Source organism: Oncorhynchus masou, chromosome 18, assembly GCF_036934945.1.
Source record: "Oncorhynchus masou masou isolate Uvic2021 chromosome 18, UVic_Omas_1.1, whole genome shotgun sequence".
Taxonomy (NCBI): domain Eukaryota; kingdom Metazoa; phylum Chordata; class Actinopteri; order Salmoniformes; family Salmonidae; genus Oncorhynchus; species Oncorhynchus masou.
In genome coordinates, this window is record NC_088229.1 from 28,285,026 (window position 1) to 28,392,310 (window position 107,285).

At 42.9% G+C, this 107,285-nt stretch overlaps 3 protein-coding genes across 4 annotated transcripts; all 3 read left to right on the forward strand.

Moving 5' to 3' along the window:
* Positions 1-12,839: 12,839 nt before the first annotated feature.
* On the forward strand, positions 12,840-44,829 carry LOC135504344 (AMP deaminase 1-like). Its single transcript, XM_064922835.1, has 14 exons — positions 12,840-12,999; positions 13,120-13,285; positions 21,766-21,931; positions 23,318-23,540; positions 25,128-25,257; positions 41,102-41,296; positions 41,527-41,658; positions 41,744-41,907; positions 42,167-42,293; positions 42,916-43,079; positions 43,270-43,390; positions 43,496-43,669; positions 43,898-44,008; positions 44,267-44,829. The coding sequence occupies exons 1-14, from the start codon at positions 12,848-12,850 to the stop codon at positions 44,420-44,422; spliced, it is 2,181 nt and encodes a 726-aa protein (XP_064778907.1). The 5' UTR covers positions 12,840-12,847; the 3' UTR covers positions 44,423-44,829.
* A 226-nt stretch (positions 44,830-45,055) lies between these two features.
* On the forward strand, positions 45,056-83,235 carry dennd2c (DENN/MADD domain containing 2C). Of its 2 annotated transcripts, none has more exons than XM_064922832.1 (19): positions 45,056-45,511; positions 53,378-54,720; positions 56,159-56,283; positions 56,598-56,719; positions 56,838-56,987; positions 59,829-59,913; positions 60,157-60,201; positions 60,501-60,688; positions 60,925-61,034; positions 61,391-61,460; positions 61,797-61,874; positions 62,239-62,379; positions 62,585-62,733; positions 63,001-63,178; positions 63,561-63,602; positions 79,364-79,466; positions 79,665-79,901; positions 80,038-80,124; positions 80,212-83,235. In XM_064922832.1, the coding sequence occupies exons 2-19, from the start codon at positions 53,627-53,629 to the stop codon at positions 80,235-80,237; spliced, it is 3,030 nt and encodes a 1,009-aa protein (XP_064778904.1). In that variant the 5' UTR covers positions 45,056-45,511; positions 53,378-53,626; the 3' UTR covers positions 80,238-83,235. The 2 variants fall into 2 exon arrangements, with proteins under 2 accessions (XP_064778904.1, XP_064778905.1); XM_064922833.1 differs by having other exon boundaries at positions 45,056-45,429.
* Positions 83,236-83,534: 299 nt separating this feature from the next.
* LOC135504345 (pre-mRNA-splicing factor SPF27-like) lies at positions 83,535-91,286 on the forward strand. Its single transcript, XM_064922836.1, has 7 exons — positions 83,535-83,736; positions 87,571-87,663; positions 87,836-87,906; positions 88,902-89,063; positions 89,327-89,377; positions 89,567-89,647; positions 89,734-91,286. Exons 1-7 carry the CDS (start codon positions 83,644-83,646, stop codon positions 89,858-89,860), a joined length of 678 nt encoding a protein of 225 aa, XP_064778908.1. The 5' UTR covers positions 83,535-83,643; the 3' UTR covers positions 89,861-91,286.
* The last annotated feature ends 15,999 nt before the right edge of the window (positions 91,287-107,285 follow it).

The window sequence follows — 107,285 nt, forward strand, 5'->3', positions numbered from 1 at the left end:
TTAGGGAATGGATAACCTAAAATAATGTTACTGCCAATAACACCAACTGAACAGGATGCTCATACTGCACAAATGAAGCGTGAACTCAAAATATGGTGACGGAAACAAACGTAAACTGACAAGGGGAGCATAGGTTGTCATTTTCCACTCACAATCTTGAGTCTCAGTCAACAAATGAGTCGCTTTTCCGACAAATAAAAATGGATAATATCATGTATCTAGTCGAGTGCAAATTACAGTCCAATTCACTCCTGTCCCAAAACTATTGGGACTGAGGTTGTCTATTGTGACAGACACCCTTGAACTGAAGATATTGAAAATAGTGTTGTGGAATTTAAGTATCTTTTTTTTCAATGTTCTGTGCAACTTTAAATAAAGTCGGCTACATGTGTTTTTGTTTTGGGACAAGAGTGAATTGGGCTAGAATGTGCACTAGACAAGATATAGTGCCTTCAGAAAGTATTCACTCCTCTAGACATTTTCCACGTTTTGTCATTACAAAGTGGGATTCAATTGGATTTAATTGTATTTTTTTGTTGTCAATGATTGACACAATACTCTGTCAAAGTCTAAGAAAAAATTCTAACATTTGTAAAATAAACCACTCTTGATTTAGATAAATATTCAACCTCCTGAGTCAATACATGTTAGAATCCCCTTTGGCAGCAAGTACAGCTGTGGATCTTTCTGGGTAAGTCTCTAAGAGTGTTCCACACCTGGATGTGCAACATTATTATTTTCATTGCTAGACAACCATTTTCAGGCCTTGCCATAGATTTTCAAGCAGATTTAAGTCAAAACTGTAACTCTGCCACTCAGGTTCATTCACTGTCTTCATAATAAACAATTCCTGTGTAGAATAGCCTTGTGTTATAGGTTCTCCTGTATAAAGGTGGATTAATCTCTGTGTCTGGTGGAAAGCAGACTGAACCAGGTTTTTCTCTAGGATTTTGCCTGTGCTTAACTTCATTCAGTGAAAAAAAATGTATCCTGCAAAACTCCCCAGTCCTTAACAATTACAAACATACCCATAACATGATGCAGCCACCACTATGCTTGAAAATATGGAGAGTGGTACTCAGTAATGTGTTTGGGGCAAATGCAAAACATATTTTTTGGTATTCAGAACAAAAACTTAATTGCTTTGCCACATTTTTTGCAGTATTGCTTTATTGCCATCTTGCAATAAGGATGGATGTTTTGGAATATTTTTTATTCTGTGCAGGCTTCCTTTTCCTTCTGTCAATTAGGTTAGTATTGTGGAGTAACTACAATGTTTTTGGTCCATCCTCAGTTTTCTCCTATCACAGCCATTATACATTATACTATACATTATACATGAACTGTTTTACAGTCACCATTTGCCTAATGGATGGTGAAATCCCTGAGTTTCTACTTTGACATTATGTGGTACAGTGTCAAAAACCCTCAATTTAAGCAATTTTAAATTCAGGCTAACACACCAACATTTTGAAATGTCAAGGGGTGTGAATACTCTCATAGGGCACTGTACATGATGGAAACGGCTGGATTAAAAGAAGTGGAACACCTGTTGTTGAACTTTGCTTCAGTCTGACAGTCTATCCTCCCTCTATGTTAAGGGGAAATATGAGATTTGAAACTTAGACACCAAGTGACCCACTAGAGAGGCTAAGTGAAATAGATGTTTTTTTCTTCTAGGAACTCCTCTCTTATGGTAAGAATTTGTTTGTTTCATTTTGGACAAGATATTTCCAGGAAACCTTTCTCCATAAGGAGTCGATGCGGCTGTGCTCGCTTGTATAAAGTCTTATTTGCATCTATAAACAAATTTATTGTGTATGTCATTCATGATCATGACATACAATAACATGTAGAGTGCAGTTTTATATCACTTTGGCAATAATGCGGAAAGAGCTCATCTATTGTTATTGTTGGTCTTCTATAATGTGACCAGTTTGGGTCAGAGGACCAGGAATTAGTCCCTCAAATGATCTGGTATTTATTTTCAGGGTATAGGGAAACTTCTCTGTCAATGCCCCTCACTGGCCACCACCCGCCTGTCTACCCAATGTCTCCCACTGCCCACCTCCCTGCTCTCAATCCATCTCTCTTACTTGATTTCCTTTATTGGCTGCACACTGAAATGAGCTTTGACATTTGGGATTGCATTCCCAAAATAGATTGGTTGTGTCTTCAGGGCTGTTCTGAGAAAGCACTGGGGGACATTGGAGAATCGGGTATGAGGTTGGTGCATGGGCTTAGGTGTTTTCACACGTGTTCTTCGCTTCAAGTTTTTCTTCCCATTACTCTCAAGTGTACCAAAAAAAGGTCATACACTTCCATGAGCTTGCTCTCCTTGCCAAACTGGAAGGAGTTATATCTTGTCTGTTCAAGATTAATCAAAATACATTTAAGAATGTGTTATCAATACATCCTTTTATATATTCTTAAAAGATCTATCAGATTGGTTTACTTTACTTTGGTTTATTTTCCTGGGCAAGCAGATGTCAAATTAGCTAAATGATTGAGTTTGGCACCCTTTGGAGCATGAAAGTGGGAGAAAGGAGAATATCTTGTATTTGAGATTACAGTACCTATTTCTCAGTGAAAAATTTCTCAAGTTTTAACCTTAGGCCTGTCAGGGAGTGGAGGAGTTCAATTCTGCAGTGTAGGAAAAGCAGGAACATTGCATGATGGAAATGGATCCACACACACTCATAAGATTATGCAATCTCAAGTGGTTACTCTTTCATAGTTGTGACTAGACTTAGTAGGTAATTTGTCAGTGTTGTTGGAGACTCCACAGCCAAAAGTGTTTTTTTCTGGACCATGCAGCTTTTCAGGCTTGGTTTGTCCAGTGTGCTTTAGTTTTTATACTTTCTTACATTTCCAACCAGCAACCTGGCTATTCTTGGCTAATAAAAAGCTGCCCTTCCCTGCCCACATGCTCAAAGGCCTTTGGGGGGGAGAAGTGGACTACTTTGACTTAACGCAGGTTCTCTACTGTTGTTTCAGAAACGGCTGGATATTTGATGCTCCTTTTTGTGTTCAGCGGAACTATTTCCCAGGTCACATGAGTGTACTGTAGTAGCTTTTGCTGAATACATTTTGCAACATTTATTTTTACTGCCCTAATTACACCCCAAATTAGTCAATTGTAGTAGCTTTTGCTGAATATATTCTGCAATGATTTGTAAACACTGCTAGATATTTTAGCAATAAGGCCCGAGGGGGTGTGGTATATGGCCAATATACCATGGCGAAGGCCTGTTCTTAGGCACCACGCATTTGTGGCATAATTAGTGTTTTGTCATACCTGTGGTATACGGTCTGATATACCACGGTTGTCAGCCAATCAGCATTCGGGGCTCGAGCCATCCAGTTAATAATGTATAATTAAAAACATTTAAGTGTATACGTGATTGTCTAGACTGTTCAGTGCAGTCTAGTTTTCCAGAAAATGATTTTCCAGTTGTATTCCCACTGACCACGACCACCCTAATGGAAACAGAAAAATACTCTACTCTTGAACTTGACGAGCTATCGGTCTGGTGTTATACAAGTCTATCTCCCTCTGTCCCTCTGTGTGTACTTGTCAGGGAGACCTGGACAGATATTAAAACTTAAAATAGAGTGGGCACGCAGAATCCTCTTTTGCGTATCCTGTGTGGGCACTGCAGGCTCTGGTTACACGGCGCAGGCACAGCTTCATATTGCACTGGAGAGGCAGATAACTCTACACTTCCCTACTACACCGGTCCAGTAGCTGACCAGCTTTGCTAGTCCTCAGGGAGCACGTTTGTGGAAGCGAACAGCCATCACCATGCCTAAAGTCAATATGCCAGGTGAGTCATCTGGTGGGTGCCGCTGACATTGTATTGACAGACTGCTGCCCCACTCAAGGCATGCCCAGGCCTGAGATTGTTGGTGGCTCTGTCATGCAGCAACATAGCCAATAAACAGATTTTCAGATTGCAGTTTTTTGTATATGAAAATGTAGCTCTTTGGTAATAGTCTTCTGTACAATGATTTGTCTATCCAGTCTTAATCTCTCAGGGTTTATATTTATTTCACATCTTGTTTTCTAACGGAACACACATTTAATTACGAATTTCAGACTCAAATTATGTTGGTGACTTTCTCACATTTGCAAGAGTCAGTCACAAACGTCTGCTGATTTATCCACTCATGTTTTTTCTTTTTTTAAACATCTTTTAGGAAATCTGTTCATAAATGTTCATTTTAAGGATTTACACAGGATAACAGTTTGTAATGAGTTCCTAATCTAAATTTGCCTTAATATCAGAGTTTTGGCATTTTAATATACTGATGCAGTCACACCAGGTTTTGTGGCATGGGCACAGACCAGACCAACTGTTCTGGTGGTACATACCCATTGAGGCATTTGTTAGTTTGTCTGTCTGCTACTCAATGTCACTGACATTATTAGTGATGGGCAGAAAATTAGCTTTACAGCTTTAGTGTCTAATCACCCAGGGCCGGACAACCGCATTTGGGGACCCGGGGATAACTTCCCAAAGAGAATAATGTAATACACACTTTTTTGTTTTTGCTATGGGGGCAGGATTTTTTGTTTTAAAGCTCAACTCATGCTTTTGTTCACATCTTGCCATGAGGCTGAGAGAAAATGTCAAAGTTAAGCTAATTTACTGCAATTCTACATATTACCAGCCCATTTGGTCATCTGACCCTGTATGCATCTTGCTGGCAAGATGTTAAGGCATAATATGAGCAAGCAGTCCACATTATCACATTCTTTTCATTTTTTATTTTACCTATATTTAACTAGGCAAGTCAGTTAAGAACATTTATTTACAATGACTGCCTACCCCGGCCAAACCTGGACGACACACAAACATTTTGTGCCCGCCCTATGGGACTCCCAATCACAGCCGGATATGATACAGCCTGGAATCGAACCAGGGTCTGTCGTGACGCCTCTAGCGCTACGATGCAGTGCCTTAGACCGCTGCACCACACGGGGAGCCCCAAAACTCTCTGACGAAGTGTTGGATACCTGTTATGTTACATTAAACGTATGTGGATGTACTATAATACACAATGTTACATGATGTGTTGCCTTTTAGATTGAGAGTAGAGGAGAAATTGAATGAGGCATATGCTGAGTGGTTGCGTCAGAGCAGTGAAATTGAGAAAGTTAGAGATTGATGGCTGTAACTTGTCAGCAAATTCTGCTAGGTCAAGTGTTGTTATGGAAGAACCCAGGACATGTATTTCAGCCAAACATTTTGTGTTGGTCATTTAAGGAATGAGGCATGATGGAGTGTGGTATATAACCAATGTACCACGGCTAAGGGCTGTTCTTTTGCACAACTCTTAGCCGTGATATATTGGCTATATACCACAAACCCTGAGGTGCCTTATTGCTATTATAAACTGGTTACCAATGTAATTATAACTATTTCCCAGATAACAATGACATCACAAATGAGTGTACTGTAGTAGATTTTTGCTGAATACATTTTGCAACATTTATTTTTACTGCCCTAATTACACCACAAATGAGTCAATTGTAGTAGCTTTTCCTGAATAAATGTTGCAATGATTTGTAAACACTGCTAGATATTTTAGCAATAAGGCCCGAGGGGTGTGTGGTATATGGCCAATATACCACAGCTAAGGCCTGTTCTTAGGCACCATGCATTTGTGGTGTAATTAATTATGTTCAGTAAAAATAAATGTGGAATACGGTCTGATATACCACGGCTGTCAGCCAATCAGCATTCAGGGCTCAAACCACCCAGTTTATAACTTGTAATATAGCACATTGATACCAGTGAACACCATGCATTTTTGTGCAATAGTTAAATGCTATATCAGTTTCTGAATGATATTGTGTAAATGATCACTAGACCCGCGTCACCATTCAGAATCAAGTGGTTTATTTCTGTTTTGTTATTTTTCTACTAAGGCTGTTGGCAAACAGCTGGCCCATGTTTTTCTTGAAATACTGGTACTGAATAGTACTGTATCATCTCTATCAGCTCCCTGTATGACTATTGTAATGAGTTCCTGAGTGTAATTCAATCATAAGAGGGCCCTGCTGTCTGGGGGGAGGGATATCACTAACTGATTTTTTTGAAGGGGTAGAAAATAGAAGTGCTATTGTTCAGACAGCTGCTCTCCAGGAGGTATTGGCTGGCTGACTGGATAAGGGTGACAGTGGGTGCAGTGGTTAGATATGAGGTTGGAGCACGCTCAGGGCCTAACGTAAACACAGGAACATTCCGAGACTGCCTACAATGGATGTAAACTCATAGACGGTTGAACTGAAGTTGAGTCATATTAAGTACAAAGGCCCTGCATAGTCAACATGGTTACAAAATGTACATGTTAAATTGTTGTGGATTGAAAAAAGGTAGGTATGTCAAAATGTTTTTTGTGTAAAAATACAGTTGAAGTTGGAAGGTAACATAGACTTAGGTTGAAGTCGTCAACTTGTTTTTCAAACACTCCACAAATTTCTTGTCAACAAACTATAGTTTTGGCAAGTCAGTTAGGATATCTACTTTGTGCATGACAAAAGTAATTTTTCTAACAATTGTTTACAGACAGATTATTTCACTTATAATTCACTGTATCACAATTCCAGTGGGTCAGAAGTTTACATACACTAAGTTGACTTGTCTTTAAACAGCTTGGAAAATTCCAGAAGATTATGTCATGGCTTTAGAAGCTTCTGATAGGCTAATTGACATTATTTGAGTCAATTGGAGGTGTACTTGTGGATGTACTTCAAGGCCTACCTTCAAACTCAGTGCCTCTTTGTTTGACATCATGGGAAAATCTAAAGAAATCAGCCAAGACCTCAGAAAAACAATTGTAGACCTCCACAAGTCTGGTTCATCCTTGGGAGCAATTTCCAATCGCCTGAAGCTACCATGTTCATCTGTACAAACAATAGTACGCAAGAAAAAACACCATGGGACCACGTAGCCGTAATAGCGCTCAGAAAGTAGACGCCTTCTGTCTCTTAGAGATGAATGTACTTTGGCGCAAAAAGTGCAAATCAATCCCAGAACAACAGCAAAGGACCTTGTGAAGATGCTGGAGGAAACGGGTACAAAGTATCTATATCCACAATAAAACGAGTCCTATATCGACATAACCTGAAAGGCCGCTCAGCAAGGAAGAAGCCACTGCTCAAAAACCGCCATAAAAATGCCAGACTATGGTTTGCAACTGCACATGGGGACAAAGATTGTACTTTTTGGAGAAATGCCCTCTGGTCAGATGAAACAAAAATAGAACTGTTTGGCCATAATGACCATCATTATGTTTGGAGGAAAAGGGGGAGGCTTGCAAGCCGAAGAACACCATCCCTACCATAAAGCACGGGGGTGGCAGCATCATGTTGTGGGGGTGCTTTGCTGCAGGTGGTTCTGGTGCACTTCACAAAATTCATGGTATCATGAGGAAGTAAAATTATGTGGATATATTGAAGCAACATCTTAAGACATCAGTCAGGAAGTTAATGCTGGGGTCTTGCAAATGGACACTGACCCCAAGCATACTTCCAAAGTTGTGGCAAAATGGCTTAAGGACAACAAAGTCAAGGTATTGCCGTGGCCATCACAAAACCCTGACCTCAATCCTATAGAAAATTTGTGGCAGAACTAAAAAAGCGTGTGCGAGCAAGGAGGCCTACAAACCTGACTCAGTTACACCAGCTCTGTCAGGATGGATGGGCCAAAATTCCCCAAACTTATTGTGGGAAGCTTGTGGAAGGCTACCCAAAATGTTTGACCCAAGTTAAACAATTTAAAGGCAATGCTACCAAATACTAATTGAGTGTATGTAAACTTCTGACCCACTGGGAATGTGATGAAAGAAATAAAAGCTGAAATAAATCATTCTCTCTACTATTATTCTGACATTTCACATTGTTAAAATAAAGTGGTTATCCGAACTGACCTAAGACAGGGAATTTTAGGGGAGGATGGATGTGGCCATGTATAGATCTTGGCCAACAACCTCCTTCCCTCAGTAAGAGCATTGAAGATGGGTCGTGGCTGGGTCTTCCAGCATGACAACGACCCGAAACACACAGCAAGGGCAACTAAGGAGTGGCTCCGTAAGAAGCATCTCAAGGTCCTGGAGTGGTCTAGCCAGTCTCCAGACCTGAACCCAATAGAAAAACTTTGGAGTTAGCTGAAAGTCCGTATTGCCCAGCGACAGCTCCGAAACCTGAAGGATCTGGAGAAGGTCTGTATGGAGGAGTGGGCCAAAATCCCTGCTCCAGTGTGTGCAAACCTAGTCAAGAACGACAGGAACATATGATCTCTGTAATTACAAACAAAGGTTTCTGTACCAAATATTAAGTTCTGCTTTTCTGATGTATCAAATACTTAAGCCATGCAATAAAATGCAAATTAATTACTTAAATCATACAATGTGATTTTCTGGATTTTTGTTTATGATTCCGTCTCTCACAGTTGAAGTGTACCTATGATTAAAAATGAAGATTTTGTAAAACCAGAAAAAAATGCAACTGTCTGTGAAACTATGTATTCACAATATTATGAATGAATTGTTGTTTAATTGGTAGCATTTCATTGTGTGACTGATTTTACTAATTGCGTTAGAGGTGCACTACCTTGGGCTTCCAGCGGGGAGACCTGAGGTCTACCTACCTACGCACCCCTCCCCATCTCGTACTTCTGAGTGGGAGACCTTCCCAGGCAGTGGCCTGCCTAGCTCACAAACTAGAATCAGGGCTCCCACTCCGACAAGGTTGACATATTGTTTACGTGACATGCAAATGAGCGATCGATAGCCGATCATGCAAATGTCAACAATCCAAATGTTTTTGTGCGGGCGCCACGTGCTGCCCCCGGGATGATGCCGCCCTGGGTGGCTGCCCATGTCGCCTATACCTAAATCCGCCACTGCTAAAGGAATACATTAATCAAAGGTGAAATGTCTCATTGAGTAGGGCTCCGTTAGAGTAGAGCTAATTTAGAGTGCATGACCGTTGAAGTTAGAATTGAACAAAATAAATTTCATGCGTGTTTGCATAGATTAATGTTTAACCTCAATACACATCCATCGATGCTCTAGTTGATTTTGTTGTGTCTTTCAGTCTTGGTGCAATTCATTGTTAGTATTTTATCAATGCCTTCTTTAACTAACTCAATTGACTTATGTTTAAGTCATCTCGTGCTGAATCAGGAAGGTTGCATCCCTAAATGGGAAAAGGGGTTTCTAGTATTTGATCAAATCAAACAGACCAGGGATGGGTGGCTCATTCATTTTAATGTGTAATACTTTGGTAACATCATCTAACTCTTTAATTCCTAACATGACTTGTCTTTGTTTCTTTGGTTCCATTTTGGGTTATCCTCTTCTCTCCTGCTGTGGAATGCACTATCAGGTCAAAGTAAGTATAAAGGGTGAGAAGAAGATATCAAATGTAGAGAAACCTGACCCTGCATGTACAGTGCATATCGTAAGTATTTACCCCCTTGGGTTTTTTCAAATTTAGTTTTGTTTTACAAAGTGGATATAATTGTGATCTTCACAAAATACCTCAATGTCAAATTAATAAGAAAAATCAATACATTTTTACAAATTAATAATACAAAAATAATATGGTTTAAGTATTCACCCCTTTTGTTATGGCAAGTCCAAATTTGCTTCATGTAATAAGTTGCATGGACTCACTCTAAATGCAATATTTGTCACGCCCTGACCTTAGTTATCTATGTTCTATGTATTATTTTGGTCAGGTCAGGGTGTGACGAGGGTGGGTATATGTGTTTTGTCTTGTCTAAGGTTTTTGTGTATCTATGGGGTTTTGGTATGTCTAGGTAAATGTAAGTCTATGGTGGCCTGAATTGGTTCCCAATTAGAGGCAGCTGTTTATCGTTGTCTCTGATTGGGGATCCTATTTAGGTTGCTATTTGCCATTTTGGTTAGGTGGGTTATTGTCTATGTGTAGTTGCCTGTCAGCACTCGGTTAATATAGCGTCACGGTCGTTTTGTTTAGTGGTCTTTCTTTATTAAAGGAAATATGTATTCATATCACGCTGCGCCTTGGTCTCATCAATATGGTGAACGTGACAATATTAGGGTTAACATTATTTTTTAATGACTACCCCATCTCTGTACCCCACACATACAATTATCTGTAAGGTCCCTCATTCGAGTAGCGTATTTCAAGCACAGATTCAACCACGATTACCAAGGGGGCTGTTCCAATGCCTCACAAAGAAAGGCGCCAATTGGTAGATGGGTAAAACAAAGCAGACGCTGAATATACATTTGAGCATGGTAAAGTTATTAATTAGGCTGTAGATGGCCTCCAGAGTGGCACAGTGGTTTAAGGCACTGCATCGTAATGCTAGCTGTGCCACTAGAGATTCTGGGTTTGAGTCCAGGCTCTGTCACAGCCGGCCGCGACCGGGAGACACATGGGGGCGGCGCACAACTGGCCCAGTGTTGTCTGGGTAAGGGGAGGGTTTGGCCGGCAGGGATGTCCTTGTCCCATCGGGCACTAGCGACCCATGTGTCAGGCAGGCCCAGTGCACGGTGTACGGTGTTTCCTCCCGACACATTGGTGTGGTTGGCTTCCAGGTTAAGTGGGCATTGTGTCAAGAAGCAGTGCGGCTTGGTTGGGTTGTGTTTCGGAGGACGCACGGCCCTCGACCTTCGCCTCTCCCGAGTCCGTACGGGTGTTGCTGCGATAAGACAAGACTGTAACTACCAATTGGATACCACGAAATTGGGGAGATAAAGGGGTAAAAAAAAAAAATTGTGTATCAATACAACCAGTTACTATAAAGATACAGGTGTCCTTCCTAACTGAGTTGCTAGCAGAACAAGGAAACCGCTCAGGGATTTCATCATTTGGCCAATGGTGATTTTAAAACAGTAACAGAGTTTAATGGCTGTGATGGGAGAAAACTGAGGATGGATCAATAACATTGCAGTTACTCCACAATACTAACCTAAACAACACACAGAATAAAAAATATTCCAAAACCTGCATCATGTTTGTGTAACAGTATAAATTTAGACCGTCCCCTCGCCCATACCCGGGCGCGAACCAGGGACTCTCTGCACACATCAACAACAGTCACCCACGAAGCACCGTTACCCATCGCTCCACAAAAGCCGCGGCCCTTGCAGAGCAAGGGGAACTACTACTTCAAGGTCTCAGAGCAAGTGACGTCTCCGATTGAAACGCTATTTAGCGCACACCACCGCTAACTAAGCTAGCCGTTTCACATCCGTTACATTTGCAACATAGCACTAAAGTAATACTGCAAAAAATGTGCCAAAGGAATTAACGTTTTGTCCTGAATACAAAGTGTTGTGTTTGGGGAAAATCCAACACAACACGTCACTGAGTACTACATTACATATTATCAAGCATGGTGGTGGCTGCATCATGTTATGAGTATGCTTGTCATCGGCAAGGACTAGGATAAAAAAGAAACAGAATGGAGCTAACCACAGGTAAAATCCTAGAAGAAAACCTGCTTCTGTCTGCTATCCACCAGACACTGAGAGACAAATTCATTCACCTTTCAGCAGGATAAGAACCTAGAACACAAGGCCATATCTACACTACAGTTGCTTATCAAGATGATATTAAATGTTCCTAAGTGGCCTAGTAACGGTTTTGACATAAATTTGCTTGAAAATCTATGGCAAAACCTGAAAATAGCTGTCTAGCAATCAAACAACTTGACAGTGCTTGAAGAATTTTGAAAATAGTAATGGGCAAATATTGTACAATCCAGGTGTGGAAAGTGAGACTTACCCCAAAATATTTGCACCTGTAATTTTCTGCCAAAGGTGTTTCTAACATATATTGACTCATGGGGGTGAATACTTATCTAATCAAGATATATTAGTGTTTAATTAATTATTTGTGTTACATTTCTCTTCCACTTTTACATTAGAGTATTTTGTGTCGATCAACAAAAAAATTGCAGAATTCATTTTAATACTACTTTAAAACAATAATAATCCAAGTGTGTGAATTATATGCACTGTATGTCCCACGGTAGAAATTTGTGACTGTCAACATTAATTCATTCACTTATTTGTCATAGAATAAAGTTTGTAGTGGATGCTAGACAAAAAAAATGAATCAATGAATTGATCAGTCCGATGGCGCTTGAGCTTCTTGGGCCTTGTTGAGTCCACAGACACTATGACTCCAGGAACAAGATAGGCCAAGAGTTGCAGCAGTATCACTGCATCTTTGTCTAGTTTGGCCCGAGAAGGTTGTCTTGTTTGTACTGTAGATATTTGATGTCAGTGCAGAGCAAATTGTTGAGTGTTTGTGAGTTGTCTGGCCCTAATCTTTGTGCTGGATTACTGTAGCTTTGTGTGCATGGAACCTTGTGTTCACAGCCCAGGCTAGTGCTGTGAGTTGACGTTGGACCAAGTTCTGCTTGGTTTTATACACACTAAGCATGCGCTGCTGGAGAGTCTGTTTTCAACTGTTGCAGTAAGGTATGTCTAATGTTTCCCTTTGTGATATGATAGTACCTTGTTTTTTACAAAATAATTTCAAACAACAATTTCAATCATGTTGAATTTGACCATCCTACTGTAGCTTGCTTTATCACGCCTGTTTAATCTATGCTGCTGATAGCTTGTTCCATGTTCAGTGCTTGTTTCGGGTCAACACTCCATATTGTCCATTTCTTTGCATAATTTCCTGGGTAATGCACTTGAATAGCTTTTGGGAAACAAAATGTAATGTAGAAAATTACGTAATAAAAGTGCACATTTTCAACTTAGTAACTACCTTTGAAAAAACAGGGTGGTTAACACCTATGTGTTTCTGCCAGAGACCGATGAGCATATGCTTGCCTTTGCGGAGAAAGTCTTTGCATCGGAGACCAAAGGTGAGGGCGTCCGTGATGAGATCTCCATGTTTGAAGTTCAAGATGACTGTCCCATCCTCCAACAGGAAATGGCCCACCATCTGCACACCAATGAAGATACTGACAAACGGTGGGTAGGAGTTCCTAAAAAAAAAATTTCTTCATGTGAACTGTCCAACAATGGTATCACCCTTTGCCTTACCACTAAATCCACTGTTTGTCTGTCCCTCCTCCTCCTCCCCCTCTGTAGTAAGAAGAGACAGCAGAAGTGTCGCACCATCACTTTACCTTCGTCAATGAGTGACCAGGACAGGAAGGTGCTGCCCCCTGTGGTGGATGTGTTGTTGGACATACCAACCTACCAAGAAGTGCCTGACTTCCAGAGAGTGGCCATCATTGGAGACTATGCCTCTGGGGTATTATACCTTAGCTATGTAGCCTACATTTCTCTTTTATCCAGGTTAGTCTTATGGAGAACAAATCTCCTTTGCAAGAGAGACCTGGTTCAAGATGTCAGCGGGGTCGAACATGATGGACCCCACTCATAAATCAAATCAAACTTTATTTGTCACATGCGCCGACTACAACAAGTGTAGACCTTACCGTGAAATGCTTACTTTACAAGCCCTTAACCAACAGTGCAGTTCAAGAAGAGTTAAGAAAATATTTACCAAATAAACTAAAGTAAAAAATAATACAAATTAACACAATAACATAAACAATAACGAGGCTACATACAGGGGGTAACGGTTAGAGGTAATTTTACATGTAGGTACGGGTGAAGTGACTATGCATAGATAATAAACAGTGAGTAGCAGAAATATACAAAATAAATGGGGGGGGGGGTCAATGTAATAGTCCAGTGGCCATTTGATTAATTGTTCAGCAGTCTAATGGCTTGGGGGTAGAAGCTGTTAAGGAGCCTTTTGGTCCGAGACTTGGCGTTCGGTACCGCTTGCCGTGCGGTAGCAGACTGTTTTCTCTATGACATGGGTGACTGGAGTCGTTGATAATTTTATGGTCTTTCCTCTGACACCGCCTATTATATAGGTCTTGGATTGCAGGAAGCTTGGCCCCAGTGATGGACTGGGCTGTTAATGGGAGCCTGTTCGGCCCGCCTTTTCCTGTAGTCCACGATCAGCTCCTTTGCCTCCCTCATTGAGGGAGAGGTTGTTGTCCTGATACCACACTGCCAGAGCTCTGACCTCCTCCCTATAAGCTGTCTCATCGTTGTCGGTGAGGCCTACCACTATTGTGTCGTCAGCAAACTTAATGATGGTGATGGAGTCGTGTTTGGCCATGCAGTCGTGGGTGAACAGGGAGTACCGGAGGGGACTAAGTACACACCCCTGAGGGGACCCTGTGTTGAGGATCAGCGTGGCAGACGTGTTGTTGCCTACTCTTACCACCTGGGGGCGGCCTGTCAGGAAATCCACGATCCAGTTTGAGAGGGAGGTGTTTAGTCCAGGGTCCTTAGCTTAGTGATGATCTTTGTGGGCACTATGGTGTTGAGCTGAGCTGTAGTCAATTAAGTGCATTCTCACATAGGTGTTCCTTTTGTCCAGGTGGGAAAGGGCAGTGTGTAGTGCGATTGAGATTGTGTCATCTGTGGATCTGTTGGGGCGGTATGCAAATTGGAGTGGGTCTAGGCTATCCGGGAGGATGCTGTTGATGTGAGCCATGACCAGCCTTTCAAAGCACTTCATGGCTACCGATGTGAGTGCTACGTTGCGGTAATCATTTAGGCAGGTTACCTTCGCTTCGTTGGGCACAGGGACTATGGTGGTCTGCTTGAAACATGTAGGTATTACAGACTCACTTGCCAGTTGGTCCGCACATGCTTTGAGTACACGTCCTGGTAATGCATCAGGCCCCGCGGCTTCTTGAATGTTGGCCTGTTTAAAGGTCTTGCTCACATCGGCTACCAAGAGCGTTATCACACAGTCATCCAGAACAGCTGGTGCTCTCGTGCATGCTTCAGTATTGCTTGCCTCGAAGCAAGCATGAAAGACATTTAGCTCATCTGGTAGGCTCACATCACTGGAAAGCTCGCGTCTGGGTTTCCCTTTGTAGTCCTTAATACTTTTCAGGCCCTGCCACATCCAACAAGCGTTAGAGTTGGTGTAGTAGGATTCAATCTTAATCCTGTTTTGATGCTTTGCTTATTTGATGGTTCGTCTGAGGGCATAGCGGGATTTCTTATAGGCGTCCGGATTAGTGTCCTGCTCCTTGAAAGCGGTAGCTCTAGCCTTTAGCTTGTTGCCTGTTATCCATGGCTTCTGGTTGGGGTATATTTACGTACGGTCACTGTGGGGACGATGTCGTCGATGCACTTATTGATGAAGCCGATGACTGAGGTGGTATACTCCTCAATGCCATTGGATGAATCCTGGAACATATTCCAGTCTGTGCTAGCAAAACAGTCCTGTAGCTTAGCATCCTCGCCATCTGACCACTTCAGTATTGAGCGAGTCACTGGTACTTCCTGCTTTAGTTTTTGCTTGTAAGCAGGAATCAGGAGGATAGCATTATGGTCGGATTTGCCAAATGGAGGGCGGGGGAGAGTTTTGTATGCATCTCTGTGTGTGAAGTAAAGGTGGTCTAGTTGTCTTCCCTCTGTTTGCACATGTGACATGCTGGTAAATATTTGGTAAAGCTGATTTAAATTTGCCTGTATTAAAGTCCCCAGGCACGAGGATCGGCGCTTCTGGGTGAGCATTTTCTTGTTTGCTAATGGCCTTATAGAGTTGGTTGAGTGTGCTCTTAGTTCCAGCATTGGTCTGTGGTGGTAAATAGACAGCTAAAAAATAATATAGATGACAACTCTCTTGGTAGATAGTGTGGTCTACAGCTTATCATAAGGTACTCTACCTCAGGTGAGCAATACCTCAAGACTACTTTCATATTAGACATTGCGCACCAGCTGTTATTGACAAAAGACACACACCACCACCCCTTGTCTTACCAGACGTAACATCTCTGTTCTGCCGGTGCATTGAAAATCCCTCAGCTCTATATTATGTACACAATAATCTAGAAGAAAAAGAAACGCACACCTATTTAGGCGAGGTGCTGGCTAGCGGAGTAGAAAACTTGAAAATAAAAGAGAGCCGCACACTCTCGGAGCTCAGATGCAAAAATGTAATTACCAACGTTTCGATAGCCAAGCTGTCTTCATCAGGGTATAATCACAAACACTGCGGGATGACTCGTTTATGTAGTGTCAAAAGTCACAATAATCACAAGAATGGCTTCAGATCAAAGTCTACGTTGAGACCGAAGGGAACAAGGGTCTTTAAGTTAAAGATCCAGGCAGCATCTCGTTTTAACAATAAATGATCAAGGTCACCCCCTCTCCTAGGGAGAGTGACATGTTCGATGCCAATATAACGCTGAGACGAAATCGAGTGGCCTGCCTCCAAGAAGTTGGCCGCAACTGGGTAAGTAAAGTTTTTACACCTAATGGTGCTACGATGCTCTGAGATACGTACTTTTAATTCACTCTTTGTTTTACCCACAATTTTTACCACAAGGACAAGTTATAAGATAAATAACTGCCTTAGTGGAGCACGTAATAACGCCATTGATTGGGATCGATTTCCCTGTTTGTGGGTGTTTGAAGGATCTACATTTATAAGTGCCATTGCATTGAGCACAGCCATTACATTTGTAATATCCATCCAATAGGGCCGCAAATAGACGTTGTTCAGGAATATCTTGGGGTGGTAAATCAGTGTACCAATTGGTCTCTGAGATTTCTGCCCGCGAGAATACGTTGTTTGTATGCTGTTCTTTGTATGCCATTTTAATATTTGATAATTAACCAATGATATTAGGCCACTCTTAGCCATGATTACAGACACCTGTGTCTTTTGACACTACATAAACGAGTCATCCCGCAGTGTTTGTGATTATACCCTGATGAAGACAGCTTGGCTGTCGAAACGTTGGTAATTACATTTTTGCATCTGAGCTCCTAGAGTGTGTGGCTCTCTTTTATTTTCACATGTACACAATAACACATTATGTACAGTACAGGTCAAAAGTTTGGACACACCTACTCATTCAAGGATTTTTTCTTTATTTGTACTATTTTCTACATTGTAGAATAATAGTAAAGACATCAAAACTATGAAATAACACATATGGAATCATGTAGTAACCAAAAAAATGTTAAACAAATCTAAATATATTTTAGATTCTTCAAAGTAGCCACCCTTTGCCTTGATGACAACTTTGCACACTCTTGGCATTCTCTCATCCAGCTTCATGAGGAACGCTTTTCCAACAGTCTTGAAGGAGTTCCCATATATGCTGATCACTTGTTGGCTGCTTTTCCTTCACTCTGCGGTCCAACTCATCCCAAACCATCTCAATTGGGTTGAGGTTGGGTGATTGTGGAGGCCATGTCATCTGATGCAGCACTCCATCACTCTCCTTCTTGGTCAAATAGTCCTTACAAAACCTGAAAGTGTGTTGGGTCATTATCCTGTTGAAAAACAAATGATAGTCCCACTAAGCGTGAACCAGATGGAATGCTGTATTGCTGCAGAATGCTGTGGTAGCCATGCTAGTTAAGTGTGCCTTAAATTTGAAATAAATCACTGACAGTCTCACAAGCAAAGTACCTCCACACACCATCACAACTCCTCCTCCATACTTCATAGTGGGAACCACGCAGAGATCATCCGTTCAAATCAATTTTATTTATATAGCCCTTCGTACATCAGCTGATATCTCAAAGTGCTGTACAGAAACCCAGCCTAAAACCCCAAACAGCAAGCAATGCAGGTGTAGAAGCACGGTGGTTAGGAAAAATTCCCTAGAAAGGCCAAAACCTAGGAAGAAACCTAGAGAGGAACCAGGCTAAGTGGGGTGGCCAGTCCTCTTCTGGCTGTGCCGGGTAGAGATTATAACAGAACATGGCCAAGATGTTCAAATGTTCATAAATGACCAGCATGGTCGAATAATAATAAGGCAGAACAGTTGAAACTGGAGCAGCAGCACGGCCAGGTGGACTGGGGACAGCAAGGAGTCATCATGTCAGGTAGTCCTGGGGCATGGTCCTAGGGCTCAGGTCCTCCGAGAGAGAGAAGGAGAGAATTAGAGAACGCACACTTAGATTCACACGGGACACCGAATTGGACAGGAGAAGTACTCCAGATATAACAAACTGACCCCAGCCCCCCGACACATAAACTACTGCAGCGTAAATACTGGAGGCTGAGACAGGAGGGGTCAGGAGACACTGTGGCCACATCCGAGGACACCCCCGGACAGGGCCAAACAGGAAGGATATAACCCCACCCACTTTGCCAAAGCACAGCCCCCACACCACTAGAGGGATATCTTCAACCACCAACTTACCATCCTGAGACAAAGCTGAGTATAGCCTGCAAAGATCTCCGCCATGGCACAACCCAAGGGGGGGTGCCAACCCAGACAGGATGACCACATCAGTGAATCAACCCACTCAGGTGACGCACCCCTTCCAGGGACGGCATGAGAGAGCCCCAGTAAGCCAGTGACTCAGCCCCTGTAATAGGGTTAGAGGCAGAGAATCCCAGTGGAAAGAGGGGAACCGGCCAGGCAGAGACAGCAAGGGTGGTTTGTTGCTCCAGAGCCTTTCCGTTCACCTTCCCACTCCTGGGCCAGACTACACTCAATCATATGACCCACTGAAGAGATGAGTCTTCAGTAAAGACTTAAAGGTTGAGACCGAGTTTGTGTCTCTGACATGGGTAGGCAGACCGTTCCATAAAAATGGAGCTCTATAGGTGAAAGCCCTGCCTCCAGCTGTTTGCTTAGAAATTCTAGGGACAATTAGGAGGCCTGCGTCTTGTGACCGTAGCGTACGTGTAGGTATGGATGGCAGGACCAAATCAGAGAGATAGGTAGGAGCAAGCCCATGTAATGCTTTGTAGGTTAGCAGTAAAACCTTGAAATCAGCCCTTGCTTTGACAGGAAGCCAGAGTAGGGAGGCTAGCACTGGAGTAATATGATCAAATTTTTTGGTTCTAGTCAGGATTCTAGCAGCCGTATTTAGCACTAACTGAAGTTTATTTAGTGCTTTATCCGGGTAGCCTGAAAGTAGAGCATTGCAGTAGTCTAACCTAAAAGTGGCAAAAGCGTGGATTAATTTTTCTGCATCATTTTTGGACAGAAAGTTTCTGATTTTTGCAATGTTACGTAGATGGAAAAAAACTGTCCTTGAAATGGTCTTGATATGTTCTTCAAAAGAGAGATCAGGGTTCAGAGTAACGCCGAGGTCCTTCACAGTTTTATTTGAGACGACTGTACAACCATTAAGATTAATTGTCAGATTCAACAGAAGATCTCTGTTTCTTGGGACCTAGAACAAGCATCTCTGTTTTGTCCGAGTTTAAAAGTAGAAAGTTTGCAGCCATCCACTTCCTTATGTCTGAAACACATGCTTCTAACAAGGGCAATTTTGGGGCTTCACCATGTTTCATTGAAATGTACAGCTGTGTGTCATCCGCATAGCAGTGAAAGTTAACATTATGTTTTCGAATAACATCCCCAAGAGGTAAAATATATAGTGAAAACAATAGTGGTCCTAAAACGGAACCTTGAGGAACACCGAAATTTACAGTTGATTTGTCAGAGGACAAACCATTCACAGAGACAAACTGATATCTTTCCGACAGATAAGATCTAAACCAGGCCAGAACTCCGGAACTCAGAATCCGTTCACCTCATCTGCATCTCACCTGGCGGTTGGAACCAAAAATCTCAAATGTGGACTCATCAGACTAAAGGACAGATTTCCACCGGTATAATGTCCATTGCTTGCGTTTCTTTGCCCAAGTAAGTCTCTTCTTCTTATTGGTGTCCTTTAGTTGTGGTTTCTTTGCAGTAATTTGACTATGAAGGCCTGATTCACGCAGTCTCCTCTGAACAGTTGATGTTGAGATGTTTGTTACTTGAACTCTGTGAAGCATTTATTTGGGATGCAATCTGAGGTGCAGTTAACTCTATTGAACTTATCCTCTGCATCAGATGTAATTTTGGGTCTTCCTTTCCTGAGTCGGTCCTCATGAGAGCCATTTTTATCATAGAGGTTAATGGTTTTTGCGACTGCACTTGAAGAAACTTTAAAAGTTCTTGAAATGTTCAGAATTGACTGACCTTCATGTCTTAAAGTAATGATGGACTGTTGTTTCGCTTTGATCATTTGAGCTGTTCTTTGTCATAATATGGACTTGGTCGTTTGCCAAATAGGGCTATCTTCTATTTACCATCCCTACCTTGTCACAACACAACTGATTGGCTCAAACGCATTAAGAAGGAAAGTCTTCCACAAATGAACTTTTAAGAAGGCACAACTGTTAACTGAAATGCATTCCAGGTGACTAACTCATGAAGCTGGTTGAGAGAAGGCTAAGAGTGTACAGAGCTGTCATCAAGGCAAAGGGTGGCTCCTATGAAGAATCACAAATATAAATATATATTTTGAATTGATTAAAAACAAATTTGCTTGCTACATGATTCCATATGTGTTATTTCATAGTTTAGATTTTTTTTCACTATTATTCTACAATGTAGAAAATAGTAAAAATAAAGAAAAACCCTGGAATGAGTAGGTGTGTCCAAAATGTTGACTGTTACTGTATGTTTGTAAACTCACCATTAAAAATACCATAGTGATTGTGTGTCTTGTAGCTATTCCATGATATTTGCATTCTGCTAAGTAAACCTCCAATTGTTCCCAACTATTCCACTCTCTAAAACTCCTCCCCATCCCAATTTGGGTTGTCATCCCAGTGACCTGCAGACCACCCCCGTCCCCCCGTATCCCAGGGCCCCGAGAGACCTGGACCCATCCTTCGAAAAGAGCAAACAGTGCCACCCACAGAACAGAAGCAGATCAACCGCCAAAGCTTTTCCATCGTCCTCACTTCGATTTGCATTGTATATAGCTATTAAAAAAATATATCTAAAATATTTAAATTTCCATAATTAACTAAATAATATGCGTAATAATGTAGGCAGTTCATGCAAAGGATTGTTATCTATAACCAGGATTGCCATTGCAAAAAATTACATATTTAGCAAGCAATTATTATTTTTGCAAACAATTATGGTGATTCATCCTATATTGTCCCTAACATCATTACCCCCTAGCAACAGATGTGGGACACACACACAAACACACACACTCAACCCCTTTCCCCCACAAACAACCATAAACTCAGATGCTCAACAGCTGTTCCATCCCTAAGCTTTGATGTCTTCATTATTATTCTACAATGTAGAAAATAGTAAAAATAAAGAAAACCCCTGGATTGAGTAGGTGTGTCCAAACTTTTGACTGGTACTGTATGTCTCCACCTCCCTCTCTCCTCAAATAGCAGCAGAATTAAGTCTTGTTGACCCTGTTTACATGTTGTGGAGCAGTGTCCTTGTTGACGGGTTAAACAGCTCACTGGATGTTGGAGGAGTAGCATGGCTGCTCTTGGCCCTGGGTGTGAACTTGACCTTTATGGCTAGTATGTGTCTCTGTGTCTGGGTCATTGACCTCCTGTAGGGAAATCTCCTCACATAAATAGATCCCTCTAGACTGAAAATAAGAACCCGGGAAAGGTCGTCTGGGTTTAAATTTCAGTAATGTGGCTCTGACATTTACAGAGAGTAATCATTAGGAGGAGGTGGGGCTTGCTTATCAAACTGCTTGTTGCTCACTTTCCCAATTTAAGCACTACTACATAATCCACTTATGAATATTACATAATCATTGGTCTATTGTGAACCACTGATAACTTGCTGACAATTATCCATTTTTGTTTGATCAGTGATTACTTCAAGGAACAGAGGGATGGAGCGATGAAGCATTGGAACAGGGCCCTTAATACATCATTCCCCTCTCTACTCTTAGGTGACCATGGACGACTTTGAGCTGTCCTGTAAGGGCATATACCGTGCTCTAACCATCAGAGAGAAGTACATGAGGCTGGCCTTCCAGCGCTTCCCCCTCACCTCATCCCAGTACCTGAGGGAAATTGAGGGAGAGCCCTTTAAGCCTGAACACACAGTGCAACCAGGTATGCAGACTAGGCTGACAAGTTTGAACGTAATAGAGAGGGCATGTCTGGGATACGCATGCAGTAGTTTCTTGTGACAGACTATTACTGCCAGTGGTCGTTCTAGCTTGTATGGCTCCCTGGCCGAACCCCCCCAATATAAATATAAAAATATATAGACAAATAAGAATCATTAATATAAAACAAGAAGTAACAAAGACCAATAGAAACAAATTTGTGTTGATTTGTCAGTCGAGCGTCAATACATTACCCATCCCCCAACACTGTCAACCAAGAGTCAAGACTAAACCAATTCACCTTGGTGGTGTGCAGACTGATTTTATATTATTCTCAACGATTTCACACAAACCAGAAAAAAATGCTACAAAGTTCAACTGTACATTCACAATATTATAAATGAATTGTGGTTTATTTGGTAGCATTTCGAAGTGTGACTGATTTTTACTAATTGCATTAGTACTGTACAAAGTTAGAGGTGATAGATTTTTTTGATAGATTTCTTCGATAGATTTATTCGCTCCCCCTACCTTGGGCTTCCAGTGGGGAGACCTGAGGTCAACCTACCCCCACCCCCTCCCCATCTCGTACTTCTGAGTGGGAGACCTTCCCAGGCAGTAGCCTGCCTAGCTCACAAACTAGAATCAGGGCGCCTACTCCGACCAAGGTTAATTGAAAAACTGGAAACACTTATCTCTCTCACTAGCTTTAAGCACCAACTGTCAGAGCAGCTCACAGATTACTGCACCTGTACATAGCCCACCTATAATTTAGCCCAAACAACTACCTCTTTCCCTACGTTATTTATTTTATTTATTTATTTATTTTGCTCCTTTGCACCCCATTATTTTTATTTCTACTTTGCACATTCTTCCACTGCAAATCTACCATTCCAGTGTTTTACTTGCTATATTGTATTTACTTTGCCAGCATGGCCTTTTTTTGCCTTTACCTCCCTTATCTCACCTCATTTGCTCACATCATATATAGACTTGTTTATACTGTATCATTGACTGCATGTTTGTTTTACTCCATGTGTAACTCTGTGTTGTTGTATGTGTTGAACTGCTTTGCTTTATCTCGGCCAGGTCGCAATTGTAAATGAGAACTTATTCTCAACTTGCCTACCTGGTTAAATAAAGGTGAAATAAATCAAATAAATAAAAATGGACCCACAGTCCCACACGGTGACATATCATTGACGTGACGTGCAAATGAGCGATATAAAACCGATTGCGCAAATGTCACCATTCAAAAAAAAATTGTGCTGGCCCCCCGTGCTGCCCTCGGTAAAATGTCTCCCTTGGCGGCTGCCCATGTCGCCTATACCTAAATCCGCCACTGATTACTGCCAAGAAAGTGTCTAACAGGTAACATTTTGTTTGCCAGTCTTCACATCGCCACCCAAGAAGGGTGAAGACCCCTTCAACAACAAGTGCTTGCCTGAGAACCTGAGCTGGGTAGCCCGTATGAAGGACGGTGTCATTTATACATACAAAGACACGGCAGCGGCCGACCAACACAAACCCATAGAGAACATGCCTGCCCCTGACTACATCACCTTCATCGACGATATGAACTTCCTCATCGCTCTGATTGCACAGGGCCCAACGTGAGTCTTACTGCATGACTAGCTACAGAATTGTTAACGGAATATGTGATACCCTATACCTGTTAGAGCTTGGCTAATGGAAAGCCTCAAAATGAATTTTAATTGGCCATACTTTCTTTGTTCTTGATTCAGTAAAAAGTGTATTTTATAAATGTCTGTGTCCAGTTGCAGGTGGTTCTCCAAAAAACAGAGAATATTCAGAAAGATATTACATCCACGTTTTGGTTTGAGTGAGAATTGCCTCTTGGATGTGTGTAGATCTTTGTTTTGGTCACACTGTGTGACGCGCTCTCATCTACGTCTACGTGTGGCTGTGGCCGCATCTCATAGAAACAACTAGTTCCTGCAAAAATGTTGGGAAATCCAAGATCTCTGACAGCTAAAATTGCGAGGGAAATCCCCACTCGGTGCAAACCGTGGATTTAATATCTTTCTGAAAATTCTCTGATTTTAGAGAACCAACTGGACACTGACATTTATAAGATACACTTTTTACCGAATCAAGAACAAAAGAAAGTATTGCCAAGAACAGGTTATTTGAAAAATTCCTTGCAAGGCTTTCCATTAGCCAAGCTGTAATGGGTATGGAGCATCACATATCCCGTTAACAATTCTGTAGCTACTTCACGACGGGAGATCAACTCCAACGCAGCCAAGTCACAGCAGTATGTATTTACCAATGGTGTAAAGTACTTAAGTAAAAATACTGTACTTTTCTTTACTATCATATTTTTTACTATTTTTACTTTTACTTCACTACATCCCTAAAGACAATTATGTACTTTTTACTCCATACATTTTCCCTGACACCCAAAAGTACTCGTTACATTTTGAATGCTTAGCAGGACAGAAAATGGTCAAATTTGCACACTTATCAAGAGAACATTCCTGGTCATCCCTACTGCCTCTGATATGGCGGACTCACTAAACACAAATGCTTTGTTTTTAAAATATGTCGGAGAGTTGGAGTGTGAGCCTGGCTATCCGTAAATAAAAAAAATACAGGACAATTATGCCGTCTGGTTGGCCTATTATAAGGATTTTTACTTTTACTTTTGATACTTAAGTATATTTTAGTCACTACATTTACTTATTTAAAACCAAATACTTTTAGACTTTTTACTCAAGTAGTATTTTACTGGGTGACTTTTACTTGGGTCATTTTCTATTAAGCTATCTTTACTTTTACTCAAGTATGAGAATAGAGTACTTTTTTCGCCACTGGTATTTACAGTATGTACTGGCTTTTGATCCAACCCTGCTGTAACACACCGATTCAACTAATTCTGATCTAAATTTAGCACTATGATTATTTGAATCAAGTGAGTTAGGCTGTGTTTACACAGGCAGACAAATTTTGATTTTTTTTTCCCCCACTAATTGGTCTTTTGACTAATCAGGTCAGCTCTTTTGCCAATAATTGGGTAAAAGATCAGAATTGGGCTGCCTGTGTAAACACAGCCTTAGTGCTGGTCTGGAACAAATAGTCCAACATATGGACTACATATTACACCACAAAATGTCTTACAACTTTCTAAGTTCCACGTGACATGTTTGCTTGTCCTTTTTGTCTCTCCTGGGTGGCAGGAAGACGTACACTCACCGTCGCCTGAAGTTCCTCATGTCCAAGTTCAATGTGCATGAGATGCTGAACGAGATGGAGGAGATGAAGGAGCTGAAGCTGAACCCCCACAGGGACTTCTACAACTGCAGGAAGGTAGATAGCTACCGCCTTACAAAACATATTAACATTAGCCTATCTTATTAACCTGTTATTAGCCTTTTAAGACCTCTTAAGATGTTGGCTTGACAGTCGCTGGACCCTGGTCGAGTCCCGGTCAGGGTTACTCCTCAAATTTTCGACAGTATACTTCCATGGTTGGTTTCATTGACTCTCCCCTTTAACTGCCCCTAATTGACACTTAGGATCAGCTTGAGCAAAGTGAATTGTATAATCACTGATCTACAAATAGGATTCCCTTTCAAATAGGTTTTGTGCGATTAAGATTCGTAGAGGTACGCCTCCCATGGCTCAGGCGATCCCCCCCGCCAAACACACACACACACCCAGACATTGATTGGAGACAGCTTGTGTCAATTACAGAATATTTCCTCAGATTTTCTACCTACAGCAACTAGGGGATAATGGTGGAAATACCGGTAAAAGCACAGTGCCTCCATTTCTGCACAAAAACAGGGCCCTAGACAGTCAATCAGAGCACATTTAACATGATAGCAACACTCAAACTAACTGCTTGTAATGGACACCCTGTTACACTAGTTTCATTTCATTTATAAAAATGATGGCCATGATAAAATTACAAAATAAAGTCTCTCCTTTCAACAAATACCTTATATTTGTGAATGGCTTTAGATAAAATAATACTTTATTACTAGAATAGACTTGCTTAACCTCTCTAGGGTATGTGGGACGCTAGCGTCCCACCTGACCAACATCCAGTGAGATTGCAGAGCGCCAATTTCAAATACAGAAATACTTATTATAAAAATTCAGAAAAGATACAACTATGTTACATAGGTTTAAAGATTAACTTCTTGTGAATCCAACCACAGTGTCAGATTTCAAAAATGCTTTACGGCGAAAGCATACCTTAAAATTACTTGAGCCCAGCAGACAAATCATTACAAACAGTAACCAGCCAAGTAGAAGAGTTACACAAGTCAGAAATAGAGATACAATTAATCACTTACCTTTGATGATCTTCATATGTTTGCACTCAGAAGACATTCATTTATTCAATAAATGTTCCTTTTGTTCGATAAAGTCTCTCTTTATATCCGAAAACCTCTGTTTTGTTTGCGTGTTTTCTCCAGTACTCCACAGGCTCTAACGCAGTCACATCAGGCAGACAAAATCCAAATTGTATCCGTAAAGTTCATAAAAAAATGTCAAACGATGTTTATATTCAATCCTCAGGTTGTTTTTAGCCTAAATAATCGATAATATTTAAACCGGACAATAACGTGGTCAATATAAAAAAGTAAACAAGAAAGGCGCTCTCTCGATCATGCGCATGAAAAAGCTCTGTGACACGGCAGGGTCCACTCATTCAGACTGCTCTTACTCCCTCATTTTTCAGAATACAAGCCTGAAACTATTTCTAAAGCCTGTTGACATCTAGTGGAATGCATAGGAACTGCAATTTGAGTACTAAGTCAATGGATACTGTAATGGCATTGAATAGAACACTACAAACAAACAAAAAACTTCCTGAATGGATTTTTCTCAGGTTTTCGCCTGCCAAATCAGTTCTGTTATACTCATAGACATTATTTTAACAGTTTTGGAGTGTTTTCTATCCAAATCTACTAATTATATGCATATCCTATCTTCTGGGCCTGAGTAGACGGCAGTTTAATTTGGGCATGCTTTTCATCCAAAATTCCAAATGCTGCTCCCTACCCTAGAGAAGTTAACTTCCTACAACCAGGGTTGGACTTCTGCTTCTGCACCCTAATAGAAAATGTGTGCTCCGCTCCCCCTGTTGTTCACTTTAGGCTCTGGCTCCAGCAGATACCTTTTCACGCCACAGATGCTGTGAGACATATGAGATTATACAGAATGTTGAAAGGTGCCAAATTGGATAGTGTGTTACCGCCATCAACAGTATGGGTGCTGGTATTACATATATAATTAGAAGCAAGGTACTAGCAAGCTAGTGTGTTCTACCTAGCTAGTCAGTACTAGTTAGCTTAGCTAGTGTGTACTAGCTAGCAGCACAAGAAATAGTGGTTAGCATAACTCCCTGGACCAGAGCTAGTGCGCTGACCGGTATGAGCATAGCATACCGACGCCCTGGAACAAAGATAATGACCCGGGAGATCAACAAAAGTCTACAGGTTGCTCGTGCATGTACCATTTGAGACACAAAAATACCATCTGAAACTCATGGGCATGCACTTTGATGTTGGCAGACCACACAGAGTCAGCTGCCCTTAAAAAAATGCTATCAGAGTGCAGTATAACTGAAGTACACCACCATATAACTGCAGTTAGAATGCAGTATAATTGCAGTACACTGCTGTTATTCTGCAAGTACTGCATCCAAAATACCACAGTTGACTGCAGTTACTGCACTTTTACTGCAGTTTCAAAACTGCAATATTATTTTTGCAAGGGTGATGCGTCTCATTGTTCCAGCATGGTCAGTACACCACAAAGAGAACTCATAATAACTACCCAGTAAGCAAATTTACTTATTTTCCAGAAGTTGACCACAGGTGCATTCTCTGTAAACTGTAAACTACATATCCTGAGGCTGCATTTATTGTAGCTGGGGATTTTAACAAGGCTAATCTGAAAACAAGGCTCCCTAAATTTTATCAGCATATCGATTGCGCGACCCGGGCTGGCAAAGCTCTGGATCACTGTTATTCTAACTTCCGCGATGCATATAAGGTCCTCCCCCGTCCTCCTTTCGGAAAAGCTGACCACGACTTAATTTTGTTGCTCCCAGCCTATAGACAGAAACTAAAACAAGAAGCACCCGTGCTCAGGTCTGTTCAACGCTGGTTCGACCAATCGGATTCCATGCTTCAAGATTGCGTCACTCACGTGGACTGGGATATGTTCTGCATAGCGTCGAACAACAACATTGATGAATACACTGATTCGGTGAGCGAGTCTATTAACAAGTGCATCGGTGATGTTGTACCCACAGTGTCTATTAAAACATTCCCCAACCAGAAACCGTGAATTGATGACAGTATTCGCGCAAAACTGAAAGCACGAACCACTGCTTTTAATCAGGGCAAGGTGACCGGAAACATGACCAAATACAAACAGTGTAGCTATTCCCAGGGGGTGTGGTCAAGATGTTTACCCATATCAGACACGGACAGAGAAGGATTAGCTCAGTTTCAAGGGTGTTTATTTAAATAAAAGATCAAGAAGAAGAGGATATGTCTCCCCTATGAGACCCTCTACGGGATGCGGTCTTCTGGGATTCTGGGTTTGGATGTTTCTTGTCGGGCACAAAACTGAACTCCCTCTTGTTACCTCTGCAACCATTGACAATAACACAGGAGCCCTTTCTTCCCCAATTCCTCTCTTGTGTGCTGCCCTTCTGGCAGCTTTATGGGCCTTGCACAGCTGGTGAGTAATCAACCCTTGATTACTCCCAATCAGCCCCAATTAGTCCTGGCTGGAGAGCCCGTCGAGACCTGGCACATCCAGCAGATAGAGCCATCGCCTTGTGATGTATACTCCATCTGTTACCAGGCCTTGACGAGTCTTCCCCTGGTGGCTGACCTGCTGTACGCCACAGTAGGTAACAACATCTCCACCCCGCTGATCCTCAACACTGGGCCCCTTAAGGGTGCGTTCTCAGCCCTCTCCTGTACTCTCTGTTCACCCATGACTGTGTGGCACGCCTCCAACTCAATTATCAAGTTTGCAGATGACACTACAGTGGTAGACTTGATTAGCAACAACAGGTAGGAGGTGAGGGACCTCGGAGTGTGGTGTCAGGAAAACAACCTCTCACTCAATGTCAACAAAACAAAGGAGATGATCGTGGAGATGAACAGCAGAGGGAGCAGCCCCCTATCCACATCGACGGGACAGTAGTGGAGATGGTGGAAAGTTTTAAGTTCCTCAGAATACACATCACGGACAAACTGAAATGGTCCACCCACACAGACAGCGGGTGAAGAAGGCGCAGCAGCGCCCAAAAACACTCACAAACTTTTACAGATGCACAATCGAGAGCATCCTGTCGGGCTGTATCACCGCCTGGTACGGCAACTGCTCCGCCCACAACCGTAAGGCTCTCCAGAGGGTAGTGAGGTCTGCACAACGCATCACCGGGGGCAAACTACCTGCCCTCCAGGACACCTACACCACCCGATGTCACAGGAAGGCCAAAAAGATCATCAAGGACAACAACCACCCAAGCCACTGCCTGTTCATCCCGCTATCATCCAGAAGGCGAGGTCAGTACAGGTGCATCAAAGCGGGGACCGAGAGATTGAATAACAGCTTCTATCTCAAGGCCATCAGTCTGTTAAACAGCCATCACTAAAATTGATTGGCTGCTGCCAACATACTCACTCAACTCTAGCCACTTTAATAATGGAAAAATTGATGTAATAAATGTATCACTAGCCACTTTAAACAATGCCACTTTATATAATGTTTACATACCCTACATTACTCATCTCATATGTATATACTGTTCTATATCATCTACTGCATCTTGCCTATGCCGTTCGGCCATCACTCATTCATATATTTTTACATGCATATTCTTATTCATTCCTTTACACTTGTGTGTATAAGGTAGTTGTTGTGAAATTGTTAGGTTAGATTACTTGTTAGATATTACTGCATGGTCAGAACTAGAAGCACAAGCATTTCGCTACACTCGCATTAACATCTGCTAACCATGTGTATGTGACAAATAACATTTGATTTGATTTGAATGAAAGATGAAGAGACATGTTTTTCGGTTTTCAGAAATACGTATTCTCCAGACATTGAAATAAGTCATTTACAGATATTGAAAAATAAATTTAGGTCATTGATTCTATAGCCGAATTTCAACTGCACATACATTCTCAATGAAGTGAGCATTATATTACAATAATTATTTTTCAAGCCTTTTACTATAGTAAAGTGGAGTCAACTGAAGATTGCAACATAATATGTATTATTGCTCCCATCGGTCACATGCACTTATGTTACCTTTTTCAAAAGCTTTAAAACTGGCAGCGAAGATATTCAATGTAGTCCAACCTACAGAATAAATCGACAGACACCAACAGACAAATATTTTATTTTCTTGCTATGACTGTGATATGTTGTTAGTTGAATGCACATTCTGTAGATGTAAGGGCATCTACAGAATGACCAAAATGTATATGTAAAAACAAACTCTTGCAAAGTATGTGGGTATTATTCTAATGAACCCCACCCCCAAACATATCCAAACCTGAACGAATCATAGACGGCTATGTTCCACAAGTTTGAACACCACAGTACAGTATGGCACAGTTTAGTACAGTAGAGCACAGAAAAGCACAGTAGAGTAGAGTATAGTACGGTACAGTAGAGTTTAATATAGTAGAGTACAGTACAGTAAAGTTACATTCAGTAGAGTACCATACAGTTTAGTTCAGTACAATACAGTTCAGTATAGTTTAATTCAGTAAAGTACAGTAGAGTTAAATTTAGTAGAGCACAGTATAATTTAGTTCAGTCGAGTACATTAGAGTGAAGGTACAATACAGTACACTATACTTTTCTTTACCTCACTGTACTGTAGTGTGCTCTACTGTATTGTACTATACTTAGCTTTTCTTTACAGTACTGTAATGTACTGTACTGCGCTGTACTGTGCTGTCCAATCTTGTGAAACAAAAAGACTTCAATGTTTGGGCCAAATCAAGGCCGACCCGGATCAAATCTGAACCAACTAGAAAAGTACAGTTCTTGAAGAAAATGTGCTGTGCTTATAGCTTGTTTTAAAGTATTTATGGTTGTGAAATAAGTTATAGTAGCGGTAGTGACTGGTTGTAGTTGAAAAGTAGGTAGATGGATTGATTGATTGGTTGAATTTGTCACGTTGGTATAAGGGATCGGGAGACAGGTGCAGGAATGCGTAATAGGGATTTTTATTTACCCAAATTACAGCATGCCATGTAAATGCATGGGAACAAAGACCAAACAAACACATATACAAAACACAGGGTTGAGACCCAAACAAAAGAGCGAGGAGTACCTCGAATAAATACACAGGCACACAATGATACCACACGGGACAAGACCCGTAATCATCTGTGCAATACACATGGCACGAAAGCCAAAACACCCCAGCACAGGTACTCACGTGACCAACAGACATTGGAACAATAATCAACAGCCCAATGGTGAAACAAAGGGCGCATTTATACAAATACAATCAGTGGGAATGGGGACCAAGTGTGCATAATGCCACAGTTCCGGAGGGATCCGTGACAGAATTATAGATTTTGATTGATTGGAGAGGATGAAGATGGCGCAGACAGAGATGGTTGCCTCGCTTTGAGTTTTTAATGTATTATTTCTCACATTGTTACCCCAGGAAATCTTAAGTCTTATTACATACAGCCGGGAAGAACTATTGAATATAAGAGTGACGTCAACTTACCAACATTACGACCAGGAATACGACTTTCCTGAAGCGGATCCTCTGTTTGGACCACCACCCAGGACAATGGATCTAATCCCTGAAGCCGACCAAAAACAACTGCGCCGCGTACGGAGCGGCCTCCTGGTCAGGCTCCATAGATGTGCATGTCGCGCACCGCTCCTGAGTATACTACTCGCCAATGTCTGGTTCCTTGACAACAAGGTAGACGACATTTGAGCAAGGATTGCCTTCCAGAGAGACATCAGAGATTGTAACATTCTCTGTTTCACGGAAACATGGCGCTCTCGGGATATGTTGTTGAAATCGGTTCAGCCACCGGGCTTCACCATGCATCACGCAAAAAGAGATGGTGTATGCTTCGTCATTAACAACTCATGGTGTAATCATAACAACATACAGGAACTCAAGTCCTTCTGCTCACCCGACCTAGAATTCCTTACCGGCCATACAATACCGGCCATACATTCCCCCTCAAGCAGACACCATGATGGCCCTCAAGGAACTTCACTGGACTCTATGTAACTGGAAACCATATATCCTGAGTCTGCATTTATTGTAGCTGGGGATTTTAACAAAGCAAATTTGAGAACAGGCTACCTATATTCTATCAGCATATTAATTGCAGAACACATGGAGGTAATACACTCGATCACTGCTACTCTAACTTCCGCGATGCATACAAAGCCATCCCCTGCCCTCCGACCAATCCGACCACGACGCCGTCTTGCTCCTACTGTCTTATAGGCAGAAACTCAAACAGGATGTACCAGTGACTAGAACCATTGAACGCTGGTCTGACCAATCAGAATCCACGCTTCAAGATTGTTTTGATCACGCAGACTGGGAAATGTTCCGGTCAGCCTCAGAGAACAACTTCACTCTATATGCTGACTGGGTGAGTGAGTTTATAAGGAAGTGCATTGGAGATGTTGTACCCACTGTGACTATTAAAACCTACCCTAACCAGAAACCATGGATGGATGGCAGCATTCGCACAAAACTGAAAGAGCGAACCACTGCATTTAACCATGGAAAGAGGTCTGGGAATATGGCTGACTATAAAAAGTGTAGTTATTCCCTTCGCAAGTAAATCAAACAAGTGAAATGCCAGTACACAAGGACAAAGTGGAGTCGCAATTCAATGGCTCAGACACGAGACGTATGTGGCAGGGTCTACAGGAAATTCCCGGACTACAAAAAGAAAACCAGCCACTTCACGGAAAACAACGTCACGCTTCCAGACAAACTTAACACCTTTTTTCCCTCTTTGAGGATAAAACAGTGCCACCGTCGCGACCCGCTAACAAGTACTACGCCCCGCCCCCCTCTCCTTCTCTGTGGCTGATGTGAGTAAAACATTTAAACATGTTAACTCTCGCAAGGCTGCTGGCCCAGACGGATGGCCCATATGCAGACTAGCTGGCTGGTGTGTTTATGGACATATTCAATCGCTCCCTATCCCAGTCTGCTGTCCCAACATGCTTCAAGATGGCCACCATTGTTCCTGTACCCAAGAAAGCAAAGGTAACTGAGCTAAATGACTACCGCCCCGTAGCACTCACTTCTGTCATCATGAAGTGCTTTGAGAGACTCGTCAAGGATCATATCACCTCCACCTTACCGGCCACCTTAGACCCACTTCAGTTTGCGTACCGCCCCAAAAGGTTCACAGATGACGCAAACGTCATCACACTTCACACTGCCCTATCCTATCTGGACAAGAGGAATACCTATGTAAGAATGCTGTTCATTGACTATTGCTCAGCATTCATCACCATAGTACCCTCCAAGCTCATCATGAAGCTCGGGGCCCTGGCTCTGAATCCCACCCTTTGCAACAGGGTCCTAGACTTCCTGACGGGCCGCCCCCCTGGTGGTGAAGGTAGGAAACAACATCTCCACTTTTCTGATCCTCAACACTGGGGCCCCACAAGGGTGCGTGCTCAGCCCCCTCCCGTACTCCCTGTTTATCCACGACTGCGTGGCCATGCATGCCTCCAACTCAATCATCAAGTTTGCAGACAACACTACAGTGGTAGGTAGGCTTGATTACCAACACCGACGAGACAGCCTACAGGGAGGAGGTGAGGGCCCTCAGAGTGTGGTGTCAGGAAAATAACCTCTCACTCAACATCAACAAAACAACGGAGATGATCGTGGACTTCAGGAAACAGCAGAGGGAGCACCCCCCTATCCACATCGACGGGACAGTAGCGGAGAAGGTGGAAAGTTTTAAGTTCCTCAGCATACACATCACTGACAAACTGAAAGGGTCCACCCACACAGACAGTGTGGTGAAGAAGGCGCAACAGCGCCTCTTCAACCTCAGGAGGCTGAAGAAATTTGGCTTGTCACCCAAAACCCTGACAAACTTTTACAGATGCACAATCGAGAGCATCCTGTTGGGCTGTATCATAGCTTGATACGGCAACTGTGCTGCCCTCAACTGCAAGGCTCCCCAGAGGGTGGTGCTGTCTGCACAACGCATCACCGGGGACAAACTACCTGCCCTCCATGACACCTACAGCACCCGATGTCACAGGAAGTCCAAAAAGATCCCCAAGGACAACAACCACCCGAGCCACTGCCTGTTCACACCACTACCATCCAGAAGGCGAGGTCAGTACAGGTGCATCAAAGCTGGGCTGAGAGACTGAAAAAGACCTATCTCAAGGCTGAACATCAATCACTAACTCAGAGAGGTTGCTGCCTACATTGAGACCTAATTACTGGCCACTTTAATAAATGGATCACTAGTCACTTTAAACAATGCAACTTTAATAATGTTTACATATCTTACATTACTCATATCATATGTATATACTGTATTTTATGACATCTTTTGCACCTTGCCTATGCCACTCGGCCATCGCTCATCACTCATCCCTCTATTTATATGTGCATATTCTCATTCACGGAAAACAGAAAGGAAAACGCTGCACACTGCTGCTCATGCTCCCAGTTGATATTTATTAACAATGTTTCGAGCCTTAGGTCTTCATCAGGCATCCATATCCCTGGTGGGGGTTGAAGGTCCTAGATATAAGGGCAATACTCAGTGACATCACTTCCTGAAACAGGAGGTTAATTTTTGTAATTGATAACATAGTTTCACAATATTAACATTAAATGTATCACAATATATGATCATACACAGGCAATGTGATCAATATTTACAGTAATATACATACAATATTCAATTAGGATTTTAAAAAATTATTTAGACATATTGAAACTATAAAAATGGTTTCAAGTCAAACTCCTCATTAAGGCCAAGAGGAGACAGTGTGTTGAGCCTGTGCATTCAGAAAGATTCTCTTTGAAGAAGTTTCCTCTCAATGTCCCCACCCCTGCTTGACATCTTGACCATTTCTATTTCAATGTATCTCAGAGAACTAATAAGATGTTTAGCTTGTACAAAATGAGCAGCAACCAGATTGTTGTCTCACCTGTCCATGTATTGCTGCGGTGCTCACTGATTCGTGTCTTAAGGCTTCTGCAGGTTTTCCCTATGTAAGACAGACCACAAGGACATTTCAACATGTAAATAACATTGGTGGACATGCAGGTAATCAGGCCCTTGATCTTAAATCTTTGTCCTGTGTGGGGGAGGGTAAATGAGTTGCATTTGAACGTTGCATTGAGCACATTGGCCACATTTGTAATTACCCTCCGGAACCTTGTCCAAAAAAGTTTCCCTTTTCTCTGGTGGGTAATCAGATTTAACCACAATATCGCTCACGTTTGGAGGTCTTTTAAAAACCTTATGTGGGGATATTTAAAAATGGGTTTCAATTATGGGTCAGTATCAATAATGTACCAGTACTTCCTGATAATGTCCTTAAATGCCTTCCCCAATATTGAATATTGGGTAAAGCATGATGGGACATGTTCTGCTTTTTCTTTGACTTTTGGTTGAAGGCTTTTCAACTGTGTTAGACCTTCAAAACGATCATTGGCATGTTTTACCCAATTGTCTTTTGTGTCCCCTTTTCCGTGGTCTGTTTCTGATGAGAAGCATCAGAGCTGCATATTCTTCTGATAACACTGAATTGTCTTATAGGGAGATTTTTAATAAGTGGACGTGGATGAAAGCTGTCACCTCTAAGGAGGGTATTCCTTTCCATAGGTTTCCTATAGAGATCTGTAGAGAGGGAGGGTTTGTCCTTAATAACCATCACACCAAGAAAACCGATTTGTGATAGGTCATAGTTAATGGTGTTGGTGAAGGTGTTCATTCATAGAGTTTAGGTAAGGATGTAATTCCAAAAGTTCTTCCTGGGTGACAGTATAGATCATGAAAATGTCATCCAAGAAGTAGGAGAATATTTGAGAGAAAAGGGTTAAGGTCTGGATTCAGCACCACCTGTTTTTTAAACATTCCTAGATATAGGTTAGCATAATTAGGAGCCATAGTGCTCCCCATCGCTGTCTGGAGGGAAAAAGTCTTCTCTGAAGAGAAAATAGTTGGTGGTTTGTACCAGTTCAGCCAAGTCGACAATACATTGTGTGGTGGGTAGAGCATTGACAAACTTGCGAAGGAGACAAAGACAAACAAGCGGAAAAAGTTTGAGCGTGGTATTGCGGGCTACAAGGAGCAGAATGTATATTTCTGGAGGGATGGCCGGAGACAGTCAATTGGCACTCCCCCACGAGCAAGTCAGTCTCTAGCTTTAACGGTTCAAGAGTTACTGTTGGTGAGTTATTCCACGTAAATTTATTTAATTCTAGTTTATAAAGGTTTTAAATTAGGATAGCCTTAGTGTTTTAAAGTTGGTCTTATAGCTAAATTGGCAAAGGAGCAGAACCATTTTGAATAGCAACATCTGTATTCCTATGGTTCTCATTCTAATCCATGTTAATTTATACACATTTTAAATGGTTATTGTTCAAAAAGTATGAATAGTATCAAAAAGTTGTATAAATGCAATATAAGTATGGTCAGACAATGTTGGTTTGGAGTTGATATTTTTTTAAATGGTGAAAGAGGAGTAGCATGGCCAAATGTCCCACATCTAAGTCTATGGCCCTGTTATTGCCATTGAAATGTATTGGGAGCTCATTTAAATATTGTTGAAGTATAAATGCTATCAGAAATATTTTCTCCAGCAATCTAAGTTGGAACAGTCTGTCTGTTCTAAAGTTGGTTTTGTTTTTATAACTTATCAGTGGTGTAAAGCACTACTGAATATATGTACTTTACTATTTATATTTTTGCCAACATTTACTTCACTACATTCCTAAAGAAAATAATATACGTTTTACTCCGTACATTTCCCTGACACCCAAAAGTACTTGTGACATTTTGACAGGAAAATAGTCAAATTCACGTACTTATCAACAGAACATCCCTGGTCATCCCTACTGCTTCTGATCTGGCGGACTCACTAAACACAAATGCTTAATTTGTAAATTATGTCTGATTGTTCAAGTGTGCCCCTGGCTATCTGTAAATTTTTTAAAAAGAAAGAAAATAATGCTCTGGTTTGCTTTATTCTTATTTTAAATTTAAATTGTACCTTTATTTTACTAGGCAAGTTAGTTAAGAACAAATTCTTATTTTCAATGACGGCCTAGGAACAGTGGGTTAACTGCCTGTTCAGGGGCAGAACGACAGATTTGTACCTTGTCAGCTCGGGGATTCGAACTTGCAACCTTTCGGTTACTAGTCCAACGCTCTAACCACTAGGCTACCCTGCCGGGATTTGAAATGATTTATACTTTTACTTTTGGTAATTGAGTATATTTTAGTAGTTTTATTTACTTTTGATACTAATGTAAATTTTGGTGTTAAATATACTTATGTCATTTTCTATTTAAGACTCTTTAATTTTTCGCAAGTATGACAATTGAGTACTTTTTCCACCACTGTAGCTTATACGGTTACAGAGTTGTGGCATTTGTTCTAATATGCAAATGTATGCCAATTTAAACTGATTAAAGAATCTATACAGTTATGTAGTGTTTCCATCCTCCCGAAGTTGGTTTGGAGTTCCTAGCTTGAATAGTTAGAAAGTAGTGGCACTGCAAATACTGCAAGTACCTTCAGAAAATATTCATACCCCTTAAGGTATTCCACATTTTGTTATTACAGCCTGTACTTAAAATGGATACAATAATACCTGATGCAACCGGTCAGGATGCTCTCGATGGTGCAGCTATAGAACTTTTTGAGGATCTGAGGACCCATGCCAAATCTTTTCAGTCTCCTGAGGGGGAATAGGTGTTGTCATGCCCTCTTGATGACTGTCTTTGTGTGTTTGGACCATGATAGTTTGTTGGTGATGTGGAATCCAAGGAACTTGAAGCTCTCAACCTGCTCCACAACAGTAAGCAGTGAGTGCTACGGGTCGGTAGTCATTTAGGCAGGTTACCTTGGCGTTCTTGTACACTGGGGCTATGGTGGTCTGCTTGAAACATGTAGGTATTACACTCGGTCAGGGGCAGGTTGAAAAGGTCAGTGAAGACACTTGCCAGTACACGTCCTGGTAAACCGTCTGGCCATGCAGCCTTGTGAATGTTGATCTGTTTAAACGTCTTACTCACATCGCCTACGGAGAGCGTGATCACACTGACGTCCGGAACAGCAGGTGCTTTCATGCATGCCTCAGTGTTGCTTGCTTCGAAGCGAGCTCATAGGAGTAATTTAGCTCATCTGGCAGGCTAGGTTTACTGGGCAGCTCGCAGTTGGGCTTCCCTTTGTAGCCCGTAATAGTTAGCAAGCCCTGCCACATCCGACGAGCATCAGAGTCGGGGTAGTAGGATTCAATCTTAGTCCTTACGCTTTGCCTGTTTGATGGTTCGTCATAGGGCATAGCGGGATTTCTTATAGCCCTGTAGCTTAACATCTGTGTCATCTGACCACTTCCGTATTGAGTGAGTCACTGGTACTTCCTGCTTTAGTTCTGCAGAATTATGGTCAGATTTACCAAATGGAGGGTGAGGGAAAGCTTTGTATGCGTCTCTGTGAGTGGAGTAAAGGTGGTCTAGAATTTATTTCCCCCTCTGATTGCACATGTTACGTGCTGGTAGAAATGAGGTAAAATGGATTTAAGTTTTCCTGCATTAAAGCCCCCTACCACTAGTAGGGCTGTCTCTGGATGAACATTTTCTTGTTTGCTTATGGCCTTATACAGCTCGTTGAGTGCGGTCTTTGTGTGGTGGCAGAAACATTATGTACAAAATAAGTTACAAACATGAAAAAACACACTTATCATAATTGGTTAGGAGCCCGTAAAACAGTAGCCATCCTCTCCGGCACCATTCTGTATTCATCGGATGCCACCTTTCAGACAAGTCAGTTGGTCAAATTTCGGCCCTACGAGAGCTGCCCCGGTCAACTGTAAGTGCTGTTATTGGGAAGTGAAAACGATAGGCTACACAAGCTCACAGAATGAAGTGCGTAGTACCGCTGAAGTGCGTAGTACGTAAAAATAGTCTGTCCTCGGTTGCACCACTCACTACCGAGTTCCAAATTGCCTTTGGGAGCAATGTCAGCACAATAACTGTTTGTCGGGAGCTTCAAGAAATGGGTTTCCATGGCCGAGCAGGCGCACACAAGCCTAAGATCACCTTGCGTAATGCCAAGCGTCGGCTGATGTGGTGTAAAGCTCCCTGCCACTGGACTCTGGAGTAGTTGAAACGCGTTCTCTGGAGTAATGAATCACACTTCACCATCTGGAAGTCTGATGGACAAATCTGGGTTTGGCGGATGCCAGGAGAACGCTACCTGCCCCAATGCATAGTGCCAACTGTAAAGTTTGGTGGATGAGGAATTGTTGTCTGGGGCTGTTTTTGTTTTTCATGGTTCAGTGTTTAAAGAAAAAGACTGCATGACGTTATTTTATGTTTTTGAATAATAATGCCACGATCGTCGTATTGAGTAGACCAAAGCGCAGCGTGGTGTGAATGCATGATTTTTAATAAAGGACGAAAAACACGAAGTACACTAACAAACAGACGAACGTGACTGCTATCAAAACACTGTGCTAACATGCAACGTAACATAGACAATAACCCACGAACCACAATACAAAACAGGCTACCTAAATATGGTTCCCAATCAGGGGAACCCAATCAGAGACAACGGCAAACACCTGCCACTGATTGAGAACCATATCAGGCCAAAACACATAGAAACAGACTAACTAGACATGCAACATAGAATGCCCACTGTCGTTCTGCCCCTGAACAGGCAGTTAACCCGCTGTTCCTAGGCCGTCATTGAAAATAACAACATGTTCTTAACTGACTTGCCTAGTTAAATAAAGGTTAAAAAAATTAAATATGCAGAATAATATCACACCCTGACCAAACAAAACATAGAAACAAACAACGCAAATAATTGTCAGTGTGACAATTAAAATAAAAACATTTGCTTTATCAGTAGTGCATGATCTTAGGTTGGCAGCACATACATTCTAAGAGATTTCATTATTTTTAACCAAATAATGCAATTGCGATTTGACTTGTGATTTAGAGCAAAACACTTGGGTGAACTGGAAATGAAAAATTATTCAAATTCTATGGTTGGAATATAATAGTGGGCACTTCGAATACAGTTTGACATGATAACAAATTAAAATGCCAGGTAGGCGTTATTGTGACAGGGTAGGAACCAAAGGGTTGACAAGTGTTTCCTACTGGACCCTATAATCTTTGGCTACATTGAATGTTTTCTCTTAGCGACTTCATGTAGCTGACATATTCTTGCTTTGCGTATTCCTCTTTGATTTAGAAGATACTGTGCCAGAAATAACTTGTAGATGTACAGTACCATTCAAAAGTTTGGACACATCTACTCATTCAAGGGTTTTTCTTTATTTGTACTATTTTCTACATTGTACAACTATGAATTAACACATATGGAATAATGTGACAACTTTGGGGAAGGCCTTTCCTGTTTCAGCATGACAATGCCCCCGTGCACAAAGTGAGGTCCACGCAGAAATGGTTTGTCAAGATCGGTGTGGAAGAACTTGACTGGCCTGCACAGAGCTCTGACCTCAACTCCATCGAACACCTTTGGGACTATTTGGAATGCAGACTGCGAGCCAGGCCCAATCACCCCTCATCAGTGCCTGACCTCACTAATGCGCTTGTGGCTGAATGGAAGCAAGTACCCGTAGCAATGTTCCAACATCTAGTGGAAAGCCTTCCCAGAAGAGTAGAGGCTGTTATAGCAGCCTGTGTGGATGTTGAAATCAGGGCCAGTCCAGACTGGACAAAATCTGAACCAAACATAGATGGCTATGATTGGTTCATGCTTTGTCTGGTCTGGACCAAAAATAACGAGGCCGGTCCGGACTGCACCAAAAAAAGACCTCCAAAAGACGTTGCTGGCGGTAAATGCTTAGTGGGTAGTAACTCATAACAATTTTTTCTCACAACTCCTGTGTGCTGTTTTAGGTCGACACCCACATCCATGCTGCTGCCTGCATGAACCAGAAGCACCTCCTGCGCTTCATCAAGAAGTCTTACCAGATGGACGCTGACCGTGTCGTGCAAAACATCAAGGGCAAAGATGTGACCATGAAGGAGCTGTTCGCCAACCTCAATCTGCACCCCTATGACCTCACTGTCGATTCCCTGGATGTGCACGCTGTGAGTCATACTGCTAGCTAGTTTAGCGATCAAAGGGGGAAAGCAATCCTGTGACCACAGGGCAAGTGCGCTCCTATCTCCTGTGTCAAAGGTCTAGACCTCTTGGCAGAAGCCGTTAAAAGCTTACATAGTAAGCTGCATACGGTGAAACTATGCATCTTTGATATTTTGATACTTTTTCCAATGTGAACACTTGGTCTTACGTGCTTCTCTCTCGCTCATGTCTTAAGGGCAGACAAACCTTTCAACGTTTTGACAAGTTCAATGCTAAGTACAACCCTGTGGGAGCTAGTGAGCTGCGTGACCTGTACATGAAGACAGAGAACTACATCGATGGAGAATACTTCGCCAGGATCATTAAGGTTAGACTCAGCTATGGCTTAGTTAGTTCCCTTTTGTAATCATCGCTTGATTACAACCAGCTGATTCTATATTTTTTGCACCCAGGAAGTGGCCTCTGATCTGGAGGATGCCAGGTACCAATACGCAGAGCCCCGTCTGTCCATCTATGGCTGCAACCCTAATGAGTGGACCAAGCTCTCAGGCTGGTTCAACAAGCACAGAGTCTTCTCCCCTCAACTCAAGTGGATGATTCAAGTGCCCAGGATCTAGTAAGTTGTATCTCTCTGTTCTTCAGTGAATGTGCTCTACCCTTTTTGCACCCTTTGGCAAGTTTAGCAAACTCAGTATAAAATTCTACTCTTTTATGGGTACTTGGCCCTCCAAGTAAAAACAAACAATCTTTTTTTAAATGGCTCTCTAAATAATGAAATGTGTACATTTAGAATAAGGTCTGAAGAACATGTTTATTACCATGGCATGTCATGTTTGTAACTTACTAACTGCTCATTCTCTGTACTTCCACCTCAGTGACATCTTCAGAGGCAGGAACTTCGTGCCCCACTTTGGAAAGATGCTGGAGAACATCTTCCTGCCTGTATTCCAGGCCACCATCGAACCCCACGCCAACCCTGAGCTCAGCATCTTCCTCAAGCATGTGAGTGAGACTGGCATGAGGAACCAGGGATGAAGGAGGTTTACGTTTTGAAGCTGCAATATGCAACTTTTTGTGCAACCTGAACAAATTAACATAGAAATGTGTGTTATGGATCTGTCATTCTCATTTAAAGAAAGTCTAAGAAGTGGTAGATATGTTCTATGTGCACTATTTCTGCGCTTACCTTTCTCAAGTTTTGTTTTTTGCGTCTTTTACTTTTGGTTTTGTAAATCAGCTTCAACCTGAAAGTAACAATATTTTTGGTTATGGAATATATATTTCACAGCGTTTTAGATGTTACAATGATTCTCTACACTATACTTGCTTGTTTTGTCACACAAACTGAAATTAGGCAAACTATTCGAATTTTAGCAACCAGGAAATGGCAGAGCGATTTCTGCATAGTTAATACTTTCAAGTGGTAGTTCACTTAAATGTCCTAATTCATGATTGTTCTCCGGCCTTGATGGAAATGTTATCAGAAGGTAGGAATTTGAGTTTTAAAATGTGTTTTTTACATTTTCAATCACTTAAAAAAAGAAGAAGTTTGGTATGATATATGAAGAAAATAAATTGAATAGCAAGGCAATCTCTTCGTTCTCCATCTTCCTCTGCTCTGTAGGTGACAGGTTTTGACAGTGTGGATGACGAGTCCAAGCACAGTGGTCACATGTTCTGCACCAAGAGCCCCAAACCAGAGGAGTGGAACATTGTCAAGAACCCCTCCTACACTTACTACATCTACTACATGTATGCCAACATCACTATGATCAATCATCTCCGCAAGTGAGTATCGCATGTCAAATCACAACCCACTGAGCACACAATGGTTGAGCCAACATGGAATAGACGTTGAATTGACATCTGTGCTCAGTGGGAATCCACATGTCCTTCAAGAAATTGTTGCATGAAAAGTACAAATCAAACATGTTACACTCATATCATTGTTTGTTTTGTGTTTTTGTTTGCATTCTAGGGCTAGGGGAATGAACACCTTCCAGTTCAGGCCCCACTGTGGAGAGGCTGGAGCCGTCACCCATCTGCTGGCCTCCTTCATGACAGCTGACAACATCTCTCACGGCCTCAATCTCAAGAAGGTCCGTAGCCTCTCCAAATAAAATGGCCTCCTCTGTTTCTTTGACAATATCAAAACCTAAACACATTACACAACTAACTCCTGTGGTCCTGCTCCCGCTCAACAGAGCCCTGTGTTGCAGTACCTCTACTTCCTGGCCCAGATTCCCATTGCCATGTCTCCACTCAGCAACAACAGTCTCTTCCTGGAGTATGCCAAGAGTCCTCTTCTGGAGTTCCTCAAGAAGGGTCTGATCGTCTCCCTGTCCACGGATGACCCCATGCAGTTCCACTACACCAGGGTGAGGCCAGACTGGGAGCCCGTCTGGTAGTGTGTGTGTGTTGTGTAGAAAGATATTTACCTGTTTTGGTACGCTCTTGGTTATTGTTGGTGCATTATGCGCCAATCAACTGCCCCAAGGTTCCATTCAGTTCAAAATGGTAACGGCTGATTTTGAAGCTGATCCTAAATCAGTTCTAGAGAGTAATTGAGACGCCAAGTTTACTCTGCTCTGACTGTGTGTCCTCAGGAGCCCCTGATGGAGGAGTACGCCATTGCAGCCCAGGTGTTCAAGCTCAGCACCTGTGACATGTGTGAGATCTCCAGGAACAGTGTGCTGCAGAGCGGCTTGTCTGATGAGGTAAAAAACACAAGAGACAACAAACAGGATAGACTATACTACCTCATAGACCCACAATTTAGCCACACTTTGTAAGACCTGAACCATTATTATTTTACACAAAGACATTATATTTTGTAACATTACAATCTACATTAAAGTATGAGTTCAATCATAGTATGGACTAGTTGGATGACAGCACTGTAATAGACTGCCACGGCTAATTGCCATCATAACATCTTCAGCACCAAAACGTGTTGCCTTGGTTTCTTTCTACAGGAGAAGACTCACTTCCTTGGTTCCGACTATCTGAAGGAGGGCCCTGAGGGCAATGACATACGCAAGACCAATGTCGCCCAGATCCGTATGGCCTATCGTTACGAGACATTGTGCTATGAGCTCAACCTTATTAAGGAGGGTCTGAAGACTGAGTGAACAATCTGAGATGTTATGTTTTATGGTGATGGCCCCTGCTAAATGTACCGATTATTTAAGACAACCTTCTTGTGTACTGGTGTTCCCTCCATGGTAAACCACATAATCTATTTATTAGAATAGGTATTAGTGTCATCTGGTGTCTGTGTGCAACTAATATCAATTTAACACAGTTTGCATATAGTGATTGGTCAGTGCTATCCGGGATCTTTGGGACTTCCCTACCCTTAACCATAACCTTTACAAATTTCAACTTCAAAGGGGTAGGGACATCACAAGAATACCAGATAGCACAGATCTATAATGATAATCCTGTTTGTGTCTGTTGTATTCCCTATTTTAATTAGATTGGTTTCTTTGGCCTTTTATGCGTGAAAACAATTGCTCTTTCTAGATGTGTCATATTGTGGGGGACACAATTGCAAGAATGATTTGAAATAAATAAATGTTCAAATATAATTAGATTTCTGTATTAATATTTTTTGTCAAACCAAACCACGACAGAATTGATTTGCTGAAATGTAGGCCCTTGCCCTGTCTGTTGCTTATTTCTGAGTGAATGCAAATGACATCTTCCTGTGATTATGTCAATTGGCCTTCTCCTACAAATCAAGACAGCCATTCGTTGGATGAGACAGCAGGAGTTGACGACGCCTCTTAGCTCACAGAATTAATATGGAGCCCCCTGAAAAGTTTCTCACTTGATTCGAGTTGTACCACTAGCTAATATCTCGGTGCCTGCTTAATGTTATTCCTTACTGTCCAAGACTGGTGAACGGTAGTTGGAACTAAATGGACGTTTTTGCTCTTAAAAGAAGACATGTTGGTGATAGCTAGCTACAGCTAGCTTTAGCGGCTAATCAGCTAAAGGGGAATGTGTGGCAACTAACTAGTGCAATGGAACGCCCGATTTGGAATTCGTCGAGAAACACTTGTAGTGAGTCAACTGGGACGAAGATTATAGCTAATATTGATGTCTAAAACCAACAACTACAAACAGGGAACAGGTATAATTTGCCGTTTACGATACTTTTTGCTATTAAAGAAGTTGGGATTGCTGCAAGCGACCTCGAGAGAAACCAATTGGAGGTGGGTAATACATATCGCTACGATTCAATGGATTAAAAACAAATCATTTGTCTTGAGATTAGGCATTTTGGTTGGTGTCCCACGGTGTCTGATCTCACATCCAATTTACTGATTTAGCTACAAGTTATCAGTAACTTGTTATAACGTGTTGCATTGATTACACATTTGTCACAATCAATGAATAACATGAATATGCTGGTTTAATTGAATGTTCTAACCTCGTCGTGCATGGCATTATTTATTTGTTGATTTAATCTAGCCTACTACTTGTAAATGAATTACATCTGTTGATTAGGCTAATCTTAATTGAATGTAAACAGGACAGTTAATCTCTGCGTATATTTACAGACACATTGTGGCAGGGGTGAGATCAGCACCAGTGTAAGAATTAAAATACATTCCACATGACCTAATATAAACTGCATTGACTGTTTACTGAAACAACCCATCACTCCTTACCCCTTTTGTACCCCACCTAGGGCAAGTTTTGTCATGCAGCAATTCTTGACGAGGGCGGTTTATGGTTGTTTTGAAGGTGCAATTAGGTATAATTTATGTTGGTAAGTGATGACGGGTTATTTGGGTCTTGATGATCCCTGTTTGGATTCTACTGGAGTAACATTGTTGTTTGGGTTCCACTGCAAGTTTTAAAGGTACCCTGGAATGACAAAATGTACATCCTTCATGATGGTTCAAACCCCCCAGACTCCTTTTGAATGGGGGAATAACCAAGAGGTTGATATCTGGCTAACTGCAAATCTAATTATACCTGTTAAACAATACGGAAACCAAAGCTTCTAAATGGGTGCAAGTCTCCCAAACCGTAATTATGGACAGTCTGCTGATCCTTTGTTTCTTAGTCTCAGGAAACACAGACTAGGCCTTCCTGCATAACACACACAAATAAAGCAAGTGGGTCAGAGTGATAAGTGACAGTTTAAAGTGTAGGATGGGTCCAGGCTATGAGATTCCACTACGTACATTGGATTTAGGTCAAACCAAACAAAAGCTTCATTTGTGGAGCCTGACTGACCCGTCTCTGGTCAAATTTATTCCCCTGCACCCTCCTAGCTGGAATGCAGCACATAGAATCATTATTATCATGAGCATCACTGGAATTTCACCATGTCTCCCTTCTCTAAATGCTTTCAACGTGATGTGCATCGTGTCTAAGTGCTTTGCTTCCAGCAAACAGAGTACAGTAAAGGAAGCAGGAACAGGAGTTTAATATATTTAGGCAAGATTTCACATAAGGACGTGGGCCTCTCCGTACAGTTTGGATGGTGCATACAATGAGGGCTGCAATATCATAAATATCAGTATTGCATGCCAAACTGTTCAGTTGTGGTTTTAGCGCAAGCTAAATAAATGCATTATGGAGTAATTCACTGTGAGGGACTCAAAATGTCAATGCAATGATTAAATAGTCCATCCCTATCAAATAATCTACTAGGCCTAAATTAATTAATTTAGATAAGAGTTTACGGCCATATAGAATATATTTTACAGTAATAAGACATCACTGTGGCTGTGATGTGGATATACTGGAATCCTTCATAATTTCTTAATTGTTTGTGCATGTGAATGCATCCGTGCTCCAATCTTCAGTTAATGTTTATGGCGCAGGCATTCTGAAGTCAAGATAAAAATACTTGGAATACCCGTCCTGGCATCTTTCCTGATCTACAGAAAGAGACTTTTTGAGATGAGAGTAAATTAGATTTAATGTTTTAATCTATCATGGTGTTCTGTAATGGGACAGCTGTGGTTAAGGATGGGAGAGGGGGATAGCCAACTCCTCTGCTCTGGGGGGGCAGACTTCACTCTGGCTGCACAAAGCTCCTGTGCCTGGTTCCTGCCGTTGTTTTATTTCCTCCTCCTGGTTTTATTTTTGGCTACTGACCTTGACAGGAGCCTATCCTCTCTAGCTTCCTCTGGCTGAACACATCCCATACTCCTTCCACTGCCTCAGGAGTGTGCTGTTGAAAGATACAGTGCCTTCAGAAAGTATTCATACCCCTTGACTTATTCCACATTTTGTTGTGTTACAGCCTGAATTCAAAATGGATTAAATAGATTTTTTTTCACTCAACCATCTACACACACTACTCCATAATGACAAAGTGAAAACATGTTTTTAGAAATTGTTGCAAATGTATTGAAAATGAAATACAGATCTCATTTACACAAGTATTCTCAAACCTTTGCTATCACACTCCAAATTGAGCTCAAGTGCATCCAATTTTATTTGATCATCCTTGAGATGTTGCTACAACTTGAATGGATTCCACCTGTGGCAAATTAAATTGTTTGGACATGGTTTAGAAAAACACCTGTCTATACAGTTGAAAGTGCATGTTGGAGCAGAAACTCCACCATGAAGTCCAATGAATGGTCTGTAGATCACAGTGAGAGAATTGTGATGAGGAATATATCTGGGGATGGGTATAAAACCATTTCTAGAGTGATGAAAGTTTCCAAGAGCACAGTGATCTTCATCATTGGGAAATTGAGAAAACATGGAACTACCTAGACTCTGCCAAGAGCTGGCCGTCGGACCAAACTGAGCAACCGGGCAAGAAGTACATCGCAGAAAGTTTTAAACTGTCAAGAGGAGTAAAACAAGGTTGTCCTCTATTGGTATATCTATTTACTATTGCCATTGAAATGTTGGCTGTTCAAATCAGATCCAACAATTAATATATTTAGGGATTAGAAATCCAGGGTTTAAAAACAAAGGTGTCATTGTACGCTGATGATTCATGGTTTCTTTTAAATACACAATTAGAATCACTCCACAGCCTCATAGAGGATCTAGATACTTTTTCTAACCTCTCTGGATTAAAACCAGATTATGATAATACTTATGATTATACTATACACAATATTACGTGTTGGATCACACAAAAAATACAACCTTCACATTACCGTGTAGTTTACCAATAAAATGGTCTGATGGGGATGTGGACATACTCGGTATACATATACCGAAAGAAAGAAATGATCTCACTCCAATACATTTTTATAGAAAGTTAGCAAAAATAGATACATGTTGCTACCATGGAAAGGAAAATACCTGTCTATTTGTGGAAAAACCACCCTCATTAACTCTTTAGTCATATCACAGTTGACCTATTTGCTTATGGTTTTGCCTACACCAAGAGATCTGCTTAATAAATTATGAGCAAAAAATATTCCATTTTATTTGGAATGGCAAGCCAGACAAAATTAAAAGGGCCTATTTATATAATGAATATGAATTCTGAGGGCAGAAATTATTAAAGTATTAGACCTCTCACCAAAGGTATCAATCATACAAAAGTTACATTTAAATCCAAACTGGTTCCCTAGCAAATTAGTATGAATGTCTCACCCCATGTTCAAGAATGGCCTTTTTCCCTTTATTCAGATTACAACCTCTCGGTTATTTGAAAACGAAATACTCTCCAAAATATCTTTCTTTTTAAAAATAAGCCATAGAAAGATGGAACAAATAATACAACAAGTATTGTGGTTAAACTCAAATATACTAATTTATTAATGAGAACTTTATTTTTCAATAACATTTTTTTTTAAATGGTATAATCTTTGTAAATTATATCATAAATAGGATTGGTGGAGTTGTCACACATGCAGCTAACACAGATATATGGAAATGTCTGCTCTACCCAAAATTACAACCAACTAATTGCAGCATTACCACAAAAATGGAAGAGGCAAGTAGAAGGGGGGGAAAAGTAAGCAGCTTGTCTATCGGCACTGCATTAAAGACCAAATTTCTTAAAGAAAATTGTGATAAAATATATACCAGTTTCATTTAAGGACTTAAAAATGGACAGCTGTGCCATTTATAAATGTCAAAATATTTGGGAAGAGATTTTCGATGTACCGATTCCGTGGCACAAACTTTTTCAATAATGTGTGTGTTATTAGTTTAAGCACACTGTTTGTCTATTATTCTGATTTAGATGAAGATTAGATCAAATTTTATGCCAAATTTATGCATAAATCAAGGTAATTACAAAGGGTTCACATACTTTTTCTTCACACTATATACATATATTAGTTGCAAATACATCTCTCTATAATTTATATAATATATACATAAATAAACTCAGCAAAAAGAAGAAACGTCCTCTCACTGTCAACTGCGTTTATTTTCAGCATACTTAACATGTGTAAATATTTGTTTGAATTTAAGAGTCAACAACTGAGACATAAACTGAACAAGTTCCACAGACATGTGACTAACAGAAATTGAATAATGTGTCCCTGAACAAAAGGGGGGTCAAAAGCAACAGCCAGTATATGGTGTCTCCACCAGCTGCATTAAGTACTGCAGTGCATCTCCTCCTCATAGATTGCACCAGATTTGTCAGTTCTTGCTGTGAGATGTTCCTCCACTCTTCCACCAAGGCACTGGCAAGTTTCTGGACATTTCTGGGGGGAAGCCCTCACCCTCCGATCCAGCAGGTCCCAGAAGTGCTCAATGGGATTGAGATCCGGGCTCTTCGCTGGCCATGGCAGAACACTGACATTCCTGTCTTGCAGGAAATCACGCATAGAACGAGCAGTATGGCAGGTGGCATTGTCATGTCAGGATGGGCCTGCAGGAAGGGTACCACATGAGGGAGGAGGATGTCTTCCCTGTAACGCACAGCGTTGAGATTGCCTGCAATGACAACAAGCTCAGTCCGATGATCCTGTGACACACCACCCCAGACCGTGATGGACCCTCCACCTCCAAATCGATCCTGCTCCAGAGTACAGGCCTCGTTGTAATGCTCATTCCTTCGACAATAAACGGGAATCCGACCATCACCCCTGGTGTGACAAAACTGCAACTCGTCAGTGAAGACCACTTTTTGCCAGTCCTGTCTGGTCCAGCGACGGATTTGTGCCCATAGTTGACGTTGCCGGTGATGTCTGGTGAGGACCTGCCTTACCACAAGCCCTCAGTACAGCCTCTCTCAGCCTATTGCGGACAGTCTGAGCACTAATGGAGAGCGTGTGCGTTCCTGGTGTAATTCGGGCAGTTGTTGTTGCCATCCTGTATCTGTCCCGCAGGTGTGATGTACGGATGTACTGATCCTGTGCAGGTGTTGTTATACGTGGTCTGACACTGCGATTTGAAGTTCTTGATGATCACAGCTCCCTTGAAGTTCTTTAGGATCTGATAAATGGTTGATTTAGGTGCAATCTTACTGGCAGCAATATCCTTGCCTGTGAAGAACTTTTTGTGCAAAGCAATGACGATGGCACATGTGTCCTTGCAGGTAACCATGGTTGACAGAGGAGGAACAATGATTCCAAGCACCACCCTCCTTTTGAAGCTTCCAGTCTGTTATTCGAACTCAATCAGCATGACGGGGTGATCTCCAGCCTTGTCCTCGTCAACACTCACACCTGTGTTAAAGAGAGAATCACTGACATGTCAACTGGTCCTTTTGTGGCAGGGCTGAAATGCAGTGGAAATGTTTTTGGGGGATTCAGTTCATTTGCATGGGAAAGAGGGACTTTGCAATTAATTGCAATTCATCTGATCACTCTTCATAACATTCTGGAGTATATGCAAATTGGCATCATACAAACTGAGGCAGCAGACTTCAATTAATATTTGTGTCATTCTCAACTTTTGGCCACGATTGTACACTCACTCACTCACTACCAGTCAAAAGTTTTAGAACACCTACTCATTCAAGGGTTTTTCTTTAATTTTACTACTTTCTACATTCAAAAGGCATTTGCACATCTGAGCTATCTTTTTTGCAGGTACATGGTAACAGTTGAATAAGATGAGAAATAAGAAGGAACCCGCAAACTGCCCTAGATAGTATCACTGCTCTTTCATAAGCTTTACGTATCGGCCTCACGGTTTTGTCAGAGTTTTTAAATTGTAGAGTAATAGAGAAGACATCAAACACATGGAATCATGTAGTAAACAAAAGTGTTAAACAAATCAAAATATATTTTACATTTGAGATTCTTCAAATAGCCACCCTTTGCCTTGATGGCCGCTTTAAACACACTTGGCATTCTCTCAACCAGCTTCAGATGGAATGCTTTTCTAACAGTCTTGAAGGAATTCTCACACATGCTGAGCACTTGTTGACTGCTTTTCCTTCACTCTGCAGTCCGACTCATCCCAAACCATCTCAATTGGGTTGTGATCAGGGGATTGTGGAGGCCAGGTCAACTGATGATGCAGCACTCCATCCCTCTCCTTCTTGGAAAAATAGCCCTTACACAGCCTGTGTGTGAGGTGTGTGGGTTCATTGTCCTGTTGAAAAACAAATGATCGTTCCACTAAGCCCAAACCAGATGGGATGGTGTATCGTTGCAGAATTTTGTGGTAGCCATGCTGGTTAAGTGTGCCTTGAATTCTAAAGCAGCAAAGCACCCCCACACCATAACACCACCACCTCCATGCTGTACGGTGGGAAATACACATGCGGAGATCATCCATTCACCCACACCGTGTCTCACAGACACAGCAGTTGAAACCAAAAATCTCACATTTGGACTCCAGACCAAATGACAAATTTCCACTGGTCTAATGTCCATTGCTCGTGTTTCTTGGCCCAAGCAAGTCTCTTCTTATTATTGGTGTCCTTCAGTAGTGGTTTCTTTTGAAGCAATTCAACCATGAAGGCCTGATTCACACAGTCTTCTCCTAACAGTTGATGTTGACATGTGTCTGTTACTTGAACTCTGAAGCATTTATTTGGGCTGCAATTTCTGACGCTGGTAACGCTAATGAACTTATCCTCTGCAGAGGTAACTCTGGGTCATCCATTCCTGTGGCGGTTCTCATGAGAGCCAGTTTCATCATAGTGCTTGACGGTTTTTGCATCTGCACTTGAAAAAACATTACAAGTTCTTGAAATGTTCTGTATTGACTGACCTTCATGTCTTAAAGTAATAACGGACTGTCGTTTTCTTTGCTTATTTGAGCTGATCTTATCATAATATGGACTTGGTATTTTACCAACAGGGCTATCTTCTGTATACCACCACTACCTTGTCACATAACAACTGATTGGCTCCAACATATTAAGAAGGATGAAATTCCACAAATGTAACTTTTTAAGAAGGCACAACTGTTAATTGAAATGCACTCTAGGTGACTACCTCGTGAAGCTGTTTGAGAGAATGCCAAGAGTGTGCAAAGCTGTCATCAAGGCAAAGGGTGGCTATTTGAAGAATCTCAAATATACAATATATTTACTGTTGTTTTTAAGACTTTTTTTGGTTTCTTCATGATTCCATATGTGTTATTTCATAGTTTTGATGTCATTTATATTATTCTACGAACCCTTGAATGAGTAGGTGTTCTAACCGGTACTCTATATATTTGCAAAAAAATATATGGGAGATTAGAAGTGATGCAGACTTGTATCCCATTAAATCTGTGGAAAGACTTGATGTTTGCTGTTTGTCACCACTCCCCATTTAATTTAACAGAGCCTGAGAAAATATGCAAGAAAAAATGGGAGAAAATCCCCACATCCAGCAAAACTAATAGACATTCCAAATCTGAAATCGGCGCCACAGGTGCTTCTCCAGAGTTTTGACTCGGGTGTGAATACTTATGTAAATGAGCTTTTCCGCACAAATTTCTAAATACATGTTTTTACTTTGTCATTATGGGATATTGTGTGTAGGTGGGTGAGATTATTTTTTTGAAATCCATTTTGAATTTGGGCTGTAACACAACAAAGTGGAATAAGTGGTATGAATACTTTCTGAAGGCACTGTAGTAGTGTCATCATCCTCAATAGAAACTGCTTTCTCTTCAGTGTGTTGTCTTGACTTGTTTTGAAGTGCTGATGGATGAGTACCTTTTTTGTGTCCTTTGCTTTGCAGGTCCTTCTTTATGTGGAGAAGAGGGAAAAGAGCAGTCACTGACCCTGTTTAATGGAAGAGGGGTTTAAAAGTAAAAAGGAAACGATAGAAGAAAGACCCCTGTCAATCTCCTTGCTTTCCATAGCCTACTGTGGTTAAAGTTGTAGGACAGACTCACTGTTTTTAACAGTGTGTCTATACACCGGGAGGGTCCTCATGCTTCCACCAACTATGCAGTGAGGGTGAGCTGGCAGTGTGCCCCCTCTCACCATGCTGGCTCTGGGCATAGAGCAGGGGAAAGGTGGAGGGGGACGGGGCCGGGCTACTGTGGCCTGGCAGGCCCCATCCTCAGTGAAGTCTCTAACCCAGGACCCAGTGAGGCCTTCTGTGGCCTGGCAGGCCCCCTCCTCAGGGAAGCCTCTAACCCAGGACCCAGGGAGGCCTACTGTGGCCTGGCAGGCCCCCTCCTCTGGGGAGCCTCTAACCCAGGACCCATCGAGGCCTACTCTGGCCTGGCAGGCCCCCTGCTCAGGGAAGCCTCTAACCCAGGACCCAGGCCTCAACATCAGGCAGAAGATTTCCCAGTGGGAAGGCCTCTGTCAACCAAACGGTGATGGGCATACTGAAAGGGTCAAAGAGCATGCACCAGTTGTATCCCGATCTCTTTCAGGGGATGTCCTGGGTAACGGAGTATGTAGCGACAGTTTGAGAGGTGAACCTCACGGCAAAGCCAACCTCTCTAAAGCCAGGAGCCTGGGTTTGGATTTCAGGGAAAACTTACAAGCACGGTGCGGACACAAGGGCATAGGCAGAAAGTCGGATGCCCCTCAGAATCACAACAGTTTCAGTAAGACTTCAACCACAATACCAGTGTCCAAGCCATTCACAGCGCCTTCGCAAACTCTTACAACAGTCACTACAAACATCTTCCAAGTAGAAAGGATCATCCCCACCAATGGTGAACTGAAGGTGGGTAATGTGTTGGAAGTTAAGTGGACCAAACCCCTATGTCTGTCAGTTGATGACCATGGAGAGAGCCTGCCACCAGGGAATTTCTACACCTCAAGGGGCTTCTGGCGGAGGCTGGAGGGAGATGTGTTGTTCTGGGAGAAGGGAACAAATACCTCAGCAGAGTCTCAGAGTGTTGTGGGTCCAGCGACTCGCCCTCCACCAAAACCACAACGGACATTTCAGTATCAGGGAGCGGACAGCACCCCAGCAAACTGGGTCCAATGGGACAGCAGGATTCCATCTGTCAACCAATCCAACACCAAGTGCAGTGGGATAGCCCAAACACCTAACTTCCCAGAACCCCTGTGTCCTGTCAGCCGTGGCAATGGGTTTTCCAGACACAGAAAGAACCGGTAAGTTCATGATACTGACACCTCTAGTATAGAGAAGGTTTGGTTTACCATTTTAAAACAGAACATTTTTGGCATCTTACTTTTTCAATTGCTTTAGTCAAGGTCAAATCTGGTTATTTGTAATACAAACACGTTAACAATTATTTGGTGAAAGTCTTTCTCTGTCCTGAGCTATTGTGCTCTCATACAGTGTCCTTAGTTGTAAATTTGTTTACAACTAAGTAGTAGAGTAGTAGAATGAGAGAGTTTTAGAGGCAAAGTTTGAGTGAGAGAAGGGTCAGTCTAGCATTTGGTCGGCCTCCATGTGTGATTACACAGTCTTTGGCAGCATTGCAGACTATTGTCTGGATATGGCCTACTTCCAGAGCAGCCAACTGTCCGGCGGTCACGTTTGTTTCGAAACACACACCAGCTCTCACATTGAATTCCACTAATGTAGTCTCCTAATTTTTCTATCAGTTTGTATTCTCTATGAGGGCAATTCCATATGAACACACAGTAAGGTTTCAAAGGACACCAATACTGGCTTTGTAGCATCTACTGATTTATCGTTGTAGTGTCTTAAAGAAGGCCTGGGTAAATGTCACACATTATTTCTCAATAATCATTTTGGATACAGACTTCAATGGTATGCCAAAAACCTACCCCCTAAGGACCTTTTCTATTGATTTAATTCCAGGAAGATCCAAAAATCATACATATCTTTGGGCCAATCTTGAATGGATTTCCCCATGCGTCTTTAGCATAACCATCCAAATTGCTTTCTATTAGGCTTACTCTTGAAACTCTTTCCTGCTCTCTCTCTTGCACACACTCTCCATATTGACCTTAACCCTTAGCCACATGTTGAATTCATGTTGAATTTTTCTTTAATCTCTCCGTGCTTCTATTTTACACCCTTTTTCTCTCCCTGACGCACCCTCCTACGGTCTTTATTGCCATCATTAGCCGGCTACCAACCGGTTATTCAACCCTGCACCTTAGAGGCTGCTGCCCTATGTATATAGACATGGAATCACTGGTCACTTTAATAATGTTTACATACTGTTTTACTAATTTCTTATGTATATACTGTATTTTATTGTATTTCATTGCGTGTAATTTATGTGTTTGCGTGTAATTTGCGTGTAATTTTTTGTATTTATATATTTCTTAATTTCATTATTTTAGATTTGTGTGAATTGTTCGATATTACTTCACTGTTGGAGCTAGGAACACAAGCATTTCACGACATTCTGCAATAACATCTGCTAAATATGTGTATGTGACCAATACAATTTGATTTGATCATCTTTACTATCAACTTGTGAAAACCCCTCCAATGCCGAGGCCCTTTGGCTGAACGTAAGAGGATAACACATTGAACATCACGATGCAGACTGTGTTTAGGGCGACAGTGGCCCGCGTCTCACATCCCCCTCTCCCTCCATTTTTACAGGAAGTCCTTTGAGTTTGAGGATGTGGTGCAGTTGACAGAGCAGCAGGGTACACTGGGAAGTGGGGCCAGGCGCTCCGGCCTGTTCCACGCCTTCTCTGACGACAACATTTATGAGGACATAATCTGTGAGTTCACCCCTGACACAAAGTGAAAAAAGACACTCCACTTAGGCAGCCTGAGTCATCTTACAATCTTAGGAACATTTAGGAACCAATTCTTTCCTAGTCTTACTTCCCATCGTCGTAACCACTGATAAAGAAAAGGATGGAATATAGCTTTTTTTCCATATTGTCACATATCAAGTCCTCTTTAGGTCCGTGGTGGACGTGAAAGGAGATAAATAAAGGCAGTCATTTAAGACCATTCGGACTTAAACAAGTACTATTAGCGTATTATGCTGTGTATGTCATCTGTCTCCCTCACCTTTGACCCTGGCCAGCTGGACCCTTGACCAGAGACAACCCATATGAGGATGTCAAGCTGGCTCCTACTATGTGTCTCCCCATCAGGCGTCCCCGACCCTGGAACATGGCACAGAGAGAGAGCCCTTGCACACCAAAGGTAGTAATGGAAACTGATTCACAGGATATTAGATTTCAATTGAGCCCAGTATGATATGAAAAAACAAAAACATGCTTTAATCTTTAATTACCCAGTCCTCTTGTATTCTGTGTCTCAGCTCCCTCCCAAGCCTCTCACGTTGTGGGTGGAGAGGAAGGAAACACTGGCAGCGACACCACCCACCCCTACCTCCCCTACTGAAGCCCCCCACAGAACTGCCTTTCCCAGGCGACCCACAACCACCCACAAAACATACAGACTGCCTCAGGTAAACACACACAAGCATTTCATAAGTATTTTATACACAGTGGAAATTGTACAATGCTCAAAAAAATTAAGGGAACACTTAAACAAAACAATGTAACTCCCAAGTCAATCACACTTCTGTGAAATGAAACTGTCCACTTAGGAAGCAACACTGATTGACAATACATTTCACATGCTGTTGTGCAAATGGAATAGACAACAGGTGGAAATTATAGGCAATTAGCAAGACTCCCCCAATAAAGGAGTGGTTCTGCAGGTGGTGACCACAGACCACTTCTCAGTTCCTATGCTTCCTGACTGATGTTTTGGTCAATTTTGAATGCTGGCGGTGCTTTCACTCTTGTGGTAGCATGAGACGGAGTCTACAACCCACACAAGTGGCTCAGGTAGTGCAGCTCATCCAGGATGGCACATCAATGTGAGCTGTGGCAAGAAGGTTTGCTGTGTCTGTCAGCGTAGTGTCCAGAGCATGGAGGTGCTACCAGGAGACATGCCAGTACATCAGGCGACGTGGAGGAGACCGTAGGAGGGCAACAACCCAGCAGCAGGACTGCTACCTCTGCCTTTGTGCAAGGAGGAGCAGGAGGAGCACTGCCAGAGCCCTGCAAAATGACCTCCAGCAGGCCACAAATGTGCATGTGTCTGCTCAAACGGTCAGAAACAGACTCCATGAGGGTGGTATGAGGGCCCAACGTCCACAGGTGGGGGTTGTGCTTACAGCCCAACACCGGTGCAGGACGTTTGGCATTTGCCAGAGAACACCAAGATTGGCAAATTCGCCACTGGCGCCCTGTGCTCTTCACAGATGAAAGCAGGTTCACACTGAGCACATGTGGCAGAGTCTGGAGACGCCGTGGAGAACGTTCTGCTGCCTGCAACATCCTCCAGCATGACCGGTTTGGCGGTGGGTCAGTCATGGTGTGGGGTGGCATTTCTTTGGGGGGATGCACAGCCCTCCATGTGCTCGCCAGAGGTAGCCTGACTGCCATTAGGTACTGAGATGAGATCCTCAGACCCCTTGTGAGACCATATGCTGGTGCGGTTGGCCCTGGGTTCCTCCTAATGCAAGACAATGCTAGACTTCATGTGGCTGGAGTGTGTCAGCAGTTCCTGCAAGAGGAAAGCATTGATGCTATGGACTGGCTCGCCCGTTCCCCAGACCTGGATCCAATTGAGCACATCTGGGACATCATGTCTCGCTCCATCCACCAACGCCACGTTGCACCACAGACTGTCCAGGAGCTGACGGATGCTTTAGTCCAGGTCTGGGAGGAGATCCCTCAGGAGACCATCCGCCACCTCATCAGGAGCATGCCCAGGCGTTGTAGGGAGGTCATACAGGCACGTGGAGGCTACACACACTACTGAGCCTCATTTTGACTTGTTTTATGGACATTACATCAAAGTTGGATCAGCCTGTAGTGTGGTTTTCCACTTTAATTTTGAGTGTGACTCCAAATCCAGACCTCCGTGGGTTGATAGATTTGATTTCCATTGATAATTTTTCTGTGATTTTTGTTGTCAACACATTCAACTATGTAAAGAAAAAAGTATTTAATAAGAATATTTCATTCATTCAGATCTAGGATGTGTTATTTTAGTGTTCCCTTTATTTTTTGGAGCAGTGTATTTACCGCAAACTATTAGTTATTTTATTTTGTAATTTTGAGTGGGAATAGCAGCCTAAAATGTTAGTGGTATTGGTCTGTTTACAAGATTACACATAGAGAAGCCAAGCTAGTGTTAGGCCTACAATCTGTTGTCCATTTGGAGATAAATCTGAGCTTCCTGTATGCTTGGCTCTGGATCCAGGTCACTCATTCCGCTGCTCAAGTTGAAACTTGACTGATGGCCCTATCCAGTCCAAACAGGTACCCAGTAGGAAACGTTTTTCAGTGCAACAAGGAAGTTGTGCTTGAATTACATTTATTGATTCGCTAACTTTCCAGAAAAGTTTGTGGCCAGATCACAAGTATGTCAACAACAATGTGATGATATGTCACATGAATGTGATTTATTTGTATCAGATAAATATACTGAACAAAAATATTAATGCAACAATTACAAAGATTTTACTGAGTTACAGTTCATATAAGAAAATCAGTCAATTGAAATAAATTAATTGGGCCCTAATCTATGTATTTCCCACATGACTGGGCAGGGGTGCAGCCATGGGTGGACCTTGGAGGATGTCGGCCCACCCATTTGGCAGCCAGGCCCACTCACTGCAGAGCCAGGCTCAGCCAATCAGGATCAGTTTTTCACCTCAACTGTTCAGTTTTTCACCCCCCCGACGATACAGCAAGTGAAGGGGGTCCTGGGCTGGCCTCGTTAAACTTGGTCTGCTGTTGTGAGGCCGGTTGGTTGTACTGCAGTTTATGGTAGAGAAATTAACATTCAACTCTCTGGCAACAGTTCTGGTGGACATTCCTGCAGTCAGCGTGCCAATTGCACGCTCCCTCAAAACTTGTCATACAATGCCAGATGTTTCAAAACGGCACATTTTGAAGTGGTCTTTTATTGTCCCCAGCACAAGGTGCACCCGTGTAATGATCATGCTGTTTAATCAGCTTATTGATATTCCACACCTGTCAGGTGGATGGATTATCTTGACAAAGGAGAAATGCTCACTAACAGGGATGTAAACAAATTTGTGCACAACATTTTTGAGAAATTTGCTTTTTGGGCATGGGCAGAATTTGGGGCATTTAAAAAAAGTATATATTTTTAAAAAATTAGCTCAAAAAACATGGCACCAACACTTTGCATGTTGCGTTAAATATTTTTGTTCAGTGTATATCTTTGTGTATGTGTTTGTTTGTGTGTGGTTTCTCTGACGCAGTATGTCAATAAGATTCATGTGATCTTTGATGCCAAGCGAGGGAGAAAGAGAGTGAAGAGCCAGGCACAGGGCGGTTCAGCTCGAGGTATGACTGTTATTACCCTCAAACTTGTCTACAAGATGAAGATGAACTAAATACCCAGCAATTCATGAGATACGTTACATCCCGTCACTGGTACAAATACAATACAAAGACACTCTGTCTCCTATAATGTATTTCTTTCATCCCTTTATTACTCTCTGTCTCTCGCTCTGTGTTTCTATCTCTGTCTGTTGCACTCTGTCGCTCTCTCATTTTCTCTTGCACACTCTCTTCTGCTCTGAACAGAGGAGACCAGTGGAACTGAGAGTGACCCAGAGGACAACACTAATGGTACTACTATAGGATTGACCTTCATTCCAAAATCAATGTTTGGCAGACGTTTTTAGAATGTTGAGATCAGTCAATGTCCCACGCCTTCTACTAAAGTTGTATAAATCCACCCTCAATCCCAAATTAAGGGGAAAGCACTGTCTAGTTTTTTTTTTTTTTTTTTTTTTTGGGGGGGGGTGCCTTTATCTTTTCTATTCACATTTTATTAGCATTTAATCAAGGCAAGATATTAATATCCTGTTCCGTTAGATTCAACTTATTAGATTTTTTTTAAATAAATGTTTTACTGTCTCCACTAGGAGGGTCGAGACGCTCGGTCTATGTCCAGTCCACGCTGAAGCGGAGGCCAGGCTACCGCACCCTGGAGAGGGACCTGATCCAGCTCCAGCAACAGCAGCTCTTCCAGCTCTTTGTGGTGGTGTCACTCAGAAAGAGTTCCCCGGAAAACACCTATGCCCCTGAGATCACGCAACAGTTTCCCAACAAGGTTATTGTCAATTGAAATCAATTAAAGCCAACCTCTTTCAGATGGGGAGCAACAGAGCTTGGTGGCGGAACACACTTATACGATACATTTTTATAGGGGAAACCATGCATGGGCTCAAAGGAAACCCAGAATGTTTTGAGTTGCCTTTGTTTTTTGTTACCATTGTATTTCTCTTGACTATTTCCTGTTTTCCGGGCCAGGGAATAAAATGAGTCTCTCCCTTCTTTACGGTGTAGTTTGCGAAGTCTTCTCGTCACTCCCGTGAAGCTGAAGATCGGCTGAAGGCAATCCCCAAGTTTTGCTTCCCAGACTCTCAGGACTGGCGGCCATCTGGAGACCTGCCCAGGTAAGCTGCTGTCACATTCACATTGTGGTCACAGTATGTAGCAGTGGTGTACAATAAGGATATTCATATAAGGGTGCTGAAACAACCACTTTAATATAAGTATTGAAACAGGTCAAAACTTAAAAAGTAGCAAGTTTTTTTGTAATAATCACTGTCCTAGAATGAAATATGATCTGAGAATTAAGTGAAAGTTATGTTAAATAAAAGGTTGAACATCTAGTGATTCAGACAAAGCAAAACATGATTGCAGTTCATATACCATGCTTTGTTTTCTTCCCAGAGAGTCTGCCTTAGAACACTGCTTATCTCTACTACAATGTGTATCCCTGTCAAATTGTCTATGCTTCTGTCTCTAGTGAAACTTTCTCTTTTGTCTTGACGGGAGAGGATGGCAGCCGTTGGTTTTGTTACTGTCGTAAGATCCTGGTGAGTGTGTGTGTGTGTGTGTGTGTCATTACGTTTTGTGTGTGTCTGCCTATGCGTGTGACAACTTGGCAGTACAGTGCTTTCTCAACATCTAAGGGATATACTCCATCTGAGTCGTAGGCCATAAAACCTCAATCAATGAGCCTAACTAATAAGAATTTCACATTTTTTCTAACTGTTTAATGTTAGATTTGTGTTTTTTGAATGCATTGCACAATGCGATGTTTCTGTTATCCCCCAGAAAGTCAGCGTTATATAGCCTTTCAATAACTTTGTTGACACTGAATGCCAGGATTGGTTTTCACGCTCTTCTCTGTGTTGATTTGTGCCATTTAGCCCTGTGGAAAGGGGAAGAGACTGCCTGAAGTTCACTGTATTGTAAGCAGACTGGGCTGCTTCAACCTGTTTGCTAAGGTAACCGGCAGTCTGATTAAACTCTTCATATATAATGCATTTTAGCTTGCTTGTGCACATTGAAAAGTGTTGAAACTAAATCCTGTAAAAATGTCCCAAGCTAATCAGAAGGGTGAGTTTTGAGAAGGATAATTGATATATTTAACGATGTGTTATTATGTACCACCCAATGTTTTAGTCTATGCAGGTGAGAGGGGACAGGTGTGACTAGTGTAAATAAAAGGTGAAGAAAGCAGCTAGTATTTAATGTAGTCCTGATGTATTCCCTTGTTGATACTTGTCATCAGGATTGTCTTTGTGTTTAGGGGTGTAGTTATGGAGTTATACTGGGTGCGTCCTTGTGTGTGGGTGGGTGTGTTTTCAGATCTTGGAGGAGGTAGAGAGGCGCAGGGAGATCTGTCCTGCCCTGGTGTCTCCCTTCATGCGTAGCGTCATGGAGGCTCCTTTCCCCGCCCCTGGACGCACCATCACAGTCAAGAGCTTCCTCCCAGGCTCAGGAAATGAGGTAACAATCACAACTAAGAGGAAGTCACCCTAGGACTATAGGAAAATAGTTACTACAGGATGTTAAGAGAAGTAACAGTTCCTACCTAGCTCTTTATTACGGACACTTTGTCAACAACACTGTCTTTTCAATGTCTTTGCCCAGCAACCAACTGTTGTAAGAGTAATAGCCAACCGTGTGTGTGTGTGTGTGTGTGTGTGGTCAGGTGCTCACTCTGTGCCGGCCGGTGGACTCGAGGCTGGAGCATGTGGACTTTGAGAGCCTGCTGCAGTGCCTGAGCGTTGGGAGACTCTTGCAGGTGTTTGCCTCTCTGCTACTGGAGAGGAGGGTCATCTTTATCGCTAACAAACTCAGGTGATGTTTTTCCTCTAGTACACACAGCTTCACTGGCATCTCCAGCTTGACTTGGGAGGGCAGGTACTGCAGAGTACTGGTTCAGGGTGGAATGTATTGTGTGCTTTGCTCTTCTGTTGGTCGGTGTGAAAGTGCTGTGTGTAAGTTGTCATAAGTACATAGTGTAGTCCGAGTTAATTGTATTGAATCGACTGTATGGACTCCATATCTTTGACGTGCCTCTTCTTTGGAATTTCACATCTTTTCATCCCTTTCTCCTCTCTTCAGTGTGCTGTCTCGTTGTGGCCATGCTGCGCTGGCGCTGCTCTACCCATTCACATGGCAGCATACCTTTGTGCCTGTGCTACCCGCCAGCATGCTGGACATCAGCTGCTCTCCCACTCCCTTTCTCATGGGGGCGCTGGTGCCCTGCTTGCCCGAGCTGCTGGAGCTGCCTATAGAGGAGGTAAGTGACAAAGCTCACCATCTGATTCCCAGTGGCTAGTCACTAGATGGCCATGCTACAAAGGACAGCATTTTTGATTTCATCAGAATTGATGAGGAAGTACATGAGTGATTATTTCCTTGATAGAGTGTTAATGTTAGGGTTATTTAGTGTTCTGTCGCACACAATGGTTTATCAGACTTAAAAGTATTTCTACCACCTAGTGGTAGTTTTATAAACGTCATTACAGTAAGACTAACAAATAACTGGAGTATCAAACTTCAAATAGTTACTAACAGTTAATGGTAGACAGTCCCTGATGTCTAATTTGAAGCCAAATACTTTGACCTGCTTTCCTGTTGTCATTGATATTTTCTATGTTCTCTCTCCATTTGCATTCTAGGTACTTATTGTAGATTTATGCGCAGACAAGTTTGTCAAACAGGTGTGTACATTTTACATTTTAGTAATTTAGCAGATGCTCTAATCCAGAGCGAGTTACATTATTGAGTGGATACATTATTTTTTACTTTTTCTTGTACTGGTCCCCTGCGGGAATCGAATCCACAACTTTGAGCAAGTGCCATGCTCTACCAACTGAAATGTATTTAATTGCGACTCATGAAGGATGGGCGTCGTTCCAAAACATGACAAGTGACTAGGACATGAGGAAGACTTTATCTGTGCAAGTCTGCTCTCCGTCCTTGTCCTGGGATTGTCTTTTAAAGTGGCATTGTTAAATTTGTATTTTATTTAACGAGGTAAGTTAGTTAAGAACAAATTAGTATTTACAATGACGGCCTAACCAGGACGACACTCAAGTGCATCCTGTTTCTATTGATCATCCTTTCGATGTTTCTACAACTTTATTACAGTCCACCTGTGGTAAATTCAATTGATTAGACATTATTTGGAAAGGCACACACCTGTCTATATAAGGTCCCACAGTTGACAGTGCATGTCAGAGCACAAACCAAGCCATGAGGTCAAAGGAATTGTCCGTTGAGCGCCGAGACATTTTGTGGAGGCACAGATCTGGGGAAGGGTACCAAAATATTTCGGAAGCATTGAAGGTCTGCAAGAACCCTGTGGTCTCTATCATTCATAAATGGAAGTTTGGAACCACCAAGACTCTTCCTAGCGCTGGCAGCACGGCCAAACTGAGTAATCGGGAGAGAAGAGCCTTGGTAAGGGAGGTGACCAAGAATCCGATGGTCACTCTGATAGAGTTCCTCTGTGAAGATGGGAGAACCTTCCAGATGGACAACCATCTCTCCACCAATCAGGCCTTTTATGGTAGAGTGGCCAGATGGAAGCCACTCCTCAGTAAAAGGCACATGACAGCCCGCTTGGAGTTTGCCAAAATGCACCTAAAGGACTCTGACCGTGAGAAAGAATATTCTCTGGTCTGATGAAACCAAGGTTGAACTATTTGGCCTGAATGCCAAGCGTCACATCTGGAGGAAACCTGGCACCATCCTTGGGATGAAGCATGGTGGTGGCAGCATCATGCTGTGGGGATGTTTTTCAGTGGCAGGGACTGGGAGACTAGTCAGGATTGAGGGAAAAAATACAGAGAGATCCTTGATGAAAACCTGCTCCAGAGCACTCAGGACCTCAGACTGGGGTGACGGTTCACCTTCCAACAGGACAACAAACCTAAGCACACAACCAAGACAATGCAGGAGTGGCTTCGGAACAAGTCTCTGAATGTCCTTCCTTGAGTTGCTCAGCCAGAGCCCGGACTTGAACCCGGTCTAACATCTCTGGAGAGACCTGAAAATAGGTGTGCAGCAACGCTCCCCATCCAACCTGACAGAGCTTGAGAGGATCTGCAGAGAAGAATGGGAGAAACTCCTCAAATACAGGTGTGCCAAGCTTGTAGCGTCATACCCAAGAAGACTTGAGCCTGTAATCACTGCCAAAAGTACTGAGTAAAGGGTCTGAATACTTATGCAAATAGAATATCTCAGTTTATAAAAAAATAACCTGTTTTTGCTTTGTCATTTATGAGGTATTGTGTGTTGATGGATGAGGGGTAAAAAAAAACAATTTAATCCATTTTAGAATAAGGCTGTAACTAAACAAAATGTGGAAAAAGTCAAGGGGTCTGAATACTTAATGAATGCACTTTAAGTAATAGTTGCTATGGCGTTTCGCTTCCGTTTCTCAATGAGATCCTATTGGGCCGCTGATATTGAATGCTAGTTTCTATGACGACACCATTCTGTATACTTCTGGCCCTTCTTTGGACACTGTGTTAACTAACCTCCAGATGAGCTTCAATGCCATACAACTCTCCGTCCTTGGCCTCCAACTGCTCTTAAATGCAAGTAAAACTAAATGCATGCTCTTCAACCGATCGCTGCCTGTCCAGCATCACTACTCTGGACGGTTCTGACTTAGAATATGTGGACAATTACAATTACCTAGGTGTCTGGTTAGACTGTAAACTCTCCTTCCAGACTCACATTAAGCATCTCCAATCCAAAATTAAATCTAGAATCGACTTCCTATTTCATAGCAAAGCATCCTCCACTCATGCTGCCAAACACCCTCGTAAAACTGACCATCCTACCGATCCTTGACTTCGGGATTGTCATCTACAAAATAGCCTCCAACACTCTACTCAACAAATTGGATGCAGTCCATCAGTGCAATCCGTTTTGTCACCAAAGCCCCATATACTACCCGCCACTGCAAATGTACCCTCTCGTTGGCTGGCCCTCGCTTCCATACTCGTCGCCAAACCCACTGGCTCCAGGTCATCTACAAGTCTTTGCTAGGTAAAGCCCCGCCTTATCTAAGCTCACTGGTCACCATAGCAGCACCCACCCGTAGAACGTGCTCCAGCAGGTATATCTCACTGGTCACCTCCAAAGCCAATTCCTACTTTCGCTGCCTTTCCTTCCAGTTCTCTGCTGCCAATGACTGGAACAAACTGTAAAAATCGCTGAAGACTCATATCTCCCTCACTAGCTTTAAGCACCAGCTGCCAGCGCAGATCACTGCACCTGTACATAGCCCATCCAACTATCTCATCCCAATACTGTATTTATTTATTTATTTATCTTGCTCCTTTGCACCGCAGTATCTCTACTTGCACATTCATCTTCTGCACATCTATCCCTCCAGTGTCCAATTGGTATATTGTAATTACTTCGCCACCATGGCCTATTTATTGCGTTACCTCCCTTATCTTACCTCATTTGCACACACTGTATATGGACTTTTTCTACTGTATTATTGACTATGTTTGTTTATTGTATATGTCGAACTGCTTTGCTTTATCTTGGCCAGGTCGCAGTTGTAAATGAGAACTTGTTCTCATCTAGCCTACCTGGTGAAATGAAAATGCTACATTTTTTAAATAGGAGAATCAATGATGCACAGTATATCGGCACACCATGTAATTTCAACATGGATAATAGGGTAATATTTGGTTGACGTTGATAAATGAGATTACAACCTACATTCACCCACTCAAAAAGACAGAAAAAAGTATAGTTATTACTATGCTTTCAACCATCAACAAGCACAACCACATCCAATGGAAAAACAATTTATGATTTTGGGGTTTAGTTGTCACCCAAATGTCTATCACTGCGCTTTCAACCATTTTAAAGAACTGCCCCGAAAATATCTTCTCATTTAGAAAACAGCTTATCAATATCATCAATATGAATCAAACATATTTATTCTGTGTTGTGGAAATTCTAATCAGAAAGGATGAGAGACTGTAGATTCTTCAAACAACAATTTTATAAGATTTGCAAATCTGTAGCAATTAACAATCACTCAATGGTGCAGAGTTAAGGCTCAAAGAACAAGAGTTGGGTCTCAGCTTTTATAACCTTTGCCTACATGGCAGTTTAGCAAGTGTGTGAGATCATGATGGGAACATAGCTGACAAACAAGTGATAACGCCAGATTTGTTACTATCTAGCTGCTTCTGCTCAAGCTAGCCTCTTCTCTTAATATCTCCACACAGCTGTGCCATTGAAAGATATGAAAAGAACAGGATGGACTCAAACTATTTGGCCAAGTGACACAAAGACAAGAGTGGAAGAACACTAGCTTCTTCTTACATGACAAAAACAGACAGTGGAAATGTACAGGTTTAAGGCTTATACAGCGCATGTGAATAACGGAGTTTGTCATTTTCCCACCATATTCCTCCCCTTTGAGACTAATCTCAATTTACTACAAAATTCCAAGTAAGCATGTAAATAATAATTCATAATGTAGGCCAATTATGTCATCGTCTAAGCAAAACTTCAACTGAGCAAAATTTGAAGCATTGTAGGAGAGGACTTCTGTTGAGCCACTGAGGTTTTTTCCTTCACATGGTGCAAAACATTCTTAAACAGTTACACAGGAGTATACTCTTCGTCAGTACAAAGAGGACGATCATGACGTTGATGCATCGATCTTCTTAAACAATGGGGCGGCTATTGTTTGCTGGACTCTAGTCTTGAGCCTGCCGTTGGCTCGAGCTGGAGCGGCTGTTATTTAAGTTCTGCTGTGGGACTATGCAGGAAGTGCAGTCTCCCTTTAAAAAGCACAGCAAAGTTCAAATGGAAATACAATGTCAGATATATTGTTTACTTATACAATGTGCTATCACTGTGCATCATCAAATCAAAGTTTATTGGTTGTGTACACAGATTTGCAGGTGTTATAGCAGGTATAGCGTAATGCTTATGTTACTAGCTCCAACAGTGCAGTACATTGTCTCGCAAATATAATAAATACACAAATAATAAAACATCGAATGAAGAAATAACAATCCAAAATAGAGAATCCAGAATATAAATGCATGGTGTGTGTATAGAAAGTATACCTTTTGGAAAAGAAAATGTACAGTAGTAAGTATATTAGGATGAGCTATGGTGAGAATACAATGTATACATAGACAGTGAGTAAACAACAATATATAAATGAAATAAGAAGTGACCAGCATTCAATGACTCATATACACACATACATATATATACACATACATACACACACATACATACACACAGTGGGGAGAACAAGTATTTGATACACTGCCGATTTTGCAGGTTTTCCTACTTACAAAGCATGTAGAGGTCTGTAATGTTTATCATAGTTACACTTAAACTGTGAGAGACGGAATCTAAAACAAAAATCCAGAAAATCACATTGTATGATTTTTTAAGTAATTAATTTGCATTTTATTGCATGACATAAGTATTTGATCACCTACCAACCAGTAAGAATTCCGGCTCTCACAGACCTGTTTTTCTTTAAGAAGCCCTCCTGTTCTCCACTCATTACCTGTATTAACTGCACCTGTTTGAACTCGTTACCTGTATAAAAAACACCTGTCCACACACTCAATCAAACAGACTCCAACCTCTCCACAATGGCCAAGACCAGACAGCTGTGTAAGGACATCAGGGTTAAAATTGTAGACCTGCACAAGGCTGGGATGGGCTACAGGACAATAGGCAAGCAGCTTGGTGAGAAGGCAACAACTGTTGGCACAATTATTCGAAAATGGAAGAAGTTCAAGATGGCGGTCAATCACCCTTGGTCTGGGACTCGATGCAAGATCTCACCTCGTGGGGCATCAATGATCATGAGGAAGGTGAGGGATCAGCCCAGACCTACACGGCAGGACCTGGTCAATGACCTAAAGAGAGCTGGGACTACAGTCTCAAAGAAAACCATTAGAAACATCTACACCGTCATGGAATAAAATCTTGCAGCGCACGCAAGGTCCCCCTGCTCAAGCCAGCGCATGTCAAGGCCCTTCTGAAGTTTTCCAATGACCATCTGGATGATCCAGAGGAGGAATGGGAGAAGGTCATGTGGTCTGATGAGACAAAAATAGAGCTTTTTGGTCTGAACTCCACTCGCTATGTTTGGAGTAAGAAGAAGGATGAGTACAACCCCAAGAACAACATCCCAACCGTGAAGCATGGAGGTGGAAACATCATTCTTTGGGGATGCTTTTCTGCAAAGGGGACAGCACGACTGCACCGTATTGAGGGGAGGATCGATGGGGCCATGTATCGCGAGATCTTGGCCAACAACCTCCTTCCCTCAGTAAGAGCATTGAAGATTGGTCGTGGCTGGGTCTTCCAGCATGACAACGACCCGAAACACACACAGCCAGGGCAACTAAGCAGTTGCTCCGTAAGAAGCATCTCAAGGTCCTGGAGTGGCCTAGCCAGTGTGTGTAAACCTGGTCAAGAACTACAGGAAACATATGATCTCTGTAATTACAAACAAAGGTTTCTGTACCAAATATTAAGTTCTGCTTTTTGGATTATCAAATACTTATGTCATGCAATAAAATGCAAATGAATTACTTAAAAATCATACAATGTGATTTTCTGGATTTTTGTTTTAGATTCTGTCTCTCACAGTTGAAGTGTACCTATGATAAAAAATTACATACCTCCTACAATTACAGACCTCCTACATGCTTTGTAAGTACATGAAGGGCTCTTGCTCTTTCCATGACCTAGTGAATGCAGGTGAAAGCTATGATCCCTTATTGATGTCATTTAAATCTACTTCAGTCAGTGTAGATGAAGGGAAGGGGACAGGTTAAAGAAAGATTTAAGCCTTGAGACATGGATTGTGTATGTGTGCTATTCAGAGGTTGAATGGGCAAGACAAAAATATTTAAGTCCCTTTTGAACGGGGTATGGTAGTAGGTGCCAGGCGCACAGGTTTGTTTGAAGAACTGCAACGCTGCTGAGTTTCACACTCAAAGGTTTCCTGTGTGTATCAAGATTGGTCCACCACCCAAAGGACATCCAACTAACTTTTTCTGCAATTCTATACATTTCGCCTTGGCTTATACTGTGTTTTAATGCTGTCTGAGAGACTCAAACATAACTAAATCAATGGGGGCCACATGCCATGACATTTTGGGAAATTTTGATTGTCCCTCACTGTCTCGTTATTTTGGTGATTGTTAGTTGTCAAAGATTCTTATTTAAAAATGTATAGGTCCATTATCTCTACATACCTGATCTATTTTTAGTCTTAAGTTTACAACATTGAAAACATTTTACCATCCCGAAAATTATTTTCTACAAAATATATTTTTGGGAGTGGTGGCAACGTTTTATGAATATAGGGAAAACACTGATGCAAGCGATCAGTGAAGTTTTAGATTCTACAGAGAGTATTACAGCAATTGTGAAGATCTCTACAGACCTGAGATGACCTACACTACTGGTCAAAAGTTTTACAACACCTATTCATTCAAGGTTTTGTTTCTTCATTTTACTAGTTTCTACATTGTAGAATAATAGTGAAGACATCACAACTATGAAAGAACATATGGAATCATGTAATAGCCAAAAATGATTAACAAATCAAAATATATTTTATATTTGAGATTCTTCAAATAGCCACCCTTTGCCTTGTTGATAGCTTCGCACACTCTTGGCATTCTCTCAACCAGCTTCATGAGGTAGTCACCAGGAGTGCTAAGATGAAACTGGCTCATGAGGACCGCCACAGGAATGGAAGACCCAGAGTTACCTCTGCAGAGGATAAGTTCATTAGAGTTACCAGCATCAGAAATTGCAGCCCAAATAAATGCTTCAGAGTTCAAGTAACATACATGTCAACATCAAATGTTAAGAGAAGACTGTGTGAATCAGGCCTTCATGGTCAAATTCCTGCAAAGAAATCACTACTAAAGGACACCAATAAGAAGAGACTTGCTTGGGCCAAGAAACACAAGCAATGGACACTAGACTAGTGGAAATTTGTCCTTTGGTCTGGAGTCCAAATTGGCTTTTTTTGGTTCCAACTGCTGTGTCTTTGTGAAACTGTGTGTGAACGGATAATCTCTGCATGTGTGTTTCCCACTGTGAAGCAAGGAGGAGGAGGTGTTATGGTGTGGGGGTGCTTTGCTGGTGACACTGTCAGTTATTTATTTAGAATTCAAGGCACACTAACATGCATGGCTACCACAGCATTCTGCAGCGATATGCCATCCCATCTGGTTTGGGCTTAGTCCCACTATCATTTGTTTTTCGACAGGACAATGACCTCCAGGCTGTGTAAGGGCTATTTGACTAAGAATGAGAGGGATGGAGTGCTGCATCAGATGACCTGGCCCCAACAATCCCCTGACCTCAACCCAATTGAGATGGTTTGGGATGAGTCGGACCACAGAGTGAAGGAAAATCAGCCAAGAAGTGCTCAGCATATGTGGGAACTCCTTCAGGGCTGTTGGAAAAGCATTCCAGGTGAAGCCGGTTGAAAGAATGCCAAGAGTGTGCAAAGCTGTCAAAGGCAAAGGGTGGCTATTTGAAGAATCTCACATTTTCATTTGTTTAACACTTTTTTTGGTTACTACATGATTCCATATGTGTTATGTAATAGTTTTGATGTCATTTACATTTACATTTAAGTCATTTAGCAGACGCTCTTATCCAGAGCGACTTACAAATTGGTGAATTCACCTTCTGACATCCAGTGGAACAGCCACTTTACAATAGTGCATCTAAATCATTTAAGGGGGGGTGAGAAGGATTACTTATCCTATCCTAGGTATTCCTTGAAGAGGTGGGGTTTCAGGTGTCTCCGGAAGGTGGTGATTGACTCTGCTGTCCTGGCGTCATGAGGGAGTTTGTTCCACCATTGGGGGGCCAGAGCAGCGAACAGTTTTGACTGGGCTGAGCGGGAACTGTACTTCCTCAGTGGTAGGGAGGCGAGCAGGCCAGAGGTGGATGAACGCAGTGCCCTTGTTTGGGTGTAGGGCCTGATCAGAGCCTGGAGGTACTGCGGTGCCGTTCCCCTCACAGCTCCGTAGGCAAGCACCATGGTCTTGTAGCGGATGCGAGCTTCAACTGGAAGCCAGTGGAGAGAGCAGAGGAGCGGGGTGACGTGAGAGAACTTGGGAAGGTTGAACACCAGACGGGCTGCGGCGTTCTGGATGAGTTGTAGGGGTTTAATGGCACAGGCAGGGAGCCCAGCCAACAGCGAGTTGCAGTAATCCAGACGGGAGATGACAAGTGCCTGGATTAGGACCTGCGCCGCTTCCTGTGTGAGGCAGGGTCGTACTCTGCGGATGTTGTAGAGCAGGAACCTACAGGAACGGGCCACCGCCATGATGTTGGTTGAGAACGACAGGGTGTTGTCCAGGATCACGCCAAGGTTCTTAGCGCTCTGGGAGGAGGACACAATGGAGTTGTCAACCGTGATGGCGAGATCATGGAACGGGCAGTCCTTCCCCGGGAGGAAGAGCAGCTCCGTCTTGCCGAGGTTCAGCTTGAGGTGGTGATCCGTCATCCACACTGATATGTCTGCCAGACATGCAGAGATGCGATTCGCCACCTGGTCATCAGAAGGGGGAAAGGAGAAGATTAATTGTGTGTCGTCTGCATAGCAATGATAGGAGAGACCATGTGAGGTTATGACAGAGCCAAGTGACTTGGTGTATAGCGAGAATAGGAGAAGGCCTAGAACAGAGCCCTGGGGACACCAGTGGTGAGAGCGCGTGGCGAGGAGACAGATTCTCGCCACGCCACCTGGTAGGAGCGACCTGTCAGGTAGGACGCAATCCAAGCGTGGGCCGCGCCGGAGATGCCCAACTCGGAGAGGGTGGAGAGGAGGATCTGATGGTTCACAGTATCGAAGGCAGCCGATAGGTCTAGAAGGATGAGAGCAGAGGAGAGAGAGTTAGCTTTAGCAGTGCGGAGCGCCTCCGTGATACAGAGAAGAGCAGTCTCAGTTGAATGACTAGTCTTGAAACCTGACTGATTTGGATCAAGAAGGTCATTCTGAGAGAGATAGCGGGAGAGCTGGCCAAGGACGGCACGTTCAAGAGTTTTGGAGAGAAAAGAAAGAAGGGATACTGGTCTGTAGTTGTTGACATCGGAGGGATCGAGTGTAGGTTTTTCAGAAGGGGTGCAACTCTCGCTCTCTTGAAGACGGAAGGGACGTAGCCAGCGGTCAGGGATGAGTTGATGAGCGAGGTGAGGTAAGGGAGAAGGTCTCCGGAAATGGTCTGGAGAAGAGAGGAGGGAATAGGGTCAAGCGGGCAGGTTGTTGGGCGGCCGGCCGTCACAAGAAGCGAGATTTCATCTGGAGAGAGAGGGGAGAAAGAGGTCAGAGCACAGGGTAGGGCAGTGTGAGCAGAACCAGCGGTGTCGTTTGACTTAGCAAACGAGGATCGGATGTCGTCGACCTTCTTTTCAAAATGGTTGACTAAGTCATCTGCAGAGAGGGAGGAGGGGGGAGGATTCAGGAGGGGGGGGAGGGGGAGGATTCAGGAGGGAGGAGAAGGTGGCAAAGAGCTTCCTAGGGTTAGAGGCAGATGCTTGGAATTTAGAGTGGTAGAAAGTGGCTTTAGCAGCAGAGACAGAGGAGGAAAATGTAGAGAGGAGGGAGTGAAAGGATGCCAGGTCCGCAGGGAGGCGAGTTTTCCTCCATTTCCGCTCGGCTGCCCGGAGCTCTGTTCTGTGAGCTCGCAATGAGTCGTCGAGCCACGGTGCGGGAGGGGAGGACCGAGCCGGCCTGGAGGATAGGGGACATAGAGAGTCAAAGGATGCAGAAAGGGAAGAGAGGAGGGTTGAGGAGGCAGAATCAGGAGATAGGTTGGAGAAGGTATGAGCAGAGGGAAGAGATGATAGGATGGAAGAGGAGAGAGTAGCGGGGGAGAGAGAGCGAAGGTTGGGACGGCGCGATACCATCCGAGTAGGGGCAGTGTGGGAAGTGTTGGATGAGAGCGAGAGGGAAAAGGATACAAGGTAGTGGTCGGAGACTTGGAGGGGAGTTGCAATGAGGTTAGTGGAAGAACAGCATCTAGTAAAGATGAGGTCGAGCGTATTGCCTGCCTTGTGAGTAGGGGGGAAGGTGAGAGGGTGAGGTCAAAAGAGGAGAGGAGTGGAAAGAAGGAGGCAGAGAGGAATGAGTCAAAGGGAGACGTGGGGAGGTTAAAGTCGCCCAGGACTGTGAGAGGTGAGCCGTCCTCAGGAAAGGAGCTTATCAAGGCATCAAGCTCATTGATGAACTCTCCGAGGGAACCTGGAGGGCGATAAATGATAAGGATGTTAAGCTTGAAAGGGCTGGTAACTGTGGCAGCATGGAATTCAAAGGAGGCGATAGACAGATGGGTAAGGGGAGAAAGAGAGAATGACCACTTGGGAGAGATGAGGATCCCGGTGCCACCACCCCGCTGACCAGAAGCTCTCGGGGTGTGCGAGAACACGTGGGCGGACGAAGAGAGAGCAGTAGGAGTAGCAGTGTTATCTGTGGTGATCCATGTTTCTGTCAGTGCCAAGAAGTCGAGGGACTGGAGGGAGGCATAGGCTGAGATGAACTCTGCCTTGTTGGCCGCAGATCGGCAGTTCCAGAGGCTACCGGAGACCTGGAACTCCACGTGGGTCGTGCGCGCTGGGACCACCAGATTAGGGTGGCCGCGGCCACGTGGTGTGGAGCGTTTGTATGGTCTGTGCAGAGAGGAGAGAACAGGGATAGATAGACACATAGTTGACAGGCTACAGAAGAGGCTACGCTAATGCAAAGGAGATTGGAATGACAAGTGGACTGACAAGTGGAATGACAAATGTCTTCACTATTATTAAAATACTAAAAATAAAGAATAATCAAATGAAGACAAATGTCTTCACTATTATTAAAATACTAAAAATAAAGAATAATCCTTGAATGAGTAGGTGTTCTAAAACTTATGACCGGTAGTGTATGCATGCTATCTTGAACATATGATTACATGAAAATAATTGTATAGTTACAGTAACCTCAATGTGGCTATGGATGCGTTACTCATTTTAAGGTTGAATGTTACATAGCCTTTTGAATTGTATTTGGTTGACAACCCAACCAAATACTATATCAAAATTTAAAGGAGATTTATCTACTGAGCCATTGGCTTAATCTCATTCTTTTACTTTTTATTTTTGGTTGAGTTGGAGATTTGAATCCAATAATTTATTTTTGACTTGACAAGTTTGTTGGCTATTTATTTTAAATGTGATTTTGAATTGTTTGGTTGTCAATGCAACCAAATATCAACAATTTGGAGATGTATCTTCTGCTTTGATAGTTCCATCTGTGCCACTGACTAGTTTTAACTCGAGTTTGTCTACAAGTTAATACATGTAAAAGTTAAAGAATAAGACTAAATCAAATCAAACTTTAAATGCACTTCAATAAATATTAATTTGATTTAGCCCTATTCTTTAACTTAGATTTTTGGTTGAGATGGAAATGTGAATCAACATAAATGATTAATTTGTAGACCAACTGGAATTAAACCCAAACTAAGTCAGTGGCACAGATCAAAACAGAAGGTATATCTCCTTGAAAGTTTGATATTTGGTTGCATTGACAACCAAACACAATTCAATATCACTAAATATCATATTTTATTATCAACCAGAGTTTGAAACCCTAGGCCTATTCTATTATCTATTTTTAGTTGAATTATGGGTTGAATTGAAACAATGGCTGTTGTTGACTTTGACTTTGTTGACTTTGCAAATGCAAGCTTAAATAGCGTAATTGATATGAGTGAAAGTATGGTCACATTTCATTTACTCTCTTAAACCTACCCTTCGGAATGACTTCGATAGCAACAGTGAATCTATAGTACACTGAACAAAAATATAAACGCAACATGTAAAGTATTGGTTTCATGAGCTGAAATAAAAGATCCCAGAAATGTTCCATATGCACACAAAGCTTATTTTGCTCAAATTTTGTGCACAAATGTATTTTACATCCCTGTTCGTGAGCATTTCTCCATTGCCAAGATAATCCATCCACCTGACAGGTGTGGCATATCAAGAAGCTGATTAAACAGCAAGTTCATGAAGCTGGTGCCCCTTGTGTTGGGGACAATAAAAGGCCACTCTAAAATGTACAGTTGTCACACAACACAATGCCACAAATGTCTCAAGTTTTGAGGGGGTGTTCCAATTGGCATGCTGACTGCAGGAATGTCCACCAGAGCTGTTGCCAGAATTCAATCTTAATTTCTCTACTATAAGCCGTCTCCGTTGTTTTAGAGAATTTGACAGCACATCCAACTTGCCTCACAACTGCACACCATGTGTATCCATGCCAGCCAGCCCATGCCAGCCCTGGACCTCCATCATGCTTCTTCACCTGTGGCAGCTGATGAAACTGGGTTTGCACAATCAAAGAATTGCTTCACAAACCGTCTCAGGGAAGCTCATCTGCATGGTCATCGTCCTCACCAGGGTCTTGATCTGACTGCAGTTTGGTATCGTAACCAACTTCAGTGGGCAAATGCTCAACTTTGATGGCCAGTGCTCATCATGGATGAATCCTGGTTTCAACTATACCAGGCAGATTGCAGACTGAATGGAGTCATGTGGGTGAACGGGTTTGCTGATGTCAACTTTGAACAGAGTTGCCAAATGGTGAGGTTATGGTATGGGCAGGCATAAGCTACGGACAATTAACACAATTGCATTTTATTGTGAAGAGACCATGAGGCCCATTGTCGTGCCATTCATCTGCCACCATCACCTCATATTTCAGCATGATAATGCACGGCCTCATGTTGCAAGGATCTGTTCACTATTCAAATGTCCCAGTTCTTCCATGGCTTGCATACTCACCAGACATGAACACCCATTGAACATCTGCCAATATCCAGCAACTTCGCACAGCCATTGAAGAAGAGTGGGACAACATTCCACAGGCCACAATCAGCAGCCTTATCAACTCTGTGAAGGAGATCCCGTGCTGCATGAGGCAAATGGTCACACCAGATACTGACTGGTTTTTCTGATCCATGCTCCTACCTGCAACCAACAGATGCATATCTGTATTCCAAGTCATGTGAAATCCGTAGATTATGGCCTAATGAATTTATTTCAATTGACTGATTTCCTTAAATTAACTCAGTAAAATGTTTTGAAATTGTTGCTTTTTACATTTTTCGTCTGTATATTTAGTTTAGTGGGGATCTCAATAATTCCAACGATAATATAATGGTAATTGTCAGTGACACTGCTAAGGCTTAGGGTTTCAAGTCTAGGTCCAAGAGGATCCTATAAATAGCTTCTACCCCAAGCCATAAAACTCATGAACAGCTAATCAAATGCCCCCCCTCCGGAACACTGCTGCTACTCTCTTATCTATGCATAGTCTCTTTAACTACCTACATGTACATATTACCTCAATTAACTCGACACTGGTGCCCCCACAATTGACATTGACTCTGTAGTGATGCTCCCTGTATATAGCCCCGCTATTGTCATTTATTGCTGCTTTTTAATGATTTGTTATTCTTATCTCTTATTTTTTTAGGTATTTTCTTAACTTGTTATGGCTGCAAATCCCACTAACGGGATAAGTGTCATCAACAGTTGCTGAATAGCATAGCGCTAAATTCAATAAATATTACTAAAAATATTTATATTCATGAAATCACAAGTGCAATATAGGAAAACACAGCTTAGCCTTTTGTTAATCCACCTGTCGTGTCAGATTTTGAAATTATGCTTTACAGCGAAAGCAATCCAAGCGTTTGTGTAAATTTATCGATCGCACGATAAAACATTAAGTACACTTAGCATCCGGTAGCTTGGTCACGGAAACCAGAAAAGCAATCAAATTAATTGTTTACCTTTGATGATCTTCGGATGTTTTCACTCACGAGACTCCCAGTTACACAACAAATGTTCCTTTTGTTCCATAAAGATTATTTTTATATCCAAAATACCTCAGTTTGTTTGCCGCGTTATGTTCAGAAATCCACAGGAAAGAGCAGTCACGACAACGCAGACGAAAATTCCAAATAGTTTCCATAATGTCCACAGAAACATGTCAAACGTTTTTTATAATCAATCCTCAGGTTGTTTTTAAAAATATATAATCGATAATATATCAACAGCAAATGTCTTTCACAGTAGGAGAGGGAAAAGCAATACCTATCCAAAGTCTGTTACGCGAGCAAAACTCATGTGACCACTTGACGCAATGTTATCGTTCTGGCTCATTTTTCAAAATAAAAGCCTGAAACTATGTCTGAAGACTGACACCTTGAGGAAGCGATAGGAAAAGGAATCTGGTTCATATCCCTTTAAATCCAGCAAAGGGAGGCTATGGAACATGGGAGTTTTCAAAATAGAAGCCACTTCCTGTTTTGATTTTCCTCAGGGTTTTGCCTGCAATATCAGTTCTGTTATACTCACAGACAATATTTTGACAGTTTTGGAAACTTTAGAGTGTTTTCTATCCAATACTAATAATAATGTGCATATATTAGCAACTGAGACTGAGGAGCTGCCCATTTACAATGGGCACCTTTTCATCCAAGCTACTCAATACTGCCCCTGCAGCCATAAAAAGTTAACTGCATTGTTGGTTAAGGGCTTGTAAGTAAGCATTTCACTAAGGTCTACACCCGTTTGAATTTGGCGCATGTGACATAACATTTGATTTAAGCTGGGAAAGATTAAAACCCAGAACGGGGGACTAAAGGGTAGCTGTAGATAGGTCAATTGTTCAGTAGGAGGTGCTGTCCAGCATATTATATATATTTTTCAGGTAGTGGATATAATGTTAAAGATCTGACATTGTTTTAAAGAAACAAATTCAACCTATATTGAAATTTTGGTTACCATGATGACACAATCCGGTGGTTGAAATTTCAGAACAGTTTCAAATTCAGTTCCCCATAATGTGGAATTATGTTTTTTTAATTTTTTACAACTTGACGAAAAGCTGAAAGTGTCTTAAGTATTTAACCCCTTTGTTACGGCAAGCCTATTAAGTTCAAATAAAATTGTATTTGTGACATGCGCCGAATACAACAGGTGTAAACCTTAGTGAAATGCTTACTTACAAGCATATCAAATTGTATTGGTCACGTACACAAGCCCTTAACCAAAAATGCAGTAACCAACAGCGTTGATTACTTTTTTTCAAATCCAATGTATTTGTCACATGCGCCGAATACAACAGGTGTAAACCTTAGTGAAATGCTTACTTACAAGCATATCAACTTGTATTGGTCACGTACACAAGCCCTTAACCAAAAATGCAGTAACCAACAGCGTTAATTACTTTTTTTCAAATCCAATGTAGATTTCACAGCCACATTGACAAATTACGTTGAAACATTGCTTCAACCTGTTTGTGTCCAGTGGGAGGTTCTCTTGCATGATGTGAGTTGCCCTGACCTCTTAACTACTCCTTGTTTCTCAGCTTGGTGATGAGGACTGTATCTTGCCCAGTAAGCTTCAGGCTGCACTGCAGCAGATCCTGGAGGAGAGAGGGCAGATACTACGGCAAGATGGAGACTGCACAGGTTTGCACAGCAAACTATTACCTTAAAACGGCCTTGTAGCCAAAACATTGATGAAACAATGTCTTCTTGTTTCCCTGTCCAGGTTGGATATAGAGTAATTGTATAGAAAGACATTTCTTAAAGCGTTCTCGCCTCTCCATTTTGACACCATCTACTTTTATAAGTGACTATCCCCCTCCCTACCATATGTCCATGCAGGCCAGCAGTGTGAGCTGAGCTCCCTGGTGTCGGAGGCCTTTGTGCATTTCTTCGTGGAGCTAGTGGGCCACTACTCCCTCCACATGGGTGCCAGCGGGGCCCGGGAGCTGCAGAGGGAGAGCTTCTGTAAGTCCCACCCCTCCCGTGGGGCCCGCCAGTTCCTGCAGCTCTTCATGGACACGCAGATGTTCTCCGGCTTCATCCACGACAAAGAGTTGCGCAAGGGAGGGGGCAAAGGTCAGGGAGTCGCCTATCAGTGGCCCTGTTGTTGGAATACTTTGAGAATGCATTCTTCCTTCCTCTAAGTAATCACCTCTTACCGAAATGTATTTTCTTGTGGACCTTGTACTAAGCTTTTCTCCCCCTCCCACAGGGCTTTTTGAAGTTAGAGCTGCAGAATATTTGGCTTCAAACCCGGAGTCTGAATCTAGCGGGTTCCTCAAGGGACTCAAGGGAATTGGTTAGTATTGCTCCATTCATAACATCCAATTAAACAAATATGGCATTTACTGTCAGAGTTAAATCATTTTGTCAATTTTATTTTCAGGGATGAAATTCCTACAGAAGAAGTGACAGACTGTCAGCAGTCTGGTTGAAAATGCTTCTGTAAGAGAGGATGAGAGCCATCTGCCGGATTGGCTGAGACACATGTGCTATGATGTTACAGCTATATAGATATGTACATGACTCGACCAGGACATAACGGTGTTGGGCACAGAGGTCCACAGTCCTAGGTAGAGGGCTCTCTGCTTCAGACATGACCAGTCTCTTCGTATTGCCCTGAATGCATTCCAAGCCTGAGTGCAGTGCAATTGTAATTGGAGAAAAACTGGAAATGTGCATTTATGGCCAAACAAACTTCGATGAAGACTTTTGAGATGTCAGAGGAAAGGCAGGAGCAAACGCTATGTACTTGTGAAATCTACACAAAACATTTCAGCTACAGGACTCGGTATTAACTTAACAGATGTTGTGCCATGATAAACTAACCCACGCATTTTTGTGTTTTTGCTAGTCATTTTTTTATGTTTGTTTTAGTCAAGTCTTTTAAGTGTTTGGTCTACACATTATGGATATAATGTTATTTTTAAGTTTAGTTTTGAACTCGTGTCTAGTTGGAAATTAATAAGTAAGGCTACTCGATACCCTTCTGCACTCTGCTACAGAACAATGTAAGAATAATGATTTTTATTATGTGCATGATTGTTACTTTAAATATGACATGACATATATATATTTTTTTCCAATTGAGGTTAATGTATGTTGTCCCTGACATTTTGATGGCCTTGACAAATCTTCCAAGTAATGTTTGGATCATTAGGATAATACATTACATTTTACATTTCTCACCGGGTTTGAATTTTTTATAGCTTATTCTGAAACTAAATATTTTGTTTACAATATTTTAGCTACTTTTCATGCATATTTTTGCATTTTGAACTTATATTGAGATTGTATGAGCCTGTTTGGATACCATTTCCTCAGTCATTTGATAGGACAGGTGAAAGCACATATTGAACTAGACCACCTTGACTAAGGATGTGATTTTAAAGGATCAGAACTGAGTCTTAATCTCATGTAGCCAACATTCCAATGCACAAAGTTTGCTAAAAACGTTTTTGATGTTCTCATGTGGGTTTTAAAAAGTCACAACTAGAGACCAGAAACTAACTAATCACACCTTCCTATTGACTGGAGTTGCATACTTAGTGCCTAAAGAAAGTATTCACACCCCTTGACATTTTTCACATTTTGTGTTACAGCCTGAATTTTAAATGGATTAAACTGCGAATTATTATTAGTTTTATTTGGTCACTGGTCTACATACAACACCCCATAATGTGGAATTATATTTTTAGAATTTTTTACAACTTGATGAAAAGCTGAAAATGTCAAGTATTCAACCCCTTTGTTATTAAGTTCAAATAAAAGTGTATTTGTCACATGTGCCGAATACAACCGGTGTAAACCTTACCGTGAAATGCTTACTTACAAGCCCTTAACCAACAATGCAGATTTTTAAGTAACAAAATATTTGTTACTTTAAATATGGCAATGATATATAAAATTGTAACAAAATAACAAGAACGAGGCTATATACAGGGGTACCGAGTCAATGTGCAGGGATACAGGTTAGTCGATGTAATATGTTCAGGAGTAAAAGTTTGCTTATCAAGTCACACAATAAGTTGCATGGACTTACTCTGTGTGCAATAAGTGCTTAATATGATTTTTGTATGACTACCTCATCTCTGTACCCCACACATACAATAAATTATCTTTGAGGTCCCTCAGTCAAGCAGTGAATTTCAAACAGATTCAACCACAAGACCAGGGCGGTTTTCCAATGCCTCGCAAAGAAGGACACCTATTGGTAGTTGAGGTTTAAAAAAAGCAGACAATGAATATCCCTTTGAGCATGGTGAAGTTATTAATTTCACTTTGTATGGTGTATCATTACACCCAGTCTATACAAAGGAAGAACACCTGTATCTAACTTAGTTGCCAGAGAGGGAAGAAACCGCTCAGTGATTTCAACATGAGGCCAATGGGGACTTTAAAACAGAGTTTAATGGCTGTGATAGGATGAATCAACAACATCCTCGTTACTTCACAATTACTATCCAATTTAAAGAGTGAAAAAAAAGGATGCCTGTTCAGAATAAAACATTTCAAAACATGCATCCTATTTGCAACAAGGCACTAAAGTAATACTGCAAAAAATGTGGCAAAGCAATTAACTTTTTGTCCTGAATACAAAGCGTTATGTGTGTGGCAAATACAATATATTACTGATTACCACTCTCCATATTTTCAAGCATAGTGGTGGCTGCATCATGTTGAGTATGCATGCAATCGGTAAGGACTAGGGTGTTTTTCAGGATAATAAAGAAATGGAATAGAGCTAAGCACAGGCTAAATCCTAGAGGAAAACCTGGTTGTCTGCTTTCCACCAGACACTGGGAGACAAATTCACATTGAAGTAGGACAATAACCTGAAGGCCAAATCCACACTGGAGTTGCTTACTAAGATCGTGAATGTTTCTGAGTAGTTCAGTTACAGTTTTGACTTAAATCTACTTGAAAATCTATGGCAGACCTGAAAATGGTTGTCTAGCTATGATCAAGAACCAATTTAACAGATCTTGAAGAATTTTGAAAACAATAATGGCCAAATGTTGCACAATCCAGCTGTGGAAAGCTCTTAGACACTTACCCAGAAAGACTCACAGCTGTAATCACTGCCAAAGGTGATTCTACAAAGTATTGACTCAGGTGTGAATACTTACTTAAATTAGCAAAATTTGCACACACAAAAAACAAAAACGTGTTTTCATTTTGTCATTCTGAGGTATTGTGTGTAGATGGCTGCGTTGTTTTATTGAATCCATTTAGAATGCAGGATGTAACAACAAAATGTGTCATAAGTCAAGGGGTATGAATACTTTCTGAAGGCACTGTAAAATGTGTATCTCAACAGGTACAATTTTGAACTATTGTACATTTTGTTGTTATATTTTTATAAACGTGAAATGTCCACCATATATGTCAAAATAAATGTGAAATGTTAGTTTGGAATTCATTCATGACTCCACTACTTTAACACGTTGGTCTCCCTGTGTCAGGTCAGGTGAGTATGTATTTTCTTTCCTAATGTTGTGCCATTTTTGTGGTAATTAGTCCTAGGAACCTAACATATTACCTGATATACACCAAATTCAGGATGCAAATGGCATGTGTTGAAAAATGTATTATTAGCTATGTTACATAATAATTAAATAGTAATTTTAGATTAAGAATCACTCCAATGCGTAAGGGGCGCTGTAAAATCAAGGGCCATAAGACACCAACGGAAAATACGTTCAGCCTCCCGGAAGACGGCAGAAGCAACCAGCTGCGTTGGTTTGCTGCTGAGACAACTAGCTAGCCATCCATCCATCCATCCAGCGGTGTTAGCAAACAAACAACTAAACTGAATATGGCTGGAACTTCATCAGTAGCTGGTGAAGTATTTGTCGATGCCCTACCGTATTTTGACCAGGGTTATGATGCAGCGGGCGTTAGAGAGGCGGTAAGTATCTGCTCCATACATAGCTACCTGTTGCAAACTAGCTAGCATCAGACATGAGCTAGCTGAGAAACGTGCAACTCCGTTCTCTTAAAGCTATTCAAAATATACAATATAGAAAAAGTAAACAACGGAGTATACAAACAGTCAGGGGACTAGACAAATGTATATAAAGACTATTATATCAAGTTGATTGCTTTTTGTTATAAGAAATTATGTACATATTGTTCAAATTCATTCTCACAGTTTTCTGACTCCTGTACATCTATGAATATTAAATGTAGCTCATAACTGCGGTTGATTAAGAAGAAAGGCATCGTATAGTTTTTGCTATACTTTGTAAAACCAAAAATCACATTTTCAGTATCGCGTGTGTTTTGGTGGGGAAACTGAGTCGGATTCACAGACAATAACAAATTATTCCAAGTTAACGGTTTGAAGCACACTTGTTCAATCTTCCGTAATCAACATTTATACCAAATCGTTTTTCATTTTCGTGCCATATCAAAAATGACTTTCAGTAGCCTAATGGGGTGCTGTTTAGCAAATGTTAAATTGTTAACGCAAGATGTGCTTTACAGTCATCACCTAAACACCATACACATAAGTGAGCAAGATGTTTTTTTTCTTATTTCATTAAAGAAAAAGTATACATTTTAAAGTGTTTGACCAAGAAAATGTAGTTATCCCCACATTCTTTAATTTTCTTATGATTTTTACAGTTAACTTTGACCCATATACTTTTTATGTGCCACTAGTAGATCGTTAGTGCAGGTTGATGACCATTGCATACCATAAGATCCCCGTATTATGCCATCTTAAAATATGCATGCTTCGGGGGTAGTGGCAGGTAGCCTACACAAACAGGCAAAGATTTTCAGCTGGCAGGCAGACAGTGGAATAAGTTTGAATGACACACAGGAAACTGTTGATTGTGGAAAAACCCAGCAGTGTTGCAGTTCTTGACACACTCTAACCGGTGAGCCTGGCACCTAATACCATACCCTCTTCAAAGGCAAGTAAAATTGTCTTGCCCATTCAAATTAAATTTTATTGGTTACATACGTGTTTAGCAGATGTTATTGCTGGTGTAGCGAAAGGGTTGTTTCTAGCTTCGACAGTGCAGTAATATCTAACAAGTAATATTTAATAACATATACACACAAATCTAAGTAAAGAAAATATGGGCATGTTACCCTCTGAATGGCACAAATACACAATCCATGTCTCAATGCTTAAATTATTCTTTAACCTGTCTCCAGTGGATTTAATAGGTGACAATAAGGGATCATAGCTTTCACCTGGTCAGTCTGTCATGGAAAGAGGTGTTCCAATTTTTTTTTGTACACTCAGTGTATATTGGTGAACTTTGAAGGTGCCCGTATTATACCAGCTTAAATATTTTTTTGTGAGGTGTGCCACTAGTAGATCAATAATCCATTGTCATTAACATTGCAAAGCATAACATGACTGTATTTTGCCAGCTACAATATTGGAAAAATACTTGTTTGCTGTATATTACATTTGACATTTTAGGTAACCTAGTTCAATTTTAACCAGGGATTAGAACCGATTCAGGGATAGAACGGGAACAGAATCGTTATTTTAAAAGCATGGGAACTGGTTAATAACGTTATTTTACGTTCAGGCATTTTTTTTCTTTCGAGTACCACAAAAAAACGCAGCTAAGCACATATGCAAAGACCCCAGTCACTCAAACCTATTCCAGTGTCTCCCTGCCAGCATTTCACTACACCTGCAAACACGTGTATGTGACAAATAAAAAAAAGTATTGGATTTGAAATCTTTACCTGTGTGTAGGCTACCTACCTACCTCCGAAGCATGCATAGTCTACTGTAGCTACTGATGTTACAGGCACGATTCTGACATTTTTAGAGAAGAGTGGATTCAATTGTTCAATGCTAGTTAATGGATATTATAGTTATCATGTTTCACACTGGAGTTACTAACTGCAAAAAGGTCATTCTTGTTTTAATTTTGGTCACGCTTTGCACACACAAGCTTGTTCGCTAGCTCGCAAACTCTAGGCGACACTATTTGTAATGTAATTGAACGGAGTCAGGATCAATGGCGAGCTCTGGTCCAACGTTTATCCAACTCTGAAGTTAAGACTTTCAAAGTTCCTTCATAGAAGCCGTGCCTCTGTAGGTATAATTCAGATAATGCATGTAATAACAACAAGATGCCGAGCGCTCTCCTCACCTGCTAAATTTGTCGCACCCTACGCTACACTTGTCTGCCCAATGCATAGCTTGCCTGCTCCATAGCAGTCTGCTCTATCCATTGGTGAAACAATTTAATGTCGAGCTGAATGTAAAAAATAAAAAAAAGAGATAGGAACAATATAAACCGTTAACTTTTTTGAATCGGTTCAGAATTTTCTTTTGCTGGTCAGAACTATGGAACGGAAAGGAAAAAAATATGGTTCTGTTTTAAAACGAAACGATTGGAAGATTTAATTTCCAACCGCTGATTTTAACATAGTAAATATGGATGGTCAACATTTTGTGACGTGCCACTAATAGATCAATAACCCATTGTCATTAACATTACAAAGCATAACGTACCCATATTATGCCCGTTACATTGGAAAATATTTTCCCAACTTGAAATTTTTTATATTTTTTTTAACAGTGAACTGAGGTTAACTTTACTTGTATGCCTAGGCTACTAGGCCCACAAAGTTCATATATGAAATGAATAGGGTTTCTAAATGTAATTCTATTATTACACCTAGGCTATAAAATAAGTAGGTGTGTAATTTACTTTCAACAATGGTCAGGGTAGCGGTGTCCTAAGAATCCCGGATAGCACTGGCCGTTTCAATTGGCTCATTCGTGCTGAGTTTAGGAAAAAGTTGGATGTATTCGATACAAGTTATTGTAGGTGCAGTTGTGCAGGAAAGTGTTTTCAGAATTCACATTTTTCAGAGAATCAACCTTTTTGTGACCCAATGTTGATAGCAAATCCCACGAACAGTTATCAAAACTCAGCTCCGCCTCGATATAAGAGAACGGAGTTGAGCGTTGCTCAGCTAACCTCCCAGCTGAAAATCTTTGCCAGTGTGCATGTGTAGGCAACCTGCCCCTCTGAAGTTTAGGCTGCTGTAGCCTACTGACGTTACAAACGTGATTGAGAAAATAGATTTTTAGAGAAGAATGGATTAATTTTGGATTAACTTTTTCAATGCTAGTTAGGGATACTATAGTTATCACGTCTCACATGGGCTTTCTTAACTACAAAAAGGTGAAACGTGTTTTTAATCCTGGTGCCTCTGCACACCTAGATTCGTTAGCTAGCTATCCCTGGCAAGTCTCGGAAATTAAAAGATTTTCAAAGTTCCTCCAAAGAAGCCGCTCCTCCATAGGTATAATTCTGTGGGCCTAATTCAGATAAAACATGTCATAAGATGCCCAGTGCTTCAATCCAAACTTCCTCCTCCATCCTCTCTTGCGCTCTTCCCATCTGCAAAATTTCAGTCACATCTCGGCCCTATACTTCTCTGTCCGTGATAAAATCACGCATGTAAACAACTATAGCTTGCCTGCACCATAACAAGCTACTCTATTTACACTGATTGGTGAAGTAGTTTAGAAAGGAAAAATATAAACGGGTACTTTTTGTGGTTCATACCATTCAGAACTTTATTTTGCAGTTCGGGAAAGTGTAACAGAACAAAAAACATGGTTCTGTTCAGAACAAAACTATTGAAAAATTTAGGTTCCAACCCCTGCTTTTAGGTCACCCCTCAGTCACAAGTCTAACTAGTCTACTGTACTAGTATGCTGTCAATCTGTATTAATTTCCATACACAGGCTGCAGCCTTGGTAGAGGAGGAGACTCGCCGATACAGACCCACCAAGAACTACCTCAGTTATATGCCAACACCTGATTTCACTACATTTGAAGTAAGTACCATGTACTCAGTTCATGCTATAAAAACAAAAAGGCATAAATGAATATGTAAACTAATGCCATGACGCTGGCTTTTGACTGACTCGTCACTGTCAACTGTGAAATCTACACTGCTCGACAATGACATTATGTGAAGCAAATACTAATGCTTATATCACCCATCAGACTGAAATCATGAGGAACGAGTTTGAGAGACTAGCAGCCCGGCAGCCCCTGGAACTTCTCAGCATGAAGAGGTAAACCCAGTCTACTCTTTTGCTCAGAGCACGAACAGTCATGTTTAAAAAAAGCTTGCTAACTGTCAATCCCACATTCAGTTCTAACTTGTCGTGGAAATTTCCTCTATTTACCAAATCATGGGCGCAAACCACACACACAAGTCAGTTAGTTATCAAAGTCCATCTTTAATTATATGAGCTCTATCACAAACCCTGTGACTCTCAGATCAATTCAGTGTCTATCAATTAATTCTCTGAGAGTCCCTTCCACATTGCAATAGCATTTTGACTTTCAACAGTTCAGTATCTCTAATGAAAAATTGAGTCCCAACATAATGGCAAATGGGATCCTTTATAGCGAAGATCCACCCCCCCTAGACGACATGACAATCCACAGGTCCCAGGAACTTACACAAATAAATACTTTACTTCAGAGAGGAGTATCCCCTAGCCAGACAGTTGGCTATAAATTATTGTTCAGTTTGGTCTCCTAAACAAAGCTCTTATTTTGTCCTTGGTACAAAATGGTACCAAGACATTAACCCCCACCCTATGATATATAACAAATTGTCATTTAGATACAACCAATTCTAAATACAACCAATCCTGGACAAGCTCACGGGGAGGAGAGTGAGGCTATAGGTTAAGATAGAGGGAGCATAGAATGATTCCAGACACTGCCATCCTCCTCTCCCCGATGGGAAAAGTAGGGAGTGACTGGCACACAGACACAGTGGAGCAAAAGATATGTTTACACATGATGACACCTTGACCTCTCCCCTCTCTGCGGCCCAAGCAACTTAGTCCTGACAGAGAACAGATAACTGTCAATGGCCACCACTATAGTACAACAAAATACTTTCTTATGAGAAATAACTCATAAGCATATCATGAAAATAAAACATCCTATCTATGTTACCCAAATAATTCTGATTATTCCCCAACACTTGACACATTTAAACCCTCATCATCCTCTGAGTGTACACTCAACTGTTTCTGTTTCACCTGTGCAGATATGAGCTTCCAGCTCCATCATCAGGGCAGAAGAATGACATCACTGCATGGCAGGAGAGTGTGAACAACTCTATGGCTCAGCTGGAGCATCAAGCAGTGCGCATTGAGAACCTGGAACTTATGGCACACTACGGTACCAATGCATGGAAGGTCTACAATGAGTGAGTCGGTGGCTGCTGCTTGTGCCCCCAATAGAGCTCTTCATTTATTTTAGTTTCAAAGAGTCAGGAGGGACAACCAAACTGATTTGAATTAAGCTAACAAATGGGGTTTGATTAGTCATTTAATTTGAGAGTGGAGGAGATCAGTCTTTTTACTTGTCAGTTTAGTCCTTTTTACACATGCTTGTCCTGAAGGGTAAAGTATAGATTCACAGGGATTTTTTGACTTTGCCTTAATCTTTGTCATTATTTCCACTCCACAGTAACCTGGCCTTTATGATTGAATTGGCTCAAAAAGAACTACAGAAATGTAGGTAGGTAAATGGTGGAAAACGTTGCTTTACAATTTCCAATTTGTGCAATACATTCCTCATGGTTAGCTCGTTTGGTAATAGTTTTGGACTCAGTCTGACACAAACTGTGTCGACAAGCTTCTTCACATCTGCATATACAGTATATATTTTTCACAACCTTTTCTGTGTGTGTGTGTGTCATTTATACAGAAAGCAGATTCAGGACTTGAACTGGCAACGGAAGAATGATCAGCTTGCAGGCGGAGCCAAGCTGAGAGAGCTGGAGTCAAAGTCAGTTCTGTGAATGTTGTATTTTTCATTACTGTTTTCTCAGCCGTGGTATGATTTCTAAATCCATGCCATCTCTTTTGTAACAGTTGGGTGTCCCTCGTAAGTAAGAACTATGAGATTGAACGTGCCATCGTCCAGTTGGAGAATGAAGTTGGACAGCTCAAACAGCAGCATGGTGACGAGAACAAGGAAAACATTCGACAGGACTTCTAGAAACAGAACCTTGCAGAAGAGACATTTTACAAGAAAGGAAATGTTGAGCTTGCAGCTTGAGAACAACGAAAACCAATGTGAAAAGAACAGGACTGTCCCTCCAAACGTTAAGAACCTAGTTGCCTTGGCTGCACAGCTTCTTATGACAGTCTTTACATTAGTCTCAGACAGTGACCGTTGAAAAACTATTGGTCCTGTGTAGAGCATATTTGGTGTACCTCGATCACTTCAGAGGTGAAGTCTGATTTTGTTGTTTTTTTAATAACTTTTATCAATGCTTGTCAATTTGATGAGTAATTCTAAAATGAGGTAGTTAATAACAAATGATGCAGTCTACAAAAGTCACTTGATTTAACATATAGACATAAGTACAGTTGAAGTCTGAAGTTTACATACACCTTAGCCAAATACATTTAAACTCAGTTTTTCACAATTTCTGGCATTTAATCTCTAAAAAAATCCCTGTTCCCTGTTTGGGTCAGTTAGGCTCACCACTTTATTTTAAATATGTGAAATGATTTCTTTCATCACATTCCCAGTGGGTCAGAAGTTTTACATACACTCAATTAGTGTTTGGTAGCATTGCCTTTAAATAGTTAAACTTGGGTCAAATGTTTCGGGTAGCCTTCCACAATAACTTGGGTGTATTTTGGCCCATTTCTCCTGACAGAGCTGAATGTAACTGAGTCAGGTTTGTAGGCCTCCTTGCTTTCACACACTTTTTCAGTTCTACCCACAAATTTTCTATGGGATTGAGGTCAGGGCTTCGTCATTATGGCCAAACAGTTCTATTTTTGTTTCATCAGATCAGAGGACATTTCTCCCAAAAGTATTATCTTTGTCCCCATGTGCAGTTGCAAACCGTAGTCTGGCTTTTTTTTTATGGAGGTTTTGGAACAGTGGCTTCAGGTTATGTCGATATAGGACTCGTTTTACTGTGGATTAATACTTTTGTACCGGTTTCCTCCAGCATCTTCACAAGGTCCTTTGCTGCTGTTCTGGGATTGATTTGCACTTTTCGCACCAAAGTACATTCTTCTCTAGGGGACAGAACGCGTCTCCTTCCTGGGCGGTATGACTGTTGTGTGGTCCCATGGTGTTTATACCTGCTTACTATTGTTTGTACAGATGAACGTGCTACCTTGGAAATTGCTCCCAAGGATGAACCAGACTTGTGGAGGTCTACACTTGTTTTTCTGGGGTCTTGGCTGATTTCTTTTGCTTTTCCCATGATGTCGAGCAAAGAGGCACTGAGTTTGAAAGTAGGCCTTGAAATACATCCACAGGTACACCTCCAATTACATTTACATTTTACATTTAAGTCATTTAGCAGACGCTCTTATCCAGAGCGACTTACAAATTGGTGAATTCACCTTCTGACATCCAGTGGAACAGCCACTTTACAATAGTGCATCTAAATCATTAAGGGGGGGGTGAGAAGGATTACTTATCCTATCCTAGGTATTCCTTGAAGAGGTGGGGTTTCAGGTGTCTCCGGAAGGTGGTGATTGACTCCGCTGTCCTGGCGTCGTGAGGGAGTTTGTTCCACCATTGGGGGCCAGAGCAGCGAACAGTTTTGACTGGGCTGAGCGGGAACTGTACTTCCTCAATGGTAGGGAGGCGAGCAGGCCAGAGGTGGATGAACGCAGTGCCCTTGCTTGGGTGTAGGGCCTGATCAGAGCCTGGAGGTACTGCGGTGCCGTTCCCCTCACAGCTCCGTAGGCAAGCACCATGGTCTTGTAGCGGATGCGAGCTTCAACTGGAAGCCAGTGGAGAGAGCGGAGGAGCGGGGTGACGTGAGAGAACTTGGGAAGGTTGAACACCAGACGGGCTGCGGCGTTCTGGATGAGTTGTAGGGGTTTAATGGCACAGGCAGGGAGCCCAGCCAACAGCGAGTTGCAGTAATCCAGACAATTGACTCAAATGATGTCAATTAGCCTATCAGAAGCTTCTAAAGCCTTGACCTTTTCTGTAATTTTCCAAACTGTTAGCTGTTTAAAGGCACAGTCAACTTAGTGTATGGAAACTTCTGACCCACTGGAATTGTGATACAGTGAAATAATCTCTGTAAACAATTGTTGGAAAATTACTTGTCATGCACAAAGTAGATGTCCTAACCGACTTGCCAAACCTATAGTTTGTTAACAAGAAATTTGTGGAGTGGTTGAAAAATGAGTTAATGACTCCAACCTAAATGTATGGAAACGTTTGACTTCAACTGTACCTGTGCACAAAAATAAATAAAAAAATGTGTTTAAGTGGATGTTATAATGACAAATAATTTCTGAACTGATGAACTTCCACATAGCAAAGTTTTAATTTTTACTACTTTGTGATACAAAAGTATGCGTAGCAAAAAAAAAACTTTTTTTTTTTAACTTAAAATAAATTCCAAAATGTGTCGACATTGTTTATAGGTGGTTATGCGTCTACTGCCTCAACTAACAGAAACGGACTTGTTCTTGCATGTAAATAGATCTGTCTGTGAATGTGAAATGTTAAAAACAGGCTATAACAGGCTATGAGTCAATGAGTCTTGCCTAATACTTTTTAAATGATGGAAATGCTAAATATCTTGAGGGTGAGATTTATTTTTAATCTCAAATTATTTGGACATGTAAAGCATTACTTCTATAATTTTTGGGTCCTAATTATTTGGGAAAATTTATACTCAGTTATTGACAAACATGGACAAACATCATACTGACTTTAAAAAAATATATTTAGCCTTTTTAACCAGGTAGGCCAGTTGAGAACATGTTCTCATTTCCCACTGCGACCTGGCCAAGATAACGCAAAGCAGTATGACAAACCACAACACAGTTACACAAACGTACAGACAATAACACAATAGATTTTTATATGTACAATGTGTGCAAATGTAGGGTGTTAGGCAATAAATAGGACATAGAGGCAAAATAATTACAATTTAGCATTAATACTGGGGTGCAAGAGGGTAAGTAATATGGGTATGAGGAAGTTAGGTGTGCTATTTACAGATTGGCTGTGTACAGGTAGTGATCGGTAAGCTCCTCTGACAGCTGATGCTTAAAGTTAGAGAAGGGGATATGACTTCAGCTTCAGTGATTGTTGCAATTTGTTCCAGTCATTGGCAGCAGAGAACTGGAAGGAAGGGCAGCCAAAGGAGGAATTGGCTTTGGGGATGACCAGTGCAATATACCTGCTGGAGCGTGTTCATGTTGCTATGGTGACCTGAGATAAGGCGGGGCTTTACCTAGCAAAGACATAGATGACCTGGAGCCAGTGTGTTTGGCGACGGATATGTGGTGAGGGCCAGCCAACGAGAGCATACAGGTTGCAGTGGTGGTAAGTATATGGGGCTTTCGTGACAAAATGGATGGCACTGTGATAGACTACATCCAGTTTGCTGAGTAGAGTGTTGGAGGCTATTTTGTAAATGACATCGTCGAAGTCCAGGATCGGTAGGATGGTCAGTTTCACAAGGGTATGTTTGGCAGCATGAGTGACTGAGGCTTTGTTGCGAAATAGGAAGCGGATTCTAGATTTAATTTTGGATTGGAGATTCTTAATGTGAGTCTGGAAAGAGAGTTTACAGTCTAGCCAGACACTGTGGTATTTGTAGTTGTCCACATATTCTAGATCAGAACCGTCCAGAGTAGTGATGCTCGTCGGGCGGGAGGGTGCAGGCAGCAATCGGTTGAAGAGCATGCACTTAGGTTTACTAGCATTTAATAGTTGGAGGCCACAGAAGGAGTGTTGTATGGCGTTGAAGCTCGTTTGGAGGTTTGTTAGCACAGTGTCCAAAGAAGGGCTAGATGTATGCAGAATGGTGCCTTCTGCGTAGAGGTGGATCAGAGAATCACCAGCAGCAAGAGCGACATCATTGATATATACAAAGAAAAGAGTCGGCCTGAGACTTGAACCCTGTGGCACCCCCATAGAGACTGCCAGAGGTCCGGACAGCAGGCCCTCCGATTTGACAAACTGAACTGTGAGAAGTAGTTGGTGAACCAGGCGAGGCAGTCTGCCGATAAGAATGCGGTGATTGACAGTCAAAAACCTTGGCCAGGTCGACGAATACTGCTGCACAGTACTGTCTTTTATCGATGGCAGTTAGATTGTTTAGGACCTTGAGCGTGGCTGAGGTGCACCCATGACCAGCTCGGAAACCAGATTGCATAGTGGAGAAGGTACGGTGGGATTCGAAATGGTTGGTGACCTGTTTGTTAACTTGGCTTTCGAAGATTTTAGAAAGACAGGGCAGAATGGATATAGGTCTTTAACAGTTTGGGTCTAGAGTGTCTCCCCCTTTGAAGAGGTGGATGACCGCGGCAGCTTTCTAATCTTTGGGGATCTCAGACGACACGAAGGAGAGGTTGAATAGGCTAGTAATAGGGGTTGCAACAATTTTAGAAAGAGGGTCTAGATTGTCGAGCCCAGCTGATTTGTAGGGGTTCAAATTTTGCAGCTCTTTCAGAACATCAGCTGTCTGGATTTGGGTGAAGGAGAAGAGGGGGGGCTTGGGCAAGTTGCTGCGGGGGTGCTGAGATGTTGGCCGGGGTAGGGGTAGCCAGATGGAAAGCATGGCCAGCCGTAGAAAAATGCTTATTGAAAATGTTGCTGCTAACCTTGTGCGACAGCAAAGATTTTCCTTTTGGACAAAAATGATAAGAATATGGAGAGTTTTGAAAACTGGGTGTTTTGCAAATGTTGAACTTATAATATGGCTACTAATACTGGAAAAGTCCAAGTACACAGATTTGACGATATTCTTGCCGAAAAATGTCATGTGAATGTCTCCTTCACGATTTGCCCAAATGTACCTGGGTGACTTAAATGTCTAAATGTCATGTAGTAACTTCAAGTTATCCGTCTGAAACTTTGAAAGTACACTGCTGCCATCTTGTGGACACCATCGGAACTACAAGTGATGGCTAGATTTGGGACTTTTCTCGTGCATTTCAAAGATGGTGGTAGGAAAAAAAAGTAGTTTTTTTTCTTTGTATTTTCTTCTACCAGATCTATTGTGTGTTATTCTCCTACATTCAATTCACATTTTGTCCTTCTAAATGGTACCAAGAATATGCATATCCTTGCTACAGGCAGTTAGATTTGGGTATGTAATTTCAGGTGAAAATTGAAAAAAAGCGGGCTATCCCAAAGAAGTTTTAAAAGGGCTATGTCATAAACCCTCAAAGTTCCCACATTGGTGAAAATGGCAGCCATGTTAATCAGGGAGACATTCAAACCAGTCAAATAATTGTCAGTAGAGGAATAATCACGATGTTACTAATGCAGGAAAATAAAATCTGATTGTTTTGATCATGTGGACTGGGAAATGTTCTGGTCAGCCTCAGAGAATAACTTCACTCTATAAGCTGATTCGGTGAGCGAGTTTATTAGCAAGTGCATCGGTGATGTGGTACACACGGTGAATATTAAAACCTTCCCCAGCCAGAAACCGTGGACTGATGGCAGCATTCGCGCAAAACTGAAAAAGCGAACCACTGCTTTTAATCATGGCAAGGCGACCGGAAAAATAATAGCATACAAACAGTGTAGCTATTACCTCCGCAAGGCAATCCAACAAGCTAAGCGTCAGTATAGAGACAAAGTAGAGTCACAATTCAACGGCTCAGACTCGAGACGTATGTGTTTTGTAGTCAATCACAGACTACAAAAAGAAAACCAGCCCCATCGCGGACACCAATGTCTTGCTCCCAGACCAAATAAACACCTTCTTTGCTCGCTTTGAGGACAATACAGTGCCACTGACACAGCCCGCTACCAAAACCTGCAGGCTCTCCTTCACCGCAGCCAACATGAATAAAACGTGTTAACCCTCTCAAGGCTGCGGGCCCAGACAGCATCCCTAGCCGTGTCCTCAGAGCATGCGCAGACCAGCTGGCTGGTGTGTTTAGGGACAAATTCAATCAATCCCTATCTCAGTCTCCTGTTCCCACATGCTTCAAGAGGCCACCATTGTTCCTGTTCCCAAGAGAGCTAAAGTAGCTGAGCTAAATGACTATCGTCCTGTGGCACTCACTTCCATCATCATGAAGTGTTTTGAGAGACTAATCAAGGATCATATCACCTCCACCCTACCTGACACCCTAGACCCACTCCAATTTGCTTACCGCCCCAATAGGTCCACAGACGACGCAATTGCAATTACACTTCCCTAACCCATCTGGACAAGAGGAATACCTATGTAAGAATGCTGTTAATCGATTACAGCTCAGCATTCAACACCATAGCACCCTCCAAACTCGTCATTAAGCTCGAGACCCTGGGTCTCGACTCCGCCCTGTGCAACTGGGACCTGGACTTTGACGGGCCGCACCCAGCTGGTCACCCCACTGATCCTCAACACTGGGCCCCCACAAGGGTGCGTTCTCAGCCTTCACCCATGACTTCGTGGCCATGCACGCCTCCAACTCAATCATCAAGTTTGCAGACGACACTAGTGGTAGACTTGATTACCAACAATGGTGAGATGGCCTACAGGGAAGAGGTGAGGGCCCTCTGAGTGTAGAGTCAGGAAAATAACTCACACTCAACGTCAACAAAATAAAGGAGATGATTGCTGTTCCTGAAGTCCACAGAGGGAGCACCCACCTATCCACATCGACAGGACAGTAGTGGAGAAGGTGAAAAGTTAAGTTCCTCGGCATACACATCACGGACAAACTGAAATGGTCCACCCACACAGACAGCGTGGTAAAAAAGGCGCAACAGTGCCTCTTCAACTTCAGGAGGCTGAATAAATTTGGCTTGTCACCAAAAACACACAAACTTTTACAGATGCACAATCGAGAGCATCCTGTCGGGCTGTATCACCACCTGGTACGGCAACCGCTCCGCCCACAAACGTTAAAGCTTTCCAGAGGGTGGTGAGGTCTGCACAACGCATCACCGGGGGCAAACTACCTACCCTCCAGGAAACCTCTCTATACTCTATACGATCTACTGCATCTTGCCTATGCCTTTCGGCCATCGCTCATCCATTTATGTATATGTACTGTAGCATACCAGGGGATTGGGTCAAAATGTTTACACAGATCAGACACGGACAGAGTAGGATTAGCTCAGTTTCAAAGGTGTTTATTAAAATAATAGTCCAAAAGAAGAAGAAAAAAGAGACCCTCTCCGGGATACAGTCTTCTGGGCCCCGGGTCTTGCTGTATCCTGTGGGGATCAAAAACTGAACTCCCTCCTGTTACCTCTGGTACCGACCACAACTATATGGGAGTCATTTTCTCCCAGAGTCTCTCCCTTGTGTGTTGCCCTTCTGGCAGCTTTATGGGAGTTGTACAGCCGGTGAGCAAATCAGCCCTTGATTAATCACCAATTCCCAATCAGCCCAAATTAGTCCTGGCCGGAAAGCCCGTCGAGACCTGGCAGGTCCAGCAGATGGAGCCATCGCCTCGTGATATATACTCCGTCTGTCACCAGGCCTCGACGAGTCCCCCCCTGGTGGCTGACCTGCTGTACGCCACCCCCCCTCCCCTTAGCTCTGTCGGGGAGGGGACCGTCATCAGTGCAACGTATGTCTCCCTTCTCAATAGGGCACCCCTGACCTGTGCACAACAGAAAAAGAGATGCGTTGAAGGGACAAGAACCACCTGGTGTCCCGATCATTTGTGTCCTTTCTTCTGGCCATCCGGGCCAGGGGAGCATGGTCCATGACCAGGGTGAAGTGGGTACCGAACAGGTAAAACTTGTGTGTCTAGCTCCCACTTCAACGCTGAACACTCTTTCTCAACAATAGAGTACTTTTTTTTCTAGGTATCAGCTTTCGGCTGATGTACATGATGGGGTGCTCCTCCCCATCGTGTATCTGGGACAGAACAGCCCTTAGTCCCGTATCACATGCATCCGTCTGGACCAACATCGGCACCTGGAAATCGGGCGCTATGAGAATCGGATGGAAGCACAGCGCTTCCTTCAGGCGGCTGAGTGCCGCTTCTGTCTCGTCCGTCCATTTCACTGTTTTCGGGAGGCGGGCCCTGGTTAGATCGGTGAGGGTGGAAGCTATTGCCGCAAAGTTGGGGATAAACCGGCTATAGTATCCTGCCCGTCCCAGGAAGGACTTAACCTGTGTCTTGGTGTGTGGAAAGGGCCAGAAACGTACCGCGTGGACCTTCCTCTCCTGGGGTTTGACGTTCCCCCGTCCGATCAAATACCCCAGGTACTCCACCTCCTCGAACACTAGTTTGCATTTCTTGGGGTTCGCGGTCAACCCGGCTTGTCTGAGCCCGTCCAGCACCAACTGGAGGCGCGTCAGGTGCTCTTCTCAACCTTGGCTGTGGATGAGTATATCATCCAAATAGGCCACTGCGTACTGCTGGTGGGGTCGAAGTACTTTGTTCATCAGTCACTGGGCGGGGCTCCGTGGAGACCGAACGGGAGCACCTGGTATTGTTACAATCAGTCTGGTGTCGAAAATGCCATCTTCTCGCGGGAGGAGGCTGCCAACGGTACCTGCCAATATCCTTTGCTCAGGTCAAGGGTGCTGATGTACCAGTCCTTTCCCAATCGGTCGATAAGCTCGTCCACCCTCGGCATGACGTAGGCTTCGAACAAGCTTATGTCGTTCAGACCCCAGAAATCATTACAGAAGCGCAGGCCACCGTCCGGTTTGGGCACCAACACGATGGGGCTGCACCACGCACTGTGAGACTCTTCAACGACCCCCATCCTCAGCATAGCCTCCACTTTCTGTTTCACGGCCTTTCTTCAGGCCTCCGGAATCCGATATGGCCTCTTTCGTACCGTTTCCCCGGGCCGGGTACGGTTGTGGTGTTCAATGAGAGTCGTGTGGCCCGGCTTCTTGGAGAACACCGCCGTGTTCCGATCGACGAGCTCCCTGAGCTCTTGCTTCTGGGCTGGGTCGAGGTCCTCATTGCTCGGGACCACTACTGCTACCGTTGGCATCCTGTGTCCCAACCATAACACAGCCAAGGCTGTCCTCTCGTGCCACTTCTTCAACAGGTTCACGTGGTAAATCTGTTGGTTTCCATCTCCCCGGTTGCCGTACGCGGTAATTGACAGGTCCCAGCTTCTCGGTCACACCCGTGCCATATTGCCAGGAACTTACTTTAGGCCGTGGGGATTAAGACCAACACCCTGTCTCCCACCTGGAATTCTCAGGGCTGGGCTCTCCAATTGTAGACCTAGGCTTGGGCGTGTTGGGCCTTCTCCATATGTTCCCTTACGACTGGCCATATGGCTGTCATCCGGTCCCTCATCGTCTCCACGTGCTCTACCACGCTGCGTAAGAGGATCGGTTGGGCTTCCCACACCACCTTGGCGAGGTCCAGTAGGCCTCGTGGCCTCCTCCCATAGAGGAGTACAAAATGGGAAAACCCAGTGGAGGACTGGGGTACTTCTCAGATTGAGAATATTAGGTGGGGTAGTAGCTGGTCCCAGTTCTTCCCGTCCTGCTCGATGACCTTCCGCAGCATTTGTATGAGCTTTTTATTGAACCGCTCGACGTGCCCATCCGTCTGCGGGTGGAAGACGGAGGTCCGGATCTGCTTAATCTGCAGGAGAGCACACAACTTTCATTACGTGGGACATAAACTCAGTACCTTGGTCTGTCAGGATCTCGTTCGGGATGCCCACCCGGCTAAAGAGGTGGAACAGCTCCCCAGGCGATTCCCTTGGATATCGCCGCCCATAGGGGAATGGCCTCGGGATACCGGGTGGCATAGTCCACTATTACCAGGATGTACTGGTGTCCTCGTGCTGTTTTTACCAGGGGTCCCACTATGTCCATGGCAATGCGTTCAAAGGGAACCCCGATGATTGGTAGGGGGACCAGTGGGTTTCGGAAGTGTGCCTTTGGGACAGGTCATTTGACAGTAATCTTCCACAGCCCTCCTCATCCTGGGCCAATGGAACTGGGAGGCGATCCGTTCCCGTCAGGGCAGCAATAATACCTCTCGAAGTTCCCCCTGTTGGCGCGACACCTGATATAAAAGGTTATTCTTGATTTGGAAATGGGGGTATCGCCAGTCACTCACCCCGGAAGTAGCTGTCCATCCACCACTATCACTTGGGCTGTGGCGGTTTTCAAGTTAGGATCCTCCCACTGGGCCGTCCTGAATTGTTCCCTCAGTTGGCCCCCAGGGTGTGTCTCGAATGGCCCCTAGAAATCGAGGAGGGGGAGGCTGGGCTCTTCCTCCCATGGTTCCCCAGGGGGGTTTGGTTCTGGCCCCCACTCCGATTCCGGACCCGTGGATACAGGTTGATCAACCGTTCGCTTCCGGGCCGCACAGGTGATGGGTCGTCCTCTTCTTCGGCCGGCTCGAACCTTCTTCCTCAGCTCGTGCCCCGACAGGGCCGCAAACAGCGGACAATCTCATCCCACTAGGAGAGGTACCGGCAACTCTGGTACCGCACCCACCATCATCTGGCAGTTCCCTTGTGGCGTCACGGTGTTGGCCCATACGGTTGCATCCCGCTTTGTGTCCCCGTGAGCACAGGAAATGGATTTCTCCCTACCACATTCGTATCCTGGTTCAGAAGGCTCATGGTTACGAGCATAACCATACTTCTGGAGTCAAATAGAGCTTCCGTGTCGTGTCCATCAACCTTCACCGGGACCATGAGTGCAGTTGATTCATGGTGTGCCCAACAGGAGGTGATTTAGTTCACACCGTGACATACCTCGCCTCCGGGGCTTGCTGATGGCATCGACTCCTCAAGCCGGGCAATCCCAGGCAATGTGCCCCCGGGCACATTTAACATTTAAGTCATTTAGCAGACGCTCTTATCCAGAGCGACTTACAAATTGGTGAATTCACCTTCTGACATCCAGTGGAACAGCCACTTTACAATAGTTCATCTAAATCATTTAAGGGGGGGGTGAGAAGGATTGCTTTATCCTATCCTAGGTATTCCTTGAAGAGGTGGGGTTTCAGGTGTCTCCGGAAGGTGGTGATTGACTCCGCTGTCCTGGCGTCGTGAGGGAGTTTGTTCCACCATTGGGGGGCCAGAGCAGCGAACAGTTTTGACTGGGCTGAGCGGGAACTGTACTTCCTCAGTGGTAGGGAGGCGAGCAGGCCAGAGGTGGATGAACGCAGTGCCCTTGTTTGGGTGTAGGGCCTGATCAGAGCCTGGAGGTACTGCGGTGCCGTTCCCCTCACAGCTCCGTAGGCAAGCACCATGGTCTTGTAGCGGATGCGAGCTTCAACTGGAAGCCAGTGGAGAGAGCGGAGGAGCGGGGTGACGTGAGAGAACTTGGGAAGGTTGAACACCAGACGGGCTGCGGCGTTCTGGATGAGTTGTAGGGGTTTAATGGCACAGGCAGGGAGCCCAGCCAACAGCGAGTTGCAGTAATCCAGACGGGAGATGACAAGTGCCTGGATTAGGACCTGCGCCGCTTCCTGTGTGAGGCAGGGTCGTACTCTGCGGATGTTGTAGAGCATGAACCTACAGGAACGGGCCACCGCCTTGATGTTAGTTGAGAACGACAGGGTGTTGTCCAGGATCACGCCAAGGTTCTTAGCGCTCTGGGAGGAGGACACAATGGAGTTGTCAACCGTGATGGCGAGATCATGGAACGGGCAGTCCTTCCCCGGGAGGAAGAGCAGCTCCGTCTTGCCGAGGTTCAGCTTGAGGTGGTGATCCGTCATCCACACTGATATGTCTGCCAGACATGCAGAGATGCGATTCGCCACCGGGTCATCAGAAGGGGGAAAGGAGAAGATTAATTGTGTGTCGTCTGCATAGCAATGATAGGAGAGACCATGTGAGGTGATGACAGAGCCAAGTGACTTGGTGTATAGCGAGAATAGGAGAGGGCCTAGAACAGAGCCCTGGGGGACACCAGTGGTGAGAGCGCGTGGTGAGGAGACAGAGGGGATACTGGTCTGTAGTTGTTGACATCGGAGGGATCGAGTGTAGGTTTTTTCAGAAGGGGTGCAACTCTCGCTCTCTTGAAGACGGAAGGGACGTAGCCAGCGGTCAGGGATGAGTTGATGAGCGAGGTGAGGTAAGGGAGAAGGTCTCCGGAAATGGTCTGGAGAAGAGAGGAGGGGATAGGGTCAAGCGGGCAGGTTGTTGGGCGGCCGGCCGTCACAAGAAGCGAGATTTCATCTGGAGAGAGAGGGGAGAAAGAGGTCAGAGCACAGGGTAGGGCAGTGTGATCAGAACCAGCGGTGTCGTTTGACTTAGCAAACGAGGATCGGATGTCGTCGACCTTCTTTTCAAAATGGTTGACGAAGTCATCTGCAGAGAGGGAGGAGGGGGGAGGGGGAGGAGGATTCAGGAGGGAGGAGAAGGTGGCAAAGAGCTTCCTAGGGTTAGAGGCAGATGCTTGGAATTTAGAGTGGAAGAAAGTGGCTTTAGCAGCAGAGACAGAGGAGGAAAATGTAGAGAGGAGGGAGTGAAAGGATGCCAGGTCCGCAGGGAGGCGAGTTTTCCTCCATTTCCGCTCGGCTGCCCGGAGCACTGTTCTGTGAGCTCGCAATGAGTCGTCGAGCCACGGAGCGGGGAGGGGAGGACCGAGCCGGCCTGGAGGATAGGGGACATAGAGAGTCAAAGGATGCAGAAAGGGAAGAGAGGAGGGTTGAGGAGGCAGAATCAGGAGATAGGTTGGAGAAGGTATGAGCAGAAGGAAGAGATGATAGGATGGAAGAGGAGAGAGTAGCGGGGGAGAGAGAGCGAAGGTTGGGACGGCGCGATACCATCCGAGTAGGGGCAGTGTGGGAAGTGTTGGATGAGAGCGAGAGGGAAAAGGATACAAGGTAGTGGTCGGAGACTTGGAGGGGAGTTGCAATGAGGTTAGTGGAAGAACAGCATCTAGTAAAGATGAGGTCGAGCGTATTGCCTGCCTTGTGAGTAGGGGGGAAGGTGAGAGGGTGAGGTCAAAAGAGGAGAGGAGTGGAAAGAAGGAGGCAGAGAGGAATGAGTCAAAGGTAGACGTGGGAGGTTAAAGTCGCCCAGGACTGTGAGAGGTGAGCCGTCCTCAGGAAAGGAGCTTATCAAGGCATCAAGCTCATTGATGAACTCTCCGAGGGAACCTGGAGGGCGATAAATAATAAGGATGTTAAGCTTGAAAGGGCTGGTAACTGAGACAGCATGGAATTCAAAGGAGGCGATAGACAGATGGGTAAGGGGAGAAAGAGAGAATGACCACTTGGGAGAGATGAGGATCCCGGTGCCACCACCCCGCTGACCAGAAGCTCTCGGGGTGTGCGAGAACACGTGGGCGGACGAAGAGAGAGCAGTAGGAGTAGCAGTGTTGTCTGTGGTGATCCATGTTTCCGTCAGTGCCAAGAAGTCGAGGACTGGAGGGAGGCATAGGCTGAGATGAACTCTGCCTTGTTGGCCGCAGATCGGCAGTTCCAGAGGCTACCGGAGACCTGGAACTCCACGTGGGTCGTGCGCGCTGGGACCACCAGATTAGGGTGGCCGCGGCCACGCGGTGTGGAGCGTTTGTATGGTCTGTGCAGAGAGGAGAGAACAGGGATAGATAGACACATAGTTGACAGGCTACAGAAGAGGCTACGCTAATGCAAAGGAGATTGGAATGACAAGTGGACTACACTTATCGAATGTTCAGAACGTTAAGCTTACGTAGCAAGAATCTTATTGACTAAAATGATTGAAATGATACAGTACTGCTGGAGTAGGCTAGCTGGCAGTGGCTACGTTGTTGACACTACACTAATCAAGTCGTTCCGTCGAGTGTAATAGTTTCTACAGTGCTGCTATTCGGGGCTAGCTGGCTAGCTAGCAGTGTTGATTACGTAACGTTACGTTAAAAGAACGACAATAGCTGGCTAGCTAACCTAGAAAATCGCTCCAGACTACACAATTGTCTTAGATACAAAGACGGCTATGTAGCTAGCTAGCTACGATCAAACAAATCAAACCGTTGTACTGTAATGAAGTGAAATGAAAATGTGATACTACCTGTGGAGCGAGGCGGAATGTTGACCGGGTTGTTGAAGTTCAAATCGGAAGACGTTGGCTAGCTGTTGGCTAGCTAGCTAGCAGTAACTCCTACGTTAAGGACGACAAGTAGCTGGCTAGCTAACCTCGGTAAATTAAGATAATCACTCTAAGTCTACACACTCTAAACTACACAATTACCTTGGATACGAAGACAGCAAAGACAACTATGTAGCTAGCTAACACTACACTAATCGAGTCGTTGAGTGTAATAGTTTCTACAGTGCTAGTGGACGTTAGCTAGCTGCTGGGCAGATACGTTAGGACGACGAAATACGATAATTACGCAATTATCTTTGATACAAAGACGGCTATGTAGCTAGCTAAGAAGAAGTTGCTAAGATTAGACAAATCAAACCGTTGTACTATAATGAAATGTAATGAAAAGTTATACTACCTGCGGACCGAAGTGTAGATGCGACCGCTCGCTCCAACCCGGAACCGGAAACGGGTTGGAGCGGGTTGCACCACACTCAAAACACCTCCTTTGGTCTCCATCTACCTGGGGTCGTCAGTGGCTGGGTCGGCTCTACCCCAGCCGTCTCTCCACGGGTTTGCGGTCCTTTGGCCCTGCCGACTGTCGGTTCGGGGTAGCAGTGGGGCTGTCCTTCCGACTCCTCGAACGGGTCACCGACTCGGCCCAGCTCCCACTCATTAGGGCCTGAGTGTTGTGATGCATCTCCACTGCTTCCAGGAGGCCCTCCGAGGTCTGGGTCACGCATAGACTCACTGCTCTCTTCACGTCGTGGGGTAGTGCCCATAAGAAGCAATCCAGGACCACTTTTTCTAGGATGGAGAGGGTGGATACGTCGGTTAGGAGCCATCATCTGGTGATGTGCAGTAGGTCACTCATCTGGGCTCGGGGAGGGGATGCGTCGGTTACAAACATCCAGTCGTGGAATTAGTTGAGCCCGATGGGCCAGGCTGTACCCATAGCGGCTGAGTATCTTCTGTTGAGTCCGTTGTATTTAGCCGCCTGTTCACCGTTCAGGTCCCAAAACGCCTTTTGGGCATTCCCAGAGAGGAACGGGGCCAGCAGACTGTCCCACTTCTGCCTTGGCCAACCTTCACGTAGTGCTGTCTGTTCAAACGTACAGAGGTAGGTTTCGATGTCGTCATCTTCTGTTAGCTTGATTAAAAACTTGTTAGGATGTGATTCAGTAGACGCTCCTCCTTGTCGCTTCCTGATTTCCTCAATGAGGCGGAAGTTTTATTGCCGCTGTTCCTCCAGCGTTCGTTCAGGAACCGCCTGTTGGGCCCTGATGAACTGAGCTATCAACTTGTCCATGCTGATGCTGCATAAACATCAACCCTGATCTGACCACGTTATCAGAGTGCCCGCATTCTCCACCACTTTGGCAGACCAGGGGGTTGGGTCAAAACGTTTACACAGATCAGACATGGACAGAGTAGGATTAGCTCAGTTTCAAAGGTGTTTATTAAAATAGTCCAAAAATTTAAAATTATTAAAATAGTCCAAAAGAAAAGGTCACCCCCAAGAGACCCTCTCCAGGATACCGTCTTCTGGGCTCCGGGTCTTGCTGTATCCTGTGGGGATCAAAAACTGAACTCCCTCCTGTTACCTCTGGTACCGTCCCCAACTATATGGGAGTCCTTTCCTCCCCCAGTCTTTCCCTCTTTATTGGAGTTGTACAGCTGGTGAGCCGTCAGCCCTTGATTACCCACCAATCCCCAATCAGCCCCAATTAGTCCTGGCCGGAGAGCCCATAGAGACCTGGCACGTCCAGCAGATGGAGCCATCACTTTGTGATGTATACTCCGTCTGTCACCAGGCCTTGACAAGTCTCCCCCTGGTGGCTGACCTGCTGTATGCCACAGTACATATTCTTAATAATTCCTTTACACTTGTGTGCATAAGGTAGTTGTGAAATTTTTAGATTACTTGTTAGATATTACTGCATGGCCAGAACTAGAATCACAAGATTTTTGCTACACTCACATTAACATCTGCTAACCATGTGTAGCCAATGTGAAAGGGCTGGCTAGTTAGCGGTGGTGCGCACTAGTGGCGTTTAGATCGGTGACATCACTTACTCTGAGACCTTGAAGTAGTGGTTCCCCTTGCTCTGCAAGAGCCGCGGCTTTTGTGGAGCGATGGGTAACGATGCTTCGAGGGTGACTGTTGACGTGTGCAGAGCTTCCCTGGTTCGCACCAAGGTCGGTGCGAGGGGACGGACGTAAAGTCTATACTGTTACATTGATGCTGTTGACCCGGATCACTGGTTGCTGCGGAAAGAGGAGGAGATCAAAAGGGGGGTGAGTGTAGCCAATGTGAAATGGCTAGCTAGTTAGCGGTGGTGCGCGCTAGTGGCGTTTCAATCGATGACGTCACTTGCTCTGAGACCTTGAAGTAGTGGTTCCCCTTTCTCTGCAACAGCCACGGCTTTTGTGGCGCGATGGGTACGATGCTTTGAGGATATATTGTCATAAATATACAGTTTATACGGGTTTTATATAAATGTTCTGTATAAATAGCCTCAAGTAAACAGACCATAAATGCCTACATTTTTGTTTTCTTGGAAAGCTCTGAGTGATATATGATGTCAGTACTTGTTGCATTTACAACTTGTCTATGTCCTATCAACTGGTTTCAGTGTATACATATACATATTGAATGGAATGTTAGCAGTTAATTTGCCAAATTAATCTAATCATTCCTCAAACTGTGGCTAACAATATTTTAAACAATACAATCTTATTACAGCACTGGCAAACCATGATTGACCAACTCCCTGACCAAAATGGCTGACCTTTGGCCCATAAGAATGTTCATCTCCATTCTAGTATTCTAATTGCGTTGAGTGATTTCTGTAATTCAGGGTTTATCTGTAAACTAAACATTGGTCTCAGTATGACACCCTGATAAAATGATGGTTAAATAAAAATTCCTAATTCTACGCATGAATCAATAGTCAAACGTAAGACTGTAAATCACGAAATGACTTTTTTTATACCTCGGTACGTAAGACGTTCAGGGTTGCGGTTCAAAACGGAGAGGCAATACGGACACGCCTGGTGTCCAAATTGAGGGCGTTTTTTGCACAAGAGAGAGTCGAGTGGAGAAGAGCGCATTCGGTTCAGTCGTCCTGATGAGCCCTTCGACAGATAGCAAGCTAGTTTATGATTACGACTAGAAATATAAGCAAGAATGTGAAATTTGTCTGCCGAAGTCGTGACTTGGGGGTGTTGAGAATCATTCCGTTTTAATCAGAGTAATTGTTCGTTTTTTCCCCCAATATATTTTCGGTGAAAATCACTACAAAAAAAAAATGCTTTAGATGTCATCCTGGCCTGATAGTATCTATTTACTATCTAGCTGGTGGGCTCCCGAGTAGCGCAGCATCTCAGTGCTTGAAGCGTCACTACAGACACCCTGGTTCGAATCCAGCCTGTATCACAACCATCCGTGATTGGGAGTCCCACACAATTGGCCCGTCGTCCGGTATTGGCCGTCATT

What these genes read in the sequence shown, in the direction of transcription:
- LOC135504344 (XM_064922835.1), top strand. Translation starts at nt 12,848, where the DNA reads ATGCTTGCCTTTGCGGAGAAAGTCTTTGCATCGGAGACCAAAGGTGAG. An exon ending in ATTCAAGTGCCCAGGATCTA is followed by an intron (nt 41,908 to 42,166) that starts GTAAGTTGTATC and finishes CTTCCACCTCAG; the next exon opens with TGACATCTTCAGAGGCAGGA. An exon ending in ATGATCAATCATCTCCGCAA is followed by an intron (nt 43,080 to 43,269) that starts GTGAGTATCGCA and finishes TTTGCATTCTAG; the next exon opens with GGCTAGGGGAATGAACACCT.
- dennd2c (XM_064922832.1), top strand. Translation starts at nt 53,627, where the DNA reads ATGCTGGCTCTGGGCATAGAGCAGGGGAAAGGTGGAGGGGGACGGGGC. An exon ending in TTTATCGCTAACAAACTCAG is followed by an intron (nt 62,734 to 63,000) that starts GTGATGTTTTTC and finishes TCCTCTCTTCAG; the next exon opens with TGTGCTGTCTCGTTGTGGCC. An exon ending in GCAAGATGGAGACTGCACAG is followed by an intron (nt 79,467 to 79,664) that starts GTTTGCACAGCA and finishes ATGTCCATGCAG; the next exon opens with GCCAGCAGTGTGAGCTGAGC.
- LOC135504345 (XM_064922836.1), top strand. Translation starts at nt 83,644, where the DNA reads ATGGCTGGAACTTCATCAGTAGCTGGTGAAGTATTTGTCGATGCCCTA. An exon ending in CAGCGGGCGTTAGAGAGGCG is followed by an intron (nt 83,737 to 87,570) that starts GTAAGTATCTGC and finishes TTCCATACACAG; the next exon opens with GCTGCAGCCTTGGTAGAGGA. An exon ending in CTGATTTCACTACATTTGAA is followed by an intron (nt 87,664 to 87,835) that starts GTAAGTACCATG and finishes ATCACCCATCAG; the next exon opens with ACTGAAATCATGAGGAACGA.